We start from the raw sequence: 144,179 nt of genomic DNA on the forward strand, positions 1-144,179 counted from the left end.
ACATCATCTCTGTAGGCCTCAGCTCTGTCCATCGCTGACATCACTGCCAGGGCTTTTCTCATCAAATCTCCAAATAGAGCCCCTTCCAGTTTGGATCCATAGGTCTAGGCTCCCTCCTTGGTTCAGTGGGCTTGGTCAGGCATATCCCTAGTAGAGTAGGTCAGCTGATTGATAGATGCACATCATTCTGGCGCACCCCTTTCCTCCTCAGGAGCTGAGTGAAGGACTGTAATTGCTCCCTTTGTAAGGGGAGGCATTTGTTCCTGCTGCTGGATAGAAACATAATTAACGTAGGAGAAGTGTGGCTCACTGGTTAGAGGAGGCAGACCTGGAAGCAGAGGTCAGCCCGGGACCAGGGTTCAATTCCCGGCTCGGCGGGGTCTTGAGTCCTAAAATGTCCATGGACTCGACAATTCTCGCTCCGGTGCCTACTCGATTCACAGGTTCACACTCTGCGACTCTGGGCAATAGCTTGCTTAATCTCCACAACGGCCCCTCGCGGCGGGATGCCTGGCTTTCACCTTGCGGATACCCTGCCGGGGTTATCTCACAGGGGAATACCAGGACGGGTTCCCTAAGCAAGCGCTTAGAAACCGCTTGGTGATTTGCGCTATATAAATTCCTGTACATTTACATTTACAACGTGTCATTGTGAAAAAAGTCTGGGGCTCTGATCCTGAGCTAAGCCACAGAACTATGACAACCTTGGTTGACCTATAAGCTATGCAGATATCCTTTTGGAACTTGAAGAATTGACTTTCCAGTACAGCCGACGCCTCAATTTGATATGTCACTTGTCTCTGTAGGCTAAAGTGAAAAAGAGCTGCACTCTATGGCAGCCTTCCTTGTAGCTGTATAATGGAGAGTCATTGCAGATAAGATAATAAACCAGACTGACTTTCCCTATGAATGTATACTAACATAATGAAGCCTCCCCCAGGTCAATATCTAATCTTGCAGAGTACCCTCTACGCCAGGCTACCTGTGCACAGTTACTGTGCTACGCACAACAGGAGTGTCCCACACCCACCTCCCACATGTTCACATGTAACCAGCCAAATGCCTTTTACTCTTGCTTCATTGGAGCAGTCTTCACTTAATAGACGGACACTGATGCAATCCATGGTCAGTCCATTTACCATGAGTTTACAGTTTGTGAGTCACCGGTGGTGAGGCTCACCCTCAGTAAACCAAAAGTCAAAAGTCAAAAATCCGGGTGGATTTGTTGGCCAGAACCCATTTCCCTAAACTGAACATGAGAGAGAGCTAGTTAAGTGGTATATTGTTGTAGTATCACTAGAGATATATTGAATAGAAATTTAGAGAGCAATTGACTACTGGGCTTTGTGGGGTCCAATTCTTTAGATTCACTGTATGGGAATAATGGACTAATTTATCATTTGGTTGACAGGTAGTACTCTGTCAGGCTAACAGCATAAATTACTCTATCGCTCTGACGGAGTACCCACCTGCCGGATTTAGAAACGTCTGCCAGCTTGATGGACATTTCTACCATTCACAGGAACCGCTGTCAAGGCAGTTCTTGTGAATGTATTGGAACTTTGCTGTATGGCTCTGTCAAAGATAGCAGAGCCATATGGGAAAGTTTCAATACTTTTTTTCCCAAAACAAACTCCCAAAGTGGGTTTTCGTTTTTGAAAATAAAAAAGCAATGCCCCCTCACCATGGGAGTAATCTCTGCCGCTGCCAAACCTTGGTCTGCCTGCAAAATGTATGTAAACTCGATGGGTTGACCAGTAGTTACTTTGGCTATAAGCATACACTATTTCCTTTGTGACAGAGTATGCTTGCCACCAACTCATAAATCAGGCCCAAAGTCAACTTACAAAGCCCTGTAAGCTGGCATACTAATATGTTTAATTGTCATGAATTGGCTGCATGAGCACCAAATACTGATGACTCTTTGGGAATTGAGTTGAACCTGAGGATTCTCCTCTGTGTCGTCAATCACTAATATGAGAATGCACAGAGGTAGCAAATTATGTGTTTTTCACAATTCACTATGTACATAATTTAGTCGGCCAGCTAACAATAAGCTCGAATTAGGAGCCTGACTGCAGAAGTAACAGCTGATGAAACGGGAATCGCTGAAAGAGAAGAACTGCGATACCGGTACAAACGAACTGTTAATGCTTACACACCTTTAGCCACAAAACGCGAGACAAGCGTCCTGACACAGCTAGCAAACTCGGCAACTGTGTTAACATTCAAGACCTGTTCAAAAAAGAAAGAGTGAGGTATAGCCGCACATAAAAGACGCGACTGCTTGAAGAAAGTAAAAGGCTCGTCTTAAAGAAACAGCGCGTAAGCTTAAAAAAATCGAATTTCAACCATGGAGCAAAGAGAGGCGAAACGGATTGCAGATATAAATGATCTCTTTCAGGAGCAATACCCGGCAAATCTCGAATGGAGAGGGGTCAAACTACAGGACCTCCCAACACTAATAAGGACAAACTCAGGAATTGGGAGCGGTTATCCAAACGTGAAATTAATAAATGGTGGGAATTATTAACACTTCAAAAATATGTCGAAGCTAAAAGAATCCTGAGAGGTCTGCGCCTGACCCTAATGCTGAGCCACCAAGACACTAGCACTGAACTCCTCCAAGAATGGGGAGAACATTTACTGGATTCCTCAATGGGTTTAATGGTGATACTAATCAAACACATTGATAAAACCTTAAAAGAGATCAAAGGGGAATTGAAAATGGTAGAAGACTAAATAAATTCCCTAGTTCTGAATGAAGATCAGCAAAGACTTAAATCAGAAATACTAAAAAACCTGGAGAAACATGAGGAAAGAGTCAAACTCAGAAAACAATTCAAGTTTCTACGCGATAAAGCCGATTTCGAAGAAGGCAGTATCTTCACATTCGGGAGACAACACGAACAGAGAAAAGGAAAAGGCCAAGTAAGAAAACCAGGAAAAGAAACTTCGAGTTTTGACTCATTATCCAGTTTGGAAGGCAGTGAGTTAGGTGAAGCGGCAGCAACAGGGGAAACAGGAAAAAAGTCCAATTTTTTAATAGAAATGTGAACAGCCCTCGAACAGCAACAAAAGACAAACGAACAACCAAAGAGAGGCAGGGGCCGGGGAGGCCGGGGACGAGGCAGAGGAGAAAAACCAGAAGAGGTCAGAGGGGAAAACATAGACCAGAGGGAAGATACATGGTCAAAAAACCGTCTGAGACAACCACGCAAATGAATGAAACAGACGGTGAAACACAAGAATTAAACATCATTAACTTATCCCAAAGACAACTTACTTTAACGGAAAACACCATCCTCGCCAAGGGCCTCAATTATTGTCCCACTTCGCATATAAACACCACGGAAGTACGAATTGACATATACAAGTACACCAGAAAGCTGAAATTGGCAAAAATCTACGCAGACAAAACACGAAGAGCATAAAAATCAGGAAGCACCAGTATCACCAACCAACTTCAGGTGGAAGATTTGAGTGGACTCAATACCTTAATGACAATGGGGGCCACAACACTGTCACAAGAAGAAGAAGCGTTGACAGAAATGTAAGAAATACAACTGAATGATGGAGCCAGTGAGAGTGGCCTAAGACTAAAATCGAGATTCAATCCCCAACTACCACCTGGAAATAAGATTGATCTTTTTCATGAACAGGTAGGGGAAGATCTATACAAACTAACACCCAACAAAAGCCAACACAATTTGAATAAACACCAATTAGAAACTTTGAAGAAACTAGAAGAAGATAAGACGATTGAAATCAAACCCGCCAATAAAGCCGGAAACATCGTCATAATGGATAAAGCAGATTATGTCGCAGAAGCCAAGCGCCAGCTGATGGATGAAGAATGTTATATACAACTGAAGGAGGATCCCTCGAAAGAACTTCAGATAATAATTCAGAAGAATCTGACAGACTGGCATGCACAAGGCCTAATAGACGACCATGAATTGAAATATTTGAACAATAAAAATCCAATGCTGCCAACCTTCTACCGCCTGCCAAACGTTCCCAAAAACAAACAAAAACCACCAGGCAGACCCATAGTTTCTGCAAAAAATTCATTAATGCAGCCCATTTCAAATTACATAGACCAGTTCTTGGCACCACTTGTAAAACAGTTACCATCATATCTTAAAGACACGACAGATCTCTTGAAGAAATTAGAAGCTGTCGAATGGTCATCAAATTATAAACTGATCACGATGGATGTTGTGTCTTTGTACACAAGTATAGAACACCAAGTGGGAACAGAGGCATGCAGACACTACCTTGGAAAAAGACACATGAAATATCGGGACCACAACAAAATGCTAAACACCATGATTTCATGGTGCCTAAAGAACAACATCTTCCTATTTAACAAGAAAATCTACCTACAAACGAGAGGTTGTGCGATGGGTTTCTCTTTCTCACCGAACTACGCCAATTTGACTATGGGGTGGTTTGAACAACACCTGGCATGGCACACCACCAACTACCAATGGCGTGAAAAAATTGTTCTATGGCTACGCTTCATAGACGACTTGCTGATAATTTGGGATGGCACAAATGAGGATTTTTCTCTGTACTTTGATAAACTAAACAACACCGGAACAAATCTAAAATTCACATGGGAGATCAGTTCTGAGAGAGTGACTTTTCTGGACACCGAAATTTACATTGCAAATGAGGCCCTGCAAACAACGTTACACAGAAAAAAACGGCAACAAACGCCATCCTACACGGTGAAAGCTTTCATAACAACAACCTAAAATGGAGCATACCGTATGGTGAATTTCTGAGAATAAGACGCAATTGCTCAGATAACAGTGAATTTCAATGACACAGCAGGAATGCTACAAATAGGTTTCTGATAAGAGGCTATCCAAAAAAAGTAGTGGAACAAAGTCTAAATAGAAGGAAGGAAGGAAATCTTACATAAAAAGAAAAAAGAAGATCAAAGCAACACAGACAAAATCAGACTGATAACCACACACAGTACAGAGAACAACAAGCTTTCTAAAATCATTCAAAAACACTGGCCAATCCTCAAAGCAGATCCAACCCTATCAAAAATCATAGGCGACCATCCCAATATAACCTACAGGCGAGCAAGAAATCTGGGGATCAATTGGTAAACAGTCATTTCACGGAGAAACCTACAAACAACTGGCTACAACGAGGAGGTTTTTTTCCGTGCAGGTACTGTGTGTAAAATTGCCTTGACAACGAAAGAAATTGAGATCCGGAAAGGAACAAAGTGGAAAATACATCAACACCTAACTTGTAAAAGTGCATTTTTGATCTACATGGTGGAGTGTCCTTGCCACAAAAAGTACATAGGCAGCACAACATTTGAAGCTAAGAAAAGAATTCTAGAGCACACAAGGACGACAACAAACAAAGATCGCTCCAATGCAATTGCACGACACATGGAACAATTTCACAATAGCCAATGGGAAACCTTTGAGATACTGCGCCATAGAACAAGTACCACAAACAGAAAGAGGAGGAGACCGCCAAAAAATACTGAGGAGAAAAGAGTCCAAACACATCATCAATTTCAGGACCCTCGAACCAAGGGGGCTGAATCTCACGGAAGAACTGTATGTACACTTATGAAGAAAAAGAAAAAAACAAAAAGTGGAACAAGAACCCAAAATGAAATGTAGCCCTTAACCCACTAGAGGGGTATGACTGACTGCAAGGGAACCTGCAGCATTGCCGGAGAATGCTAAGTATAACAGACAGTGAAAAATCTCACTGGAGAGATACAAGAATAATAAAATAACTAAATAAAGAGATGCAAAAAGAAGCAATCCAATAAAGAGCACTCTCCTTCATTAATGATTTTAAATCGCAAACCCAAGACAAACTGGTAAAGATATTGTAGTGGATACTACATTAACCAGCATGCACCTGGGGGTAGCACAGGAGGCTTCCTGTGTTACAAGGATAAAAGAAGGACTTAATCACTGGCTCAACATCCCGTGAGCAAGCTTCGTGAGAGGCGAAACACGTTGGGTTAAGGTTGAAATAAAGCCGCTGTTAAACTAAAAAAAGACGAGTGAGTGCGTTTCATTACCCCTCGGGGAACTAGTATACATTTAAAACGACTGAGCCTGTCGTAGAAATACGCACCACCCAACAATAGAGCGCCGGCATCTACAGTGGGTCGCAACTGCAGTGCATAATTTAGTCTGTATATATATGTTTCTCTGCTGCCGAGACACACAAGAATAATTATCAGCTTCTAACTGTGGTATTGGTTTGGAGTAATGATGAAGTAAAAAAAAGTATGAATTGACTGATAGAATACTTTCAATTTCTATAAATAGAAAATTAAAAAGTGACGTTTTGAAATCCTATGCCTTTTAATAGTGCGCTGCATCGCTGGTAAAATTATTGCACATAGAATACACTCTGAAAGAGCCATCCTGAACATTTAGAAAGCCTTTTAACCTTATAAGGTCCCAGCGCAATAGATAAATCGAGACCACGATAAAAAGAAATTATTGATTGAACAGTAAATCCACAATGAATCAATGTTCAAAAGCAACATTATTTAATTAAGTGATAAAGAATTAGTTGCTGTGAAGCTGTGCACAATAGTAACAGTAAGCGAATGTCGATAGATTTACAATGTTTGGTTGATAAAAAACCTTATTGAGAGCTATCCCAAACAAGACATGTTATAACCAGACACTGAAAATGTCAAATAAAAACACTAAACTAAATTAGATTGTGTTCAGTTTAGGAGCTATTTTTAGGGCATTTTAACTTTACCTTCATCGATGTTTTCAATAAAAAATAAGTATTTGCAACCTGCAGCCCTTGTTTCGATGAGCGTAGCTACCTTGCTAAGTAATGCTAATGGAAGATGTACAAACAGACAAGGTGTTTTATGATCTTAATAAAACTTAAAATTAACACACAATCTAATTCCAGCATTTCACAATTGTGTGAGAAGTATAAAACTCCAAGATCAATAGAAGATCTTTTTTTTTTTTTATTTCAAAAAAATTTTATTTAAAAAGAAGTGATACAAAGTAAACAGATCAGAATACAATTCAAGTGATACACTACTGCAAGAGAGCTATACAATCAGGGGCTAAACTTGAGAAATAATCAAAGTAAATGCATATAAATTTAAAGGTAGCCAGTTATAAAGTATAGAATTCAATTAGGGGAAAGCTATTAGCTGGGTACTAAACAAACGTATCACTATCAAATATGGAGATGGGGACAGGGGAGGAAATAGAGTAAGAGAAGAGAGGAAAGAAGAGAGAGGTCAATAGAAGGATGAAAAGGAGTAGAGGACAGGAAAGAGAAAAGAAAGAAGAAGAAAAAAGAAGAAAAAGAGGAAGGATTCCCACAGGACTAACCAACCTAGAAAATGAAAGGACAACACTTAGACAGACATATCAAAAGGAAACTGAGGAACCAACCCTTTTGAGGACAACTCCATATAATCATCCAAAGCTTTCCAAACCCCCCTAGAAATAGATGGAGAAAGGTGAGCTTGATCAACCGACGTGTGAGCACTACGTAAAAAGGAAACCCAGGCCCACCATGTATGATATGAAACCAAAGAAAAGGATTTCCATTCCATAAGAATGATTTTCACAGCAATAGAGAGGAGAAGGTCCATCAACTGTAAATCCAGAGGATCCAATGGTAGAGGAGTAGGGGCAGCCAGTGGACCCAACAGAATGAAAGGGAAAGAAAGTTGGAACTCAATACCAAAAATAAGAGAGAGATGTTTATGGATGAGGTCCCAAAAAGGCTGAAGCAAAGAGCAACCAAAAAACATATGGTGAAAATCGCCTGGCAACAAACCACAACTCCAGCATAGGTTGTCATCTTTAAGATTCAGCGAATGAAGACGCACAGGCGTCCAATGGAGGAGATTGATAGAGAAAAACTTAGATTGCATTAAAGATGGTGCAATTTTATTACGGAGAGAGAGTTTACCAATTAATTGCCAAGTCTCCGAGGAAATATGATCTGTAATAGCAGGATCAAAGTGATGTATCCATTTTTGCTGAGCAACCGTCTGTGCGGGTAGAGAAGCAGATGACAAAAATTTATGAATTTTGGAGGCCACGAGACCAGATTTGGTCTAAATATGAAAAAGTGAGATAAGAGAAGAGGTGGGATGAAGACGGACTTTAGCAAGGGCCACTTTAATTTTTAGAAAAGTATAAAAATCAAGATTTGTTAAAGAATGCTTTTGAGCCAAGGTGGAAAAAGGAAATGGTTGATCAGAGGCATCATACAGATGTTTAACAAGCGAGATCCCTTTATCTACCCAGTAGGCCATAAGGTTGGGAGTAAGGTTGAGTTTAATTTTGGAATTCCGCCAGATAGACGACCACTTAGTTTTGTGTAAAGGAATTGCCACTTTCTTATCTACTTTCCTGACCGCAGCAATTGTATCAATAATGATAGAACGAGAAAACAGGATATGTAAACTAGATGTCGTGCAAAACGAGGCAGTAGGTAAAGGGGATGCTAATGCTTGTTCAATGAGCAACCAAGAGGGAACATGAAGAGATGGAGGAGAGAACCATAAAGCTCCTTGAGAAGCCAGAAAGGCAGTTTGGTATTTTTCCCAATCTGGAAAATTGCAACCCCCCATATCGCAAGGCCGACGCAAAAATTTGTATGCAAGTCTAGCACGTTTGTCATTCCACAGAAATTTAGAAGTCAGACCATCGATTTCGCGAAAAAAGGAGTCCGATAATTTAACCGGAAGCATGGAGGAAACAAAATTAATAATCGGTGTGATCATCATTTTGAGAGTCTGGAGACGACCCCACCATGAAATATGTTTCGGAGACCATGTATCTAGAAGACGACGGACTTTAAGGAGAGTCTGGGATTCATTATAGGCAGTGGTAGCATAGAGAGTAGAACAAAAATAAATCCCTAAGTATTTCAGATGTGTGGATTGCCACTTAAAGCCCGCTGAGCCAATATGGGAGGGGAAACAATAGGCATTCAAAGGGAACATTTCTGTCTTATCCTTATTTAGGGTATACCCCGAAACCGATGAAAAGAGGGAAATGATATTTGAAAGAGCAGGGATTGCCAAAGCAATATCATCAGAAAATATGAGAACATCATCCGCGTACGCAGCTGTTTTAATACAGTGAGGCCCGAAACAAAAACCTTTAATATCAGGGTGTAACTCAATCAGTCGAAGGAGAGGGTCAATAGACAGTAAAAATAAAAGTGGGGATAAAGGACATCCCTGTCTAGTGCCCTGACGAAGATTAAAAAACGACGATGTAGCACCATTAACTCTAATGTTAGCTTTAGGTTGAGAATATAAGGACATTATCATATTAATGAAAGAGTCGCCAAGTTTGTGTGCGCATAAAACAGCTCGAAGAAATGGCCAAGAGACCTTGTCGAAGGCCTTTTCCGCATCAAGGGCCAAGGCCGCGGCAGGGAGTTGAGATCTTTTGGCAGCACCAAGAACGTGACAAAAAGTGCGTATATTATCACGCGCAAGACGGCCTTTCACAAAGCCAGTTTGAGAGGGATGAACAAGATGAAGGATAAAGGCTTCTAATCTTTTGGCTAGAATTTTAGCAAAAATTTTAGCTTCCATGTTAAGGAGAGAAATAGGACGAAAGTTTTTAGGATCCGAATGATCTTTCCCTTCTTTCGGGATCACTACTATAGTAGCTTCAGCAGCAGTACCAGAAACAGATCCATCCTTAACAAAAGAGTCAAAGAGAGATTGTAATTTGGGAACAAGCGTAGGGAGAAAATTTTTTATAAAATAAGATCGGATAACCATCAGGACCTGGAGCCTTGCCAGAACGAGTAGCTTTAATTGCGGAAATAATTTCTTCGGGGGAAATAGGCTTGTTTAGAGAAGTACGATCATCATCAGAGACCGACTGAATCGGAACCGAAGTTAAAAAAGCTTGACACCGGTCAAAGGTGGAAACAGTAGAAGGAGTGTACAGTTTATTATAATAGTCACGAAAGACTTCAAGTATTTCCCCTGTTTGAAATTTTTTAGAACCTGTGTGGTCAGTAATAGAAGAGATTTGTGAGGACTTAAAAGAGAAATCCTGAAATTTTAAAGTAGCAGCCAAAATCTTCCCAGCACGATTTTTTAACAACAACTTCTTGGATTTCTGTGCCTGTACTCCAATATGAGGTCTTTTAGTAACAATGGTATTATATTTGTATTTCAGTTGTTTTATTAGCTGTAAACAAGATGAATCTTTAGATTGTCTAAAGGTGGCTGCCAGAGTTTTAATCTGAGATGATAAGTCTGTAAGCTCCTGTTTAATATCCGAATTTCATTTGGACATACACTTAATCACCTGGCCACGGAAAGTGCACTTAAATGAGTCCCATAGAACTACTGGGGAAGAGACAGAGCCTTCATTCTTATGAAAAAAAATGTCAATAGCTTTAGAAAATTCATCAACCTGAGAAGCATCTTGTAAAACTTCGGTATTCAATCTCCATGAACGACCGCGCCCTTTAGGGGCAAAGTAAGACAATGTAAATGTGACCGCCGCATGATCGGAAATCAAAATAGGATGTATAAGCGGGGAAGAGGAAGACGAAACAAGCGAAGAATGAACCAGGAGATAATCAATACGAGAGAAGGAAGAATGAGGCGAGGAGAAGAAAGAAAAATCACTACCAGTAGGGTTGTGAAGTCGCCATAAATCTTGAAGATGCGTAAAGGAGCACATGTTAAGCATTTGTTTGTGAGATTTAGGAGGACGAAACTGAAATGCAGAGTTCCTGTCTAAAAGAGGGTCCATTGGTAAATTAAAATCTCCGCCTACAATAAGATTACCAGAGTGCGGGGTGTCATTTATTTTTTTGGTAACCGACTTCCAAAAGGCCGGATCATCAACGTTAGGAGCATAGATATTCATCACAAACAGTTCATGCGACCCTGAGAATAATGATCAGAAGACAGTATAGATAAACCAGAATTTTTTGAAATTAATGTAATGACCCCATTTCGCTTACCAGAGGCATCAGAACAGCAAACATCCGAGACCCATTCCTTCTTCAAAAACAACGCCTCTCTGTTCGTGACCTTGGTCTCTTGAAAAAGAACTAGGTCAGAAGACAGAGATTTACAATAATCCAAGACTTTTGACCTCTTCACTGGATGATTCAACCCCTTAACATTAAGGGATAAAACATTTAAACCGGGCATGGAAATACAGAATAACACAAAAAAGATGACATGGATGACAGAAAAAGGAGCAACCTTACATAAACAGGGAACAAATCTTCAGTCCCAGAAAACACGGAGGGAGAATCCATGTGGGGAATCCAAGAGAAAGAGGAAGAAAGAAGAGAAGAAAAGAGAAAAGGAAGGAGGGAGAGAGGAAGCAGGAAGGGAGGCCTAAAAAAGACCAACATCATACTAGGGAGAACGTGGAAAAGGCGAGTACGGGTCCCGTACTGTGAGGAAAAGTAACTGATCACAATAGCCCCAAAATACAACAAGCTGAAGCAGTAAATATGAACTGGTAACAGACAAAATTAGCAACGCAAAGCTGCATAACCATGTGAATAGGCATAGTGTAACTTAAAAACAGAGTATAGACACATTTGGTCATCAGTCTAATATCAGAGACATAGCAATAATAGGTAAAACTAGCAGAGAAACTAATTTAGAAAAACAAAAAACAGAGGCAACTTATGAACAATAGATGAGTGTATAACGCGCAATATGCACATCCTAATATATAATTGAAGTAGAAAAAATCGGAAGAAACAATTAAGTAGGAAATAAAGGAGGAAAGACAATAAGATGAATAGAAAAGTAGAAGATAGAAGATGACCAAATGAGAAAGAATATGTAACTAGTAAGAGATAAGCGTCGAGAAAAGAGAAAAGAGACTTGAAATAAATAATGACAAAAAGTAAGAGCAAGAGGAGCAGAGTACAAACTGAATAGCATGACTTTGGAAAGAAGGAGAGAGCAGAAAGCAGTAAGGGTCCAGAAGAAAACAAAAGTCTATCAAATAACCTTGGAAGTAAGACCGACAAATAGCGATACATGAACAGGCATAATGTACCTAAACAGAATGTAGAATTACATTTAGTTATTAGTCTAATATCAAGAGACATAGCAATACTAATTAATATAAGCAGAGAAAACTAATTAGAAAAACAAAAGCCTGAGATAACTCATGAACAGTAGATGAATGCCTGGCAAACAAAAATGCAGAACCTCAAAATATAGTTAACGAACAAACTATAACTGTATATGATAAGAATATATAGTTGAAGTAGGAAAAACCGGAACATATAACTATGGAGGAAAGAAAGGAAGAAAGATATTAAAATAGATAAAGAAGAGAAAGACAGAAAGAAGACAAAAATGAGAAAAAATAAGGTAACTAGCAAGAGGTAAGCGACTAGAAAAGAGAAAAATAGCTTGGGTTCAACAACGACAGAAAAAAGAGTAAGAAAAACAGAACGCAAGCTAAAGAGTAATACTCTGGAACAAAAGGAGAGAACAGGAAGCAGTATGAACACCAGAAGAGCAGAAATAGTCTAGCAAACAACCTTGGAAGTGAAGAGCATCATATAAGCTGAACATGAGAGAGGAGAGACCCAGGCCTGCAAAAGAGTACATCCAAGCGACAGAAAAAGACAAATCAAGTGCCCGAGGCACCCGAAGCCTGCGAAGTCGCTTTCTGAATCTCCATCTCTATCTCCAATTGGTTGTCCAGAAATCTAGATAAATCGGCCGGTTCATCGAAAATTCTAGAACGTCCTTTATAAGTAATGCGGAACTTCGATGGACCAGAAAAAGAAAAGGGAATGGCCATTTCTGACAAACGCTTCCGAAGATTGAGGAAGCCCTTCCTCCTTATAACCGTATCTCTGACAAAGTCCTGAGAAATTGAGATTCGCTGACCGTTCCAGATAACTTGTTTAGTTTTGCGCATATGAGAGAGAATCTGTTCAGTATGCTGATGTCGCAATGGCTTAAAAATAACTGCTCTTGGCTGGGTTGCCGATTTAGACCGAAACGTTGGAACACGATGTGCTCTTTCTATCTCAAACTCTCTGAGGAATGAGATTTGTAAGGTGTCCGGAATCCAATGAGATAAGAACTCTATCATAGATGAAGATGATTTCTCTTAATCTTCCGGCAGGCCAAAAATGCGTAGGTTAGATCTACGGTTGCGATCTTCCTGCTCAGTGAGATCTCTTCGCAATGCCGCCATTGAGCGCTCCATGTGGTTGATGGATCTGGAGTGTTTCTGCATACCATCCTCTGCAGAACTGATTCGTGATTCCGTGGCAGATACACGAAGAGAGAGGGCTTTAAAGTCATTCCTGATAGCAGACACCTCCACCTGCAGCAAATCCGTATTAGTTTTTGTTGACTGCGCAATATCATGCACCTCATTAAGGCGCGTTAAAATGGTGTCCAGCGTGGAGGTAGTGTCTGACTGAGCAGAGTCAGGCGTAGGAGACACAGCCTTAAGTCTCTTCAGTGACGTGCCCACATCTTTAGAGTCTTTGTTACTCGTGGAACGACCCATACTTGCAGCCATGAGGAAGCAACCACAAAGAAAAAATATGCAGCCACGTGAAGGAAAGATAAGTGCAAAAACTGCGCAGACTACAGTCCAAAATGAGAAAGATAACACATTGAGCTCAATGGGCGCTAATAAGATAATAGCGGCAGACTTATATGCAGGCAGACATGTAGCCAAGAAATGATAGAGCCACAAATAAATCAGGAGGGCACACCATGGAGTTCGGAGGAGAAAAACCCACACCTGAATGAGATAGCCGAACTTAGAGAAAAATAGCGCGTAGGCACCTTAATTCCCAGCCAAGCAGCAAGAAAATAGCAAAAAAAAGGAAAAAATGTTACCAAGTGTAGGCATTATATAAGAAACACCCTCGGCAGCCACCACGACCTGACACTTTGTAGCGCCAGCAGCATCTTTGAGGAGAAATGTCATCTGCGTCAGGAGCAGGAAATGGCGGCCGTCTGTGAGGAAAAACGAGCATCAGGCAGAAAGCATTTAGCCGGTGACAAAGGCAGCAGGAAACCTCGTAGATCAGCTCCCTTCACATTCCGCTGATGAATGCTGTCTGTTCCGCTCACAGGGGCAGTCGGGGAACGGAGAAAACAGCCCGACGGGAGAACTCGCCTCGGAGCTCAAGCGCAGTCCGCCATGCTGAAGCGGCGCGCAAGCCACGCCCCTCAATAGAAGATCTTTTGAAGAGACTGGACATAGCCGCAGTAAATCAATGAAACAGATTTTGCTAAATATTTGTAACTTAGATTTTATTAAAACAGGAGACTGACTTTCTCTCAGAGGAGCTGTACTCAGTGACAAAAGACGCATGTAGACGAGGTATTTGGATTGAGAACCTAAAGGAGACGGTAGTTGATGTTTGGAAGGTGGTACATGGATGTGCTAATTTCAAGATAAATTATTAAATGCATCCATTTCACCTGGGGAATATAATCTAACGCTGCCACTTACCTACGGGGGCCGGTGCTGCTGGATTTTCGTCTTTTGCTGGCAGACTGCGGGGTATTGCGTTGCTCCGTGTTGGGCTCCACGCAGCAAGTTCCCTGCACTTGGACTGGTCTCTCCCCGCCGCCGCTAGCCTCCTGACATCTGGCGCGGCCGCAGAGTGGGGGGGACTACAGGTCCCAGCAGCACTTGCGGCAGGAAGCTGCCGACGCCCTGTCCGCGCCCGGAGGCGCTCATAACCAGCGGGGGCCCTTGACAGAGCGGGGGATATCATCTAGCGCTGCCACTTACCTACGGGGGCTGGTGCTGCTGGATTTTCTACTTTTTGCTGGGAGACTGCGGGGGATTGCTTTGCTCCGTGTTGGGCTCCGCGCAGCAAGTTCCCTGCACTTGGACCGGTCTCTCCCTGCTGCCGGTAGCCTCCTGACATCTGGCGCGGCCGCAGAGTGGGGGGGACTACAGGTCCCAGCAGCACTTGCGGCAGGAAGCCGCCAACGCCCTGTCCGCGCCCGGAGGCGCTCATAACCAGCGGGGGCCCTCGCATCGCAGGACGCGTGCGGGCGTCGCCGGGAGAAGCCCGGGACAAGGGCGGGGCCGTCTGTGGCCATCCGGGGACGACAGGGGACGGGACGGGCCTATCCCCTAAGACTCTACTATGGGTAAGCGCAAACATCTATGCAATGGGGGCCAAGAAAGTAATAAAGCTAAGATTCCACGTAAAGCAGACACTATCATATCTTATCTAACCTCTGCTGTGGGAATGATTTCTAAGGAAATTGCGAATGCCGAAAAAGAACTTGGCTTAACTGCGCCACCAATGGGAGAGGGGGTGATGTCCAGGACAGGGTGCCGCAGGAGTCTGTAGTTGCTCAACCCCTTATACACCTGAATTTTGATCAGGGACCAAGTACTGCAGTGATGGGCACTGAGGATCCAAATAAAGGCGAACAGGTTCCCTCGTTACCTCAGGACAATACCTTGATCGCCCCTTCTAAATCGAGTAAGGGAGATATGCTACCGAAGAAATGTAACAAAAAGACTAAGAATACTGACACTCTTACTGAGGCTATGGAGGACGAACTGGTTAATAGACTGAGTAACAAAATTGAAGGACTTATCAATCTGCATCTGGAACCTGTACTAACTAAAATAGCTAAGGATATTATTGATGTTCTAAATACATGTGTAGCAAGTCTCCTTAAGAAATGCAACGCTGTAGACTGTGCAACGCAAGAATATTGTGATCTTTTAAGTAGAAAAGGGAACCCCATGCTAAGTGTCACCCCAAGGGAACAACAAAACACAGCTCAAAATCTCGTAGTTAACAGTAGGAAAGCAGGGTTGCTCTCTGAGGGAGCTATTGTAAATCAACCAGTGAGAGGCCGTACACGAGATAACCAGTGCAGCCCCACACTGATAGGCACAGGATATTCTACAAAAGAATCAGAGGTTCAACCATGCAAGTTTAACATTGATCTTCCACCCCAAGCTGCTCCCTTAGTGGCCGTGTTGACAGGGGTTTCCCCACTGAAAAAAAATGAGTATGAAAGCACGATAGAGCTAATGGAGCGAACCAAATTGTGGTGTAAAAATTATTGTAGTGGGGATAGGGATATAGCCGCTAGTATAAACATGGCTAGAAGAGTAAGATGGGTTGGCTCTAAAAGAAAAACACTTAAAGGGGATTGTGTGGTGATAAATTTTAGGGCCCAACACATGGCGGAACGTTTGTTCTGGGATGGCTCTAATCTGTCAAACCCGGGCATTAGGCCCCTCCCCCTTGGCTATTTTTATCCACCACCTCCAAATAAGTCATGGCTCCCCCCAGTTCCAGTGGTGAGAGCATATGGCCCCTCACAAGCTGCGACAAGTCTCGGGTACAGGGGCTTACATCCCGTGAGAGAGGGGAACGTATGGCCCCTACCTGTGACAGATGGAGGACAAGGGAATAAGGTACAGCCCCACCTGTTGCATTAGCACCTGACATGGCAGCACGGGGTACACCATCAGCACTGCCAATACTTGTCCATGGGGAGCTACAGCCTGTGTTAGAAGAAGGGAAAGTGCCAGGGGTTGAGGGTATAATTAATGAAAACTTAAATGTTCCTGGTTTTGCACAGGTGAATCGTTTTTCTTCACTCTCAGGGATGGATGAAAACGACTGACTAAATACGCACCAGGAACAGGGCCATGCTGAGGGCATATCATCATCACACTGTAGAGTGTTGAGCTGGAATATAGCTGGCATAAGGACAAAAATGGGAGATGCCTTATGGGTGGCCTATCTAAAAACATTTGATATAATATCTCTTCAAGAGACTTGGGACCTCCATAACAGTTTTTCCTTAGATGGGTATTCTTACTGTTCTATCCCAGCCAGACAAAGTGTTGTGGGGAGAGCGAAGGGAGGTTTGATCAGCTTATTCTCCCTGGAGATTAAGGGCTCTCTAACACAGCTTGATGTTGGAGGGTCTAACAGTCTAGTTGTAGAACTATCAGTATCCGACACGAAAAAAGTATTATTTATTAACCTTTACAACTCCACAGAAGTAGATAACAATATAGTTCTATTAGAGCAATTTCTTTTTAATTATAGTTTGAAGTCATATTCCTTTGAAATTTTCCTGATGGGAGACCTAAATATTCACCCGTGTGAAAATCGGTGTGGGATTAAGGATTATGAGGATCCCCCATTCTCTGCACTATCGCACTTTGAACACACAAGACAGGGTGAGGAACTGGAACTCTTTCTGGCAAATTGGAATCTATATGAGTCAGGTTCTCTAGAGGTTGGAAATAGGATCCCAACATTTAAGGGTAAAGACAAAGGTACAATTATTGACTATGTATTTTTAACATCGTTTATGTTATTGCATGTTTTTAGATATTTGACAGAGGTTTCTGTTTTTAGTGACCATAATCCTGTGGTAATTGAACTAATCCCTGGGGATCCCCTATCTTTTAGAACTACATCACTATGGGTGGTGAGGGAGGTCACTTTAAAAGATATGGGGAGAAAACTGAAATGTGCGAAAGTGATCCCAGAGTCATTTCTATCAGACCTTTTTCCTAAAATAGAACGGGAGACTAACACTTGCCTAGATGTCGATGCTGGAAACTTTGACATCATTAGTGCCTTTAATAAAATTTGTGTACAAGTCAATGAAAGCCTAACAATTAACGGAGAGCGGAAACAGCAGACTGGTAAAAGATGGTTTAACAAAATTTGCTCTCAGTCCCACGCTGCTCTCCTGAAAGCTATAAAGGCTACCCCTAGGGATAGGGGGCTTGTAGCCTCTCGAAGAGCAGCCTATAAACAAGTATTAATAGAAAGAAAACGGGAGCTACGGGAGGAAGCTTGGTCAAAACTCCTCTCAACAGAAGTCCTGAAAGATAGTGGGAAATTTTGGGAAATAGTAAATCAGCCACTGTTTACAAATGATGATAATTCTCCCTTGGATTGTAACATTGTAGACGCGGCATGGATAGCCCATTTTGAAAACATTTATAGTCTCCCAGGAAATAGCCAAGGTCCTCTACATAAGTTGTCTGAAAGTGCCCTCTCTCCTCTAATTTTTGAGGTCTCTGGTTGAAAGGGCCATAGTAGAAATGTCTAAAAATAAGGCTCCTGGGCCAGACGGGGTGCCTGCGAACTTGTTTAGAGCCGCTCCGACTCTTTGGTCAAAAATCTTAACCAATGTTTTTAACTCTATAGGCCCTGACAGTTTCCCAGCTTCGTGGGCCACTTCAGTCATTATTCCAGTTTTTAAAAAGGGTGCCAGGCAGGACCCCGCCTGCTATAGACCGATTTCTTTAATCGATTCTTCGGTAAAAATATTGGGTCTGGTGGTACTACATAGATTGACTGAGTGGCTGGAAGAGAGTGGGGTACTGTCTAACGCCCAATATGGTTTTAAATCTAAATGGAGTACTATTGACCAGTGCTTAAATCTTCACCTTTTAATTAGTAAGTATACGGTGGCTAAGGAGGGGTCACTATACATGGGGTTTATGGACCTCTCCTCGGCGTTTGATTTTGTAAATAGGGCAAAGCTCTGGAATATACTTTTAGATGTGGGTATTGACGCACCCCTAGTACATTGTTTAGCAGTTCTCCTTTCCGACCTCTCGGCAAAAATTCGAGTCAACAGCGAGGGGCGATGCACAAGACACTTTAGGTCAGATAGGGGGGTCAGACAGGGGTGTATTCTGGCTCCCCTGCTGTTCACATTATACATAAACGCCCTTGAATCTGAACTTGCTGTGGTCTCCCGGATATTCCGCGTATGGGGGAACTGGTTATTCCAGTTCTCCAGTTCGCGGATGACGCTGTCCTTCTGGCCCGAACTGGAGTGGGTCTTCAGAAGTGTTGTTGGATGCATTTGGAAGTTTTATGCATAGTCTGGATTTAAAAATTAATGCGAAAAAATCTCAGGTTCTAATTGCCGGGAGTCCAAAGCGGAAGAACAAAATAAAGACCTTCTTCTGTATTGGGGAAGAGGTCTGTAGGGTACCCACTTTCCCCTATTTGGGGGTTTTATTTGACAAAAAGGGTTCCTGGCGCCCACAAAACAACAGCCGCAGTGTGGCGTTTGCAAGGACCATATCAGGACTCACAGGGTTTACTAAAAAGCTGGGGGCCAAACCAGTAGAAGCAATCTTAAGGGTCTACAAAGCCAAATGCCTGACAGTTGCATCATATGGATGTGAAATCTGGGGTTATACAACCCAGAGTAAAATCCAGTTATTAGAGAATACATTTCTGAGAGGGGTTTTATCTGTTCCTCAGTCTACCCCTACTTTCTCTACTCATACTGAACTGGGAGTTGGATTTGTTTCGGACCATATCAAAATTGCACCCTTGATATATTGGTTAAAGATCTGTCTCAATGAGGAAATTTCACTAAACCGCACTATACTGAAAAACTGTTTGGCGTTGGACAAAGCCAATAAAATACCATGGTTGGCATACATAAAATCTGGCTTTCATAAAAAAGGGCGTGCGGTCCTTTTTTCCTCTCCTGAAACTATAACGAAAAAGGATATCGCACTGACAAAAAGCGCTATGACTGACCTGTTATCACTAGAGCGAGAGGAGATCGAACTGGGGAAACCAATGGTAAGAGCCAACTATGCCCTGGTTAGCTGTGCGGGCCCTGAACCCTATCTGATCACAGTGAATACCCCATACCATTGGTACCTCTTGATCAGATTTTGGCTCAACCTGATACACTATTCCTTGGGTTCCTTCCGAACTTGGTGTTCCCCAGAACAGGCAGATCCCTGTAACTGCGATAATTTTTCAAACCAGGATACATTACACTTTTTTATGTTTTGCGACTATTTTCAGGAATGTAGAAGGAAGTTTTTATTCCCAATCCTGAGGGAGGCTGGATTTACACAAGTTAGGCCAGCACTTGTGTACCTACAGCAATTAAATTCACCCCGAATTATGTTTCATGTCGCAAACTTCCTGGTTGCTGCTATGCGCGTCAGGAAAAAGTCCAACATCCCAGTATCAACCCTATGCGTCTCTGATTAGAATATTATAATTCTTGGTAAATTGGTTTTAGGGTCAAGCACATCCAGATGGTAGTATTTTTTAACATGTTTTTTTTAAATCTATATTTATGTATGTGTTAAAACTATGTCAAATTGTACAAAATGAAATGTTTAAATATGTATTTTTCCTTTTACATTCAATCAAGTTTTTAATTGTGTATTTAATTGTTACTTTATTGTACCATGTCTTTTTTGATATTAAGTTATCGAATAAAGGAATTTTGACTGACTGACTGTATGAACACTGTTTCTGTTTACAAGTATGTACATTTTATTTTCACTAGGCCTAGGCATGCTTGTGTGGTCTTCAAAAGAAGACCAGTAGCTTGAATGATTGAAACTTGGGCCAAGCGTCATTGAATTTGGTTGCTGTCAGGGTTTGAGGTTGGCTGAATACATGGTTTGGATTGTTTGAGGCAGACAACCACCCCATCTTCTGTCGATATACTCAGGTAGGTATGGTTCCAGGGAGGCTGCAGGGCATCTGTGTGAAAATATCTATGAATTTGTCAGGAAAAGAGAGAGTATGCTGGGCGAGTCCCATTCAGTGTGCAGTTTGCTCCATATCAGCGAGTCTATCTAGTTGTGCTTGGTTATGTGGAAAGGGAGTTTTTTGCAGGATATTTCCGTAATTAGGCAACTTAAAGTCTCCTGCCGTAAAGGTGGTTCGTTAAAAGATGTCATCCTTACGATGATATTCAATTGTACTCGTGGTTCCTGGCTACTGGAGCCTGCCCAATGTGTCAGGAGGAAATGAGGTAGGTAACGATAGTGAATCAGACTTTGTAATATAAAGACAAGAATAATGAGAAGAAGATTACACATCATTTGAAAGGTCACGGCTAGTGTGGACGCAAATAGAATCCCATGATTGATACAAGGATTTTACTCTATGTGGTTCAAGTACTAGAACAGGAAAGGAGAGAGGGGGAAAATTTATCACACTGGACTCAGAATGTCATTTAAAGTTCTAAGTCATACAAAACACCAAAGCACTCTCAGGTGTGTATAGACTTAGTAAATATAATGTCCAGACAGTATGGACTTATTAACAAGCACAGTTGTAAAGTTCTGTTCATATGCTGCCTCGACGCACAAGGTGAAATATTAAAATATAACTGAATTATTGTTATTGAGAAGTGACTGGTCATTTTTTTTAAATTAATTAACACTCATAATACTATAAACAAATGCAAAATACAACCTACATGTGAGGAATTTTGCATGAACAACTAGCACCTCGAACTACGTTACAAATTGTTTCACTGCAAGCACAGAACAAAAAAAATGGAGAGGTGCACATTTTCACATTTTGAGAAATTATATTTGTTTCGAGCAGTGATGCATTTCTTGTAAAATGATAAACTGATTTCACGTAGAATGTACTATAAAAAATCCAGCCTAGTCATTTAGAAACCTGTTACCTTTATACAGTCCATCACCATAGATACATTGAGGACATGATATAAAAGAGAAATACATTCAAGGATGAATCTGTGCTCACATGGAACTCCCTTTTATCAAGTGATAAAGAGATGGTTGCTAGGAAACAGGATGCAGCAGAGAAAACGTATAACTGTGGCAAGTTCATAGAGGACTGCTTCATAACGCAGGGCTGGGAGAAAAAAACACACAAGAAGAGTCAAAATCAAACACCAACGAAATGTGAAAAAATACAATAAACTATTTCCTATTGTTTTTTCCTGACTGGAAAATAATAAAACAAATCTTAACTTTGCTTAGATGGGTTGTTCATTATATATCACCTTTCTAGGTAATGTTATTGTATGGTTTATAGGCAGGTGGGATTGTTTTCATGTTTAATAAACCCTAAAGGTAAATCCAGCAATAGACCATCCTATGAAAATATTTAAATACCAAGATCAAGGGTATATTGTTTTGATGGTAACAACGATGGTTTTGGAATAAGGATGATAAACTGCTACTTAACATCTTTACCTAGAAAGGTATGGCATTGTGAGCAAAATAATGATTATAATAACAGCAATTAAGTGGGTAATTAGGAAAGTAAGATGTAAGGCCTTCTCAAGTAAATAGTCCAAAGTCTTGTCAGGTCAAAAGCACAGGTTCAGTGAATAAATCTTCATACAACTCCGGTAATTATGGCAGAGCACAAAGGATTTAATTAGATAAATACATTAGGTATTTAGCATTTTCATCATAGTCAGAACTCAGCACAATAAAAATCGGATATCCAGTCTTGGAAAACTAGTAAAATGTAATAAGACACACAACACAATAATGATTACAATCTGATTGGGGAACCAATGATATGAATTATTGAATGTTTCGAGTTAAAAAGTGGCAGGAAACAGCAAAGCATCTGTGGTAGGCCTGGACGGAGTTCTGCTACGTGGAACACAGCGTAGTGCCAATAAAAACTCTTCCACCTCCCACGGAGTTCTGCATGCGGTGGAATAAGGTAAGTCGTGCTGCTCGCACAGAGTTTTAGTGCTGCGCATTTGTCACACACTGTAAAATCAGCGCAAACAGCACCAAGAACAGTGTAAGAGGGCACTGCTTCTTTCTGCTGCTCGAGTAGATGTTGTACTTGAGTACTCTGGGAGGTGGTCTAGTGTACGATTTTCCTTGCTTGCTCTCGCCAATTCAACATTGGCGAGCCAAACGAGAGGAAAAACTCAGCACTGACACGCAGAGTTTTTCGGAACTCGATGCTCACCGCAGAGTGCGGAGTGAGCAAAAAACGGCATAATCCGCGAGCAGAGCGGAGCAGAGTCTTACACCCAGACCTAATCTGTGGGTGCATTTGTCCCATTCCTAGGCATAAATTGAGGCCAACATGAATACAAAGTAGGCTTACTAAGCCTAGTGTGTTGACCCCATCAAAGAATGTATGTTCCTGCTTGTTTTTTTTTCTGGCCCTTGAATCAACCATTGGGGCAATGCTGAAGCCCATATCTGATGAAGTACACATGAACTCGGATACACATTGGGGAAAATCCTGCTGAAACTCCATTTCGTGCAGGCAGTGACCCATTTTCTGTGTGATCATTGGCATTTCGATCTTTGACATAGATATTGTCTGTCCTTATCTTTGTAAGAATCTGTGAAAGTGTCAAGCTCATCCAGACAATGACATTGATGAGACAGCTAATGAAACATAAGTCTGGGACAAGTGCCTTGTAATCTATATTTCAAGGTAAACCCACAACAATAACAATAATAAAGCAGCCTATACTGACATATTTTCCCCTATTTGTTTCATCTAATGGGTTCTCATATCAATATATATAAGATACAGGTATATATAGATTGTTAGCACATACCAATTGAGGACACCAAATCCGCCATATTGGATTATGTTTGCTGTACTCTTACTTCTCCCACAAATCTAGCAAAATATACCAATGGTATAGTTCGTTTTCAAATGTATTGCATTATTTCAATTCGCATTGCAGTGCATTTTAAAACATTTAATTTTCTATTGTGCTTGCAATGTCTATTTACTTTATTAATCTTCTAATATGATTTAACTTTATAAATAAATACAGACCCCCTGAGTAGGCATTGTGGACCTTCAGGGTTCGATGGACCAAAACTTGAAAACCACTGCACTAAACTATGAATTGTCTCGCCTCACCCTGGTCCCTTTTTTATGTTAATACTGTACCTGAACCCTTCAATATGGTCCTTCCTTGCATAAGCGAGCTATATATCTTTCTACCAGGCCATCCTGACAAACAAACTAAGCTATTGTTCCTGAGCTGAGAGCAGTTGCACAATTACTCAGGGGTTGGAGCACTAGGACAAAGGGCAACCCAGGAATGCTAATGCTAATTATGATACTGGGAATTCAGAATTCTGACAGGAAAAATATAACATTTTAAAAGTCAGTTTTTCTTCATATATAAAAAATCCACCTTTACCAATTTATTGGACTGCTAACATATGCCACAGTGGTTTAATGGGCTTATTAGTTTTTTTACAAACATCAATAACAAAAATAGCATTTCAATTGCATGTTACATTTTTCTTATTGAAATATCTACAGTACCTATACAGTGAAACTAGTATTCATTTGCATACCTTCCACTTTTAAATACTATGCACCTTCCCTTGGGTTGCAGGTACTAGTTAGAGGTATTTCCTGTCAAAAAAGGGCTTATTTTGACATGCCTGTCTGTAGCCAAGTTACGAATGTAGACTTGAAGTCATGTTTCCCTGGTCACCCTAGTGGATGGGATAATACATGCTGCTGCACATGACATTTAACGTCCCTGTTGTAGGTGTGTTTTGTGCACCATATACTATGGCCTTACTAAAAAGTTAAAGATGACAATTGAGTTTTAGCCAATTTTACAGTGATTTAGGAGGTCAAAGCACATACCGTGGGGACCGGCCAGCAGGGTCCGTAACCAGCCCATTCAAAGAAACTTTGACACCCACTAACCTCTCTTCTAGCTCCTCCAAGGCTGCCACTATCCCGTACTACCTTAGGAACCATCCCCTCACTGGGATTCCCTTTGCCATGGGCCTCCCTTGGACAGCTTTGATATGCAAAAAAGGCACCAGACCCTGGACCTTCCAGATGAAAGACAATGAGTACCTGTCCATTTCCTTGACAGCTCTCAAGATCTAAGCAGAAGATCATGGTAAGGCCATGCACATTGGCTTGGCCTATTCCACTGCAAAATCCATTTCCTGTAAGAGTAATAGTTTTTCTTTCCCTCGTCATTTGCATCAGCCATATGAGAGTCCTGTGGTCAGTTTGAACTCTAAAATGTGTCCCAAACACATAGGCTTCTTCAGGGACAAGATCACTACAAACGACTCCCTCACATTGGCATTCCAACACTGCTCTCTATGGAGTAGGCTTTTACTGATAAAGACTACTATTTTGTCCTTACCCTCACCGTTCAGCTGTGAAAGTACTGCCCCTATGCCATGTTTGTATTTTTTGACAAACAAACTCCTTGCTGAAATCAAGTGCCTTGAGTGCTGGTCACTTTATCTCCTTCAGGAGTCTAAGGCCTTTTGATACTCCTCTGTCCAGATTACTTTTCTGGGCTGCTTTTTGAAGCCAGTTCTGTCCAGAGAAACAATGAAATCCTACTCCTGGACATAGCTCTTGTACTATGCAGTCAGAACCAGAAAGGTTCCCACCTGGGTCTTTGGAGGCTCCCAGGCCAGGATGGTGTGGATCATGGGATGGAGAGGCTGTTTATTTTCCTAGCCACCTCCGTGGCTCATGTACTCTAAAGATTCCTGCCCTATCTGGAACATACTGGCTTTGATAGTAAGGCTAGCCTGCTTCAGGGCTTGAAGCATTTCGATGAGGTAGTGCAAGGGTGACTGCGTTGCAGGGAATGATCGCTTATGTGCAGGAAGGAAGGTGTCACTTCCTGCGCATAAACAATTAATAATGGTGATTTGTTACATCAATATATGCTGCATTCTGCCGCACACATAGAAGTAGCACATCGTCATTATTTAATGATTGTTTATGTGGAGGAAGGGACTGCTTCCTGAGCATAAAAACCATTAATGGTGTTTTTATCTTTCTATCAGTGTTGCAGAATGCAACACATATAGAAAAAGCAAAAACGAGGAGAAATAAATGTACAGATCATCGTAAATCTGGGGCAACATCTAAAAGCAATGGATGTTGCAGTGAAACGCTCACTGCAACACCCATTACATGCCCCTTTCACACAGAAAACTGCATGAAAGGGTACCATTTTTACAAAACGGCATTAAGCCACAAAAATTGGCTTAAGCCATGATTCTTGGTGTGGGACAGAAGATCTGGCAGGGTCTTGCTCTCCTCCTCCTCTCCCCATATGCTACCAACAACATCATTATAGGGGTGTCCTCTCGTCCTGGAAAGCCCTGGGTTCCCATGACTTCACCAACTATAATTTCTGGCCCGGTTGGATCTCCACCAAATTTGTCTCTTAACATTACCAATTTTTTTGATCAGCTCTTGACTGGCCTCCAGATTTCTGTAAACTGTTTTCATGTACAAAGCTATCTTGAATCTTGGCCCAGCACACAGTTCAACATTTTATTTCTGTATTACTTGAGATGTTTCACAAACCCATCTCGTTTAAGACTTAAATTCCCTCTGACAGGGTGTCCATAGAAAAGGTCACTGGGGCTAAAGCCCACTCCCTTCTGTGGAACCTCCTGAGGCAAATATTAGGCATGCTAACAAGATATCCCACTTCCATCTGCTTTTTTTTACTAAACCTAAAGGGGACCCCAATAAGACGATTTTGAACAGGACTCAAACTACCAGCATTCTCAGGGCCCCAGCAGGCGGCCCTGCAACAAATCACACCTGGGTGACGTTTGCGCTTTAAAGCAACTCCCTCAATCACGCTGCACGGGACGCCATCAGCTGGTTTTGGACAGAATTCAAACTACCAGCATTCTCAGGGCCCCAGGAGGTGACTCTGCAACAATTCACTCCTGGATGATGTGTTTGCGCTATAAAGTGCCTCTTTCCAGTGGCGTGGGATGCCAATTAGCCGGTTTTGAACAGGACTCTCACTTCCCGCTTTCTCAGGGCCCCAGGAGGCGGCCCTGCAACAATTCACACCTGGGTGACATATTTGTACTATAAGGTGCCTCCTTCACTCCCGCAGCATGGGAAGCACGCTGGCTGTGCCCAGGCAAAGCACAGACCAAAGGTGGGTCCATCCATGCTCATCATTGCCCAGAAGCGGCCGGACTGGGCCACCTCCTGAGCATTTACAATCGGGATCCCTGTGAGGAAGGTACTGTGTTTTCCATCAGATGTGATTTTGTTATACCCAGTTAGAAAGAGGGGGCTGGATTCAGTTTTGGTCAGGATACATTATAAACAGGAGCCATGGTCCTACACAGAACTGTATAGAGGAACTTTTAGGTCATCAATTGATATGATTGTTCAGCTCTGAAAACTAACAAAGCAAAGAGAATTGCATGGGGGGTTGAGTTGTTTATTTGACAATTTTGCCGAAGTGGATCTTATTACTCCATTCTTGTTACCACGGTTAATATAAGCTAACATGGGAAAGTGTAATGCCAAAAATGCTCCCCCAGCATCATATACTCCCCTCACAAATATTTACTCCTTCTTAGTGTGGGTGGATAATGTCACCTCTAAAGAAATTAATATGGCAGAACAATGCCTCTCTTTGCTAGTAGGGACTGGGGGACTGGGACACTCATGTTCGATGTTGTTTTGTCTTCAGCATGCAAGTTGCAGCAAGGGGAGTCCCACTGTCCTAGTGCCACAGAAGGTTTGGTTAGTCACCCCCTTCCATAGTTTTTCACGTGAAAACCCTACCTCTTCTGCTTGCCCCCCACATTTAAGAGAAAATGAAAGTGCAAAAAGGTCCCAACTGTGGCCAACAGATTGCATGCCCACACACCTGCCACCTCGATGCTCCCAGAAGCTGTTATTAGGTCAAGTTCCTTTGCAGAGTCACACTGGGCGCTACTAGTAGATAGAATAACAACTAGAATGGAGGACCAGTTAACACCCATTAGAGAAATATTAGAGCGTCTGATTGCCAAAGTGGATAAGATCAGATCCCTTTATCATAATCACCCCCCATGAAATATCATGGAGGATGTCTCTGGCAAAGTATCACTACTAACCATAGCATCTACCTCATCAGAGTCCAATACTGGGAAAAATAAATGCTACTCTAAAGGGTTACAGGGGGACGACACTATTACCGAGCCAACCGATAAGGACCATGAATGCATATCAGCTCATACGGATTATATGAGGTCTATGTTGCAGCAATCCACTGCAAATAAGATACATTGGATAAAAAGTGACATACCTCACCCTGAGTTGCAGCCCGTAACCAATAAATTAGTGAAGGATGGTGGTGCAAATAGCACAGGAGCCTATGTTACAATTAATTTGCCTCTATAATGTTGCCCATATGGAGCAGTTCTAATTAATGTCCCCCTGTAGTCTGATCAAATAGAAACCCATGAATCTTTGAAGAACAGAGTGATACAGTGGCTTCACAGGAACTGGCAATTTCCAGTGGGGGGAGCAGAACAAATGCTATTAACTATTAGAGTGAATTGGGATGGCCCCCTGAGGAAGTACCTTAAAAGGGACTGAATCATTATCAACTTTAGAGACCCCAACTGGGCGACGGGAATTTTTGAAGAAGATAATACTCCCACTACAGATGGAGCTAAATATATCACTCCAGCCCCTGGGATTCTTTTATAGAAACCTACAGAATATCCAATTTCAAGGAGGAAGGTTTGTAATATACCCAAGAATATAGGATTAGAACTCCCACCTAGTCAACCTCTGATAGTATCTTATAGATTCCAAGTATTGAGTGCCCTCCAGGACAATGATTGAAAAAATTTGGGTCACACAGCTATGGTATGGTTATATATGATATCAATCTTATGGAAGAACATCTGCTTGGTAATACTTTAATCAGTTAACCACCGCCAACAAGGAATAATAATGTGGATAGCATCTGCCTGAGTGACACACAGCAAAATATGTCATCATCTAGTTATCTTGGCCCTGGTCTTGAGAGAGGATACAAATGTGCATCATGAAATGTAGGAGGATTAGCAAATTAATAGGGCTTACTAGGATGGTCCGGCTTTATAAGTAATCGCAATATAATATGAATTCAGGAAACATAGTGTGTAGCTCCCATTTACTTTGCAGGTTTTTGATCACATTGTCTTGAGGCTGAATCCGACCCTGCTGTTGGGGCCAAAGGGGGGCTTATGACTCTTATATCGAAGACGTTCCCTGTAAATATCAAGAAGAAAGTAATAATTTAGCCACACTCACTAATATTATGGCTAACTTTTAAGGGAGGACGGGACATGTTTCTGGTTACTTTTTATAATAATGTATTTGATTCTACCCGTAGCAATATGATTTTAGCACTGATGGTGCTTTGGACCTACTTCATTGTTCTATTAATAATAGGTTTGTACTTATATGGGTAGGGGATTTTAATATTCAATCTTGTCCCTTGTCTGCTACAAAGTTTTGTGGGGTACCTATTACTAATTAGGATGCGGATGGTTATTTGCATTTTCCCCATAATGATTATGGGGATATAATGAATTCAATGATCACCATGCTCGTGACAATATGGAAATCTGATACCTACACCATTATTGACCATATTTAAATCTCAGTCAATGCAAAAAAATGGTGTAATGCACCCAGGGTTGACCAGCCAGCATTGACAGACCCCAACTGTATCATACTGACTGTCCTTTTTTGGAGTGGAACTAGCAAAGTTCTATCAATTTCTTATTCTAATATTGCCCATATAAGACCCAACGGGGTATGCAGTAAGTCGGAGGGAGTCAACCCTCTTAAGGTTCTACATGATATTATTTCTAGGGGCCTTATAGATATTTTTTACTGTCTTGAGGACAAAGTTACTTCCAATCATTTACTCTTCAGTTTATAAATATCACTAATATAACTAGCTTGCTTACCCTGGGTGCACCTAGATCAATCATCTCCTTTCTCACAAGGTTTTATGAGAAATGATTGAGTAAAGTACGCTTTGGTTCAAGGTGCGAATGCACTACAAATTGAAATGTGAAAGGAGGCATTCGGCAAGGATGTGTCCTTGCCCCTCTTCTGTTCTCCCTGTTTGTCAATGGGGTGGACAAGGCTCTTCAAGTGATTCAAGAAGATGCCCCACAAGTCACCGGGAGTCTTATACCAGTGCTATTATCAGCAAATGATGCTGTTTGCTGGCAAGGACCCAAATGCGCTTACGGTGTTTAATGAACACCTTTGGGGATTTTATTTCTGCAAGAAAACTGGTGCTTAATAAAAGCCAAGACATATACAATGATTTGTGCGGCAAAGTCAAAGAAATGTAGAAATGTTTATATTGATAATACCTCGGTAGCTACTGTCGACACCTTCTTCTACTTGGGTATCACTTTTGCAGATAATGGGTCATGGTTACACAAAACCACAATAGTTAGAGCTAAGATGAACAGAGGTGCACATGGGATCTTTGGGTTTTCAGAAGAGCTGGTCACCCGAGCCATTAAAGATATGTTAGCAATATATAAGGCCAGAGTATTTGCCATTGCTACATATGGGGCTGACGTGTGGGGTTTTATACACAGTAAGGCTCTTCAGACTGAGGAAAACTGTTTCCTCAAGTGCCTATAATGCTTACCAACCTCTACCTGAACAGAGATAACACTCAGCAAGGCAGGGTTACAGTATCTAGCAGACTTAAACACACTTTGCCCCTTGCTGCTCTGGCATTCTATTTGGGTCAAAGACGAGACTAGTTTCACCAAGTCAATCATCTTAGATTGCTTGACTTTAGATAAAGCATTGTCTATTACCTGGGTAACTATATTAAGCCCATCGATCGCTGTCTGTTTAAGATGCCAATATGGTCTAACCCCCCCTATTGGTAACTACACTAGGCCTGGGTCGTAGATTCTGCTCCGGTCGCGGAATTTGAGGAATTTGCATAATTTTGCGTTCCGCGGAGAACGGGAAATTGCTAAAAATTTCGCGATCCGTTAGCTGAACTAACTATAACGGGGGAATTTCTCTGGTTTTGTACGAGTGAAATGTCCATCTAACTATAACATTCCCTAAATCCTTTGTTTTTTCAGTGAAATTCAAAGGTTTTTTAAATGCTAATTCCTAACTATAACATGTCTGAAACCTATGGTTTTTCATTGAATTTCAAATGTTTTTTAAATGCTAATTCCTAACTATAACATGTCTGAAACCTACGGTTTTTTCAGTGAATTTCGAAGATTTTTTAAATGCTAATTTGTAAATATTTTTATTGTTTTTTTTTATATTTTCTAACGACATTTTTTAATCTTTGTATTTTTAGATGTTATTTTTTAAATTACATTAAACTTTTTTTTATTTATTTATTTTATTATTTTTTTAATTTTATTATTTTTTATTGAAATTTTGTCACATAAAGCACAGCACACCATATAATGTAAAAAGAATACACACATTGTTTAGTTATCCATACAACATACATTATTCCCCAAAAAAAGAAGATGATTTAGCATAATCAGTCGTATACTCTATAAAGGAAAACATTTGCTCGCATATTCAAGTAGCACAAAACGGGATCTACACGCATAACATTACTGGCACTCCTCCACTAAACCTCCACCCTATCCCCTTTCCACAGCATCAATGGTTTCCAAATCTTCTTCCCTAATGCCCTCCCCCTTTTACCTTTCCTACCATATATCCCTTTTTCAAGATTGTAGACCACCAAAAGACTAGCAAGCCAATGCTGCATAGCTGGGGGAGTCTTATCCAGCCATGTCCTGGCGAGCATCAATCTTAAAACAGCCATAGCTAAGAATAGAAATTCTTCGTACATACTATTATATTCTGTTGCTACACCTAACAACATTAACTCTGTGGTAAGGATGATGTTGTCCCCTGTGACCTGTGATAAAAATTGCTCAATGCCTGTAACAAGCGTATACAGTTGCGGGCATGTAGAAAGATATGTATGATGTCTGCTTCTGGTGCATCACAAGGAAAACACGTCGTCCCTGAGGTGCCACCCCACTGGGCTCTTCTAGCCGGGGTATAGTAAAGCGAGAAGAGCGTTTTGTAGTGCTGGGATTGCAGCGGGGCTGAACACAGCACTGTACAGCCTAACTCCAGGGAATCTTGGAATCTAGCCAACTCATTCCCCAACTTATTCGCCCATTTACCCCATGCGTCTCCATATCATCTGGCTTAGTAGTAACCAGGTTTGCATATACACTACGGATTGACACCCCATCTCCCTTTTCTATTAGGTCTAATATGCAATTATTATTAAATCCTGCCCCTCCCCTGTATATTGCACAGGAAGCTGCGTACCTGCAGGTATTTAAAAAAACTATTCCTGCTTATATTGAACTTATACCGCAGTTCCGCAAATTGAACAATCCCCTGAGGACCCATAAAATCACCCAGTTTCCTAATACCTTTCCCTGTCCAATCTGCCATGAATGAATCTGAAAAGATTTCTAAGTGAAGGGATCGTTTTTTATAAAGCTGAGTTTACCTGTTTTATCTTCCTAATCCCGCTCTCTTCAAAAAGGCCTCCCATACTTTGTATGCTGCCTTCACTGTCTTGAATCGTGTCCTTTTAAAATATGATGAGTCCAGACAGTTAAGAAATGCATTCTCCACTTCAATCCCGAGGGACGTGGAATAGACCTCCGTGGAGTTGGCTATGATCCTTGGCCCCAGCCCCCCCTCCTATCAATCCCTGGATATATTGTATTGTAGCTGCCCAATAACATAGTCTGAAATCTGGGGCCCCCCATTCTCCTCTATTCCTGGGGGAGAGAAATACATCTATATGCCCTCCTTGTTTTTCCATGGTCCCATATAAACTTGTTCAAACCCCCCTCTAACTTACTGAACCAGCTGGTTTAAAAAACAATGGAATTGCCCTAAAAAAATATAAAAACTTTGGCAAAATAATCATTTTGATCACATTCGTACGTCCTTCCAGAGTTAAATGTAAGTTGTTCATTCATGTCAGATCTGAGGATACTTTGGCCATTAGAGGTGACATATTGCATTTGACAATGTCATCTAAATCTGCGGTGATCTCCACCCCCAAGTATACGGCAGATTTCACTACACGATGATCACTGCACATAGCATATGAGTTTTTGACTATCTGGGTCTTCTCCCTATTTATCCTGTATCCTGAGGGCTCTCCAAATCGCTGGGCTTCCGCTTCTATCCCTCGGATAGCTAATGTGGGATTAGAGGAAACGATTGCCACGTCATCTGCGTGGGCGAATGTTTTAAATTGCCTGTGGTTTATGGTCACTGCTGGTATGTTAATGTTGGCTTCTAAACTCCTAAGCAGGGGGTCCATGTACAGCGCAAATAATAGAGGTGAAGAAGGGCACCCCTGTCTAGTCCCTCTGTGAATCTGGACCGAGGCTGTGTACTCCCTGTTGACCTTTATCCTGGCCGTTGGCCCTGTATAAAGTATATGAATCGCTTGAACATACCCTGCACCCAGCCCGTATCGGACAAGTACTGCCCATAGGTAGTCCCAGGAAACCCTATTGAACTCCTTCTTGGCGTCTAAAAAAAGAGCTGCGATAGGATCCCCTGGGACCCCCGTGGCATCAAACAGGGTGATTACCTGCCTGATATGATGCGTAGTTCCCTTCCCCGGTATGAACCCATGCTGGGCGTCACTAACCAAGCCCTCAATCACTTTTGCTAGTCTGTTGGCTAGTATCTTTGAGTACACTTTTGAGTCCGCGTTCATCAGGGTGATTGGCCTGTAAGAACCTGGGGCGATCTTCCCTTTTTAAAAAATGACAATGACATCTGCCCCTCCCCAAGACATTGGGATAGAGTTCCCCTGTTGGGCCTGCAGCAGTACATTCAACATCTCACCGATAATCACCCCTTGAAATATTTTATAGAATTCAACTGCCAGCAAGTCCGGGCCTGCTGCCTTCCCAGCCGGAAGATCACCTACTGCCTTAAGCACTTCTTCTTGGCTGATCGGGGCTTCTAAAATTGCCTTATCTTCATCCGAGAGGTGCGGGCGCTTTCGCCTATGCTCTGGTCAAGGTATTCCGTTATGCCTACTCCTCCATAGCCATCTTCTATATTATATAAGTCTGCATAAAACTGTCTGAAAACTTCTCTAATTCCCTCTGTATCCCTCCTAAGAGTCCCTTGATTATCCATAATCTCCTTAATCTCCCCTGAAGCCATTTGCTGTCTGGTTCGGATTGCCAGGATATGCCCGACTCTTTCGCTAAGTTCAAACGCTTGCTCTTTCTTAACTAAGTACTTCACAGCTGCCTTGCTGCTGATTTCCTCTACTGCCTCTGCTTTCAGTTGAATGATTCTAAGTAGCTGCATCTCCAGGGGCGCACTCTGCTGTATTAAAGAGCACAGCTCTTCCTCTGCCTGTCCAATTGTCCTGACTAGTTGCTCCACCCTGGCTTTTTCCCGCTTCTGTTTAGACAAAGTGTAACTCAACGTCTCCCCCCGGACCGCCACCTTGAACGCATCCCAGACAACCCCCGCTGACGCACTATTCCTGTTAAACTCCCAGAATTCCTGTATCCGTTTATCCTATATGCTCAACATATTCAGTTTCCTTCAAGAGTGCCCTTTCAAATGTCCAGCCATTATCTCTGCCGGCCACCCCCTCCATGTTAACCGTCAGGACCAGAGGACTATGGTCTGATACAATCCTTGGATATTTCTGAATTCTAGATCTTGCCAACAGGGAGTTTGAAATTAAAAAATAATCTAGTCTTGTCAATATCCTGTGCGGTGCGGAGTAAAACGTAGTGCCATCTACCATTGGGTGAAGTCCTGCCCACACATCGCAGAGTGAGTTATTTTGTGCCATGGCCGTGATGGATTGAATTACTCTTTTTTTCCTGCCAGTATACCCCTGCCCTACTTGTAGACCACTGCCGGAGGGCATGCTAATATTCAAATCCCCACAACATATAATTGGTTCTGGCCAGTGCGCCAGTTCTGCGTCAAGGTATTCAAATAACTCAGGGTCATCCTCTGTGGAGCCATAAACCGAGAAAATTGTGAACTTCGCCCCTTTATGCATTATTTCAACTATCACCGACCTGCCCCACTGGTCTTCAAGCTTCTTAACCACTATGCTATCCCTCCCTTTGGCCAGTATCGCAACACCCTTTGTCTTAGACCCCTGTCTTGTGCATGCCAGAAGATTGAAACCCAACTGGTTTAAGAGGAACGTCCCCCCCCTCAACATGTGTTTCCTGCAAGCATATCATATCTAACCTCATTGTTTTAAGCACTGCGGACACGCGAATCCTTTTCTGAGGATCATTCAAACCGCAGACATTCATTGAGGCTATTCTACAACTCATCTAAAATATAACAAATGGTACCTCTATATATCTGTCTACCTCTGATGCTAAACCAAGAAAAGATGTGCTGTGCTGTCTGTGCTGTGCGTGCCCCCCCTTACTCCCCACCACCTCCCTCTCCCCCCCTGCTGCCTACCCTCCCTTGCCCTCATACCCCCGCCCTCCCTTCGCTCCCCCCCTCTCCTCCCCTCCTGGGCCGTAGGGCACTCAGGTGTGGGTGTCAGTTAGGGCAGTGCGCCTCAGTCATGCCCCGTGGCCCGGTTTGGATAAGTACATCTAGGGTAATTAGAATACAGTTCCCCTATTTCTCTTTGATAGCGAGCCATCCCTTATGCTAAACAAAAAAAAAAAAAGATTTATTTTCCCCCTTTGTTTGACAGTCAGGACTTAGTTAATTTGATGAGATTGTTCTTTCCTGCATTTTGTCCCTTTATCTTTTGTTTGTTTGTTTTCAGGGTTTTTGTTGTTTTCCAATATTTTGCTTAGTTCTCCCCGAGATTTCTTTCAAGTAGGACTTGGCTTGGATTTCACTGATAAAGCTTTTAGTAGTGCCCTTGTGGATAACTTTCAGGTGTGCTGGATTTTGTAAGAAAACAGTTGCTCCGATTTGCTCGAACGGGGTGATCAATTGCCTCATCCTCCACCTTCGTTCTACTGTAGCGTGTGCGAAGTCTGGGTGCACGAAGAAGGAGACGCCTTTGAATTCTTTTTTATTTGAAGGTCTAGCAATGTCGTAGATAGCCTCTCTTAACCTAAAATTCCCGAAGTTAACCAACATTGCTCTTGGATATTGGGGTGTCTTATGGGTGCGTTTAGGGGGTGCCAAGGGGAAGCGATGCGCTCGTTGAATTTCGCTATTCATATCCCAAGTCTCGAGTTCGGGAAAGACAGTTTTCAACAAATTGGTCATGAAGCCCCTAGGATCATTTCCCTCCGTGCCTTCAGGGATGCCGAGAAAGCGAAGATTATTTCTCCTGCCTCTATTTTCTAGATCTTCAACTTTTTGCATCAGATCTTGGATGATTCCTTCATGCTCATCTCCTTGCTTTTGAAGTTTACTGACGTCAGTCTCTAGGTCTTCTGTACGAGTTTCCATAGACGCCATTCTGTTCGCTATTTCAGAGCATGTTTGGTTTACTTTTTGTACAACACTGAGTGGAGGGAGCATGCTTCAGCTCCCTTTCCAGAAGCACTGCTGAGTTGTGCCTGTTGCAATAAAATATACCACACTTAGACTGCGTTGTGTTTCTTTTATTCTAGTTCAGTTCAAAATTCTTCTCCACATTCTTTAGTCACATGGAACCACCTTTATAGTGTGGCTTGATCTTTTTTATTGTATTTTTACATACAAATATTTTTTTCATTATTATATATGGTTTATAATATACCTAAATTATTTTTATAATTTTTTTTTGCAGTTGCACACCCTACGAACACCCTACTCATTTACTGCACAAAACGTGTCTGCCATTTTAGGGTCGCTGTCTAGGATCCGCAAAGGGTGAGCGACGGGTGCAACTTTTCCCATGCGGTTGCTATGATGCCTTGCGCATACGCGAGATACGCGTATAATGCGACGTGATGGACGTGCGGTAGCGCATGACGTCATATACATATGAGATGCGGTGTGTGCGCGACTTCCGCGTTTTTTTCAATGTTGAAAAACGTATTTATATATATTTATTATAAATATTAAGACAAGAGATTATCCGAGGTTATTATTTTAATAATTTTCTTTAACTTTCTTAAAAAGTACATCACTGTTATCCTATGGGTACAAATTCACTTAGCAGGTAAATAGTGTTATCGTTACCTTTTCTTACTCAGTGGTGGATCCTGGATACAGCACTGCTGCATCTCCTCTAAACAGTTGAAAGAATGCAAATTATCAAAGACGCACTAGAATGGGTGGATCATTCGCGCACCCCATGATTTTTCCCAAAAATAGGGGTCCTGGGAGACCTTGTGGGACCCCCTGAGGAGCCCTAGAGGATCAGGGTGTGTCTACCCTCCCCCTTTTCACGTTTTAAACACACATTTCACACGTTTCTTCAGTCTCCCTTGTACCGAGACATAAAATGGTTGGCAAAAGTTTCTAGTTTCGAATGTTGACAACCACTTGACAGCCAATTAGCCTTCAGCGCGTGATCGGAAGGGTGCGCTTATGGTACGATGACAATAAGCGGAGTATACGTATTACATTTCTTTTGGGGAAGTGGGCCGCATGGCCCCCCTCCTGTGCCCAATTCTGGGCACCGGGTCCCCAGCCCCCGGGTCATGGCTAATTATATATCATTATTTTATGGAGGATGGCTGCAAAGCACCTCTCCTGAAGCCACTTCAATACCACGGGGACATCCGAACTACATCTATGTATGTACCCTGTAGGAGTTGCCTTCAATTTGCGCATGCATGTTTGTGGTAGCGCATGCATGTTAATGTTACATATGCGCACAATACGTCCCACCACCTGGCTATGCACCCTAACGCATTTCATTTTATTTGCGCATGCTCAATTACAACATGCTAAATCACAGCTCTCACACCCAGTGACATCATGCTCAACCAATCATCCTTCTGCAAAGCATTTATAAGCTGCCAACCTTCTTGAACTTTTCCTATTCCGCAGTCACAGCCATTGAGAGTGTTCGTATCCACTTCTTAGTAGGTGAGCACTTTTTTTTAAGAGTTATTAAATGAATTAATCTGAACAATCTTTAAATACCATGTAAATGCAAATTTATGTTCAATTTGGCAATGCTGTGTTTAAGCACGCTTTCCTGCTTTTTATATCGTTAAAGTCGACTTCGTAACTTTTGTTTCTGTGCAAATCACTTAATCCTGGTGCGTTTGTTTAATTTGCCAAGTGCCACGTGGCCGCTCCTACAGTAGTGTGCTACGTGCTGTTCAAGTGAATGCGATGTAGTTTTTCTCGTGTAAGTAGTGCGTCGCGTGCCCCATGCATTGCAAAAGTAATGTTTTCAGCAAAAGTGTATTTTAGCATAGTTTCCAGCTCTTATAACTTAAATATTTTACCTTGGTAGGCGATGTTTCTGGTCAAATCACTTAATCCTGCCGCATATACATTTTTAAGTAGTGTGTCCCGTGCTGCTGCCTCCCCATGCACTGCACATGTAATTGATTGGTCAATGTTGTATTTTAGCACGTTCCCCTTGTTTTTTAATAATCTTAAACTTCATTTGCCCCCTGTTCTATCTCATTATACAGATATCTCAACCATGAGACGTACTGGTCGCCACAAGCTGTCCTACCCATACACTATACCATGTGGTGGCGAATAACTCGACACACCAGATCCACTGACTGCTCTCCATATGTTATCAGCCGAAAATTGCAATGGACCTAATAGAGTTATCAGGTTTGTCTTCAACATTTCATGATAGAAAACCATTCTGAGATAAGCATTTGTATATTTCATGTGTTTGCAGATGGATAACTGTGTTATTGTCATGTTTTACAAGAATTCGTAGGCATTCTGAAATCAACTAAACGTGAAAAAAAGCATGTCCTCCCGATATTATTGCCCAAATATGTGATTTAAAAGTGAACAATGTATGAGTTATAATTTTTCTTGCTTTTATACATATTTTTATAAAATATAAATCTGCATTGTGATAGTCCTATAAACGTCTCTTTCTGAACCCCATTTCTCATTTAAATGCTCGTTACACCTTTTCAGCCTGTACTTCAGATAAAAACTAAAAATGTTTTTTAAATTATTTTTTTTAACTATTTTTAAATTTTCCTTGCTATTTATTTCTGAATTTCTAGATCATGGAAGTCCAAAAAGGGTTCTATCAGATCAAGACCAGGAGTTTGTGAATGAAGTGAGTGACCAATCTCGGCCTAACATTTGTATAATGCAATACTATTTCCTATTTTGCTGTCAAATATAACATCTGACGATTACTTTTCATCCCCAATCCTATTGAGAACAATTGTTTTTATGAACATTAATATTAAGCTTGGACATATGTACAACATATACATTTTTAACTCTTTTTTCGGTTACCACAATGTTACATAAGTCAGCACCAAGTTAACAACATTGAAGAAAGTATATCCTCCTGTTCCAGTTCATTTCACCGATGTCTCAAATATGGCATGAATTAGTTGTATGAAGCCAGAGAGATTCACAAATTTTTAACGGACAACTTTGAGGTAAATACTCACAATACGACTACTCGATGAAGTTAAAAAGTAAGGGATATAAGTACTTGAGGGGTTTGCGGTGGCAGATAATCTCAAATTCACACTTGTCGGATAGGTCTGATACAGGGTAGATCTCTGTATAACTAAAGGATGATTAGGTAATAGGATGGCATACAGAGTTCCCAAACTTCTTACTTTTTTTCTTAAAGGGTTCCAAATTGGGGAAGAATATTAGGCTGTGCAGTAGAGGTTGACGGTGTTGCTCCACTGGTACTTGGGCCTCCTCATGAAGCAGGAGGAGCATCTCTCAATCTCCTTAACTCTTCCCTGGTAAAGTTGACTGGATTCTTAGTCTGCAAGTGCTTCCGCATACTTTCAGTTCCACACCAGTCCTCTTTATTGGGGTCTCCTCTTGAAAGCAGTCTTGCATATGCAGCAAGTAACTTTTCTTGCATTCACCTTTTTTAAGACTTGTGAAAATGTATTTCAAAACATTCAATAAATACGGTGTCACTATGCATTGTGTCAAATACTTTATTAAAATATGCATAAAATATTCTCTTTAATTGTTGTTAAGGTCTTTACAAGATCAATTGAAAGGAGAAAGTAGGAGATGAATAACAGAGGTAGGACGTTATATCTCAAACTGCAAAAATTGATAAAAGGGGTGGACCAAAGTCTGCAGGTACAATGCCAGTGAAAGAGTTTCAGGCACACTGCAAACATTTAAAAAACATATAAATATTGTCAAGTGTTACTTTGACTTGTAATGTTTGACCTCATTTAGGTACATCAATCTAATTTTAAACACTAATTTTCTTTTTTGTTTTGCAGATTAACTACAATACTTCTTTTGGAGTCCATATTATATGTTGTTTATTATATTGTTTTGTTAGTTCTAGTTCTAGTTATTTATTGTATTGTTATCTTTTAGTTATCCTTCACGTTATTGTTTTAATAAAAGTTAATTAAAAAAGTACATACGTCTGTTTTTTTGTGGGGGTAGCAGTCATCAATATAAATTATATTTATAATTTGAAGTATGATTCTGAGCCTAACTCATTAGCAACATAGTGTGATGAACTTTTAACCTCTGTGCTCACGTAAGTGTTCCATGAACTGTTACTATGGTAACAGGCAGAAAGCCATTTGGGGTTAGGGTTAAAAGTTACCGGCTGTACAAAAACCATTATTTTTACCAAGGATCTTCTACATCACAGAAAGAAAAGCAAAGTAAAACAAAACACTGTGTACCAGATTTACAACCCCCTTGCACCACTTTCGCGTCCAACCCCCCCTACAACATTACAAGTATGTGGGCTTCAACGACCCCCCTCAAGCCCCGGGAACCACCACCCCCTAAAATTTGTGTATTACGGGAGGCAAACTGTGTGGCCTATGTTTATATTTATTCACATGCCACCTTCCATGATGCACCACTAGGATGCAAGAGGCCTTCAGACCCAGGAGCTGCAGCGTCAACCTGACCGAGACCCAGGATAAAAGCTGAAAGATCAGAATCAGAGCCTAAATATCCAGGACCCGCTGTTTGGAGTGAAAACCCCGAAACTGCGCCGAGTTCAGAACCGCTCCAATGAAGAGGAGCTTCTGAGAGGCGCACAGGTGCGACTTCTGCACATTGATGGACAACCCCAGCAGGTGCAAGAGGTCGACCGTAGTTTGGAGGTGGGAGATGACTGTCTATGGCGAGCCCGCCTTCAACAACCAGTCGTCGAGATAGGGTAAGACTGGAACACCTGATCTGCACAGATAAGTGAACAAACATGTGAATAAATCTGACATAGGGACCCGTATGGCAAAAAAAGTAAGAACATTTTTTACCAAAAAAGTTGCAAGATCAGCTCATTTGGTCACTGAAAAAAACCGAAGCATGTATTTTTTAGATATATATCAAGCTTATGTGTATAGATGTTGGGTGGTTCTTCAAAGAGCCCTTGTGTTAATTGAGAGATTTTAGTAATTACAATTAAGTACCGATGCAGAGTCTAAAGTTCATGAGGAATACTCAGTTTCCTTCATCTGTAAAATGCAGACTATCTCTTTAATAGATGCCATGTATGTTGAAACGCATATTGTTGTGGTATATGGACAATATTCTATATTCTTGTAGAAAAGTATAAAGATTTATTGGTTATTGTAGGTGGTGATAAGCCTGACTGTGTTGGACTCTTCCGTTTCTAAGATAGATGGCCAAGAACTGTGTTACACTAACTGGAATCAGAAATGTTAGCCTTGGCAAGAGCTATTGTGAGATCTTTAACCCTGCATCCTCGTTGTAAAAATCCCTTAAAAGCATCAGATTGGCAGTTGTCACGATCTGAGTCAATACTACAGATTCTCCTAATCCTAAGGAATTCTCCGTAGGGAATACTGCCAAATAGATGGAGAGGATGCCTCCTTTACGCCTGTAAAGTAGAGTTACCTGCCGTGATCTTTCTGTGTAACTTTGTCTGTATAGTATCATTGCTTATATATAATTCCACATCTAGAAACTGGATTTTTTTATCACTAATGTGAGCTGTGAACTGTAGATTAAAATCATTCACATTGATGATATCAATAAAGTTCTGTGCCAATTGTGCAGACCCTCTCCATATAATGCAGATGTCATCAATGTAGCGCCACCATTCAACAACATGTGCACCATACATTTGCCCATGGGTGCATCTGAGGACGTGCTCCTCACACCAGCCGACATGTAAACATGCATAGCTGGGGGAGAAGCACGCCCCCATAGCCACCCCGCGCACCTGTCGGTGCACTTACTTGTTGAATAGGAATAAGTTGTTATACAGACAGATTTCAATCATTTTCAAAATCATGGCATTGTGCTTGTAACATTTGACAGCCTTTGAATCAAGATAGTACTTAATGGCATTGAGTCCATCACTATGTTGGATGCTAGTGTACAATGAACTAATGTCCATAACAAATAAAAGATAATCTTTCTGCCATCTGACTGTTTTAAGCTTGGAGAGGAAATGGCCAGTGTCTTAGATGTAGGTGGAAAGTGATGTTACAAACTCTTGTAGAAAGTAGTCCACATATTTACTCATTGCTTCCAAAAGGCTCCTTTGTGCCAAAATGATCGGACACCCTGGTACTGGTGTTTCATTCTTATGAATTTTTGGTATCAAATAAAACACAGGAGTAATAGGATAATCGTTCTTTAAGAATTTGTGTTCATTTTTACTCAATAGCCCCTTATCTTTTCCATTGTGCTAGTGTCTCATGCACTAATTCCTAGGTGTCTATAATGGCCTTACTGGTCACTTTGACATAGCATGCTGTGTCTGCTAGCTGGCGTTCTGCTTCTTCCATATACATGTGTCTAGGCCATGAAACGATGTTGCCGCCCTTGTCCGCTTTGTTGATGATAACATCTTTTGCCTTTTGTAATTTGCCCATGAGTTTGGAATATTGGATGTCATGATATTTCGGTCTCCTCGTTTGGCCCAGGACTTGTTTGTTTAGAAGTTTAAGTTGTGTTGTCACGACTTCGTGAAAAGTATCTATACAATATATATATAATTTCCCACTCATGTCAGTGAAACAGGAGGATAAGTGTTGGATAACGGCGGGGCAAAACTTACTATTCCTACTCCAGTGAGTGCAACAGAAGGGAAAGTGTTGGATAACGGAAGGGTAACAACTACTATTCCCACTCTAATGAGTACAACAGTAGAGAAAGTGTTGAATAGCGGAGGGGTAGAAAATGTACGATTCCCACTCCAGTTATTGCATCAAAAGGGAAACTAATGGATAGCAGAGGGGTAAAATGTACTATTCTCACTCCAGTCAGTTCAAAATTAAAACCAAACAAAATATCATCAACAGAACACAAATATTTTTTTTAAAGTAAGTATAAAATATATACATATGTTGAAAAATATATATATTTAATATTAAAATAAAAACATTTTGTAATATTAAATTCATATCACAAATACCTTAAAATATTATAATAGCTAAAAAATAACATTTTGAAACAAAAAATATTTTTATTTAGAAATTATTTATTGACAAAAACATTAATTATTACAAAAATGTAGTGTATTTACTGTCTAGCCTATAACACTGCACAACTCACAACCCACATCGAAAATAAATAAAGTATTTGCGTAATTAACGTAATTAATTATCAATTAAACAAATATTTATTAAATAAATTAATAAAACACATAAAATGTAATTAACTTCTCACCCTTTACACCAATAATACCCACAACCCACACCTAATATTAAACTGTAAATAAATTAATCACACAATTAAAAAAGGAAAATTAAGTGAAATAACTAATTGTTTTAACAACTAATTATAAAGTAAGTACAATTAATTTACTCCACAAGTATCATCCATATAAAACCAAAAGCCAAACACAAAAAAATTAAACAATTATACTAATTAATTATCAACTAATGAACTAATATTGATTATCAACTAATTATTAATTAATTAAAAATAAATTACTTCCCTCCCCGTACCCCTAAAAACCCCACAACCCACAACGAATTACACAATTTCCATATCCAATTATCAATTACTTATTTAATAATAATAACAAATAATTATTAATTAATTTAAAATCATTATGTCCCACCCTTTACCCCTATAAATCCCACAACCTGCACCTAAAATAAATTAGACAATTACAATAATTAATTTTCAATTAATTAAATAATATTATTTAACAACTAATTAATCAATTACAAATGCATTACTTCCCATCCTTTACCCCTATAAACCCCGCAACCCGCACTTAAAATTTACCAAATCATATAAAAATACAATTAACATTATAAAATCTCAATTAAATAAATATCAATAAATACAAAATATTCATTCATTTATTATAATTAAATTACTTCCCACCCTATTACCCCATAAACCCCCAACCCACTGCAGAAGTATAAATGAAATGAATAACTACAACAAATGTAACACATATATTAAAAACATAAACAATACTTATAAAAAATGCATAACTATTATTTAAAATATATACTAATATACATAAAACAAAAAAAATCAATATTTTAAACAACTACATTTTTCCAAATGATATTAATGAATTCCATATTTTTTACATCGATATTCTTGACCACAATATTCTTGCTGTCGATATTTCGGTGCCCCGATATATAAAACGCGATATTAGTGTAAGTCGACATTTCCAACTCAATATCTTGACTGAATACTGTCATTTAACACTACACATCTTCATTACCCATTGCATGTGCAGATTGTGTTGCCTCTTACTTATATTTCACTTACAATGCCCATGCCATTCTTTGAACATGCTCATACACCATGATGTTACCAGCATGCTCATATTTCCAAATCACCAAGCAGACAAGAATGCCTAAGCCACCATACATGTTCAATCTCAACCCATTTGTACTGTCTGGCCAGATTATACTAACCAAACCAATTTATAGATGGTAATGAAAAGCACAGTTCATCCATTTAAGTAAATCGATCCACGTTGACATACAATGTAGCCTCACCATTAAGTCATAACCTCTTTAATCCATTAATCATAAAAAGGAGCATGAAACCTCAACTGCTAGTTCATAGTTGCAATAATCATATTTTCGAATAAAATCAATTTGGGAGGGGGTTAGAGGGATTCAAGGGAGGAGGAAAGGACATGGTAGGTACACGTCCTGTTTATATTACCTGTATAAGGAGCACAATTTAAATGTCTGAATTTCTTAATAACACAGTTATACATGCAGTGTAATGGGTTTTTCATGTAATTTCAACCAATTAGTCCTAACTTTGTAATGACTATCTTTCTTCCATTTGAGTTCCTTGATATTGTAATTCAAGTCACACATCAATCAATGTTAATGTTGATATTTATGGTATCATAAAGAGCGTAGCTAACTAAACAGGGCTTCACAGCACTGCTATTGTACTGGTCACACACTAAAGCTGCCATAAAAGTGCCCGGTTTTGTGCTGCTAATGTTGGTAAAGAAAGCATTTCAGCTCTTTGATTTGTTTATTGATGCTGGTGCCATGATCTTCGATACGTGCATCCAAAAGGGCTGTTCTGTGCCGGAATATATTCAATAGTCCGTCATTAATTGGGCATCATTACCAATTCAAAAATCTGAAATATGTTCTGATGTATGCTGTGATCCTTTTCTCCAATGTACTGCTATTGGAGCTTTGCTTCAGCATTCCTAATATTAGTTTTATTCTTTGTAAAGCACATCTTAGCCTTATGATTGCCTTTTCCTACATACTGCGTGTTTATTTAATGAAATAACTCCAATTTAAAGTGTCACAAATGGTAAATCTTTGTATCTTTTCTCCTGTTTGGGGATGATAGTCCATACATATGTTTCTGATGCCGTTTCTGAGTATGGAATTAAGGTATAGATATATCCCTTTCTTTATTATTGCTAAAGTTGTTTATCTGCTATTGCCTGCAGTTTCAGCTCGGAAGATATAATATATTTAGATAATTTTTCATTTCTACTTTCAGACAGACCCCCAAAATTTTAAAAAAAAAGAAACAGATGACATACTAAGAAACATGAGTAGCAAGCAAATAGTGAAAAGGTGTCCATCTGGCTAGGAGAACAATAATGGGAATGGGGACACCACACAACAAATGTTTCAGCACTCCGTCCATCATCTCCTTGTGTTTGCTTTGTTCACCCTAAGTTGGCAGGGTATGCTCAGACGTGGGTCCCTTGCTCACTTTGCCACTGGATTCAAGCTAGCCTTGCTGATGAAGGGTGTTACCCAGAAACCAGTCCCAGAATGCTTGTTTCTGGTACAGGGAAGACCTGGCTTGGCAGGTCGGGCTGGACTGTTCCTATGAGGCACAGGGTCAAGAATGATTTGCATATAGCTGGGTCTGAACTGAGGTGGTGAAGTGAGCTAAAAAATTATGATGGATTCAACCCAGATCTGTGACTGGAGTGAGTGTCTGAAAAGTTTCATTGCTCCGTCCATCATCTCCTTGTGCTTGCGACATCACACAACAAAACAGAGAGAAAACGTTAAACATTCAAAGAGCCTTGCCCGCAATCAAAGTTCCACCCCTGGACCATCAGCTTTTTTTGGGTAAGCTGTGGGACAAAATACCTAACCAACAAGGAAAAGAGAAGATAATGAGACAGCAAGACGAGACACTTGTGATTAACCTCTCACAACATTTTTAAGGCTCATCTCTTGACGATGTGCATGCACTGTCTCGAAAAGAGACCTGTTGTATGTTACCCCTTCGATGCTGATGACAAAGCCAGCTCGTCATCAACGTTACCTGCGGTGCGCGGATGACGAGCTGGCTTTGTCACGATCAAGCCATTTTTAAAATTCCCGCGTACAGCGGGAAACCGCGGTAGCGCGGTAGCGGTTAAGGGCTTCAGCCTGCCCACAGGCTTGCCATTTGCTGACTCCATTGTCGCTCTCCTATTCTTTCTCCCCATTTGTCCATGGCATGCATTTTTCATGCCTCTTCCTCTGTTTATTACATTCCGATAGCAGGGATTACATACACAATCATTTTAGTATCCCTCATTTTATTACTAATTTAAGGACTTTTTTTCCTTCATTTTCCGGCCCTCCACAGGAGGGCTTGTGTTCACTCTGAGTGCCATTTATTTATTATTGCTGATTAATTATCCTGTCCCGCTTTTAAGGCGCTCCATACATTATTGGCTGTACGTGGGGAAGGGCAGGGGCAATGGGTCATGGCAGGGGCATGTTTTCACCAAAGGAATGTTGTTGCACAAAAATAAATTAGGCCACTATCCCATGCCACGCCATTGGAAATCGCACTCTCTGGCATCCATAAGCAGGGATGTGTTACAGATCACAGAGGGAAAAGGCAGCGCTACCCTCCTGGTACAGAGGACCAGTCCCACTTCCCTCTTTATTAAGTATTCTCACAAGAGCCTAGAGGACTTTTAATAGCAATCAGAGCTTCTGGCTGCCAACTCCTAATAAACTGAATTTACTTTGATCCTGTTAAAACGCACACTGTCATTGCCTGTAAACAAGCAGGCTTTTTTCCACCAGCCCCAGAAGCATTACACTTGACTCGAAGTGTGAAGATTTTTTTCTCTATATGTCCGCTGCTAAAAGGGGGCGAAGTTGTAGGTTTTGTAAACAGGGATCCATGGGGACGGCTTCAAGGTAATGAAAGCCAAATATAAAAAGATAACGTGGTCTGGGTTTTGAAGAAAACGTTGCAGTAATCTTTGATCTTGCAATTTGTCCTGTGTATGTGAAGCTATCCTGTTGTTTTGTGCAGCTTCTGAACACCTCAATATTTGATGGAAAATAGCACTGCAAGGAGCCAAACCGCAGCTTTGTGAACATCAACAAACTGACAAGAAACAAGCTATTTTTTATAAAGCTCCACATAATATATTGTCAGGGCTTTTAAATGCCATGATATCAGGACTTTAAACTCAATGGTAGAAGTCGTGAAGTGTTTTGCAGCTTTCAAAAAACACATTTTTATTATTTGTGACTGGTCGGTGCTGCTAGAAAGCCCATGAAACTGGGGCAGAGGGAGCCATGCGGCAGGTGGTTTTTAGACATGTGATGGATTGCTGCTGACCTCTAAGAGGCCTTGTGCAGGTGAAAATTCATCCAATTTTCACTAGTGCCCTAAAAGAGTCGGAAATGACTGGCTGTGCCCAGCCCAGAGGCACTGGACTGTCAAGCTTTCTCCAAATTCCCTTACAGCTATAATATATGATTGAATGCTACAGCAGCCCTACTACCATCATAGAGGCCCTTTCTATGGACTATTCTCCTAACTAATCCCATACACCTCTCGTAGACACCAACTCAGCCCCACCCCATTACAGAGGTACTGGTCTACCAGAAGTTTCCTGATTTCAGATTTCACAAAAACTGTATCAGACTCTAGCATTTGATTTACTCCTCCCAGTTCCTTCTAGTCCACGTGTGACCAACCCACCAAATCAAGATGGCAGCCATTACTAAATACTTCCCAGCCCTGCTGCTCAGCTGACAAATGCCCCATAGGTCATGTGATACCCTCATTCACTCCTGATGTCCTTACCAACAGCACAGTGTTTGTTAGAAAATGTAAGCCCATACTACCATCGGAAAACTAAAAACTTCATGTACGAGAATGCAAAGTGGTGTTGGTTAAGATGTCAGAATTCATTCAAGTGTTTGGGTTCCTCAGCAGCTCTACCGGCTAGCCTTGCATATGCTCTGCCTGTCCAGAACACAGCACAACACATCATAATGTTTATATGTGTACTTAGGTTTCTGTCACCTTTCTGGTTGCCCCGGGTTACAATAGTCAAAATGCAGGGAAGTAGCTGTCATTGGTGCAGCAGCTTCAGTGCCACTAGGGCCTGTAGACCAAACAGGCCTCTTGAAGTATGATAGTTGATATATATACTACCTCAACAGAATTCAAAAGGGCCATTTTTCTTGCTTGCATCCAGGCCCAATGCATCTTGTTTTTCTTGACGCCATGTTTCAGTCACAGGCTTTGCTTTTGCAGATTAACATGCTAGTCTAATTAAAATGAGCCGACATTATAACGCCAAGATTGCAATACATTTTTAGAGGGAACCATGGGACTTGAAATTGTCTCTGTTGAAATTAGTCATTTGGTAAACTTATTCTAGGTATGGTTTTAAATAATATGGCTCACTGAAATACCAGGATTGGATTAGACAGTCCTAATTTGATACTGAGAGACACTATGCAACACTCTACTCTACAACACTCTTCTCCACTCTACGCCACTCTACTCTACAACACTCTGTTCTACTCTGTTGCACTCAGTCTATGACACTCTACTCCACTCTAAGTTACTGTACTCTATGCCACTACACGCTACTCCACTCTTTGCCACTACACTCTATGACACTCTACTTCACTCCACTATATGCCACTCCGCTTACTCCACTAAACAAAACTTCACTCTACACCACTCCACTCCACTCTATGCCACTCAACTTTATGCAAACTCCACTTTACTAAACTCTCCTCCACTTTTTGCCTAACTTAATGGAAGCCAGCTGGTGGTCTTGGCCCTTTTTGCCTTATGCTCTGACATGGTGGTAGTGGTTTTAGGCCTCTGGGCATTTTAGCTCTGTGATCCAGTATAACGTGTGTGTGCTCTCTGTGTACGTGTGGTGCGATGGGCCTGTCCTCCCATAGGAATGCATGGGTGATAAGTGTGCACATGGTAATTCCTGGTATGCGATGAGTGCAGGGTCGAGTTTAGTATGTATGAACTCGTAATGATAAATTCTTGCTCAATGGTGTGCACAGATTTATGGTGACAGGTGGAGAAATGCCACTTTTAGAAGTTGGCATTCCTGTGTGCTATGTGTCTGCCTGCCTGATGTGAATTGCATGTCTGGCTTGTGACTGACAGGAGCTGAGAGGTATGGGTGGCTCCAGGAGGGGCAGGGTGAGTCAGCTAGGTTGAATGGGACACCTGGGCCAAGAGTAGTGGGACGGGTAATCCCCTGACTCTGAATAGGACTGTGCCCAGGCTGTATAATGCTGGCTACGCACCCTGTCGTGTGTCGGATCACTAAGCCCCCACCTGACAAAGGAGAAGGGGAGCTTCCAAAACAAAGTGCTCCAAATCCCCCCTGAACCAGTTGCATCTGGTTCCCCCATGGCCTGCACTTTTAGACAAAGGTTTGTGTGATATAAATATTTGGGCAGTGACCCCATGATGTTGTTCAGTGCTGTTCCTGACTGGGGGGCGTGCTGCTGCTGAGGCCCAGGAGGAACCGCCATGGGGCTTACCTCCCTGCTGGAGAGCCCTGTGCGCTGGCCCAGCTTTGCCCCCTTCATCCCTTGACTTTGGACTCTAGTGTGTTTCTTTTATTTTGAGGAGCGCTTGGCTTATTTGGAAGAGCGCTTTATTTTTATTATGAGAGGAGCACGTGTGGTAGAAGTCTGGTGGGAGCGCGAGAGCTCCAAGGGTGGAGTTTCCCCAGCATGAAGGGAAGAGACTGCCTGGTGAGGAGAGGCCCGGGTGAAGTTAGGAGATGCCGCAAAGCCTACGTCCTGGCGGCTTCCTCGAGAGCCCGGTGAGTGGGGCGGTCGGGGTCTGGGGTCTGTAGATGAGGGTTCCTCTGAGGGTGGTGTTGGAGTCGGTGTGGATATGGAAGTGCATGTGTTCGGCGGTGCTGAGGGTGTTGTCGGTGTTGGTCGAGACTCTGAGGGTGTTCCTGTGGATGATGGCGATTCCTCCTCCTACTCCGTTGGAACGGTCTCTGCGGGTGATTTTGTAGCCTTCCGGGACGGCTATGGCGATATTAGGTGCTGAGGCGGGGTAAACCAGGTCTCTGTCAGGAAGGCGACGTCCGGGGTGGTGAGGTCGAGAAGGTCCCAGAGTTCGATGGCATGTTTACGGGCAGAGCGAGTATTGAGGAGGATGCAGTTGAGGTAGTTGGGTATCCTGTTTGGTGGTTTGGCTGGCCGGATGCTGGTGAAGCTGCAGCTCCGGCAGGTGAAGCGTCATTGGGAGCGCTTCAGGGTGGCCTGGTAGCTGGTGTTGTAGTGTAGTTCCTATATTTCCAATAGGCTCTGCGCATTGGAATAATATATTCAGCAGTGTAGACGTAGGACTGAGGTTGTCTAGGTCTCTACTGACTATATTAGACTTAAGTTTTGCCAGCTAGCTCAGAGGTCACTAGAAACTTTCTCGAATAAGCGAGGAGGAGTTTAACCTCCCTGGATAGACAAGAAGGGATTAGCTTCTGACAACCATATAACATGACAACTTTGCTCCCTCAGAATAAGAGTGTATCTCTAGAGTCGTGTGAAAACAATAGACAGCTATTTCACTCAGTCAAGTGTGCATACTTAGTTTCACCAGAGTGCAGAGAAAAGAAAGACGGGCGTTTTCAATAAAAAGGTTGGTATTTATTGAGCAGTCTTCTTTCTCATACAAGAGAAATGAATTGCCACAATTGCAATACTCATAGTAAAGTAAAGTGCATACAGTAAAAGGAGGATTAAGAAATAATACTGTAAAAGCATTGATATGGTTTCTTAGCCATAAGATACTTTAAAATAGATAAAATATATACATACTTATATACATTGACTAACGTACTCAACTGGTGCTTCTAAATACGCCTACCCCGGTGTACCTGACCTAAGCCTAATACGTGGGAAGGAGTAAGTAAGTAGCAGTTTAAGTTAAGTTGGTTTTGCCAAGAATCTGAATCAAGAATTCTCTCTAAGGTTTTAGTCAGCTCCTTACCTGGGTTAAATTGAAAGCAGGAGGTCTGGTATCTCTCTCTCAGGACTCGATATCCCAGTAACCCGCGAAGGTATCTGGAAACACCGAAGCTGGATTTCTCGGCAGGAGAAAATACAGCGTCTCTCTCAGTGCGTCAAAGAGGAGGGGCAGCTTCCGTGGGCTCTCGCATCAGCTGGGCTCTCGGGCAAGTAGATAGCTGCTCTGCTCCAAAACCACCACCGTGTGTTTGCTTAAGGAGGCGTTGGTATATTTATACCTGAAAGGTGCCGGGTTTGTCGTAAGGTTGGACATAAGACGTCAATAAAGATGTCACTAAGAACTGGCCGTTCTTAGAGTGCTCACAGGAGTTCTAGGACGAAATCAAAACAAAAGCAATGGGGAATTCCCAGGTTGCTGGAGGTTTGGTTTGTTTACAGAACTCGTTGTACTTGCTAGGAGCCTGGGGAAGTAGCCTTGCTTAATTTTGACAGCATGGGCTATGACTAAATATGGATATGATTCTTATGCCTTTATAAGGATATTATTGAATATAACCACATAAGGGCATAAGTCAGGACTATCGAATTTAGGGTTCTAGATAGAACTACAACAGTGTGTTCTCGGCGGGTGTTGGGTGCGTGGAGGATGCTGGCATCGTAGCTCAGTTGGGCGTTGTTGCTTCCGTGGGGGCCAGGGGATCTGGCGCTGGGCGTGGTACAGGCACAGACAAAAAAAGAAGAATCAAGCCAGGCCAAGAATGGGACCTAGCAGGGAGGAGGCTCGAACCCTGCCTTGTCTGGACCATGCCAGTGCTGTCAGGCGGAGATGCGGGAGGAGAGCTGATCTCTGAGCTGCAGTCAGAGGACTGCCTGCAGCTGGAACCTGCTGTGTGATCTGCAAGACTGCTGCAGTACCTGGAATTACTGCTTAGCTGCCTGGAGCCTGACTTGAAACCTAGGAGGCCAACCATGCTGTTGAGCCCTACATTTTCAACTGCACCCAGGACTACCAGAGTCACTCCAAGTACTAGTTTACTGGTCTCCTGTTCAGAGCCATTGGGACAGAGAAGGCTCCTACCATCTTAAACCCACACCTGGGTTCATCCTGAATGAGTCCTGCATCCCCAAGAGCTGTCCCACCAGTCCCGGATACTTGGTTGTGGTGCTACAGGTGCCCAAATACCAAAACTTAGGACATTTTGGCACAAAGTAGCTCTGAGAACAAGGAGGAGACCAGGGCCAACCTGTTGCATATCCGTCAAGGTGTATTGCAAATTGGATTGACTTCACAGCTTTGCCAGCCACGTTGTTCTCAGCAGCAGTAAATCATTTTCAGTGGTCCTTTGTAAAAGGGGTATCCGGCTTCGTGAAACTGTCGTCGGACACAGCCTTCTGCTTCACCTAGCTGGAGATTTTTTAGTTCCATTTTGGAGACTAACTCTGAACATTAAAATGTTATCCCCAGCTTCGACTCAAGGACATCTGACGATGATGCTCCATCCTCAGACACGTCCTGTAGGCTTGTCCAACAGAACTTCACCATCTCAGAACAGTGCTGCTGGACCCATTTCACTTCTTGTATCTGAACTGCGTTCCTTTGCAGTAAGTCATATTCTTTTACTTTGACCCGGTCTTGCACGACTAGATGTCTGCGGTTGCTGCGTTGAACTTTTAGATGTTTGCTTTTACTAAAACACTAAAACACATGATTTCCTTTCAGGTACCCATATGCCGATAGGAGAGCTGCCAAAAGATTTCTCAAAGCTCACATGAGTCATGGTAACCAATCAGTTATGTAATCCTAGTGCTCCCCATATTTTATTATTTCATATTTCATTATTAACCCAGTACATCATATAATATTGGAATATAGAGGTTTGTGTGTCCGAAAAATAATGCATCTCATGATCCACATTCAGACTTGTATTAACGCTCCGCAGTCTCATTATCCAAGTTGATTCTCTCCTCCTGAGTGTAGGTTCCCTATTTCCCCCCTAGAGTGTCTCTGTACATGGTTTATACCCTAAAATATAAAACTTTTATTTCTGTCCTGCGCTGGGCACTTAGATATATGTTGGGAAATGGGATACCTCATATCGCCTAGTTTCACTGCTCGCATATGTTCCCCTATAGTCTCTTTTAATTATAGAATCATGCTGCCAACATATTTCCTTCCACACCTGCATTCTATAATGTACACCACAAACTTGATGTCACAATTAATGCAAAATTTGATGGTGTACCTCCTATTGTTCGGGTCCTCAAACTCTTTTTTTTTGTTGCCATGTGCCCATTTGCAGTTCACACAATATCCACACTTGCAGAAACCAAGTGTGTAGGGCATGATCCAATTGGTACCTGTTCTAGCATATAGATAGCTAGGACTGAGCAGGTTTCGTAAGCATGTTCCTCTGCGATAGGTAATCTCTGGCTTGCAAGTGGGCATCCCTCCAAGGATTTGTCTGTTCTGAGTACATGCCAGTGTTTTTTCAGGCTGCATATTTACGTACCTGATAATTTGGTATAGCCTGTAACCAAGCGTACTTTATCCTTTCGTACATTTATTCTTTCAATGTATACTGTCTCAATTTTCTCTATCCTGCATTTGGCTTTGTATACATTCTGTGAAATCAGGGTCCTGGATACAATTGCGTCTGGTTCTTTTGGAATTGCCATTATTTGGTGTTTCTGGTACGTACTACTGGCGTGTAGTACAGCATGACAGGCAGTTAGTTTACCATACAGTCTGCTATGCATCTCATTCTCCCTTATACGTAATTCAACATTCAGAAAGGTGACTTTATTCGGACTGTATTCACTCATAAACCTGATATTGAACTGGTTACTATTCATGCACTCAACAAATCCCTGAAGTTTCTCTACTGTACCTGTCCACACCATCAAGCAATCGTCTCAGTAACAATCCCAATAAAGAATCAAGTCATACCATTCTTGGCCCATTGCGCCGCAGCTCTTTGTCTTCTCCAGCCAACCCATGAACAGGTTGGCGTATGAAGGAGAGAATCTGGAGCCCCTCCTTATTTTTGTCGGTACCATATGTCTTTAAATAGAAAGACATTGTTGTCTAAAATCAATTGTATCATGTTGATCAACATTTCTGAATGATCCCAAAGGCTCGCTGATGTAGTATCCAAGATGCGTCTTACTGCAGGCAACTCTATGTCACGTTTAATGCTTGTATATAAAGCTTGTACATCTAAGGTGACCAATATCATATTTGGCTCCCCATTAAAATCTGCTAGAAGACCCATGATGTGTTTGGTGTTGCAGATATATGAGGGTAAATGCTGACCAGAGGTTTCAGGAAAACATCTATGTATTCTGACAGTCTTTCCTTGGAAAGATCATTCCCTGATATGATTGGTCTGCCCGGAGGGACGGGTAGAGCTTTGTGTATTGTAGGTACTGTGTATATGCACGGATATCTAGGTCTGTCCACTTTCAAATTCATGTATTCATTATCATCTTACAACCCTTGTTCATGCCATCGTTTCAGATGTTGGTTAATAGTGCCAGATAAGGTCCATATTGGATTAGCATCAAGGGTCTCATAACATTTTTGATCATTAATCTGTGTAAGGATCTCATGTTAATAGTCAATATGTTTCAATAAAACAATATTTCCACCCTTGTCCGCCTCCTTAATTACTACGTCATCCTCTTCCCTCAAAGTTTTCAATGCCTCTCACTCATAACTCAGTTTCTACTGATTGGATTTTTGTTGTTATGATTTCAAATAATTTATTCAAAAGTATTTTATTTTTTTCAATTGTTTTTGGATTTTCTTGTGTTGTGTTTTCACTTTATTACTGTGTGTGTGGTGCATAAATACTTTACACATTGCCTCTAAGCTAAGCTTGATTGCTTTTTGTGCCAAACTCCCCAGGGTTAAGCACTGGTTAATTGAGTGACTTTGTGCGGTTCCCCCTGCAAGGGATTATGGCAATTGCTTGGCCAGGAATCACATCCCAGTCATCCAACAACCCAATTTCTAACAACGGGTCACTTAGAATTTCGCAAACAGGAACCCCTATAAATTTACAGATAACCTGACCAATCAAAACTGTGGTTCCGCCACCACAATCACAGGTGGAGGAACTGTCAGGTTACATTGGTAGTATCTCTGCCTAGTCTTCCATCAAAACTCCTTGGCAGCAAGGCCCTGCAGTCACATAATTGCTTTTCAGGGCTATTTTTCTTTTGCTTTTCAGAAACAAACTCTTACTGAGCTTGTGAAAATGTAAGTAAAATACATGGCAGTCTACTTCGCATTGACTAGTGAGAAAAGTGCATTTGGCAATGTGCCAGATGCACTTTCATTACAGTTATTCCCGTCAGGCAAGATGGGTCCTCTAATGTTGTGGGCAGTTCTTCAGAGAGCAAGATGCCTGGGCCTCCTCTGAACTGACAGGCTGGAGTGACATACGCAAGACTCTGAAGGAGCTCATCTCTTTATTCACACTGCAATGCTTTAAAACCTGCTATGGTTTTTCACTTTCCTTCCAGGCCAGTTCCTGACACTGTGGCTGGTTCCTATTCCTGTGTAATATAATTGCCCTCCATCAGTCTTCTAACTGCCAAGTCGTAAAGCAGTGGGGAGCCTCATATGAAGCAGCGTTGAGGCATCCTCATAAATGATTAGATTATTCTGTTTGAGAAGGTACATTTAATTCCCATACATCAATAGGAATGGCCTTGTTATGAGCCTATAACCTCTTTTGTTATTTAGAAAAAGTGGTGTATACTCATAAAAGATGCATTAAAAAAAAAGTTGATACTTCGAGGGATGAGAACTTGGAAAGCGTTTTTCCAAGGCAGGAACATTAGTAGAAGAAATATGAAAGAACAACCACCTTAAAATTCATAGTGTGCTGTTTACCTAATAGTCTGTCCACGGTAGAAAATAATTAAGAACAGAAAAAAAAGGAATTGCACATATGTACAATTATGCATTCAGAAAGTCCTCTAAGTGATCGAATGTCAGAATTCATAAATATTATCCTGTTAAATATCATGAAGCCTGCGACTGACTGAGGTTTGGAAAACTGCCTGGGAAATCATTGGGAATTCCAAAATCTACAATATCAGAAATCTTCAGTTTTCTGAATCTTTTTATGAACCAGGACGCAATAATTCCTTTCTTTATATACATATTCAAATAGCTACTGACTCTTCTGAGAATGCTTCCTTGTACTGTAAATGTTATTTTTGTATAGCCTCTGATTGAATGTGATTTGCTACCGATATATTACAGTACATACAATTATTGTACCCTGGAACACTTATGTGTGGAAACTCGCCGTATTCCAAAGAAGAATGCAAAATGATAATTAACATTTTCCTTCTAAATTGCAATTTGTTTCTGATTCTACAGCGAGAATACTTAGTAACCAGTTTAAAGAATGTATCTGAAAACACTGTGCTATCAGGCCAGAACATATGCACCTTCCACATTTCCATTCCTTACAGAGCTTGGTGACTGTTTTGGACACACTTAAACGAGATTATTATAGACCGAGAAATTGTGTCTACCTTAATTGCAACAAATCGTGGCTTTCACACTGTGAGCATAATTGGCACCGACTAAGCATTAAATGAGTCAGATTTTTGCCAGTTATATGCACACCTGGTGCCTTTGCACTTCAAAATGCCCATACATTGAACCTGGAGACTTCCCACATAGGCTTTGAAGAATTAACAAGTTATTCAAAGAAATACATGATCCAATATGCTTAATATTTAAGATGATACATAACGAACACCATGTGTGATTTCATTCAAACAAATCACTGTACTTCCATTCTGCACTGAACAGTCAATGGAATTAGGGGCTCATTTATGAGAACTGACGCATTGCTGCGGCGAGGCAGTGATGCGTCAGAAAAATGTACGCTGTTGTATGACATGAATGCGCACTATTTATTTATGGTATGGGGCACTAATGTCATAAGGTTCCAAGGTGCATCAAAAATATTAACGCATCCATTGGACGGTTGGTGCTGAGAAATGTGGTACATTTGTGGTGAAAGTGATGTTAGTCTGCTTTGCACGTTGTAAAGCAATCTTTACATGCTGCAAATTAACTTTGCATCACATTGGAGTGCGTCATGCATCTAAAATCAAGCAAGGCATTGTAAAAAAAAAAATCTCAACACATCTAAAAGAATGAAAAGATGCAGGCAGCAACAGTCAGGGCAACAGCTCCAAAACCATCCATGATGTCCAGCCAGAGGACAACTTCAAAACCGTCCAGGGGAAGAGGAAGAGTTATTTTAGTGAGGAGGAGAACCAAACATTAATTCCTAAGGTGAGAAGGAATGAATACCTTCTCTTTGTAACAACCAAATAGCAAACTCTCCAATTTTCAGTTGTCTCAGAGCCGTGGATCAATGGATGACTTGGAGCCATCTCAAATTGAATGCTTCCAAAACAGAAATACTCACTTGTGGCGATTGGAAACATTATGATCCACTTGCCGCCTGACCTGATGAACTGGGATCATCACCTAAAGTATTGAAGGAAGTAAGATACCTCGAAATGACCATAGACTCCAAGCTATCGATAAATGACCAAGTGGACAAACTAGCAAGATCAAGCATTGTCACAATAAAAACTCTGCGACGAAACTTCCCCCATTTGGGATTTCCACGCAAGGTCCAAACTACCATCTCCCTTGTTCTGTCTAAACTACATTACGCCAATAGCCTCTACCAAGTATCACCTTTAACGACCATTAAAAGACTACAACGGAGTCAGAACTCCGCTGCCAGACTACTCTCAAAACCATGAGACCACATCTCACATGCCTTGAAAGCCCGGCATTAGTTACCGGTTACCAGAAGATTCACATTCAAGCTGCTTTGGATCACCCACAAAGCGAACCATGGAATTTGACTGCTCTTCATCAGGAATAAAATCACCAAACACATTCAACAAAGGAACCTCTGCTCTAGAGTGGCACCTCACCTCAAAATCTCAAAATACAAGAAAAAACAATGGGTGGAACATCCTTCTCTGTTCAAGCAGCCACACTATGGAACTCATTACCCCCAACATAAAATCCACGGACAGCCACCTTATCTTCAGAAAACAACTCAAGAATTGGCTCTTCCTCACATAAGCACCATACACAAACAGAACTATACAGCATATCCCTTTGTATATAAGCATATATGTGTACTATAGATATATACCTATCTTTGTGTGTTGCTTTGTATAAACATGTAGAATAATTATGTTGTTAAAAAATAAATGAAATACATTTTTAAGTAGAACAACACTTGAAAACCAGAGATTATCTAATGCATCTTAAATCTACATATACTTACTTCCTTTATGCATCTACATACCTTCATGTACTTGGATCTCGATATTTATTACTTTTCTCCTAAAAAAGCATATTCAATGCACAACCCTATTTCTCATCCTATACCTCTATCAATATCTTTAATCTACTTATACTTACCTCCGTTATGCATCTATATAATTTCATTGTACTTATGGATCTATATATGTATTACTTTCTTCTAATTCAGTATTTCCAATGCACTACCCTATTTCTCACCCTACACCTCTCTCAATATATCTTTTACCCCAATTTTCTGACTCATCTCAAACTTTTTTCTACTACTCTTTCCAATGCACTACCCTATTTCTCATACTATATACCTATCAATATACCCTCTACAATCCAATCTCCCATTTATCTCAAACCCCATACCACTACTATGATCCCCCCAAAAAACCTTTCTAGACTCTCCCCTTCTTACCCCTCCTTGCATCATCTGACACCGACATACTATACCAATTCCCCAAAACAAGCTTTTCTAAACTTTTCCCTCTGACTCATCCCCTCCACATCCATGTTTACTCATCCCAAGCCTCCTCCTTCTGCTATGAGCTCCAAAACAAATAAAAAGGGTCTAAATTCTTCATTCTTCTATCCCTCCACTATCCTTTGCAATCAAAATAACAGACTTACATGTCCACTTCTCAAATTTCATATTTCACAATACTAATTCACTACTAATACTTTATGGGTCCCGGAGATGCGTGCTACTTGCCAAACAAATGCTTGAATACTCCATCAGGGGTAACAAGCGCTATATAAATGCAAACCTTTTCCCCTCTTCTATCCCTCCCCTACCATTCTCAATCCAAATAACTGACTAACATATCCATCACTCAAATTAATTTCATATTTCACTATACTAATTCAACATGGGTCCAGGAGTAGCGTGCTACTAGCCAAAGAAGTGATTAAACACACCATTAGGGTTAACAAGCATGATATAAATGCAAAGATTTGTTCCCTCTACTATCCCTCCGCTATACTTCTCACTCCAAATAACTGACTAATATCCACCACTCAAAATACTTTCATATTTTACTAAACTAAACCTTTAAGGGTACTGGAGTAGCGTGCTACTTGCCAAAAAAGTGCTTTGTCACCTCGTCAGGGGTAGTAAGCACTATATAAATGCAATTACAATACAATACACTACAATTAGAGAAGAACGCAGCCATATGGCAGTCCATAGCGGAGAAGATAAACAATGTAGAGCAAACCAAAAGAACAGTACCAGAGTGAAAGAAGTGCTGACAGGATTATAAACATAGGACATTCTTCAGGAAGAATGGGACTACAGCTGGTGGGCAGCAAAACTCAGACCACTACCACCTTGATGATGGCAATGTGCTCTACACCAGAATATCCAACCCACTACTGCAAATACTGCGACCATACAGAACACATCAGCCAGACCCATACTGGACCTCCCCAAATGGACCCGCTTCACCCCCACCTCAGAATAGATATCAGTTCCTCAAGCATGAATACAAAGCTCTACACAACCAAGGACACTCCTACATCAACCATCGACTGAACATCCACATGCCTCCAAGAGACCTGTGCTTCACCTCACTCACCCTCGCACACTCCCCCACTTTTATCACAGCCGCAGTGGGGGCTGCTCCTTCTCCTACATCGCCGCCAGGTCCCTGGAACGACCAGTCCCTCCAGGTCCGAACAACACCCTCCCTGGCAGATTTCAGAAAGAAGCTCAAGACCTGGCATTTCATTGGACAAATGGCATCCTCAGCACCTAGATACCCATGTGGTGAAAGTGCTGTAATCTACAAATGCTGATTGATTGATTGAGGACGAAAGAGAAATGGCCAAGAACCTGAGGGTAGCCATGTGGACTAGACGAGGAGGACCAGGAGGTGCTGGACCCTTTGGTGGAGCAAGTGGCATGAGTCATACCAGCAAGTTGATGGCAGGAGTTGCCAGACAGGACAGTGCTGGTTTGGACGACCAGGAAGATCTGCAGAGTAATTGGCAACAAGGGATAATATGTTTAAAAATGTCATGCAGTGCAGTCCAGTGAGCTTCCATCCTACACTGCACTGCGCTATGTGCAAGGGAAAGTGCAGTAATTTTTACTGTGTTCATTCATACATCACAGAAATACAAGTCATACATTTTGTACAGCTCAGCCAAGCTATGTCAAGATTGTCCAGTCCATGGGCGATGTGCTGCCCCAGTTCGGGTTCACCTTTGTGTAAGGGACTTGTAGTGAAATGCATACCATGAGGGACCAGGACCACAAGTCCCACAATTGAAGGCAAAAAACCGACTGGAGCAGCACATCATGAATGGACATTTGAACCCTGCTCAAACTCACTTTGACAATGCAGGCCCCCTTGTACAGTGAGGCTAGTCTGTGTATCTTGGGTCCATGCAGCCAACATTGGAGTGTAAAGTAATGGAGTGGAATGTGGTTGCCAGAGGACTAACTCCTCACTTGAGAGGGGGTTCAGGTGTGGAGTATGTGAAGCATCACCAAGTAGGATCATGTGAAGAGCCACATGTATAGTTACTAGCATGAAGCTACATTGCACGCAGCTGTCCTGATGCACGGGATGAGTACACAGTGGTGTCAGCCACCATGTTAGAGATCACCCTACCTTCTGTACTGTACAAATGTATACTGGGAGTTGTGTTGAATGCAAATGACACCAGAGGACCAAGACTGTTTGTTGGGAGAATAGAAGGTATGTGAGCCTGCTGGCCCCCTGCTAGTGTAGTGCAATGTAGATGTGGCTGAGCACATTGAACTGGCAATGTGTTGAAATCGGAAGCCATTGGATAGCGATGAGGTGAGTTGTGATGTGTGTACTGCAAGGTAGCCCGAGAGATAATCTCAACCTCTGTGTCTGATTGTGTCACACGTGTGTCACAGCTGTGAAGGGATAGTATAGAAGGGAGCATTGGTCCACTACATTCTACATGTAATGTGGGCCTGAGTGAAGGTGTTGATACTATGGATGAGAGATGCACTGCCTATTATTCTTAGTATTCTACAATAATATGTTAGACTGTGGTTTATAACTAAGGGTGCTAGCCCACTGCCTGTAGTGACCCCTCAGGCTAAACTCAATACTGTTACAACAGGAGAAATCCTTAATCATCAACATATTTCCAGTTAATCTCATGACACAACAATCAAAGTTATTATCTAAAGGTATGTCATTTGTACCAACTACTGATACAACAAGATTGGACACTGAAGTTGAATTCTACAGGTTTATGTGCAAGTTACGTCTCAAGCATTACTTTACCAACATCATGGAACCACAGATTGAAGACCTAAGCGACAGAACAGGTTTAAACCACAAAGTAATTTTGAGCCACCTATAAGAAGACACAACACCATAACATCAATGAACATGATAAAATCCATTGCCAATAATACGGCTCTCACGTTTAAACCAGTTGATCAAGGTGGGGCTCTGATCATGATGGATACTACATATTACATTGACAAGTTCAACCAACATGTCTCAGACAAGGCAACTTAGATGACACAGTCGAATGATCCAACGGCACAATTACAGGCTATGTTACAAGATCTTCTGAATCAAGCTGAAGAGATGGGTCATATCGATACATCACGTTTATACTTTTTTTAACAACAAGCAATCCAAGGAGACCACAAATTTACATGATTCAATCCCCAAAAATCCAGCCGATCCACCCTTCCGACCAATAGTACCAGCGCGTGGGTCACTTTTTGACCCGTTGGGTAGATTCCTGGATTACTATCTTCAAAAAATTGTTCAAAAATTGTGCACTTATACACGGGACACTACAGACTTTCTACAAAAATTGCAATTGATTCAACCATATTCCCAGAAGCATTGCTGCATGTGCACCATTGATGTCACCGCATTGTATGCTTCAATTTCTCATGAAGCAGGTCTTGAATCCATGGTATGGGCTCTCCTTTCAATGGAGGATGTTGATGTGGACAACTTTTCTTTGTTTAAACTTAAAAATTTTTGTTTACATCACAGTTATTTCCGATGGCAATCTGGTTCCTACTCCCAATTGACAGGTACATTGATGGGCTTTTCGGGAGCCCCTACGTATGCCAACATTTTTATGGACAAATTCGAAAATTACCATATACTTCACAATACAAATTGGACCGCGGGCATCGCTCAGTATACACGGTATATTGATGATATATCCGTACTGTGGACAAGACCATGACAGGAACTTGAAAATCTCATCAATCAACTTAACACCAGGGATCTGAGGATCAAGTTTACTCACACGATCAGTCATTCACAGATTAACTACAATGGATGTCTTAGTTAAACCAGATGGATTTTCAAACTGAAGCCTACACGAAACCAACTGACAAGAATAGTTCATTACACTTCACCAGTTTCCACCCAAGGAGTCTCATATGCAATTTGCCAATTTCCCAATTCACAAGGATTAAAAGAATTTGTTCAGATCCGGAGACTGCCAACACAAAGTCATTAAAATTCAAACAAAGATTCATTGAACGAGGTTACCCAGAAGAAATTGTTCAAAAGAATTTGAATAGAGTGGCAGATAAAGTTCGCATGTCATTATTCATGAAACCACAACAAACTAAATCCAAAACTCCCACTTAAGTCTCAAGATATTCCACAAGCTCGAAACAGATACAACAAATCATAAAGAAAAGATGGGAATTACTTGACGATGAAACAGACTTCAATGGGTTGTTTTAAGATAAATCAACTTTTGGATACACTCGAGGAAGAAATCTTCAGGAACTTATTTCGTCCACAAAAACGAAGGACCAACAACAATACAAAGGAACTGGACATTGCCATAACTGCATTCATTGCAGCAACATTATAGTAGGGCAATTTTTAACACATCCCCACTCAGGGAGAAACATCAAACTTCGACATTCAGCCGACTGCAACACGCCAAATATAATTTATTGTTTGAAATGCCCTAGTGGCATGGCTTACATCGGGAAGACGGAACGTAATTTCAAGATAAGGATGACAGAGCATAAGAGCACTATTCATACTCACAATAAAACCTCCAGCAAAGCCACACATTGGCATGATGCCAAGCACACCATTTCTCAAATTCGGTGTCAGGTAGTTGAGGTGGTTAAACTTCTTGAAGCAGTTGACAATCACAAGAGACTGTTGCAAAGGGAAATTTACTGGAGAGAGTCTCTTGGCACATCATTCCCTAAAGGTTTGAGTGATCGGGTGGATTACAGTTGTTTTTTATAATGTGATTTAGGAAGAACTCAAAGGGCAGTATTCACCCTTCATTGATTCATGCTTATTATTTTATTTTTTTATGTCACGGTTTACAGTTCGTTAGAATTACATTCTATCATGTATCTGTGTACTACATACGGGAGAGGAGCTGGCCTAACGGCTAGGGCGCTCGACCTCGGACCTGGCGATCTAGGTTCGAGTCTCGGTAACGACGCCAAAAAACCTCCTGTGATTCTGGGCAAATCACTTAATCTCCCCGTGCCTAAAATGAATACGTGTCCTCATGTAACGTAACTGGTGCTTTGTAAAGCGCTCTGATACCCGATTCAGTTCGGGTCTAGTTCGCGCTATATAAAATTCTGTAAAAAAAAACAAAAAAAAAACATGACCTTGTGCCATTTGCAAATTGTTGAATTTGCACTAGTATTTTTATGTCACCTTTTAACATTTTGCATAGCCTCCTACACACCGAGTAACGCTACCCCAGTCCTCTTTCTATATCCAGCATCACTGGTCCCATTTCTATTTCTGGTGCACGTTACGCGTTCACTCTAACATTTGAATCACATTGAGCACCACGGAGTTCACCATCACGTTTTTTTCAGGTAAGCACCAGCATTTTTTACCGCTGAATTTTTAGTCTAAAACATGCTTTGTGAGTCGATTCTTAGGGGCATTTATTGTTGAGTGCACAGCCCATAGCAGTCATTTGTTTATATTGTGTACCACGTACATCAACACTTTCCGGTAAGTGACGGCTCGTCACATAATGTTTTACTCAGCGAGGTACACCGCACACAACTAACATCCCTTCTGCTTCTTTTACAGGAGTTTTCGGGAAATACTGGTTTCTGCAAGAGGGGGTCATTTCTCTTGGGTAAGAGTTCCTGCTTTCAACCTTATTTTTCGGGCGTTTTTATCACTTTATGTAATTCATTCATCGGTTACATCCAGCACTTTTTACCAACAGAATACACGGCATCGCAATCTAAGTGTTGGCTCAACTTAGTCGGAGCACATTGTTCCCATTTCAAAGCAGGTGAGCCATGTGGACAGACACTACAGGCGTGGTTTTTGTCATACGTTTCTTTTATTAACAACATTCTATTTGATACCTGGTAGTTCACTTAACAGCATGCCAGGTTATCTTTTATCTTTTATCTTTTAACACAGGCACTCTTCTTTTCTTAAAGGCACATTTTTCTCATCCGTGAGGCATTGCAAATAGTCGTTTCTCAATTCATTTGGGCACAATGGCATGACTATGTGACATGGTGAACGTGGTAGTCACATGTATTTTCTTGTTGTTGAGTTATTTTCCTCCTTGCATATACGTATATAATAAGTGTCAACTTTGTTTACAGACGTGCCCCTGACGAAGAGACCACCCGTGTCCCCAAATGCATAGAGCTACTTTCTTACATGGCTGCCAACATTGAAAAGGATATCTTTATGTTTTGTAACCAAAAACTTATGTTGTCCATCAAATATTGGAATTGTTTCTTGAAGCAAGCAGAGATTTCTTCCTGTTGTAACAGTTTTGAGTGAAGGTGTAGCAGGTGTCAGGAGGAAGCCGTAAAAATAAATGTCTGACTTTGCCAAATATTTCAAAACAGGATGATGGCAAGCAGGGAATAGTGAAGTGACTGAATGAGCAAGGTGTCCAGGATGATGGGCAGGTTTGGGATGGTTGGAGAGTGAGGTGTATGAGCCTAGTTGTTGCCAACCACGGAAAGTATATGTCAAAGAATATCATGACTACTAGCATGTGGGGTACAGCATGAGCCATAGCACTCTCATACAGGCAGGAATGTCATCAATTGCATATTGTAACATATATAAGTGACGCTGGTGTCACATGAGAGTCAATGTATGATCTGCATGCCATCAGTGTATGACAATAAATTGAGTTCCTGGGTTGAAATGCAGATTGCCAGAGTATTCATGTACAGGTACAGGTGAGTGGGGATTAGTTAAGAGATGTGTGGAACTCTGCATATATCTGCACACTTAAGGTGAACCAGGTTCTTTGAGAAGATAATGGAAGGAAAACACTTTGGGGCCTATTGGGATGGTGGGCGGACGCACCCTTGCGGTGCTGGGACCGGCCCCCAATGGTGTGGTGGTCCCGCACCGGCAATCAGGATGCCACCGTGGTGGTGGCATCCCCCATCCGCATCATTGTGGCGGCAGTGCACATAGCACTGCCTGCCACAATGCTGTGGCTGCACACTGTGCATTTGCATGCACAACATGGCAGGCACTGTTCGGCGCCTGCCACATTATGCATGGAAATGCAGGGGGGGGGGGGTAATTGGTACCCCCATGTGCCTCCCCCACCCCCCCAACATCCTAGGGGCCTGCAACAGGCCCCCAACAGGGAAATCTGCATGCCTTTCCGTTGCAGCAACACCGCCACGGAAAGACTGCTTCCCGCTGCCTTAATAATATGGATAGCGGTGTCTAGCAGACACAACCACCATATCAGGCCCCTTTTCCGCCCGGTCAACTGTGTGACCGGCAGAAAACCGGCGGACGGTCTTTCCGTCCACCCGGATCCCCCTGCCATACTAATATGGTAGGGGGAAATGGCATGTGGGCGGTGGAGAATGTCGGGTGGATCGCCACCGCCATGCGGCCGGTGGCAATCCACCCAACATTCTAATAGACCCCAATGAACCCTAAAGAAAAAACTGAGATTTTGGAGTAGACACCTCATTCACTAAATAGTGGCATGCTTCATCATCTGTGCCTATCCACACCCTCGTAGGATAGTACTACCACAAGGGTGGACCCCACCATAGAAGGGGGCTCTTATATAAAATATCTATCTGGATAAAGAAGGGATCTAGTTGAAAAGAAAAGGTAAAAAAAACCTCATAGTACACCCAATCAGAAGGACTATTTATTAATAGAGTACCATGCATTTGTTAAAATATAGGTACATGGATGTAATTTGGCATTATTTTCTCAATCACCTGTGATTCTTGCCAACATGTTTAGCCCTCACAAAGAGTCCACGTGGGTCTGGGCCCTTCTTCAGGGCTATATATATGTGTCCCTGCTTTTTCTTATGTGCATTCCATGCAGCTCAATGAGGCATAAGGCTCTCACCTGAATATGGTTCCTTCTGTATTTCAGGGGTATCTACATATATAGAAAAACAAATATTTGAAAACAAAAACACATCAGAATAGTGTGTAAAGTGAATCTCTTGAGGGGTCCCATGTGTGTGAAAATTGGCACCAATCTTTAATACCTGCCAGTAATTGTGTTGTTTATTATCCAGGTTTATTGATCTACATGTTTTAATTGTTACTGTTAAAAACCACCTCACTCTAAACACCATTCATTCTGTGGATCATGATCAAGAGATATGCGTGCATATTATCCTACTGGATTAAGACCAAAAACATGCATGTGACTATTCCATACCTGCAGTGACTTGTGTCATCATGGCAATCATATCTCTTAAGCTAATTTGTCTTTTTTCAGGAATCATGGGTATCTGGCAGGGTGAACCATCTTCTTGTCACACACTTGTGGGAAACAAATATATATATATATAGTATATCTATAGTTAGGATTTTGTTTCTATTCAAAAAGCTTTTATTCTTTTGATAATATCTTTTGCGCTGTTTGACGAATCTTCGCAAAATTTTCAAAAATTATTGCCCCTCACTTTAGCTGCTGTCTTAAATTTCAGGGTGATCCGTCAAGCTGGGACTAAGAAAAAGGGGGTCCCAAAATGCTCTCACCATGTTAATTTTCAGAGGAAACTGTTGACGCAGCTACACCCCAAATTGCTGAACAGAATTACACCAAATTTGTCAGAAATGTCACTCTTTGACTAGAGTGCACTCTTTTTTTAAATGGTGTAAATCCGTTCAGTAGTTCCTGAGAAATGAAACCATTTCTTAGATATACAAACATGGCTCCAGAGGATCCATGAGCCCTCCCAATCTCGTGCCTGAGATCTGTTTGGCTGGCAACATTCCAAAACAGGAAGTTTTGGCAGCCATCTTGTGACTCGGAAAAAAGGTAAAAAAAAGTAAAAATCAAGAAAAGGGGACACGGTAGAAACGCCCTGACCCCCTAGGCCTTCTCATGGGTCCCACAGGCCTAGGGGGTCAGAAAAAGTATATATATATATTTTTAAATCAACAGGATTCACGTTGGATCCGCTAATCTGGTCCAAAAAAAACACTGGCTTCAATGCTTTGTTTAGTTGTACAAAAGGGGGTGGTGATGGACGGAGCATCTGAATCAATCAAACACTCACACCCAGTCAAAAGATCTGGGTTTAATCCATCACCGTTCTTTAGCCCACTCTGCCACCCCAGTTCAGACATGGCTATATGCAAATCAGTCTGACCCTGTGCCTCATGGGAACAGTCCAGCCCGAACTGCCAAGCCATGTCTTCCCTGGACCGGAAACAAGCTTCCGAGGACCGGTTTCTGGCATTCCAGCCGTCTTCAGCCCGGCTTGCTTGAATCCAGTGGCAAAGTGAGCAAGGGACTCACGTCTGAGCATACCCTGCCACACGTATGGCGGCCAAAAGCGGTACAAAAGGGGGTGGTGATGGACGGAGCATCTGAATCAATCAAACACTCACACCCAGTCAAAAGATCTGGGTTTAATCCATCACCGTTCTTTAGCCCACTCTGCCACCCCAGTTCAGACATGGCTATATGCAAATCAGTCTGACCCTGTGCCTCATGGGAACAGTCCAGCCCGAACTGCCAAGCCATGTCTTCCCTGGACCGGAAACAAGCTTCCGAGGACCGGTTTCTGGCATTCCAGCCATCTTCAGCCTGGCTTGCTTGAATCCAGTGGCAAAGTGAGCAAGGGACTCACGTCTGAGCATACCCTGCCACACGTATGGCGGCCAAAAGCGGTACAAAAGGGGGTGGTGATGGACGGAGCATCTGAATCAATCAAACACTCACACCCAGTCAAAAGATCTGGGTTTAATCCATCACCGTTCTTTAGCCCACTCTGCCACCCCAGTTCAGACATGGCTATATGCAAATCAGTCTGACCCTGTGCCTCATGGGAACAGTCCAGCCCGAACTGCCAAGCCATGTCTTCCCTGGACCGGAAACAAGCTTCCAAGGACCGGTTTCTGGCCTTCCAGCCGTCTTCAGCCCGGCTTGCTTGAATCCAGTGGCAAAGTGAGCAAGGGACTCACGTCTGAGCATACCCTGCCACACGTATGGCGGCCAAAAGCGGTACAAAAGGGGGTGGTGATGGACGGAGCATCTGAATCAATCAAACACTCACACCCAGTCAAAAGATCTGGGTTTAATCCATAAACATAATCCATTGATTTGCTCAAACGCTCCGTCCATCATCCCCTTTTGTATCGCTTTCTTCACCCTAAGTGTGGCAGGGTATGCTCAGACGTGAGTCCCTTGCTCACTTGGCCACTGGATTCAAGATAGCCTGGCTGATGAGGATTATGAATCCGAAACCGGTCCCAGGATGCTTGTTTCCGGTCCATGGAAGACATGGCTTGGCAGTTCGGGCTGGACTTTTCCAATGAGGCAAGGGGTCAGACTGATTTGCATATAGCCATGTCTGAAATGGGGTGGCTGAGTGGGCTAAAGAATGGTGATGGATTAAACCCAGATCAGTTGACTGGGGGTGAGTGTTTGATTTGCTCAAACGCTCCGTCCATCATCCCCTTTTGTATCGCTTTGTTCGCCCTAAGTGTGGCAGGGTATGCTCAGACGTGAGTCCCTTGCTCACTTGGCCACTGGATTCAAGATAGCCTGGCTGATGAGGATTATGAATCCGAAACCGGTCCCAGGATGCTTGTTTCCGGTCCATGGAAGACATGGCTTGGCAGTTCGGGCTGGACTTTTCCCATGAGGCAAGGGGTCAGACTGATTTGCATATAGCCATGTCTGAAATGGGGTGGCTGAGTGGGCTAAAGAATGGTGATGGATTAAACCCAGATCAGTTGACTGGGGGTGAGTGTTTGATTTGCTCAAACGCTCCGTCCATCATCCCCTTTTGTATCGCTTTGTTCGCCCTAAGTGTGGCAGGGTATGCTCAGACGTGAGTCCCTTGCTCATTTGGCCACTGGATTCAAGATAGCCTGGCTGATGAGGATTATGAATCCGAAACCGGTCCCAGGATGCTTGTTTCCGGTCCATGGAAGACATGGCTTGGCAGTTCGGGCTGGACTTTTCCCATGAGGCAAGGGGTCAGACTGATTTGCCTATAGCCATGTCTGAAATGGGGTGGCTGAGTGGGCTAAAGAATGGTGATGGATTAAACCCAGATCAGTTGACTGGGGGTGAGTGTTTGATTTGCTCAAAGGCTCCGTCCATCATCCCCTTTTGTATCGCTTTGTTCGCCCTAAGTGTGGCAGGGTATGCTCAGACGTGAGTCCCTTGCTCACTTGGCCACTGGGTTCAAGATAGCCTGGCTGATGAGGATTATGAATCCGAAACCGGTCCCAGGATGCTTGTTTCCGGTCCATGGAAGACATGGCTTGGCAGTTCGGGCTGGACTTTTCCAATGAGGCAAGAGGTCAGACTGATTTGCATATAGCCATGTCTGAAATGGGTGGCTGAGTGGGCTAAAGAATGGTGATGGATTAAACCCAGATCAGTTGACTGGGGGTGAGTGTTTGATTTGCTCAAACGCTCCGTCCATCATCCCCTTTTGTATCGCTTTGTTCGCCCTAAGTGTGGCAGGGTATGCTCAGATGTGAGTCCCTTGCTCACTTGGCCACTGGATTCCAGATAGCCTGGCTGATGAGGATTATGAATCCGAAACCGGTCCCAGGATGCTTGTTTCCGGTCCATGGAAGTCATGGATTGGCAGTTCGGGCTGGACTTTTCCCATGAGGCAAGGGGTCAGACTGATTTGCATATAGCCATGTCTGAAATGGGGTGGCGGAGTGGGCTAAAGAATGGTGATGGTTTAAACCCAGATCAGTTGACTGGGGGTGAGTGTTTGATTTGCTCAAACGCTCCGTCCATCATCCCCTTTTGTATCGCTTTGTTCGCCCTAAGTGTGGCAGGGTATGCTCAGACGTGAGTCCCTTGCTCACTTGGCCACTGGATTCAAGATAGCCTGGCTGATGAGGATTATGAATCCGAAACCGGTCCCAGGATGCTTGTTTCCGGTCCATGGAAGACATGGCTTGGCAGTTCGGGCTGGACTTTTCCCATGAGGCAAGGGGTCAGACTGATTTGCATATAGCCATGTCTGAAATGGGGTGGCTGAGTGGGCTAAAGAATGGTGATGGATTAAACCCAGATCAGTTGACTGGGGGTGAGTGTTTGATTTGCTCAAACGCTCCGTCCATCATCCCCTTTTGTATCGCTTTGTTTAGTTGGGCAGCCCCGGGACTTAATTTTTCAAATAAATGCATGGGGGACTTCTGCCCCCCACGCTGCCCCAGGGACTACCATCTCCCCGGGCTATCTTCATTTAAAGTCGGGATCAAGCAGGCCTCCCCAGCCCTAGGGACTGCCACCTCCCTTGAGCTTTATTTTTTTAATAAATGCACGGGGGCTCCTGCACCCCCACGCAGCCCCTGGAACTGCCACCTCCATGGAGCTAATTTTGTTAAATGCTGGGTCCACGTCCCCCGCTGGCCCCCCACAGACCCGGGGACTGCCACCTCCCCTGGCCTACTTAAAAAACCATTGTGGAGCCCTAAATAGCCCTGTGGGTGGCACCAGCAACGTCTCGGGGGACCCACCTCAGGATATAACATTTCAACAGCTTCCACCAAGGGTAAAGCCGGTAGCTTCCAGGTGACATTAGAAACAATTCTGTTTGAGGCTTGTCCAGATCCATCAAATCAGCACATCCGGTGCCACTTTTTCTGGTGGCCAAGTGCAGACAGCAGAGCAATTTGAGTTTCATACCAAACACGCATCACAACCTCAAAACCTTAATAAGTTATTGAGACTACCAGTTTTAAAGGTCCGACCTAGGGTTACGCATTTATAGGGTTCCGCCTAGTGCTAATAGTAAAATAAAGCAACTGTTAGCCTGTATGTTGAAGGAAAGTAAATTCAAAATTCCTGCCAAGGGTTTTCACAACTCAGACGTCACAGACATTACAAAATACTCTTAAATTGATAAGGCTCCCATGGGCGGGTCGCGTCCAAAGATTTGACATCTTAACAGTTAGGGGCATATTTACGAGCCCCTATCACCACAGGAACGTCACTTTTCGTGACGTTCCTGTGGCGAAATGGGCTTCGCCTTATTTACGAGGCAGCGTTAAGCCAATTAACGTGGTCTAACACTGGTCGTAAATAAGGCACCCTTTCATGTAATACTTAGCTTGAAAGTGGCAGCCTATGGGTGTTGTGGTGGGCGTTCCACTGCAACACCCATTGATTTTGATGCTGCCCATATTTACAAGGGTGGCGTAAATATGGGGCAGCTTTATTTTTCCTTCTTTTTGCTGTTTCTATGATTATGACCTAGATACCACATTAGCCCATTTAAGCCTATGTTTATCATTTGATGGATTTAAATTTATTGAGCAGGATATTATAGTATGCTGTTTCTGGACAATAGCATTTCCTGACAATTTACAGATGACAATATTATGTCACTATCACATCAAACAATTACCATGCTATTGTCAACAAATTTCCACAATGGGTAAGAAAATAAAATGTAATCTATCCTGCTAGTGCGCTTAATTCGATTGTATGTATGTAAGGCATTTCGATCGGATTTTGTCTGTCCATTACAGGCCCTCAGTCCACAGGCTAGTGTGAATGAGAACATCTGGTATGCTACCTCCGTCCATCTCTTCATAGGTGGGATCTCAAGAGAGGGAACCCCCCATTTCTCACCATCCACCTCAGTTAATGAGGATCAAATACAGTATTAAAATCCCCAGCAATTATTACAAAACCATATGGTTTCCACTGTTCCGTCAGTTGTTTCAAAGCTAGTGTTTCTCAACCTATCCGATCCCCCTTTTATACATTATATACAAATAGATATATTCTTTATTCTCCCCAATGATTTTTAATGGCTTATATATCAACAGATGCTATCTTTAAAGGGCATGGTTTTATGTTTAGGGAGGTGCGCATCCATATCAAGAGGCCGCCAGAGGGGTGTCTGCTTCCAGTAGAGGTTGCAGGTACAAAAAAGAATTTGAGAACCCTGCTCTATATACAGGCTAAAGGGCCCAAGTCTCTTGTAACAGGCGCAGTCAATAAACTGATTCCAATCAGGGTCACCACGCTTGAGACATAGGACAGCCACGTTCCACAACAGAAGTATTATATTAGTCAGCTTCTGAGTCTGGATAGGTATGAAAAACACCTCTGTTTCTCCCACAGGAGATCCTATAAACAGTTATGGATTAACAGAGTCATTAAAACAGTGCTCATTATCTTCGCCCATACAAAATTCCACATTATTTATTCCTGTTCTGGGGCTTCTCCTCTCTCCCAGTCAGACCACCCTTGAGAGTCATAAATCATAATCCCTGTCTCTGTTATCCAAGGCAGATACTGGTGGGGCTTGATAAGTTAGTTTAAGTTTAAATTGCATGTGGGTGCCCACAGCAGTGTTTTCCCTAATTTCCAATCCCACAAGCCCTTCAACCATTTTAGGATCCTTAAATCAGATTTCAATATAATCAAAATGCTCCCCATTACATGAAGGGCCATTGAATCTATTGGTGGAAAGAATATCTTCATGTATTAATGAGTATCAATTCCGTGTTGCTGTTATATAATGGATACATTTGTTGGATAGTGAATCCTCATCCTCCCTCAGTACCTTTGTCAAATACAAACAATCCAATATCTTACTATTGACTTCTTGAGTCACAGAAACTGCCCTCATCGCCGCCATCATCAACATCAGGAACCTTCTAGACAATGGAGAAACCACGGGCCTCATCCTCTTGGATCTGTCAGCCACCTTCAACACGGTCTGCCATCACACACTACGAACACGCCTCCACGATGCTGGGATCCAAGAGAAGGCCCTGGACTGGACCACCTCCTTCCTCTCTGGCAGAACACAGAGCATCCGCCTCCCCCCTTCAGCTCCGAGGCCACCAAGATCATCTGCGGCGTACCCCAGGGCTCATCCCTCAACCCAACGCTGTTCAACATCTACATGGCATCGCTCGCCCATGTCGCCCAACTGCAAGACCTCAACAATATCTCTTACACCGATGACACCCAGCTGATCCTCACCCTCACCAAGGACCCCCACACCACCAAAACTAACCTCATGAAGGAATGAAGGCCGTCTCCGACTGGATGAGAAATAGCCGACTCAAGCTGAACTTGGACAATACAGAGGTACTCATCCTTGGATCCACCCCCTCTGCCTGGGACAACTCCTGGTGGCCGACCACACTAGGAACAGCTCCAACGCCCACCGACCACTCACGCAACCTAGGGGTCATCCTCAACTCCCCCCTCTCCATGACGAAGCAGGTCATCGCTGTCTCTTCCTCCTGCTTCAACACCCTCCACATGCTCGCAGGATCTACAAGTGGATCCCCACCGAAACGAGAAGGACAGTCACCCAGGCCCTTGTCAGCAGCAGAATGGAGTACGGAAACGCCCTCTACATGGGAGCCTCAGCCAAACTCCTGAAACGGCTCCAACGCATCCAGAACGCCAACGCACACCTGATCCTCGACATCCCCCGCTGCAGCCACATCACACCCCACCTGAGAGACCTGCACCGTCAACAAGAGGATAACCTTCAAGCTCCTCACCCATGCACAAAAAGCACTCCCAACACCGGACCAGTGTACCTCAACAGCCGACTCAGCTTCTACACCCCCACCCGCCAGCTCCGCTCCACTAACCATGCCCTCGCCACTGTCCCCCGCATACGAAGAGTGACTGCTGGCGGCAGATCATTCTCCCACCTCGCCCTCAAGACAAGGAACACCCTCCCCATCCGCCTATGGCACACCCAAGACCTACTGACCTTCAGAAGACTCCTCAAGACCTGACTTTTCAAACAGTAGCAGCATCCCCCACCCCTTAGCGCCTTGAGACCCTCACGGGTAAGTAGTGGGCTCTACAAATGCTTGCTTGATTGGTATTGAATAGTCACATGCATGTATCTGATTTTGATCTACTAAGACATAACACATGCTTTTCCCTTGAGCATGGTCCATACAATGAATTGTGTTTTGAGTGAGGTCATTTTTAATAGTAACACTTACAAAAATGTAATTAAAACAAAACAAAAAAATGGAGAGATGCTGTTCCTGCTGCATATTAAACAACACGATTACTGGCAGGTATTAAAGATTGGTCCCTGTGGTCCACTAGCCTTGCACACCACAAGAGATTCACGTTAGACACTATCCTTCTGTGTTTCTGTTTTTAAAATATTGTCTTTTCTGTATATGTAGGTACTCCTGAAATACAGAAAGACCCATATTCAGGGGAGATCTTTTAGCTTGATTAAGTTGCATGGCATGCATACAAGAAAAGGCAAGGACATATACGTATAGTCTGTATGTCAGCTAAATTACTCCTATCACAGATCATCATTAACATATTCAAATTTAATTGCAAATGCACAAACAACACCTCCTGACCATCAGTCTGTCCTGAATGACCAACCTGTTGTTAAGACATCCTGCCCCCCCATGTACGATGGCACATTGAGCAACTCCTGGACTCTGTTGAAACTCCTTCTACGGTCACAGCAAGGGACGACAGCATCGCTGGTTCTCCAAAGGTACCACCTTCTACAGGACATGCCCCATCAGCCAGTCAAAGTCCAGCGTCCCCAAGTAGCGTTCCAATGGCGAGAGGTAGGAGTCCAGCAGCAACTGGTTGAGGAGGTGCGATCATGGATGGAGACCATCTTGGGCACCCTAGAAGGAGTCAGTAGGTGCCTCGGTCCTGATAAGTGCAAAAAGAACAGATGATGGGCAGAATACTGAACAAATCAAACATTTACCCCAGTCACAGATCTGGGATAAATCCATAATTTTTTGCCTCGCCAAGCCATTCCACTTTGAACCTGGCCACATGCAAATCAGCCTTAACCCTGATCTCCATGGAGTCCAGACCAACTGCCAGGCTAGATCCTCCCTGGACCAGAAACAAGGATCCTGAGACCAGTTTCAGGGTGTCACTCCTCATCAGCCAGGCTAGCTTGAATCCTGTTGCATAGTGAGCACAGGACTCTCTTCTGGGCATATCCACATGCAAATCAGTCTTGACCCTGCTACCCATTAGAGCAGTCCAGCTTTAACTGCCAGAATAATCCTCCATGGACCAGATCCAAGCATCCTGTTACCCGTTTTAGGGTATCACCCCTCATCAGCCAGGTTGGCTTAAATCCATTGGCATTGGACCCACATCTGGGCAAACGGTTCCCACTTAGCATTACAAATGCAAAAAGATAGATTATGGACAGAATGCTGAACAAATAAAAGATTTACCCTCACATATCTGGGATAAATCCATTCTTTTTTTGCTCACCACGCTATTCCAGTTTTGACTGAGCCATATTCAAATCAGTCTTGAACCTTCTCCCCAATGGAGCAGTACAGTCCCAACTGCAAGGCCAGGTCCTCCCTGGACCAGAAACAAGCATCCTGGGACCGGTTTCCGGTTATATCCCATCAGCCAGGCTAGCTTGAATCTGGAGGCATTAAGAGCACTGGGCCTGTGTCTGGGGGGGGCATACCATTCCCACTTAGGGTGACAAATGCGAAAAGAACAGATGATGGAAGTAATGCTGAACAATTATTCAGTGTTTCATCCCTCATTTGTTGCCACAGCATGTTTTGCCCTAAGTGGAATCGGTATGCCCTGACATGGGTCCCTTGCTTGCTGTGCTACTGGATTAAGCTAGCCTGGTTGATGGGTGCTTGTTTCGTTTTCAGGGAGGACCCGGCTTGGCAGTTTGGGCTGTACTATCCCTGGGGAGTAGGGTCAAGACTGATTTGCATATGGCTGGGTCCACACTGGGGTGGTGTTGTAAGCAAAAGAATAATGGATTTATCCCAGATGACTTGACTGGGGGTGAATGTGTTTCAAAGTTGTTGCCTTGTTGTCAAGCTATCAGCCCTTGTCAGTGCTGTGCTGCCTTCCTTGCTGGCACAGACAATTGCTCCCGCGGAGAGAGGATTCATATCTTCTGCCCCTGATGTGCTGTGCTTCAAACACCTCCCACACAAACACACAACCTTCAGGGGAGGCACAACATCCATCAGAGGAGGAAGAAATGGACTACACCACTTTCCTGGTTTGAAGTTCCTGGAAAACAACAGTCTGTGCCTCCTGGTCAGTTTTTAAGTAGTCCTGTATTTATCATCCTGCCAACTGGTTTGTCACATAGCGCCACCCCTTTCTGTATTCTCACCTGTTTATCTAATCTATTTGTGCACGGTTGATAAAGCCTATCTTTCCTAAATTAAATTTGGACCTCCTTCTCACAGAAATTCTCCCCACCTTTACATGTCACATGACTCTATCCTATATAGACTCTGTCTGGACATCCATTGGTCTATCATAGTCTTGGTGTTGTTACCCTAAAAACTGCAAATAGGTTCGTGCTGATGCACACACGTGTAAATAAATGCACTCTCATGACCCAACATGTTGTGTGCCTTTTGCAGAAAGGACTAGCTTGACCATTGTGGATGTATATATACAAAACCGACTTCTTAGCATTTCAAGGAGATTGTGGTATAATCGCTATCACCTGCTCTTGTTGTACATGCACAAACAACATGGACATCTACTATCATGGCATTATATGGAATGTCTTGTTTACTAATTGAACATCATTATGTGACAATGAGCCTTTACTTTACTGGCAAACAGTGAAAATGCCTTACTAATCACACAAATGCCTACCTGCTCAAAATGGGGCCTGTGAGGCAGGTGAGCCACTAATGCTGTTTCACACATCCACATATACCTTGCTCAGTGAACATGACAACGTGATCAGCCACATATGATATCCTCAATGCTTACACGGAAGAGATGCTAAAGTATGTAAGTTATACTTCCACTGAAAATATGCTGATACTCATACCTAGACTCCTTCTGAATTAGCATCATACCTATGCCACCGAAGTATGTAGGCGGGCAGTCCAACACCTTGGATGTCAGTAGGCATGAAATGCAACTCAATATATTTTGTGTCCTGTGTCACCTTATAAATGCTGTTGAAAGACACACTGGGATACGTAGGGTAAATGTGATATGTTCTTGTGCCCCTGAGAGGCCATACATGTTTTGAGGGTGAGTGTAACCACACATGAAATCTATTGTACAAAGTACACACATATTACTGCATAGGTGCCAGACCACAGAACCAGGATCTAAGCAACAACTCCCCCAGGGGAAGAGGACATGAGAGATGCATGTGCATGAAACATAGCAAGTACTCAAACAAAGTGACATGCATGGAGTGCCACACTTTAAAATGAGTCAATGATGATGGATTTTCTTCAGGCAAGTGTGGACACATCTACAATTTGTAAAAAGTCAACAACAATGACCCACTTGCGCAATGCTGCAACGATGTGTGGGGTAGTGGCAGGCACCAGTGTGTGTCACAGCACAGCCAGGAAAGGGTAATCTGTAGTGACATAACCATCCCTACTATACATGCAGCATATCTTACACGCAGAGTTCTGCAGTAGGTGACTATCTGTGTTGAGCTGTGCATCAATTCACAGATTTTTGGCCAGATATGCAATCATTGGGCTCCGTTGCTTCTGAAAGTCTTTTTCTTTGACTTGGGCTGTTTTTATTATTTTTTCAAAGTCCAATATCCACCATTTTCCAGCCAGCCACATAGCTTCTGAAGGGATTACAGCAACCTGGTTCACTGATAGAATATCAACACCTAAAACATCCACTTACCAAAATTCTGTGACATAAATATTGATGTCAAAACATCAACATCTTATATTTATAATAGTAAGTACAAAAATATCGAGAAAACAAATATCGATGTCAATAATATAATTGGACAAAATATCATTTTTTTAAATATATGGACAATAAACTATTAAATAGCAACATTAATAAAAAAAATAAGATATACCTCTTAGCAAATATAACAAATAAACTTAATTTATAAAAGTTAAACACACATAAATAATATGTTATATATATTTACATATATCTACATTAAAACATGTATTAAACTTATAATTTCCATTCATTGTATAATTTAAAAATTATATAAAAATATAAAAAATATTGATATATATACTAGAGACTAGAGCGGCACTAATGTAATGGACACATTTAATACACTGGAGCGGGTGTATGAGAGAGAGATAAGAAAATGATGGGAGGCAACCTCCCTCCAAAGTTACACCGATGTGGAACGAGTCCCGAGAGGACTAAGGATTTATACTGTTTCTGCTTACGAAAACCCAGATCCTCAGTTATTGGAAGCATGGGCAGAGCATATAGTGCAATCATGTAAGGGGATGCTGGTGATATTAGGATTGTTTGCGTGGAGTGACAGAAATAGGGCCACGCAAGAAATAGTAAAATGTGAAGCCAAAATGGATAAAGAAGAAGATAAGAAGAAAATTGAGGAACTTAGAGAAAACATGAAAAAATGCTTGTTGAAATATGAATCCAAAATCAAGCAGCGAAAACAAGAAAAAGTTTAATGGGATGTTCGTGACTATGCCCAGGGTCGAGTCATAACGTTTGCGAAAGAATTCGAAGAAGTACGGAAAGAAATGGCGTCAAGACCACCTGGGGTGGTGACAACAAGAGTGGAGACATCAGAGTCTGAAGTAACTTTTGAATCTTCAGGTGACGATGCCGCAACAACTTCAACCTTCAAGAAGACCTCTTTTCAAGACGAATTTCGGGTCATGCGTCACACATGGCTAAGAGGGGGGAAAACAAACCTCCAGAAGGTAAAAGGGCCAACCAGGAGAGGAGGATGGAAAAGGTGGTCAAAGCGTCCCACGAAGAGCAACTCGCAGCACGAGGGGCAAGAGATGGACCTCGAAAATCTGACCATTGTCAATCTAACACCAAGAGCACTGTCAAGAGACGAAGAGACAGTGTTGAAATTTGGTCTCTTGTTCTGCCCTTCATCAAACATGGAATGGGTGCCGCTCGCATAGAGGTTTTCAGATCGTGTGTCCTGCTCGTAGCTACAGGAGTAGCTCTTGAGACTGTCTGCAGCCCTTTTGATTCCAGTGAGGCAGAGACCAGCTTCGTGGCCGCAGTGGAGGCGAGAGGCGCGGCACCCGGGACTGCGAGGACCAGCAATCACCATCTACAGCTGGGTCCTCTTCCCGTGTGAGCCGCGCCCCCTCCCAGTGCCACGCCTCCTCGCTCCCAATTAACTCTTAAGCAAGCCCAGTAGCGCGCAAAGCGGTACGCGCGCGGGTCGCCGCCCGGGGCGAAGCCCGGGCCAAGGGCGGGCCCGTTGTTGCCCGTTAGTGCCCGGTAGCGACCGGTCGGGGCCACTCCACCAGGCTCCTTTTCACCAACGGGGCCATCTCACATCTTACAGCATACAGGGTGTTTCCCATACGTCAACCATGCCGGGTAGAACTAGAAGTAAAACCAAAACTAAAACTGCCCTGGCTCTAGCTCAAATCACTGGCCCGATAGATCAATTCATCTCGCGGACTAACGAGGTAATCGACCATAGTATCTCGCTTCTTGAACATAGTCTCTCTGGTCCTCATGGAAGCAAAACGCTCGTCCTTGGGTGTTTTAGCAACCGCAGTACCCCCCATCCAGCAAATCCTACATACCTCAACCCTTCCCTTACCTGGGACTGCACCTGATATTAACACAGTCCCATGTATAGTTGATCTATCAGTAACTCAATCAGAGTCCGATTCATTGTCATCAGAAGATCTAGAGGCCACTCCGGACCTACTAGCCTGTCAAATACACGAAGGATCTGACCCAATCATAGACAACCATCTCCGAGGAATAAGGGAAGGAGCTATCCCCAAACAAGGCAGTATGAACTGTTCTGACAATATACGAGCTCCTGTCATCACCACGGGATTTGAAAGGGAATCTGGGGGGGATCGACCCGAACAGTTAACGCAATTTGCACAATTCACGACAATTACATCAACGGAAAACAATTTTTCGTTTCCTCCGATACCCACCGAGGTCACTGATAATCACTGCAAAACATGTAAAACTACGTCCCAATTATTAACCTCAATTAAAGATCTTCTCTCCCACCAGTTGAAACCTATACAAATCAGCATAAGAAATCTGGAAGCTCAATTAGCAATTCTATCATCTATTCAACCCAGCACAAACCTGTATCCAGTCAAACAAGGGACAGGAAATGCTACTCACCCCCCAAAAGCATCTCATCATCCCCAATCGGCCATAGCAACAAAACAACCTGTCCCAGTTATCCCACCTCCTCAAATACCTCAACATAGTGTTCCTACACAAAACCAGCAAGATTCAACGCCTAGTGCACAAAAGCCCAAAACCACCATGCAATTGCCTCAACACACGCCTAGTATAGGTCCGGTAAAAACAGGAATAACTGGGAAAACAACAGGAAAAGTAACCAGAGATCATATTACAAACAAAGCGACACCATTACCCTCCAAATCAACGATCTTACCCCAACTGATAACCAAAAAGACTCCAAAAAAGACACCAGGAGTTAGGCGCCCAGTCCACCTGCCGCCAGAGGCTACCCCATATACAATCATTCTTACCGGAGTACCTGAACTAATGGAAGGTATGACAGAAACTCCCTGGTCACTTAAGAATAAGGTTATGCAGTGTCTAAGTATTAACAGACCACTAGAACCTCACCATACTGGAGGGATCTCTACAGTCCGTAGAGTAACATGGGTAGGTGGAGAACCCAAGTCGATCCACGGAGACTGCATCATAGTAACATGCAGAGATCCATCTACCGTGGAGCACATCTGCTCATGGCCTTCATTGGATACAAAAGGTGGAATAGATGCTCAACACCTTTCTTTCTTCTATCCACCATTGAATACACATCAATATACCCCCTCCTGGAACTGGGACCACCCCCAAGAAGATCAATGGGAACAGGTGGGATATACCTATGGCCACGGAAGTAGAAACAGAACCAGACAATGGCAAAGACAGCCATGGCAAGGCAGACCCTATCACCTACTGGAGGGCTGGCAGGGTTTTCCAACAAGAAACCGTTTCGACTGCCTGAAGATGGTGGATTGACCGTCAAGGTCCCAATCAAAGAGTAAGAACATCCACACCATGCTCTCTCCAGCAAACCTTAGACACCAGCTATCCATATCTAAATCCGGACGCCATATAAAACAAACTTCCCCTATCAATACAAACTCTAAGCTTGGGACTGTGGTAAACATCTGCCATACTTCTACAAATGAAGCGTCGCCCAGAGTTCCGGTTATCCATATGGATAGGATAGATCTAGCTTTCCATCAATCAAACGACTTTAGAGATATCGTTAACCCTCCTCTGATTTCGTTAGAGATTTCGACAGAGATTTCGACAGAGAGTTCTTCAAGGGAACCCCCCGTCCCACACGTATCCCTTGATTCCAATAAACTGAACCTTTCCATCATGTACTGGAATGTTGCAGGACTGTCTTCCAAAACATTCTTAGAGTCATGGCTTGATACAGTAAGGGAACATCAGGTACTCTGTTTTCAAGAAACATGGTGCACAACACCAAAACATCTAACGGGATACAAAACCTTTTTCACCCCAGCAGTGCAGGGACCTATGGGCAGGCCTAAGGGGGGTCTCGTGATTTATGTCGCCAATACTCTCCCCTGTATATCCACAAAAATCCTAAAAGAGTCCTTGACCTACCAAATCATGCAAATAAGTTTTACAATTGATTGCACCTATATTCTTACCAATTATTACAATAACCTAACTACATTGGACTGTCTGTCAATCTTAGCAGAGATTGCCACTTTCTTAACAGCTCTGCAAAATGACTCCAACCAAAATACAGTACACCTAATATAGGGTGGTGACTTTAATCTCCCACTATGTCTAAATCACAAAAGCGGAAACTGTGGGTTGCAAAATGAACACGGTAGTCCCATACCCCACTTTGCCCACTCGATTTGTGGAAACAAATTAAACGAGATTATATTCTCTCTAGACTTGGATTTTGTAAACGAACTAGTTGATCCACAGCAAGATTTTTTGCCAACTTTTCATGGAAGAGGCTTCTTGACAACCATAGACTACATACTGTCCTCCCAATCACTTATGGGGCAATTAACTAACTTTGCAACTGGGACAAATGTAATGAGTGACCACTATCCACTTAGTGTGAGAATCTCACCAAAAACAGCCAAAGTACACGCTGTAAAACCAAGTCTCCTAAATCAGCACTCATTAACCATGAATAAACTGAACGGCTATACAGTCAAATGGGCCAAGACTGATCCGGTGGAGATGACAGAGAGGATTCTCGAAAAATCTAAGTCTTGGATACTTGAATGCTTATCATCAGAGTCTACTCCTCAAACAATTGTAAATAGCTTTCAGAATATCCAAGAAACAATTGGTAATGAACTCTTTGTCAAGCTAAAGAACACTAAGCCCACTACCACGAGATCGTTCGACACAGCTTGCCGAAAGGCCCTCTCAAGTTTGAAAGAAGCCTTACACAGACCAATAAGAGACCAAGTGGAAATTTCTGATCTAAGAAAATTATATAATTTAGCCAGACGGGAACGTAAAAAAGAAATCAAACAAGATCTATGGTTACAACTCCATGACAGCAGCCAAAGGAAGGATAGCGCCCAGTTCTGGCAAGTCATAAGATCTCCTTTTTTGGCCGATAGAACTGAAGGCCAGCACCTAGATGTGGCAGTAACTGAGGAAGACTGGGTCATGCATTTTTCCAAAATTTTTGGGCCATCCCCCCAAAACGCAACAGACATAGGACCAGCACTAAGTGAAGCCCATATATCGAAGAATAACATCTACCCGATAAATATATATTTTCAACATAGTGAAGTCATTAAAGCTATCAATGCATCGAAACCAGGCAAGGCTCCAGGCCCTGATGGAGTACCAATGGACATCTTCCTTCACAACATAGAATTTTGGTCACCGATAATTACCCGGGTCATGACAGCAGTAACATCGGTCGGGCTTTTTCAGTCATGGTCCACGTCAACCCTGTTACCCATTTTCAAGAAAGGCGACCAAAACGACCCAGCCTGTTACAGGCCAATCTCCCTTCTGGATTCCATGGGCAAAATTGCAGGTCGAGTGCTCCTGGACCGTTTACAATCTTGGGCCAAGGAAAATAACATCATCACCGACCTGCAATATGGCTTCCAGAAGGGGCTTGGGACCGTGGAACAGGCTCTCAATCTTGCCCTCCTGATTGGGAAATATGTTGTCGCCAAAGGAGGTAACATCTTCCTCGTCTATGTCGACCTCAGTGCGGCATTTGACTGCGTCCAACATGAAAAACTCTGGGAAATACTCAGCGACCTTGGAGTGGACCCCCCCTTAATTGTCTTTCTACGTGAACTCTATTCTAACGCCTCAGGGCGAGTTAGATTTGGTACCAACGGTGAGCTGTCTCGCTCATTTCCAATAACAAAGGGTGTAAGGCAGGGTTGTGTACTGGCTCCCTTCCTGTTCAATCTTTACACCAATGGTCTAGAGCAGGCTATGCTGGAAGGGAGCCAGGATCTACCCCAGATAAACCACCACCCGATACCGACACTGCTATATGCTGATGATTCAGTTATCCTGGCCCGCACTTTAAATCAACTTCAGAAGCAAATTAACAAATATACCAGTTTTATGGACTCACTTGGTCTGAAAATTAATATAAAGAAAACCTTCACTATGTACATTAGTCCCAGGGTTAAAAATCACAAATCGATACTGGTGGATAATATAAAGCTGGAAAAAACTTCAGTTTACCCCTATTTAGGAATTCTTGTGGATGATGCCTTAAATTGGCGCCAAGCTACAACCACTAGAAATCTTCTCTTTCGACGTGCAACATCGGCCCTGATTTCTTTTTCAAGGAAACTAGGGAAACCAGCTCCACCTGAACTTTTGAAAATCTATTATGGCAAGTGCCACAGCGTGGCTACTTATGGAGCAGGCATTTGGGGGTATGGCCATATAGACCATCTACAAGTAACAGAGAACGGCTTTATCAAATATGTCTTAGCCCTCCCGCAAAGCTCTCCGAACTTTGCCTCGCACAGCGAGCTCGGCATGGAATACATCACAGATACTATTCGTTCCCAACTCATCTTACTTTGGCAACGCATATGGACTAAACCTGAGTGCCACCTAACCCGCTCCCTCATTATAGACTGTTTAGCTCTATCCAACTGGCATAAGATCCCATGGTTGATTTATGTACGGAACTTCTTCAACGACCTTGGCACTAAGTCTTATTTTGAAGATCCTGCAACAATCGAAGACATCTCCAGGAAGCAGTTGAAAACAATGTGCTTGGCGCACCTGAGAGAACTGCGCAATCAGGTTGAGATCACAAAATCTTCAAATGCACAAATTTGTGCAATACAACCTCTTAAAGGCATGCAACTCTACTTGACCTACCTACTGTCAAACCATGAGAAATTCTTATTGACACGATTTAGTTTTAATACATTTTTTTGTTTAGTTTCTTTCCCTGAAATCCACAATTGGTCGCGCAAACTGATGAACTGTCCATGCGATGGAATCTCTCCAGTCAACGATCCATATTACTTTGTTTTGCAAATACTACAAATCTCCACGTAAATCTTGGATTATTCCACTACTTCGATCTAGTGGTTATAGACAGTGTTACTCTGCATTCCTTTTTTTGCAGTGCTTGGATTCACCACATGAAGCTAAATCCATAGTGACTTTCCTTAAAGCAACCATTTCATTACGTCAAAAACTCTCAAAGTGATTAGAACCACTTAAACCATGAGCTTCTGCTAAGAATCTTTTTTATACTTTATATACTTTATACTTTATATTTTATCTTTTTAAACTTATGTTTGTGATCAAAACTTTTTATGTACTTTTTATGATTATACAACTGATAATCGAATAAAAGTTATTGAATTGAATTGAATTGGAATACACTCAAACAAGAATCGATTTATTTAAGATGACCAGGAAGCTTAAACTGCACAAATACTTCAAGTCAAGACCTAAGGTGTGCGACAAAAGGAAACAACCAAGAATACCTCAAGAAACAGATGGGGTTACAGGTGAAGATCTAAGCACCTGGGAAGCAATGGTAGCAATCGCCAATGAAGTAACAAACACTAACACATCGTCACTAAATATAGTGGAAAGAGCATCCAAATTGGCAGTGGAACAGGAAAGAGATGCTAGCCCCTTTAAACTGGAATCCCAATTCCTACCCCAATTACCAATGGACACGATTGATGTGTTTTCAGAAGCAGTAACAAAAGACTTGCTGACGCTAAGAACCAGGAGGAACAACAAACTGGATTACAATTTGACGAAAGGACAGAAAGATGCTTTAAAGTCGATACAAGAAGATAAAACAATTATATGCAAGCCCTCAGACAAGGGGGGAAATATCGTATTACAAACAAGAGATGATTACTGTATGGAGGCACACAGGCAACTTTCAGATGTAACTTGCTATAAGAAAGTAAACAGAATGTTTTATCAAGAGAGTATTTCCAAGAATGAAGATCTGATTAAAATGTGGTATAACAAGCAAATGATGGACACTGAAGAACTTTTTTTTTTAGATGTCCTGATCCAATTGTTCCCACCTTTTATCATGTTCCCAAAATTCACAAAAATGCACAGAGACCACCTGGGAGACCGATTGTGTCCTTCCAGGGTAGTCCACAGAACATTTATCTATTTTCATTGATAACTTCTTATTTGACCTGGTAAAAGAGTTACCGTCATAAATAAAGGACTCCAGAGATTTGTTATGTCGTATGGAGGGGCTACTATGGCAGGATGAATATAGAATGAGTGTGTTAGACATAACTAGTCTATATACCTCAATAGATCATGAACATGGTTCACATGCAATATTGCATTTCTTGGCAAAAAAAGCAGTGAGATTTAGCATGCATAATGAGATGTTGTTACATTTGACTGAATTCTGCCTGAAAAACAACATCTTCCTATTTGGGGAGGAATACCTCTGGCAGACGTCGGGCACAGCGATGGGCACCTGATTTGCCCCCAGCTGCGCACATTTATTCGTGGGATGGTGGGAAAAGCTGGTGTCCCGCTCGCCGGAATGTAAGATCTGGATTTCCAGGGTCATAGCTTTGTATCGTTATATAGACAATTTGTGTATAATTTGGAATGGGTCAGAGGAATCTGCCAAAGAGTTTATTACCTATCTCAATAAGAACACGGTCAATGTAATATCCGCCGGGGAAATTAGCTAGGAATCTGTAAATTTCCTAGATTTACAAATCAATGTCATTGAGGGGAAACTATGCATGTCCCTTTATCGTACGCCCAGGGCGGGTAACTCCATTTTACATGCTGCTAGCAGTCACCCTCCACAACTGATAAAGAGTATCCCCTATGGGGAATTCTTACGTATCAAGAGAAACAGTACTAAACAGAGTGACTTTGAAAAAGCAGTAGGGTAAAGTCAGCAAAGGTTTCAAAACAGAGGATATAATGAGGAATTGCTCAATAGAACTCTGGACGGAGTTACCAATATCCCCAGAAAATAATTACTAAAAACCAAAACTAAAGCAGTGAAAAATGATGAGAAAATGAAATTCAGACTTATCACACCATTCTCAGGGAATGCCAACCAACTGAGGAAAATCCTTAGGAAATACAAAGGGTATAGAGGAGACACAAGCATAGTTAGCTTGGGAGATAAAAATATACTTAGGCGGGGATACAGCATCCAGGTATTCGCATAACGGTCAGGTTGGGGCTAACATGGACTGGTGTCGCTCAGCATGTCATGGTGCATGCTAGGTCATAAGCAGGGCGTGGCAGTGAAGCAAGTATAGTTAGCTTGGGAGATGAAAATTGGCATAGATGGAGGTACAGCATCGTGGGTTAAGGGCACTGTAGCGGATTACTGTTTAGGGTCGCTAATTGGCAATGTAATGAGCAGCATAAGGGGTAGGATCAGTCTAATTTAAACTGCTGGCTTTGGCATGCCACGATTGAGGTAATATGGGAAGATTTGGGAAGGTATGGAAAGGCATGGGATATATAAATACACAGGGATAGCGTGACAGCATATGTTTGAGGGCTGCATGGTAATGTCCTGCATTGGGTCAAAAATAGCAAGCAGGCTGTGGGGGAGCAAATGATCACTTCAGGTTTAAGTGAGTGAGTACATCACCCTGCTGGTTCTGGACAGCTGCCCTCTCGTTTTCAATAATGACTCAGGCAGCTGGGAGCAGGGAGCTCTGTAGCACTAGGGCAAATCCAATGTGCGGCATACTCCAGCATTGGGATACAGGATGGGGCTACAGGTATATCATATCCTGAAAACTGACAGTGTAATTGGCCAAGATATACCGGCCCAACCACTGATCACCTTTAAATAGGCCAGATCCCTGAGAGATACCCTGGTGCATAGTCATCTGGAAAAAGTTGCCGAAGACAGGGGGAGCCCTCAAAGAGATGAGGTGGTTCTACCCCTGTGGCAAGTGCAAAGCATGTGTAGGAAGCAGGGGAACTCTTACATATGAAGTACCAGGACCTAAAATACTGAGGCTCATAAATAAGTTCTTGACATGCAATTCCTCCTCTGCAATATACTGTCTGGTATGCCCATGTGGACAGAAGTACTTTGTTACATTGGGAGCACTATCCATCCATTGAAAATTTGAATCCTAGAACATATAAGAGCGATTGCCAAAAATGATGCAAACTATCCTGTGGCAAGGCATTTCGCGGAACATCATCAAGGCAATAGGGATCTATTGCGGTTTTATGGATTGGATCAGGTGCCGCTAAATGTACGAGGAGGAGACAGAACAAAAAAGCTAAGGAGGGTAGAGTCTATATTTATCATCGACCTGGAAATGAAAAACCCTAAAGGGATAAATAGTGGGGAGGAGATGGTGGTACATTTAGGAAAATAAGGTTGAGTAGTGCAAGCTCCAGCATGATGCAGAAGTATCAGTAAAAAAGAAAGGTTTTATGTAAGAATAAAGAGAAAAGATGATCATGATAAAAACAAAAAACGATGATGGTACATTGCTCTACCCATAGATGAGTAAAGCCAATTCACGGCGGTATAACTACCTCTTTCGGAAGGTGTTGCTTGTATAGAGAGTGGCCGATATACAGCGCAATGTGAATACCAATGCATGTGCAATAATGAATGATTAGGAGGTCCACAAGGAGAGTTGCAGGCACCCTATAGCCCATACACGGCATGGTATAATGAATTGATAGTGGTCGAACAATGAAGAGGCATGAATCTGATGGTCCAGATTGTTAGATAAAATGATGAATATCAATGTAATATAAAATGTAAGTAGATGTAAATACATGAAATGGAACGGTATTTTCTGTTATGTGTAGATTTTAACCACTCAAAGATGGCGGTCACATTAAGGAAGTCCATCGTCATTTTCATGCCCACGGAGGTCACGTGATTGGAAAATCATGTTTGTCGATTATGTGTAAAAAATGGCAGTTTTGATGAAGGCGGATGCTGAAACGCGTTATGTTTTGCTAAAATAAAAACGGATGGATATATTGACCCCCGTGAGTGCCTATCTTCCTTGGTGAACGAAGGAGAGAGAGCAAGTATATATATATATTTGTTATATTTTTATATCATTTTTAAATAATAAAATAAATGAAAATTATGTGTATATATATATATATATATATATATATATATATATATATCCGCAACTTGGCTCAATTCTGGTGACCCCTGGCGCTCTCCCACCGGTGCGTTTTCCTCAGCAGAGCCCTGCTGATTTCACATCACAAAACTCCCTTCACAGGTAATTGAAAACGCACTCGAGGATATTCTTTTTCACAGTTGTTTTATTGCACCTTCGCTCTCAGCAGAAACCAACTCGTTTCACCGCCCACAGACGGCTTGATCACGGTATATATATATATGCGGTATGTTGACATCCAAAAACTCAGCAAATCAGCCAGCCAGATAGACGAAGCGAGATCCAGAGGTTGGTGCCAATTATTTATTCTTTAGCCCAACACCAATCTCCCATGACGCGTTTCGGCTTAACGAATCCTTGATCACATGACACCGTCATGGGGGCTGGCCTACCGTTTTTAAAGTGCAAAGTGCCATTACATAATAGACATAGTAGAGTTACTAACACAATTGACACATAATGTGTAAAAAGACTTTCGATAGAGGCAAAGTGAAATCAATCACTACATTTATATAAATATATAAATATATAAATAACAACCCTTAAATACTAATGCACAAATTCAAGTAAAAATACAGTGGAGGGAGCAGGCGAGAGCGGGCCATCAGCAGCATCTGAGGAAGACGAGAGTCGAAATGCATCATGCTTTTGCTGGCAATCTGTGAATAAAGGCTTCCATGGTATCCCCGCTGTGTCCCTGGACTTCTTTTCAGTAAAGAGGGTCGTTTTGGTGATGTTTTTTCGTGCCTGCCAGGAGCACGAGCAGGGACCCGTCTATCAAGCGTCCTGGTATTTTGCTGGCAACTCGGACACAAATCAAGGTATTGATATTGCCAGGACCGCCTCAAGAACGGACCAGACCAGTGGCCACTGCAATGCAGCCCGTGATTTCACGGGGAGGGAAGCATGATTACAGCTTGCCTCAGGCCCAGTTTGTTCTCACTACAGGGGCTGGACGTTGGGGACCCGAGGGAGCCTTCAACACGCTAAATTCCGTTTTCACCCGCCACTACATGGCCCCCCTTTTACAAGGCAAGTTTCAGTACTTACGGCGGTATCATCTTAAATCCGGCTGCATGACTCACCTGAACATTGTATTATGGGAAATGAAGTTGTGCATTAGACTTCCATTCCCAGAAGGCACCAGGGTTTGCGGTTCTCCCACCAATGGGAGTGCCACGGATATTTAAAGGAGGGAGCAGGCGAGAGCGGGCCATCAGCAGCATCTGAGGAAGACGAGAGTCGAAATGCATCATGCTTTTGCTGGCAATCTGTGAATAAAGGCTTCCATGGTATCCCCGCTGTGTCCCTGGACTTCTTTTCAGTAAAGAGGGTCGTCTTGGTGATGTTTTTTCGTGCCTGCCAGGAGCACGAGCAGGGACCCGTCTATCAAGCATCCTGGTAATTTGCTGGCAACTCGGACACAAATCAAGGTATTGATATTGCCAGGACCGCCTCAAGAACGGACCAGACCAGTGGCCACTGCAATGAAGCCCGTGATTTCACGGGGAGGGAAGCATGATTACAGCTTGCCTCAGGCCCAGTTTGTTCTCACTACGGGGGCTGGACGTTGGGGACCCGAGGGAGCCTTCAACACGCTAAATTCCGTTTTCACCCGCCACTACATGGCCCCCCCTTTTACAAGGCAAGTTTCAGTACTTACGGCGGTATCATCTTAAATCCGGCTGCATGACTCACCTGAACATTGTATTATGGGAAATGTAGTTGTGCATTAGACTTCCATTCCCAGAAGGCAGCAGGGTTTGCCATTCTCCCACCAATGGGAGTGCCACGGATATTTAAAGGAGGGAGCAGGTGAGAGCGGGCCATTAGCAGCATCTGAGGAAGACGAGAGTCTAAATGCATCATGCTTTTGCTGGCAATCTGTGAATAAAGGCTTCCATGGTATCCCCGCTGTGTCCCTGGACTTCTTTTCAGTAAAGAGGGTCGTCTTGGTGATGTTTTTTCGTGCCTGCCAAGAGCACGAGCAGGGACCCGTCTATCAAGCGTCCTGGTATTTTGCTGGCAACTCGGACACAAATCAAGGTATTGATATTGCCAGGACCGCCTCAAGAACGGACCAGACCAGTGGCCACTGCAATGCAGCCCGTGATTTCACGGGGAGGGAAGCATGATTACAGCTTGCCTCAGGCCCAGTTTGTTCTCACTACGGGGGCTGGATGTTGGGGACCCGAGGGAGCCTTCAACACGCTAAATCCGTTTTCACCAGCCACTACATGGCCCCCCCTTTTACAAGGCAAGTTTCAGTACTTACGGCGGTATCATCTTAAATCCGGCTGCATGACTCACCTGAACATTGTATTATGGGAAATGAAGTTGTGCATTAGACTTCCATTCCCAGAAGGCAGCAGGGTCTGCCGTTCTCCCCCCAATGGGAGTGTCACCGATATTTAAAGGAGGGAGCAGGCGAGAGCGGGCCATCAGCAGCATCTGAGGAAGACGAGAGTCGAAATGCATCATGCTTTTGCTGGCAATCTGTGAATAAAGGCTTCCATGGTATCCCCGCTGTGTCCCTGGACTTCTTTTCAGTAAAGAGGGTCGTCTTGGTGATATATATATATATATATATAAATATATAAATAACAACCCCTAAATACTAATGCACAAATTCAGGTAAAAATACAGTGGCAATTTAGAAAAATAATAAAACATATAAATACATAAAATGTTTTAAAATATAAATATTCCCATTCATTGCCACAGATCAACCTAAAACATCTTACTACTCATGTTAAATGTACTGTGTGCCTAACCGTATGCTAATAACAGCAACTGGGACACTAAGTATTTGTGTTGTATAACAGTACCTGAAATATTTCTTTCATAGGTATTGGAGGTAGCTGTAGATAAAGCCCAAGTGGGCTAGAAGATGTTATATGTGCAAAGTTTTATCATTGTGCAAAATACAATAAAGTGCATGTCATGGTAACGGTTCAAAAAATTTGTGCTACCAGTGAAGTTAAAAATAGTAAACAGTTAACTTTTTATCATGTTTGTACATTCATGTAAAGGACAAGGGTGTTAGTTCATTGAGTGTTTAAAGATATATAGCTTCAGATTAATAGTATCAGTAAAATACACAGGAAATACTGCCTATAACAGGTAAGTTTGACAGTCTTCACTAGTGTTCAGCCCAATAGGCATTTTAGTATCGAGCATAATGATGTATCTAGTTTCTAACTTCCGCAGAAGGGATTCTCTATATCCACCCCTTCTCTGTGGAGGTACGGTGTCGATCACAAAATACAGTAACCCGGAGGCATTTTTCCAATGTACTTGCTCAAAATGCCTGGCTACGGGATAAGATGGATCTGCATTAGTGATAGCCCTTAGGTGTTGCAGGATCCGTTTGTACACCTGTGGTCTGGTGCTCCCTACATATCTTAGATCACATGGACATTTTAAAACATAGACAGCATACTCCGACCTGCAATTAAGTTTTTCTCTAATCTTAATAGGATTAGGAGACAGCGGAGTCAAATACTCTGATCTGCTTACACCATTTTTACAGGCTTTGCAGGTTGAGCATCTCAAGAAGCCCTTACTTCCATCTAGCTACGAGCCCGTGACTACTTCAAGACTACTCGAGACCAAACTATCCTGCATGGATCTTGCTTTTCTGTAAGTGATGCTCGGTGATCTGGTAAAAAAATTGCCTACAACTGGATCACTGGTAATCAAAGACCAGTTGTTTTTTACAATTTTATGTAGAGCCTGATGTTGGTTGCTAAATCCAATTATTAGGCGTGTTTCACTAGCTGCTGATTTTTTAGATACACTTACACTGTCGTTTTGCGGAGCCAACAATTGCAATCTATCAAATCTGTTAGCTCTACTGATAGCCAATGATTGTCAATGGATTCTGTTGAGTTGCCCCTATTCAGAAATCTATTTTTACATTCTTTTTCCGCCTCTAGGCACTCAGTGTTGTTGCTACAGATTCTCCTGATGCGTAACATCTCCCCATAGGGGGTGCTCCTTATCAGGTGCCCCGGATGGTGGCTAGTAGCATGCAACACTGTGTTGCCTGCCGTAGGTTTCCGATAGAGCCTTGTCTCCAACTGACCATTTTCAACATAGATTTCTACATCCAAGAAGACAATGAAATTAGAACTAATGCTGCTGGTAAATTTTAAGTTAAGATTGTTTATGTTAAGTTGGTCAATAAATTCAGTAGCTTCATTCACAGAACCATCAAAGATAAAAAGAGGTCATCAATATACCTCAACCAGGTTTTTACCTTGTTATTCATGATTGTGTTGAAGTTGGGTATGAGGACCTGCTCCTCCCAGTAGCCCATGTGAAGACAGGCGTAACTGGGGGAGAAGCAGGCCCCCATAGCCACTCCCCTGGTCTGCAAAAACAACTGATTAGAGAATAAGAACATATTGTTCTCTAGACACATGGTGATCATAGCGACAATAATTTTTGAATGTTCATGTAAGCACATGGGTCTTTTGTTCAAGAAATACTGGACTGCCTTTGTTCCGTCCCTGTGAAAAATACTGGTATACAGGGACGTGAATTCCAGTGACACCAGTAAATAACCTGGTTCCCATTTGAAATTCGACAGTTTCTTAAGCAAGTCACCTGTGTCCAAGATGAACAAGGACAATGATTTAACATGTTCCTGCAAGAAATAGACAATATACCTGCTTACATTTTCCAAAATGCTGTTCCGGGCGGAAATGATTGGTCGTCCCGGAGGCTGTTGGCAATTTTTGTGGATTTTGGGGATAAAGTATATGACAGGAATCGTTGGACAGTCAGTTTTTAAAAACGTATATTCTTCCATTGTCAATAAACCTTTACTCCTCCATGCCAACAGTTTGCAATTGATTTCATTGCTGGCCAGTTGTACCTCCTTAGTGTTGATTCTTTTATAACACTTGCGGTCGTTTAACTGGCTCAGTTCCACCTCCATATACATTTTGCGTGGCCATAGGACCACGTTTCCTCCCTTATCGGATTGACGAATGACCAAGTTTTTGTTAGTTCGTAGTTTCTTAATCAGTTTGTGGTATTCCATATCACGATAGTTGCGTCTTCTAGTTGCATTTGAAACCTTGATTTGCAAGTTCTTTAATTCTGAGGATACTCTTTCATGGAACAAGTCCAAGTTGTCCTTTAACATCAGGGGACAGAATTTGGATTTGGGTCTAAAAGGAGTTTTTTCTATTGCTGAGATTGGCCCCCAGCCGGGGACCGGTTGAGTAGACCCATCTTCATTTTGGAGTTCCATGAGTTCTTGGGTGAGCGCTAGTCCTAGGATTGGGGGACTGTTAGGTGTTGTGGTCATATAGGTGGGAGGACCAACTTCATTGGGCTTATGCGAACTGTGGTACTTTTTCAGTTTTAATTTGCGGACATATTTGAATAAATCAGTTCTTGTGCTGACATAATCAAAGTCCCCACGGGCGCTGTAAGTTAAACCCAGCGAAAGAGTAGTTGTTTCTCCTGGGGTGAGCACTACGTCCGACAAATTCACCACTGTTTTGGCATCTACTGTTTTTGTGCTTGTTTTTGTTGCCACTTCGCTTGTTGTTTCTTTTGCCTCCCTCCCGTATTTCCTCCTCTTGTTGCACTTTCTCCTTTCGGTGCGTTTCCTGTTAAGGATTTGTTTGCGGCAGCTCCCTGGGTACCTGAGCGGAGGGTCAACTTTCGACCCTGTCGAACTACCTCTAACTCTTGTCCCGGGGTAAATTTGCGAAACCCCGACCTTTGACAGCGCTTTAACTCTGTATCAGATTCACTATCCCCCTGTGAGCTTTCCTCAGAAATTGACGAAACCTCCGCCTGTTCAATGCTTGTAGATGGTGCCACAGACTTAGTTCTAACAATGTTTTTTTGTTGTTGTTGGCATGATTTTATGTTTATGATCACGTTGAAATTTAAACGCCTTGCGTTTTTTAATAATGTCTTCTTCTCGTTTGAGTCTCGCGACCATGTCCTCCCTGTATTTAGTTATAGCGGGTGAGCTTGGTAGTTTGTCTATTTCACCATTGATTTTGTCTGTTTCAGCAAGAAGTTTGGTTCTATCACTCTCCGCAAACTGGACTAGAATTTCAATTAAACGCAGCGATGAATCAAGGTTGCATTGGGCCCAGGCAGCAAGCATTAGAGGGTCAGGGTTTTCATAGGAGGGGGCAAGCATTATCCTTAAACCACGAGGCACCCTGCCCACCTCCAAGTACCCCAACAGGGAGCTATGCTCCCACCATTTCGCCTGCTCACTTTTAAACATTTCTCCAACGCCTTGGACAAATCCTTGGCACTATTATTTGGTTCCGGCAGTGCACCTGAAGCTATATTAGTTGGGGATTCCCCAGCCGGGGAATCCGAGAACATACCCTTTGATGCCTCCACACGCCCCCTTACCGTGTCTACGGACATGGTGTATATTTCTTGGGCAAGTCTATTGTAGGAAATCCAATACTCCTTTCCGAACAATGCCGGGGAGTAGGTTCCTTGCACACTCCACACAGGATTTCCCGCGGAGTTCACACAGCGTCTCAGGTTTCCCGCTGCAGCTCCCGTCTTCGACCGGACGACGCCGACCTCTGACACGGAACCGCTTCGGTCCTTCCCTGTGTTGCTGTCAGAGCTTCCGACTCTCCTGGGGCACCGACGGCGACTTCTGCTTGGAGTATTTAGAAAAATGTTCCGTGAAACAGAACTGCTGCTCCAAGCCGTACTTGCCCTTTCGTGGAGGGGTCTCGCCGATTCCGGGGAAGCAATCCCAAAAATATTTGCGGTATGTTGACGTCCAAAAACTCAGCAAATCAGCCAGCCAGATAGACGAAGCGAGACCCAGAAGTTGGTGCAAAATATTTATTCTTTAGCCCAACACCAATCTGCCATGACGCGTTTCGGCTTAACGAAGCCTTGATCACATGACACCGTCATGGGGGCTGGCGTACCGTTTTTAAAGTGCAAAGTGCCGTTACATAATAGACATAGTAGAGTTACTAACACAATTGACACATAGGGGGTCATTATGATGGCGGATTTTCCGCATACTCCGGGCCGGCGGAAGCCACCGCCGGCCCGGAGTATGCGGGAAATCCGCCGAGGAGGCCTGAAAGACCCACCGCCAAATCAGGATGGCTGGTGGGTCTCACAATGTGTCCGCCGCTTTTCCGCCGCGGTCGGAAGGCGACCACAGCGGAAAAGCACTAACATGGCTGGCGGTGTCTATCAGACACCGCCAGCCATATTAGGATGTAGGGAAAGTAATGCTTTTCCGCGGCGGCTTTTCCGACGTGGAAAAGCATACGGACAATCACTTTGGGGGCCCGTTGCGGGCCCCCTGGGTGAAGGTTGCGTGGGGGGTGCACATGGGGGGTACCTATGGTACCCCCCTGCCTTTGCGTGCACGAAGCGGCAGGCACCGCGCGGTGCCTGCCGCTTTGTGCATGCAAATGCACAGCTTTCGTTTTTTACATTGCGGCGGGTGCTGCTTCAAGCAGCACCCGCCGCAATGTAAAACATACAGGATGTGACCGCCAGGGTGGCGGTCACATCCTAATTGCCATGGAGGGACCGCCGCTGCCCATGCGGACGATCCCTCCTACTCAGGGATGGCGACGGACGCAAGTCCGTCCGCCATCCTAATCGGCCCCTATATGTGTAAAAAGACTTTCGATAGAGGCAAAGTGAAATCAATCACTACATTTATATACATATATAAATATATAAATAACAACCCCTAAATACTAATGCACAAATTCAAGTAAAAATACAGAGGCAATTTAGAATAATAATAAAACATATAAATACATAAAATGTTTTAAAATATAAATATTCCCATTCATTGCCACAGATCAACCTAAAACATCTTACTACTCATGTTAAATGTACTGTGTGCCTAACCGTATGCTAATAACAATCCAATCCAATCCAAAAAATCTTTATTTCGACCTTTTAGGCCATAAAAGATGCATAAGAATATACACACATTTAAAATCCAAACAATTAGAATGCATGCAGGAAACGAGTAGCAGCAATTCAAAATATTTAAAATCAGTAATATAGATAGATAAAAAAAAAAAAAAGAACAAGCAACAACCTTTCCTCTCGTTAAAAAAATGAAATAAGCGGTGTGATAAAAAACGTTAACAGCAGGAGCCAAAAGGTTAACATGTCACAGTGGTGTAGGCATTCATCCTATGATGATTTTGCCTTAATCAAATTGGACCTAATGCGCCACATAGCCAAGAGAAATTTTGCAACTGCGAAAACAATGTGGGGGAGGAATCAGTTTTCAATATTCTGTAAGATGTAACACAGTTCCTTATTGCCATATTCCTACAAAGGGGCACCAGCCAGTATTTCCTGGGTGACTTGTAGGTAGGGCAAAAAAACAGAACATGGATTTCCTCCTCTTCGCAGGAATTACAGCCAGGGCATAATTTGTCCCCTCCATTAGTCCATTTACTAGTAAAAGATTTGATAGGTAGGGTGCCAAACCGCCACTGTATAAAAAGCTTCCTTGCCGTAATCGGATAGATAAAATCCATAAAAGTCTCAAACTTATAAGAATTTTTGGATTCAGTAAAACAATGGGTTAAAGTGCCAATGCTGGGTGCAGTCATGTGGGAAACAAGATTTTGTTCCTTGTAAACTTCCACAAGTCTTTTCCGGGGGACCCTATTACAGCCTATTTCCGGGACCTCCCACAGCTCATTAAAACCAACCGAAGCAGTTCTTTTTTAACAAAGGCTAGCCAAGGAATCTTATCATTGTGATTTAAATTCATAACATGCACAAGATCTTGCCTGTAGTGGCTGAGCTCCCCTGTTGACCATAGTCTGTGCCAGAATCTTAAAGGTTTGGATTCAAGGTCCTCCCTGATGGACGGCAAACCCAAAACTAGACGTAAGGGAAACAGAGGAGTTGCAATTGGGAGGGCCAGGAGACGCCTCATGAAGTTGTTTTCGACACGTACCAACTCACTAGCAGCTTGATGTCCCCATAATTCACTACCGTAGAGTGCAGCTGATTTCGCTTGTGTTTTGTACATCTCAACTGCAGGAGCTATGGGTTTATAGGTTGAGGTGTTCGTAGCCTTTAAAATAGCCCCAGAAAGTTGAGAAAGCCTTATTCGCGCACTCGAAATCTGTGGACCCCAGGCGGTGCCTGCCGCTTTGTGCATGCAAATGCACAGCTTTCGTTTTTTACATTGCGGCGGGTGCTGCTTCAAGCAGCACCCGCCGCAATGTAAAACATACAGGATGTGACCGCCAGGGTGGCGGTCACATCCTAATTGCCATGGAGGGACCGCCGCTGCCCATGCGGACGGTCCCTCCTACTCAGGGGTGGCGGACGGACGCAAGTCCGTCCGCCATCCTAATCGGCCCCTATATGTGTAAAAAGACTTTCGATAGAGGCAAAGTGAAATCAATCACTACATTTATATACATATATAAATATATAAATAACAACCCCTAAATACTAATGTACAAATTCAAGTAAAAATACAGAGGCAATTTAGAATAATAATAAAACATATAAATACATAAAATGTTTTAAAATATAAATATTCCCATTCATTGCCACAGATCAACCTAAAACATCTTACTACTCATGTTAAATGTACTGTGTGCATAACCGTATGCTAATAACAGCAACAGGGACACTAAGTATTTGTGTTGTATAACAGTACCTGAAATATTTCTTTCATAGGTATTGGAGGTAGCTGTAGATAAATATTTACATATCTATATATATATCTCTATATATACATCTATATATATATCTATCTATATATATATTACCTACTGGCGGTCGCCAGTAGGTATATATAGTTAGGATTTTTTCTCTATGGGATTTTTGAAAATTCTATGTCTAATAACTTTGGCGTTTGTGGACGGAATTGGCTGAAATTTTCAGGAAAATGGAACATTTTGTTTCTGAGCAGCCCCTGAAAATTGGGGGGGGGGGTTCGTCAAGTGGGGGCCGAGAAAAAAGGGGGGTCCCAAAACGCGTTTTTCCCATGTTAATTTCCATAGGGCGGTTGGCCTCACTTTTAGCCCGAACGGCTGAATGGATTTGCACGAAACTTGGCAAAATTGTAGGGACTGGTAGCCCGATGTGCCTTTGCTAGGTCTCAATATATGTGCTCCAGTGGATTTTGAGAAATTAACATTAAAAAAATATATATATCTGTGACAGCGTCCCGGGTAGCGCTCCGTTTCGCGTTACGGAGCTTTGTGAAGCGAAGCTGATTGGCTCTCCGGTGTCTGTAAACATTCCAAACAGTCCGTAGCGGCCGCCATCTTGTCTCTCGGTAGGATCGAGAGACAAGAGGAGGCCAAAGCGAAGGGGCAAATGACCATAAGGGGGCATAGTAGATCCTCCCTGACCCCCTAGGTTTGATGTGGAGGTTTTAAAAGGGCCCCGCGGGGCAAAAAAAAAAAAAAAAAATCGAACGGCTGAATGGATTTGCATGAAACTTGGCAAAATTGTAGGGACCGGTAGCCCGATGTGCCTTTGCTGGGTCTCAATATATGTGCTCCAGTGGATTTTGAGAAATTAACGTTTAAAAAAAAGATATATATCTGTGACAGCGTCCCGGTTAGCGCTCCGTTTCGCGTACTTTTCGTGTTACGGAGCTTTGCGAAGCGAAGCTGATTGGCTCTCCGGTGTCTGTAAACATTCCAAACAGTACGGAGCGGCCGCCATCTTGTCTCTCGGTAGGATCGAGAGACAAGAGGAGGCCAAAGCGAAGGGGCAAATGATCATAAGGGGGCATAGTAGATCCTCCCTGACCCCCTAGGTTTGATGTGGAGGCTTTAAAAGGGCTCCGCGGGGCAAAAAAAACAAAAAAAAAAACGTTTTTTTTCGTGGGGTGCGCCCGGTTCGCGTAACGGGAAGCGGACTGGGGAGCATACTACAAGGAAACAAGAATGATTGACTTTTAACTTATTGTATGTTTATAGACTTTTTTTTTTCTTTTTTTTCTGCTGAGTGACGTCTCGGCCTATCTCCACGGGATGCAGTGCCTACCATTTTGGCGTTTAAGCCGAGGGGGACCGGTAGTGTGGGAGAGATAACGTCTGTTAACGTTCGATTCGAAGGAAATCAGGAAGTGTTGATAAACATTGTCTGCGCCATCTTGCCTTTTTTCAAATGCCACACTTTTGTCGTGCACGGCAGCCATTTTAGATGCCTTGACCAGACCCACTCTCTGCACGCTGTCGATCCTTAGCATGGCTCCCCACCCTCGCAAGCATCTCCCCCAGGCACTGGTCACCCCCGCTCTCTGTCTTATGCATGGGCAATAAACCTCCCCCCATCTGCGCTGCTCTTCCCTGAGAATCACACCCTGTGCCCGCCCGACACCTCCCTTTCGCCCTATTCACTACCGCACCCTCTGAAACTCCTCTTCCTCTGTGTCCGATTGTCCAGGCCGGTCCCAGCTATCACCTAGCCCTGCAGATGTAGTTTATGGCCCCAGCTGTAAAGAATCACCCCTCTTCAAAGGAGTTACAGTAGATCAAGGCCCCCACCCGATGAGATCCGTCACACCACACGCGTTCCTACTATCTGAAAACCATCCTGTATTGTGATTGGGGAGGGGACCGAGCCTGAAGCGGAAGATTCGAGGGATGCCTCTTTGTACATCAAAGTTTTTACAATTATGTGTCACATTAAAAATATATAGCACTCCAACAAAGTAGTAGGATTATAAAACTTTAATAACTTATAAATATATACAACGCAACAAAAACAGTAAAAACATTTAAACATTTTTAGGAAAAAAGAAGCAACAATGGTCAGTAGCTGTGTTTTGTGCGAATAGTCCCAAGGCAGCACAACGTGCTGAGTTCTGGACGGCACCCAGGTGATGTTGCCTGGGTGCCGCACTGGTTTTGGGTATCCTACAATGCAGCTCCGAAAAACGGCGTGGGGCGTCCCGGGGGGTGGCCTCGTCAGTAGCGGTCTGTTGTGCGAATAGTCCCAAGGCAGCAGAACGCGCTGAGATGTGGATGGCACCCAGGTGATGTCCAGTAAGTTGCCGCACTGGTTTTGGTATCCTACAATGCTGCTCCGAATAACGGCGTGGGGCGCCCCCGGGGGGGGGGAGGCGGCGTGAACGGGCCTCCCCAGGTGGAGGCTCGTCTGCTGTAGTGGGGCGCCCCTTTACCGTTTCAGTTGCCATTCCGCCCGCTTTTGGTACACTGTGCCAAAATCCGCCATTCAGCTGAGTTGCGCCCACTCTTGCGGTGCAGCGATAGGCGGCTGCCACAGGACTCTCAAAATGGCGGCAGGCTCTTTCCTTTTTGGGCCTGGTCCACTGAAATGGCCCTGGGACACCTTGGAAATCGGACGCTTGTCTGCTAGGTCTTGGACCCCATTCTCGAAAGCGTCCCCTCAGCCTTCAAGATTCTACAAAAGTCTTGGGGGCCCCCGACTCCTGCAGGCTTCCGGTGGGGAGCGGCTGCCATGATTGCTCGCGGAATGACCACGACGGAGCCACGAGATGGTGGTGCTTTCATGTTCCAAGGTGTCGCAGGGCCATTTTAGTGGACCACGCCCAAATCTGAAGAGCCGGCCGCCATTTTGAGGGTCCTGTGGCAGCCGCCTATCGCTGCACCGCAAGAGCGAGAGCAACTCAACTACATGGTGAGCGAGACGCTGTAGTCGAAAGAGCGGGCGGTAAACAGCTGAATAGCGGAAGAGGCACAGTGTAGCAAAAGCGGGCGGAATGTCAACTGAAACGGTAAAGGGGCGCCCCACTACAGCGTGTCTTTAGGTGAAACGGATTGTGGGACAAGGTCAAGAATGGAAGAGTCACCAAAAGGCAAAAAGTTCCGCTTGACCCCGGGAGCCGGCCACCTATGCCGGGGGCGATCTCAGGCCACACCAGGGCAACACGACTTGGGGAGGGGGCCGGAGCCAAGCGCCCCCTCCGAGTCCGCGCCATCACACCGTCCCTCGGGGGCCTCCGTCAAGCGGTTCAGGGTGGCACCGCATCACATTGTTTTTAAATGCAGTCACGTCCTCAAACAGCCCCCACTTACATTGAGAATAGTGAAGCTGTAGCAAGTGCAAATAAGCTTCAGACAGTGTTACAAGCACTCCTCAAAACTTTGAACCATCAGAGTGCATGAGTTTCATGCTCGATTGATTGAGCTAGCCGGATCGGGCACCAAAAAGTATAAAGTATAAAACAGTTATGTAAATAGTTATTTAATAAAATGTTTTACCCTGTTACTTTGCTGGTGTGTTGTATATATTTGTAATATTTGCATAGAGTTTATCGTTATTTTGGGCGGGGTGGGTGGCGGAGCCGAGCTGTCTTGCAGCCATCATGGTGTGGAGCTCAGTTCATCTCACTAGTTTCGTATTTCTCATGAGGGGTTGTTCCTAATGTTTCTATTTTAGCGAGGTCAAAAAGAGATCCCATTAGTGGCCTACTGATTTTGCTCGATTCCTTTTGTTTTTTTACACGATTTTTCACTATCTGCAAAGACTAAACAGAGTATTGCGACTCTGTGCTTGTTTGTAAATAGAGAATGAACCAAAGAGAACCAATTCTAAAACAGTAAATGCTTGGATAACAATCAATCAAATGGAGAGAGAAGCAGGCACGACGGATTACAACGGGGGCAAAGGCCTGCGTTAACTACCCTTCACTATCTGCAAAGAGAGAGTACTCCTAATAGAAATGAGGGGGAGGGGGGGCAGCATTCAAAGCAGATCAGTGTGCATAAACACGAAAATGTTTTTACTTACCATGTACTTGACATTCGACAGCTTATGATATTTGCTATTAAAAAACCATTGAAATTCACTGAAAAAACCATAGGTTAGAGACCATATATAGTTAGGAATTAGCATTTAAAAAACCTTGAAAATTCACTGAAAAAACCATAGGTTATAGACCATATATAGTTAGGAATTAGCATTTAAAAAACCTTATTTTACTCACACAAAACCATTGAAATTCTATATATAGTTAGTTGCACTAACTATATATCGCGCACCCGCAATTCACTGCTGATGATGTCACATATTACATCATTCATGACATGGTCAGTGACATCACTGATGACATGCAAAGGAGGTGCAAGTGTTCCTTTTGCAACCTGCTACTTTGAAAACGATTTATAAAGGGCAAAATCGATTCTTTACAACGGAAGATTCAGCCAAAGAATATCTGAACTCATTACCCTGAGATGACATAGACTTGATTATTATGTGACTATTCTATTCTATATTTTGGAATCTCAGGGTCTTTTGTTTCTATTTTCAATAAGGATCTCCACAGCCACTGGAGGTACTCTCACACACATCAAGGGGCAATAGGCCCTACTGCCTCACTGGTGGGGGAGGGTCACTGGGGTGGGGGAGGGGGCACTTTGGGGAGTGTTGGGCGGGGGGAGGGTGCACGGTGGAGGGGGGTAGAAAAGGGGGAAAACTCAGTTCAAGACCAACAAGATGTGAGAGATATTGAGATGAAAGGCTCTGGTCTCAAGGGATGGCTATCATTTATTGCTTTAAGTAAAAAAAATAAATAAAAAAAAAATGGCTGGTACAAATTTTCGAATATGTTCCTTTAATGTTTGTGGGTTGAATAATGTGGTAAAACGTAGGAAAGTGATGCACGAAATACGTTTGATACAACCAGACATTATTTGTCTCCAGGAGACCCACATATCATGGGGAAATCGTAAAGTGCTGAACAAATTGGGATATACTGTTCTAGTCGTATCACAACAGGCTACTATGAACCGGGGTGTTGCTATTTTGGGGCGCCAATCAATTACTGCAACCACAAGAGTTAAAGCTGACAACATGGGCCGCTGGGCAATTTGTGAATGTGTGATAGGGAATATCCCTGTGACAATATGTACTGTATACGGCTCAAACAGTGATGACTCCGCTATACTTGATTTTTTGAATGTTGAATTAGCACTTTGGCGCACCCCCGTGTTAGTAATGGGAGATTTCAACATCCATGGGGATATAAATACTTGGGATCCAACATTTCAAGACTATAGGGGTCGAAAACCGAAGGTATTCAGGGGGCTAAAACAACTATTGCTGCAACATGGTTTGGTAGACTGTTGGCCACTTTCAAATCCACTAGATCCTGGTTATACTTTTTTTTCTTCCCCACATAAAAAATTTGTCCGGCTTGACTATATTTTTTCAACACGAGACTTGATAGTAGGTGCTTGGATGTCCTTAAGGCCACGCATCACATCAGACCACGCACCCGTAGTGTTGGATATGTTAATATCTAGTATACCTCGCATGCAAAGACCTTTCACATTTAATAAGAAACTTTTGGTAGATACGCTGTATGTATCTCAAATGTTAGAATGGTCCCAACAGTTTTTCGATATTAATAGAGGATCCTCAACTAGTGCGATGGTATGGGACTGTTTTAAAGCGGGGTTACGTGGTGAGACATGCAGCTACGGCTGGGCAATGCAACGTAAGGAAAAGGAAGTAATGAAACAGCTACTGCAAGACCTGGCCAACGCAGAATGTGATTTGATAGAGGATATAAGGAGGGGACAGGACTGCTGTAATACTCAAGATAAGGTGGCGAAATGCAAAGCGAAAATTACGGGGGTTTGGAGTCAGAAAATTGCATCTCAATATAAATTGTATAAGGCCGAAAGGTATGAGTATGGTGAGATGGTGGGGAGGTGTCTTGCTCAAAGAATGCGACAACGACAGACGATGCAATATATATCTTCTATTGAAAATAGACATGGTTTGAGGATAGAGTCACCTGAAGGCATCATGAGAGTTTTCCAAGAATTCTATACCGAGCTTTACACTCAAGACAATGCCTCCCCAGAGTTAATAGAGCAGTTTGTTAATGGTTGCTATACGGGACATTGTGTGGAGGATATTCAAAGAGAGGAATTGGAAGCTCCAATCACGATGCTAGAACTCGAGACAGCTATTAAAAGCTTAGCTTGGGGCAAAGCTTCGGGCCCTGATAAACTGCCACTAGAGTTATATCTTAAACTGTTTCCAATCATTAAAAATGATATGTTAGAGACATTTATAGCTGCCCAGTCAGGACATCCACCGCCATCATGGGACGACGCTACTATAGCGGTCTTTAAGAAAAAAGATAAGCCCTCATATCTGCCTGGTTCATATCGGCCTATATCGCTTATTAATGTCGATGTCAAAATCTATTCGAAAATTCTTGCGAACCGGCTGATCTGTGTGGCTCCTGGAGTGGTTTCTAATCAACAGCATGGATTCCTACCTGGGCGGGATACAACTAATCATATTCGCCGAGTCATTACAGCCCTGGATTACGCCGAGACGACGCATAAAAATATAGGTTTAGTATTTTTAGACGCAGAAAAGGCGTTTGATCGCGTCTCATGGCCGTATTTATGGGCTGTCATGACTAAGTTGGGGTTCGGACCTCGATATTTGCAGGCCATCCAGGTTATGTATTGGCATCCAAGGGCACAGATCTTTATGTCAGGGCAACTCTCAGGGTATGTAAATATTAGTCGGGGTACACGTCAGGGTTGTCCCTGTTCACCACTTTTATTCGCTATATACATTGATCCACTGCTACAGGCGTTAACTACATCACCGCACATACCATCTATGATGCTTCCGGGGGGCAGCGTCCGTGTGCTAGCATATGCAGACGACATTGCAGTTGTAACATCAGACCCGGAAGCTGCAGTTCCCGAGATTGAAGCTATAACTAAAGAGTTTGGTCGGGTAGCAGGGTACAAACTCAATATCTCAAAAACACAAATTGTATGCACGTCAGGACTATGCCCTAATGATAGCCGAGCGACTCCAGAAGCCAAGTACCTCGGTATTAAAATCAGACTATCCCTTCATGATCTGGTTATGGTTAATTGGACAGATACTATACGATCAATAAAACAACAACTAGAGAAACTCGAATGTTTACATTTATCTATGGTGGGACGACGTAATGTGCTTAAAATGTCCATACTCCCTAAAGTACTCTATTTTTTCAGGTCTGTACCACTTGAGGTACCACCCCTAGAAGTGCGGAAACTTCAAACAACGGTTGAAAGATTCATATGGGGATGGAAATCCCCACGTCGGGCATCTAAATTTATGACACTTCCTATGTTGAGGGGAGGTTGGGGCGTCCCAAACTTTGTATTATATTATTTGGCCTGTTTGCTACAGAATATTAAGTTTGCTGTAAATGGGAATGACCCACCTCAATTTGAGGACCCTGATATTTTTTATTTATTACTTGGCCCACAAGCACGACAGATGCTTCTTCGTTTTTACGAACCTAGCTACTACAAGAGAACCACATTTAAGTTAGTGCTCACTGCTTTTAAGGGCTGGCGTATGATTAGCAAAATTATGCATTTGCGTCGCATTAACTATCATACTCCTTGCGACTCCCCGGAACTGCTACCATCTGTATTTTGGGACTATAGAATGCATATTTGGGGTGAAAAAGGCTTAAAAATGGTTGGTTCGTTGTTTAAAGACGGTATAATGTCATCCTTTCAAGAGCTTAAAGATACCTATGCAATCCAACAGAACGATTTGTTTAAGTATTTACAGTTACGAGATTTTATTTTCAAACATTTAAATTCAATACCTATCCTGCCTAATGGGCTATTGGCAATATTTAATAAACCGATACGGATCGGTATAATATATAACTATCTACTCGAATTACATCAGGATGACCTTGTGCTGCAGGAGTCCAAATGGTCGATAAGGCTAGCTACTAGCTCTGTACCCTTACAAGATTCTATTAATACCGCGGATGACATTATTCTATCGGCGAATTTACGTTCTCAGCACTACAAAACTGTATTTAATCTTTAACATACTCCTGCAAAAATGGCAAAGTGGGGCAACAGCTATAATGGGAAATGTTTTAGATGCCAAACTAACATGGCTGACATTGTTCATATATTTGCTGATTGTAGTGCGCTAAATCCATTTTTTGCATCCATTGTACAATTTCCCTCAAATGTTTTAAAAGCTGATGTCATAATCTCCAGGGAAATGATTATCTTTGGTTTATCTAGTGACCTGGATGTGTTCTTATCGTACCGCAAGTACAGATACTTGCTATTTATGGTGATGGCAGTTGCTCGCCTATGCATTGCCTCAATGTGGTTGAAACCGGAAGCTCCAACTTATGAGATGTGGAGAGCAAAATTTTACAATGTGTTCTACTTGGAATACAACCTATACTGTACTAAGTCAATTAAGAAAAAGCAAAGGGGGATCAAGGTTTGGCAGGCGATGATTGATCATATGGGGGTTGAGGAATGATGTTTGTAAGTATTGAGACCAATGAAGGTCCACACTGTAGCGTAATACCAATATTGTTTTATATTTGATAATGCTCACTTATTGTACTGTTTTTTTTCTTTTTATACAGCCTTTATTGTTTCTCCCTGTCTTTTGGAAGTGTATAACTGTATTATGAATATGATATGATATCGGTTTTGAACTGAACCAATAAAAAAATTTAAAAAAAAATCAATTAATTAATATTAATTAGCAGCTAATGATTAATTGATTAAAAGTTAATTACTTCCCACTCTTCATCCCAATAAACCCCACAACCCACACATCAAACATTTAGGAAAAAAATTAGACCCACAATTATCATAATGAAATATCAATTAGAAAAAATAAATGTAAATATAAAATACTTATTAAGGGCCTGATTGCGATGGCGGTCAGACATTCGTCCAACAGCCATCGTTGCGGTATTAGGACCGGCCGCCTGTGAGGCGGCCTACCTACCTACCGCATTATGATGCGACCGCCATCACAATGGTCACATGCCCTAACTCTTGTATTGCGGCTGGAATATAGTTAACAGATCCTGTGCAATACAAAAATATCCCTACACTACGTGGCAGGCACCATAAGATGCCTGCCACATGGTGAAGGGACATGTAGGTGGACACCTATGGTGCCCCCCAGTGCCCTTGCCCTTTCCGCCTGCTGTTTCGTGGCTGGATGATCACTGTGGAACGTTTGGCAAAAAGGGATATCATTATCCCAACGGAAGTGCCTGATAGGTGCCGCCGCAATGCTGGGTAACGCGACTGCTCTGACAAGCGGTTGGAAAATGACCTCCTGTCTGAACCGTGGTGGTCAGTCTTTCTGATTGCCATGTTTCTGCCCGCCAGTGTAATCTGGCAGGCAGAAAACCGAAGTACGTTGGCAGAGTGCCCGGCATTGACAGGCTGCCGGTAGCAAGCCCTCCGCTAACTTAATGACACCCTCATTTATTATAAATAAATTGCTTCCCACCCTATACCCCAACAAACCCAAAACCTGCTACGGAACTAAAAAACTCAAAATAAAATAAAATAAATGAAATAACTACTAAAAATTAAACTTATATTTTGCAAACTATATTTTTGCAAACTATAAAAATTATTTTGATATTTTAAACATAGATATTTCTTACCTTAAAATAGATATCCTTGGCTTTGATATTCTTGCTCATGATATGTTCATATCACGATATTTAAAAGTCGATATTGTAGTATGGGATATTTTCAGCTAAATATTTTATCTAAATACCCAACCACCTTACAGGTGGAAATGGTTTACTGTTTCTCCACAAGTAGCAGATAAAATATGATTTTCCCTTTTCCCCCAAAAAAAGTAAATCTCAGTTGATGACCTACGCAGAGGAATTTCTTCAAAACATTCAGCAATGGTGTCTAGCACACCTCTCCAGAAAACTTTCAACAAGAGGCATTCTCATAAAATATGTGCCAGGGAAGAAAGCTCCCCACAGCCTCTTCACCATTGACCCACAGCTCCTAGTTTATCCAGCGTGCAGTGCCATAGATACAATATATTTTAGGGAGGACTTAGTGTGAGCTGCAAAATCAATAACTCTTGTCAGGATATCCTTCCACTGACAGGCTTTCAATGTACTATCCAGTTTTCTCCACCCTGTCTTCTGGAATGGAAAGTTTGTGTTCAGAGGAAGCACTTTAAGTAGTCAGTACATTTTTGAGATGACAGGACTCTCTCTGTCATACCTAAACAGCACTTTTTGCATAAAGTCACATTTCTGTTTGCACCATTCTGTATGCATGGTTGTAACTGATGAACCTGAAAATAATATATTGTAAGTCATGTAAATCAAGTTCCATTCTAAGGTGGTTGATTCACTTTACTGTTCCCCTGAAACATATCTATTATGACATTTCAAGCCCCCCTTATACCAACTGCAGATGTGACAACTATATCCCCAAGAGGTGAGACCTGCATTGCCACACAGTGGAGTGAAGGGGAATGTCAATTCCATCCTATGGCCTATTCTATCCCATACAAGGGGGCCGATTCTGATCCTGGATTTTTATTTTCCATACAAATAGGATTTGTATTTTTTCCATACAAATTGTAAAAGTCCCATCCAACCCGTGTAGTACGATTCGTACGGGAAAAATACATACAGATCGGCCCGATCCTTACAAATCGGATTGGGAAAAGCTGTACGACACGGACTTGTAAAAAAGACCATACAATTTGTAAAAAGGCTGTCCAACCCGTCAAGTACGATTTGTACCGGGTTTTCAGCATACGATTTGTATGGAAAATGGCCTGTATACGGGGAATGACTTGTACCGGGCAATGAAGCGAACCCCTATACGCCTCGTACCCTGGTATGACTCGTTCTGGGGTATGACTCATACCGGGGTACGGGTCGTATAGGGGTATGAGGCATACAGGGGTCCCCCCACATGCGAGGCGTGTGTATGGTGCATACCCCAACATCGCACATGTACGCACCGTACGTATGTGATTTTGCGGTACATATGCGATTTTGGGGTACGGTGCATACGTATGCTATTTTGGGGTACGGTGCGAACGTACGCGATTTTGGGGTACGGTGCGTACATACGCGATTTTGGGGTACGGTGCGTACATACGCGATTTTGGGGTATGGTGCGTACATACGCGATTTGGGGTACATACTCGATTTTGGGGTACGGTGCGTACATACGCGATTTTGGAGTACGGTGCGTACATATGCGATTTTGGGGTACGGTGCGTACATACGCGATGTTGGGGTACATACTCGATTTTTGGGGTACGGTGCGTACATACGCGATTTTGGGGTACATATGTGATTTTGGTGTACGGTACGTACATAAGCGATTTTGGGGTATGGTGCATACATACGCGATTTTGGGGTACATACTCGATTTTGGGGTACGGTGCGTACAAACGCGATTTTGGAGTACGGTGCGTATATACGCGATTTTGGGGTACGGTGCGTACATACGCGATGTTGGGGTACATACTCGATTTTTGGGGTACGGTGCGTACATACGCGATTTTGGGGTACATATGCGATTTTGGGGTACGGTACGTACATACGCGATTTTGGGGTACGGTGCCTACATACGCGATTTTGGAGTACATACGCGATTTTGGGGTATGGTGTGTACATACGCGATTTTGGGGTACATACGCGATTTTGGGGTACGATGCGTACATACGCGATTTTGGAGTACGGTGCTTGTACTGTGCGTACACGACCAGTACCCCTTCATCGCATATGTACGCACCGTACCCAACTTTCCGTGTCATCCATACGCACCGTACATACGCACCGTACCCCTGTATTCATGGGGTGTACGACGCGTACATGAGGGGGTCAGTCTCGTACTGTTTTCGGGAAGTACAAGGTTTTTCCAGCACTTTTTGGCTCTTGTAAAAAAAGAGCCGTACGGAGTGCCGTTTGTACGAATCGTACTTGCCGGGTTGTAAACTGCAGCCGGGAATACATGGGAACGTCGCGTAAAGAGCAATCCGAATCGGAATTGCTTGTATATACGAGTTGTATGGTCTTTTTTACAATTTGTATGTGGTGCGTCTATTTGTACGGATCGTACTTCCTAGGTTGTAGGGGCCTCCTTACAAGTACGAGTTGTATGGGGAAAACGCTCCATACCACGATTTGTACAGCGTTTTTCCAGGATCGGAATCGGCCCCAAGTAGTATTACCCTGCAGTTGGGGAAATGTACATATTGGGGCTCTTCTGTGATTTGGAGGTCCAGTGTTCCACCACTCAATTTATGATCAATCAAATATAGAATAAATATATAATATCGAAGGCAAGGTGCCATCAATGATGTTCGAGGACGTCACATTACTGTTGTCCAAGTCTCCCGTGGGCATTCAAAGAATCCTAGATAGCTATTCTTTATTTTGTAAAAATTGAGGGCTAGAGATTAACACATCTAAGACCAAATGTATGATCTTCAACCCAGCCAAAACATCTCGCCCTAACCCCTCCCTAAATACTAAATAGCACCCTCTAAGAGGGCATTACACTGTCTGAAACATTTGAATGGGGCCCACAACTAGAAAAGGCAGGCTTGAGGCTAGCGCAGCTGGTGGGGAGAATCACCAAATCAGTTAGGAATTCCTTATACAAACCACCAGGCCCTGTTGCCGAAATCTATAACGGGCAAATAAGGAGTGCTGCAATGTACGGAGCAGAACTATGGGGCCACCGCCCCTCTGGCGGGCTTGCCAAAATAGAAAAACAATTTATGAGAAAGCTTTTGGGGTTACCATCTAGTACTCCCCACATCCCTCTATGCATGGATCTAGGAATCAAACCCATTGCAGAAGAGATTGAACTAAGACCACTGACCTTCTGGCACAGACTGCGGGCATCCCCTGGACTAGCATCCTACCAAACTGAACTCAAAGGGGCCTGGGACTACCTGGGGTAGGAAAATTGCCATGGCTCAAGTACATCAAAGAAACTTGTGCCAGAATAGGTATGCCCAATGTGTGGACTAATCCAGAGGAAGTGTCCCCAACAATATCTTGATTACAACTTGTTAGAGCTTATAGAGCACACAACCTATTCGATCTCTAGGCAAACACCAAACTTGGGCATTTAACAGCTGAATTTTTTAACATAAAAAACAAGTATCTCTTTGAGTGTTTTCTGGATGATATACAGCGCCCCACGGCAAGGAAGCAGTATATCCAGTTTAGAACAGGGACCCTACCGGTTAATGCTTTCATGAATAAATGGTCAAAAGATGCGTTTGCTGGTTGTCCTGCCTGCAACAGCCCTGATGAGACCAACATACATGTTCTCTTCATCTGCCCTGGCTATAAATCTGCCAGACGGCGTTGGCTCATACCATTATGTAGAAACATGGGCTATACACAGTGTTTGGAGGTGTATAGAATTTAAGATCTGACACACATCCCCCTATAGTCTTTGCTGTGTCCTGTTTTCTTAATTCTATCTGACACAGGTGTAGGGCCTTTTTTTAGCACATCTCAGTAACTGTAAAATATGTTCTCTGCACTCTTGTCCTTTTTAGTTTCAAAATGTTAACATCTTTTATCTGGTTTTAATCATTCTTGTTTTAAACTGGTGTAAAGATATTGGACAAACAAAAATATATCTTTTGGATATACTATGTCATACGTCTTCGATGAATTGTTAAGATTTGTCTATTAATGCTATACCTGTATATGAATTTTTACTTTTTATGGCCTTTTATCACCTAAATAAAGTTTGTTGAAATGGAATATGGAATATGGAACACAAATAGAATACTGGGCATGTTGAACATGTTTACATCAGCAATTTGCCTAAGTCACAAAAGCAGCTTATCCTGCCAGCTTCGCAATTCTGTACCCACCACCATGTTTAACTTCGGTGACATTGCCTCTTCTGGCAAGGGTGTTCCCAGTTCAATGCCCAAGTATGTATTGGTGGAAGGGGACCACAGAAGTAGGAATGCAGCTTATAATTAGCACAGAGAGTTTATCAAGGAAGAAAGTCTCAGCCATTCAAGATTATTTCAAAACTCAATATTGTCTGGTATTATTTGAATTCATCCATGAGGAGGGGTAAAGAACGGGTCAGATCCACCAATGAGAGTAATGTAGGGGCGGTGAACATGGTGAATTTAAACACATTTCCCACAAATCATATTCCTTTGATATCACTATTGGCCAAGCCAGTGGCTCTAGCATGAGGGAGACCTGGAGGGTAGAATGAGGACACCTCTCTCTTTTGTTCTCCAATTAATATACACCCACTGTGAGAGATGCCTATACAGCTACACCTGGGCAATGGGAATGCACTAGCTCACCATGCTCTAATTCCTAAACTTGTGCCACGAGCCAATTTCCTTGTGGCCACTATACTCTGTTAAAAGCTTTTTCATAATCTATCAAGAGTAGAACAGCCTTACTACTACCCTTACTCCCAATATCACTGAGGTGAAGGTCCTTCTTTATTTTAGCCCCTGTCCGTTAACTGTAATAAAACCCACATTATTGGGGAGAATAATAGCTTCACTTAGCTACTCTAGCAAGAAGGTGTAAACTTTGTTAAATTCTGTGCATCAATATTAAGCAACAACATCAACTCAGGAGAGACACATTAGTCTGGTGGCTTTTCTGGCTGCAGAATTACAGAGATTGTGGATTCTACCATTGGGAGTGTTACTTTGCTAGCATTCACAATTTCATGGAAGCCTTCAAGTAGCAAGGCCAAGAGCTATGACTCAAAAGTTTATTAAACTGAGTTGTAAGCCCATTAGGGCCTGGGGATCTTGTGGGTTTGAGTGTTACAATGGCCTTAGGCATATCCTCCTCCATAACTGGTCACAGTAGAGCACCCTTATCTTTATATGACACTGGAGGCTAGAGACAAGTAGGCTTTGCGAAGGGCAGGTTCCATAGACACCTCAGACCTCTTTATTGGATTTGTATCCTTCTCAATAGTGTACACCACTCCTTGCCTATTTTGACGTTGAACTATTTGATTTCTTGCCTTTTTTGCTCTGTGGAAGTCCCAATAGTTTCCTTGTTTATTGCCCACTTTGTAATAATTATTATCAATTGCTGAGTTTTGCACCTTTCCTAGGTGGGCAGCTTGAGCTATTAAGCATCCCTGGACCACCGCTTCCAATGTGTCCACAGCACTGTGGCTGTAACTCTCTATTATTTTTCTATACAGCATAGGTCCTAATACTTGAGGAGATGTTTGCAACATCAACTGTTTTTTATTAACTATAAATCAATTTGATGCCAAGGTCCCCACCCTTCCTCCTTGGTCCACAGTGGTCTTTCTCATGAGCAGATCATAAAGCTTTTGGTGATTCTATATTCTGAGTCTCCTACAACACTTGTTCCCACAGTAGCCTCACCATCACCAACTTTAGTGTGCCCTTACCTCTCTATATCTTTTCTTGGGTGGTTCCTGCTAAAATAGATCTTTTATGTTGCTGTCTGTCTTTGATCTATTTTCCAACATGCTACCAGTTGATAAGGGGATAGAGTATTAATTACCACATATGCCGGGCTACTTATACACTAGACAGAATACTATTGCTAGTATTTTGAGGGAAAGTGAGGCTTGCACACCTTCCCAAGTATCTTCTAGGTGTGCCAAGGTTTCTTGTAGTTATGCAGGCTCCAGGGTCGCAGTACCTCCCAGTACTTCTGATTCCTAGCAGGCCAGCAGGATCTAGTGTGCCTGCACTCTGGGTCGCCACACACCACCACTCACTCACCAGTATCATCCCTTGCTACAGTCCCTCATGGGTTGGCCCCTGCTCCTGAGGAGTAAGGCCCCATCAATGCAGGAAGACATGTTGCAGAATACTAAAATGCTGCAACGGCCCGTAGTGTTCAAGCTCCATGTAACTATCTATGCCACACAGCCTCAAATGCAGTCACCAACCAGTTAGGTGCCTCCAGCATCCCTACTGTGGACATATCTGGTATCATTAAGGGGGCTTCCACATCTCACTCAGTATGCCTCTCAGGCAGTATTTATTTTCTTAGGTACCTCAGGCTGGAACTAGATGCATCTTTTGCCCAGGGCTACAGCAAATCTCAAGAACTATCCATCCCTCTCTCTGGATGGGCTACACCCCTGCCTCCACATTTTGTAAGTCTGTGTTTTTTATGTCTACTTTTGTTTTTACAAAGTTTCAGTGCAGGACATGCAGTGGGGTTACTCCCTCATCTCCTTATAAATCTTATCAAATATTTCACAATGCTTGCAGCATCTCATAGGGAATGGGTAAAACACCAGCTTGTGTTATAGGATCTTGGGTTGTTGTATCTGATAAGAAAAATCTAAGCAGCTTCTAGACTTGGACATACCTCAGTCTCCATTAGTGGTAGGCAAAGTTGCATACCTTTTTCCAGAGCACACGGATTTCTTGGAAGATGAGTACGGGTTTCACATCTGTAATACAAAACACATATACAATAATTTGATTCAATATAATGCCACACATTTTCCTTTCATAGGGAAGTTAGTGGCCCACTTTTAGATCTGCATGATAATTGCTGTGATACCATTGTGGCATTTTCACTAAGAACCCCAAAGCTGGATCATTTCAGTCAAGGGGATTTCAAAAGGACAAGCTAGAAAATATCATGTTATTTATTTCATTGAAGAGATGTTTTGATAACCTATTTGATCCAATGTAAAATGAATACCAGATGTCATCAAAGCAATATATCCACAGAGACAAAAGTTGGAAAGGACTGGATGTAAATAAAACCTGGCATATATAAGTCAACTTTGCAAAGCATCTGAAAAAAATGATTTTGAGACATTGGATAATTATGAAATAGATAGACAGCAGTCGAGATATATAAAATATTTTTTCACTTCATATTTTGTCAAAGCTGAATCTGAAAACATGGTGCCTAAATAGTTCATAGGCACGTTCAAGTTCAACACATAAATGCACAGGCAATCTAGCTAATTAAAACCCTCTCAGTCTGGTAAGCAAGGTAATATTAAAATAAAAAGTAACAGAAAGATAGAAGCAGAAAAGGTTAAAGACAAGCGTTCAGAATAATGGAAAGATAAGGAAGACACATTAAATGGAGAATAGTGTCAATTTCAAGACTGAATAGCAGAAAGTGGTAGGAGGAAAAAGGAAACAGAAATCTAAAAAGGAAGATACATTTGAATAATAATAATAATAGAGGCAAATGCATTTGTACGTATAGGAAACAGTCAAAGTATATACTCACAAACTCCTATCAAGAAAATCAGTGTCAAAATGTAGTGCTTAAGGAGCAGCTGAGGAAGACAATGCAGTTGCATCAAGAGTAGCATTACTCAGTCTAAATTGTCAAACATTTTATAGAACAAGAAGGATGAGACTGTTGTTAATCAAGGTTTTTTGCTTGAAAATCTTAATCTTTACCTGAAGTTTATGTCATTAAACGTCAGGGACCTTAACTCCCCAAGGAAAATGTGTTTAACTTTGTATGTGTTAGGGCATCAAAGGGTGATGTGTTTTTTTTTCAATAAGCATATTTGGATGTGGAAGACATACTTAAAAACTGACTTTACTTTTATGAAGTCAGATAGTATGACTTCTGCTGCCTTTACTTTCTTTAAAACATGGATAATTTCAATAGATCTTGGAAGCATTATCAAAAATGCTTTCCATTATCCAAAGAGATATTGAAATTATCCATGTTTTAAAGAAAGTAAAGGCAGCAGAAGTTTCATAGTAAATCTTAATGTTTCCGAAAGTAACAATTACAGTGTATAAGGATCAGTCAAGGATTAGCAGAAATTGTTGCAGTAGAGCAGTTTGAGGTCATGACTGGTAAAACTGTACACAGACATCTTCTTCATCTAAGTATTATGCCAGAACATATACTATTAGCCACCATATAAATTGACAAGGAAGACTAAACTGGCAATTCTTCAAGGACATTCTCATGAAAACAGAAATTCGTAGTAATTCATTGAAACAGCTAAATCTCAGTATGAGAATGTACAGCCAGTTCTGGTGATCAATTGACAGTCAGTGGGTCTGTTAAATATCAATTAATGGCTGTGACGCAGCTTCTCCAAACCCTGCCACTTTGCTCTACATACAGAACTGTTTTCTGGGTATATCCAACTGGGAAAACTATCATTAAATTAAAATTGTTGACAGGCAGCCAGTGTTCTTGGCCAGGAAATGTATTTTAGTAGTACTGATATAGCCATGCAACAACAGGAAAAACTATTAGGGCAGTTTGTGAAGCTCTTTTGCTGTTTAATTGAAACATATTAAGATGTGCATTACCCAATCAAATTGGTCTTTAGTAGATGGGTGTCGGCTGATGACGAAAAATATGAACTTTCAAATCCCTTAGAAATGGTCAAATTTAACTATCGAAAGAAGTTAACTGGATTTCATTATGATTTGAATATAGTTAATTATCTTCAATTAACTCTAATTATGTTAAGATGATCATTTTGCTTTGCTAGTTATTCAATATGCAGCCAGCTTATGTTGCATGACACAAACAAGTAAATTAGAATACAAAAAGTTCAAGGACCATGTTTGAAATGTTGAAGAGATTAAAACTCAAAGTAGGTGGGAGCTCCCACATATACATTTGTAGTATTAGGTAGGCACAATTATATGTAGAGAGGTGTGCATTGCTAAGGAGGATATCCGCCAACTGCCACTCATGATCATTGAGAGTAAAAACCCCAAGAAAAACTGCATAATTCTTAATTACAACTATTGTAAAAATAGCTGGGCCATGTTTGTTAATAGAATTAGATGAGGATGAAGGACCTTTCAAGAAAACGGTGTTATACTTGTTCATGGGGAAACTGATGATGGCTGCAGATTTCTGAGACAGACAGTATTTGTTTATCGCAAGAAAAAATGTTTGTTACAGAAATTAGACATTTGCGGGCAAATTATGATTGCATGCCTATCAGTGAAGCTATATGTTATTGGATTAGCTGAATGCCATGTAGAATAAAAAAAATATTAGGAGGTATTCAGCTCACAAATGGAAGGATAACCATTTGGAGAATAACAGACAATGTCATTTAGTCATGCAAAATTATCTGTTGCAGCATTATCCAATTGTAAGCCAGAAACCATGAGAAGTATGGAAAGTAATTTGTCAGTCTATCCTGTCCCTTATGTAGAAGGAGAGGTTGGGATGATGGAGGGGAGAGAAAGAGAACATGGGGTTATGCAGGGTACGCTTCAAGAGACATATTGCACTTAGTAAATTAAAATAAAAAATTCAATTTGGAGAGCTAAATATATACACTTTTTATCACAATGGTATTTGCAGGCAATCAAACAAAATGATTGCCATTGGTGGCATGAGAGAAACTCAGTATGTGAGTGACACTGATGTTTCTGTTTCCAATAATAAATTTGTGATTTGGCAGTTTTGTATTAAAAAATCTAAATACATTTCACTGATCTTTCATACCTCATGGCATGTTGGGGTAGATGACATTCTGCAATTTCATTTAAACTGATCCTGCTGTTCCAAAAAGGCAAACATTCTACACCTCATCCAGCATCCAATAGGAACATTTGTCAGGTAGTCTATGCATCTGTTGGCAGAAGTACAGCTTAGTGGCCCATCTGTTAAGACACAAATTACACATGGGCCTCATTTAGTTAATGATTAACAAAGGTAACTTACACTTTTGAATAAGTTTATAACTTTGCATCAAATGTACTACTTTTCTGTATTCACAAACTTCATGCCTGATTCAGAAACCTAAATGTGCACTTTGTATAACCTTACATTTAATTTGGAATTTACAAACTCCATTTAGCAGTAAATTTACAACAGTGGAGGCTCTGCAGTTGGGGATTAGAACTCCGCTCATAGATAAGAAGTGCCTAACTTTTTATGTGTGGTGTTCTCCACCCAAACTACAGTGCCTTGCAGTCGCAAACGTACAATTAAATTAGAGTTTGTAAACTCCAAAACAAGCGTAAACATACAAAAAAGTATGCACTTACTGTCTTCTATATCTTGCACAAAATGTTAAATTGTAAACATTTAAAGAGAGTTTGTTTAGGTATATCAACTTATCTCGAAACTAAGAAAAAAGATGCATATTTTTTTCCTAGAGACATATGTCTTTGAGCCAAATAATTCCCACATTTCACAATTACCTAGTGTAACTAACCCGGAAAATTGAGGTTAGAGACAAGAAGTGCCAAAAAGAGTGTACTAATGATATGTTAGAAAATTAAAAATTTGAACATATATTTTCCATTGCTTAGTTGCAATCCCTACAACTTTAAATTACATTTTTTTAACATAACTTACTCTGGCATCGATAACAAACGAATTGTTAACACAATGCCTATCCAGCGATGTACCAGTCTAATCCCCATTGACAACATGCTTAATATGACATAGCATTGCTAAGAAATAATAGCACCTAACATTTGGAAATGAGAGTCCTCTTCACATTGCTGTAAGCCAAGGATATTGAAGAGCTCTAAAGATATCTTATAACCAAAAGTAAAAATTGAGCAGAGAGACTGTGGTTTCTTAAACTGTTTAAAATTAAGTTCATGGGTATTGCCCAAAAAATAACAATATTTCAGGCAAAATAAGCATTTGAATGATATTACATCATCCAAATATTATGAGGTGAAAGTTATCCCATTTTTTTTAGATGATCCCTAATTATCTGTAACAGTAAATCATAATTAATTGAGTTTTCTGTGTACATGGTCAATTTGCCATTTAACACTCACATAGGTTGCTTGATTAGTTATCCAAGTATCTCATAGGATAATATAATGGTTATTAAGATTTGGATTTGATTTTATTCATTAAATATTTTTATATTTATCTAAAACTTTTGCCCCGCCATCAGTTGTTCTAGTTGCAGTTTTTGAAGCTTGGGTAATAATAGCAACATCATCTGTATGTGTTCATACTTTTACCAGAAAACCGTTTGACATTATTGCTGAAAGATTCTGATTTCCTCGTAGTTTCCTTAAGCAGGGATCTATAATTATATATGAGAAATAGGAGTAGCAAGGAAGGACATATTTGCTAGGCCCACAAGGTGCTGTAATATTATCTGTGGAGGCCCCCATAATTTGTAATTTAGCGATCAGATTTTAGACAACACTTTTAACTGAAGTTATAAATGGTTGGCCAAATCCCATTAGAGCCTATGTCTCCCAAATATATACCTACTTAACCCCATATAAAGTCTTTTCAGCATCTAGCAGGATTATTGCCAAGGATAACCTCTGCTGTTCCCAAATATCAATTAATCCAATTGTCCTATTGAAGAGTTCAGTGGTACTTTTACCAGGAATTAAACCATACTGCCGGATGTCACAACCTTGGCAATGACTCTGCTAAGTCATTGGGCCAATATTTTAAAGTATACTTTAGAGTTGCTGTTTATTAATGATGTGGATTGATACGATACTGAATTTGTGGGATCTTAATCCTTTTTTAACACTTATTATTATATTTGTTCATCAGGAACTATACAGAGATACATAACTAGCTTAAAAACTTAGGAGCCTACAAGGCTTGAGGATGAAATTACACAGGAAGAGCTACAATATGCAATTTGTAGCTTACCTATGAGAAAAGCCGTAGTCCCACATGGCATTCTTATGGATTTTTATTAGGGAATTTGTCGGATTATATGCAACTCAAAGCTGTCCTCGATGGCACAAGTTCAGTAGAGACATCATGTGCAGAGCTCATGGAGGGAAGCAGATATAACAATGCTTATATATAGCAAGACCCAATGAATGAGGAAAAATCATAAGTTAAAGAAACTTCAAGGAGTGAATGCTGAAAGGCAAATATGCCTTCAATAAAGGGCTCATAATTAGATTGGAAGACAATTTCGCCCTCATGGAGAACAAGCTCAGTGATGACCCATCTTACCCTCAAGTTTGCCAAATGCTTAGAAATGTGAATTGTTGGTTTTATATCTATAATTGCTACTTCTCCAAGACAGATAATGTGTTATGTTATTATTCATGTGCAGTATCCCATCCTGGAAACATGTGCTTATTTTAGTAATCTATTTCACTCGATGTAAATATTATTATGACAGTATTTGTTCTCAATCTTTCAAGAATTGCCTTTGAGTTTAGTCTTGACACATAACCTTTTCACCTTGTACAGTGAATGTTCTTAACCTCGTTCCCATGCTTAACAAATCACTATTGAAAAATCACCAGCATCTCCAAATGTATTTAATATTCAATTCAATTCAATTCATGTATTTAATATTAGCATTGCTGACATCTGACACAACATCATATGGCATCGTTTCTTGTTTTCCTTTTAGTCTTCTTTGAATATTCGCAAAAGGTCTCGATAATCCTGTGGAGGAATAACGAATTACCCCAATGGAGCACGTACAACTAATTAAGCAGTATGCACAATCGCTTCATTCAATGCCAGTGCCCATTATTCTCAATGATATGATAATGAGGAGGAGGAGGAGATATTTACAGAGAGGGGCTGTCACCCAGCAATGTATTCTGGTGAGTTAAAAAAAAAAGTGAGGTATTATGCTTAACTTGACAGACATTTTACAATGATTGTGAGTCAGAATTAATTTCACTCTCACATTTAAACATTAGCAAGGCAGGTAAGATGCAGACAGGACGTAGTGTGAGGGAAGAAAATAAGGGGGGCATTCCTATAAGAGGAAAGAGAATATTATGTTTTAAACATAGAACACGACTTAGGAGGAATGGAACTCTACTACACAATAAAACATTCCAGCATGAAACAACAGGGAGCAATTTCCTCTCTTTCCAATCATCCTTCCTACACTCACCCAAAAGTCTCATTCGTGGTTCAAAATGTTAGGCTTGCGTGGCACCAGGTCGCTGAAAGTGCTTCAATTTCTTGTAATGGGTATCAATTCCTTGTAATGCAATGGTAATTGTACATTTGCTGTACCTGCATTAAGTGTGCTGTCTTTGAAGTTACATATAATCGTTCAAGTTTTATACCTTGAAACAACCCCTTTCATATTTATTCCCTGTGAGATACATTCTCACTGAATTTCCTGCAATATTATAAAATAAATATTAACGTGTCAGTCGAGGTTACAATGAAGTGGCCAAAAACCAATGACTGTAAATCTTTGATTTAAAAGCTGCATACACAAATGTCAGCTGCAGAAAGAGTGGATGTTCTATTCTGCACATGATCCATTGGGAAAAAGGATTTTTCATGATGTTCAAAATGCTGATGACTGCTTGGCCCCAGGGGGAGGCTGCAGGAAAGGACCATTCCCACAGATCTGAGGGTGGAGGCAACAACTCTAAGTAGAAGCAGATGTGTCTCTACCAGATGTGTGATTACCATAGTTTTTTTTCCATTTGTAGGACCTCAGGGCTATAATTAATTTCTGAATACGAAAGTACATCAAGCATTTGTATCTAATTAAAATATTGCGCTCCGATCACATTCAACGTTACTGAAACCAACAAGAAACACCACAAAAGCGTGATGAACAAAAAAAAGCTACATTATGGTTAACAAGATACATAATTAGTGATATGAAAACAACATCACTGGGTCACTAATCAACCAGCTGGATAAGTCAATCGTTGTTTTGAAGCAATACAGAGCACTGTAAGTGAATAATGTTTTTTAGCATCTATAGTAACAAAAGCTGAATGCAAGATTAATTTTTAAGAGACATATATAAATAGTGGGATACTACACTTTTTTAACGTCAATTCCAAGAGTAGCAAACCACGCCCAAGAATAACAAAACTTTCACCCAAGGCAGCCCAGCGCCCAAAGTTGCAGTGCTACATTGCTTCAGAGGGAGAGAGAAGGAAAGGGCCACATATACAAAACTATGGGACTATTCTGCTCTCTCCTTGGCGCTGGGGCATAATTATGCTGCTGAACGCCACACTCACACACACACTTTTGCACCATAGTGCAACGGTATCTGCGTGAGTCTACCATAGATGGGGTACTGGAAGGGTACCCTTTCAGTACAAAATACGATGCCTATAGTGACTTTAAAACTTTTCCTGCATTGAAGTGTGCTATACAGTGCAGCATCCATGCAAAGTTGGAAACGTTAACTGAAATAAAATAATTTTTCCTTTTTAACACCTGCTTTCAAGTGGTGTTATTTTTTGGCGAAGCCCTGTCGACTATTGTTGGTAGATGGGGTTTTACGTCAAAAACCATGTGTGGTTGCATGGGAATGCCCATGTACCGACCATGGCACACCCCCTTGCAGTGTCGTCACTAGGAGGGTGCGGGGGTGCGGACCGCACCAGGTGTCACCCCTTCTGGGGTGACACCAATCTGATTAGTTATGCTGGCTGGCTGGCTCTGCACTGTACAGTGGAGTGCAGCCTGAGCCTCAGCCTCGCCCTCACCTCTGCTCTGTTTTTTTTATTTATAGTGCGTGCAAGCCGCAAGCGCACGCCACCACGGTGCGCAGTTGCGCACCTGCTTACAAATTAAAACACTGCAACTGCAGTCAGTGCAGTGAGTGTGCACAGCACTGCAGCACGTCACCACGCATGCATGCACCGATGTGATGATGCTGGTGCGGGTGCGATGCGGATGCACGGCGTACCCATATCCAGCCACTTTGTGGGTCCCAGGGCCGTCAATCTTTAGCGCTACCAATGTCCGCCCTTGGACAGCCCCCGCACGCTGTGCTCCTCTCCTCTGACACGTCGCGGGGTCCGGCGGTCATGCGCCAGGGAGGAGACGAGACGGCAGCGCAGGGGAGTGCGTGCTAGAATAAAAGAATTACACCACTATCTTCTTTGATATCGCGGGCGCCGTCGTCTCCCCAACCCCTTCAAATTTGGGACTGACTTCTTGGGTCCGGACTCTGTCCGGAGGCAGTCGGTGAGAGAAAAATATAATTTAATTATAAATTAAATATCATAAATATGAATGAACAGTATGAACTAAGTTAGAAATGTGCATAGCTGCCAAGGTTTCAGATTGCTATGTGTGACATTTTCATAATTTCATTCAGTGTAATTGTGAGTGACATTTAAACAACTATGAGTGACACTTTCTCACAAGCAAAATCAAGCAATGAAGACGAGGGAAACATACAATTATCAGAAATGACACCCATTTGAGCAGCGACAAACTCCTAAAACCGCCTTAAAATATATCTGCAAAGCACCAGAACTTGAAGGGCACAACCTAGTGCCCTTGTACCCTGTTCGGTCAGCGGTCAAAGACTCTCCGCATCAGGCAAGCCTCAGGAGAGTGAGACTGAGGCACACATAAGTTACAGTCAACCGGGCTCACTGCTGCTCTCGAGCCTGTTATTACTGGACGAACGCTCAATCAACAGTGGAGTCACTAAGACAGGTGGTAATTCATCCCTCAAATCGGCTGTTATTCTACCTATCTTAAAAAAGCCTGGCGTTGACCCCTCGGTCCCAGCCAACTATCGCCCCATCTCACTCTTGCCTTTTCTGGCCAAGGTACTGGAACGCCATGTAACAAGAACTCTGAGCATCTTCGTGGAAAAGAATAGGGTTTTGGCCCCCAGGCAGGCTGGATTCCGCCGCGCACACTCCACGGAGACCGTGGTCTTATCGGTCCTTGACAACCTCAGGGAGGGTATAGACACTAGCCATCCCCAGGCCTTGGTCCTCCTCGATCTCTCCGCCGCTTTTGACACGGTGGACCATGCCATCTTACTCTCCCGTGTCAGAGCGGCGGGAATCGAGGGCTCGGCCTTGGTCTGGTTATCCTCCTTCCTGCGTGGCCGCACCCAAGCAGTCCGCTTGGGTGACTATTCGGCGGACTTCCGGCCAGTACAATGCGGGGTTCCCCAAGGATCCTCCCTTTCCCCTCTGTTATTTAATTTGTACATCCCCCCTCTTATTTTTGCCCTTCAACAGCTTGAGGTCTCCGTTTATAATTATGCGGACGACCTCCAGCTCATTTTTTCTTTATCTTCCTCCCCCGAATCAATTTCCAATTTCCACTCTGTCATGACCTTCATCCAGGACTGGATGAATCACAACCACCTGAAACTTAACCCCGATAAAACGGAGTTGGTGTTGACGGGTGGTTGCTCCAGTCCTTGGTCTTCTCTCTTTTGGCCCCCTTCCTTAGGTCCCCCACCCATTCCTTCCTCCTCTGTAAAAACTCTCGGTTTCAAACTTAATGACCAACTTTCCCTTCACTCCCAAGTTAGCGCGGTTGTCTCCTCATCTTTTCTCTCCCTCCGTACCATTCGCAAAGTCTCCAGGTTTTTTTCCCCTTCTGCTCTCAAACTCATAGTCCTGGCGATGGTCACATCCTGCCTGGACTATGGCAATGCCCTCTATTGTGGCATGCCTGCGTACCTCCAGCTGGTCCAGAACCAGGCGGCCCGCCTGGTCTTTAACTTATCTAAATCACATCACATCACGCCCCACCTCAAATCCCTACACTGGCTCCCCATACAGCAACGAGCCCAATTTAAGCTGGGCTGCATCATTTTCAACGCCCGGTCTGGCTCTGCACCTGCTTTCATCACCTCTGCAATTCACTCTTATGCCCCGTCAAGGGAACTGCGCTCATCCACCCAACAATTGCTCGTAGTCCTCCACTTCAAACTAAATAAATGGGGAGTCTCCAAATTCTCTACTCTCGCTCCTGCATTCTGGAATTCCCTCCCGGCCCACTTGAGATCCTGCCCTCAGTACTCCCTCTTTCGCAAGGCACTAAAAACCTTCCTGTTCACCCAAGCCTTTCCTTCCTAAATTGCCCCCTTTGGTTTCCCAGTTTTCCTGCCCCTCCGGGATCTGTAGTACTGCTAGCGCCATGAAACCGCTCGGTGTACGTGCGTTAAGAAATATTTTTAAACTCAAACTCAATTCAGTTGTATGGCTTTGGCCATTTCAGAAGAACACTCACCTTGTCAGCTGTACATATATTATTATATCCAGGGCCGGCTTGTTTGTTTGCTGGACCCCCAATGACCACCTTTGCTGTAGATTCCCTTATTACCACCCCTTTAACAGTCCCCTCAATTCTCCATAACCACATTAGCTCGGATGCATTTAACTAGGTTTATAGCGCCACTCATACCAGTGTAGGGTGTTAGAGCACTTTACATCACACACATACACGCATTCAAAATGTGTAATTCAGTGTATAGGAATGTTACTTAAGACAGAGAACTAACTACAAGGTGTAGTGAGTGACAGGTCATCCATACTGATAGACAGTATCGTTTAGGAGTACTTGGTCTGGAGGAGCAACAAACTCAGAATTCAACATCTTATTCCGGGGTTGGGGGATCTCTTTAATAATAACTGTTTATTTTTTTATCAAAATGACCCCTTTTTGCAACATTATAATAATGAAAGACGTGGGGGGGGGGGAATGTAGCGACCTAATCTGTATCTTCCAGTTTGCTTCCCGCTTTTTTATGACCGTTATTACAGCGGAGGAGGTCCATGCGGTAAGTCGTGAGGGGGTGACACCATGAGTTACCCGCACCGGGTGACACCAACCCTAGTGACGCCAGTACTGCTTTGTGTTACTTTCATGCAATTTTCCAGGAATAAATGCTAAAGAATAACGGGGCATATTACCAAGCAATAGCGATAATTATCGCTATTGCTTGGTTAGAGACAAAATTTTACCGCTGAGCTGCGGCGATTTTTACCGCAGATAAACCTTGGTATTACCAAGGTTTATCGCAAATGCGATAAAAAACGGCCGCAATGCATGAATATCGCTGAAAAGTCAGCGATATTCATGCATTACTGAGCTAATGCTCTTAGCCATGTTATCCACCTCCCATTGGATAACATGGCTGAGAACTGCTCAGGGCAGGTGTTAGCTTTTGGAGATATTCGCGCTTAGCGCGAATATCTCCAAAAGTTGGTAATAGGAGATAGCGATGTTAGCGACTGTTTCCAGTCGCTAACATCTTGGCACGCCCACTTTGCATGTCATTAGTGATAAATATCACTGACATGCAAAGTGGGGCCCAAGATGGCCGCTATCTCCTACTAGCTGTCGCTAACTGGTGTTAGCGACAGCTAGGTAATAGGGAGATAATTTTATCTCCGCTTTCTTGGCTTATAAAGCCAAAAAAGCGGAGATAACCCCCCTTGATAATATGCCCCAACATTTTGCCCAGGTTTGCGCCACTTTTGCGATGCAACCACAGCAAAAATTGTTTGTTAATCTGAGAATGCATGTTGCATTTTTTATAGAACCATCCTCATAAAACAACTGTTTTACTGTATGTCCTTGGAGTCTTTTCGCTGAACATTATTTGGTGAATTAATTGCGAATCCAAATTAGAGGTGTTTTCATTTAGCATGGGTCAAATTCACATTTCTTCTTTTGATATCATGAGCTAGCGTTCAGCAGCAGGTAAAACGAGAATAGTGGCTCCTTCCCAGAAACGAAAAGTATGTATATCCAATTAAGCCTTGCACAGGCGATACCCTCCTTAAAGCAGTGAACGTTATCACACATAGGGGCATATTATCAAGCCTGTGCGATAAAATTATCGCCGCTTTATCGGCCGAAAACGGCCGATAAAGGGGCGATAATGGGCTTGATAATATGCTCTATGGAATTCCAATCGTAGCCCATGTTAGATGTCTTCACATCTAACATGGGCTTCGATTGGAATTCCATAGAGCATATTATCAAGCCCATTATCGCCGCTTTTTCGGCCGTTTTCGGCCGATAAAGCGGCGATAATTTTATCGCACAGGCTTGATAATATGCCCCAAAGTGCCTTGAGTGTCAACAGCAGTTCTAACGAAGATAAAAAGTGTGTTAGTGTTTGCTTGGGCGGCTCCAAATGGCTACGACAGAGATGCCTTTTTCCTGCTAGTGCCTATAAGAGGTTAGGGAATGGAACTCTTTGAAAGTCGGTTTTCTAATGATATTGTATATGGTCTTTGTACTTGAAAGCAAGGATTTAAAAATATTTTTTTACAACAGTCATTCATTGGCATAGAAACGTTCTTCACTTAGACAGTGATCAAATTCCCTCGGAAAATGTCCTCTTCTTTCGCTTTTCGGCTTGCACACAAACCCATTTAACAACGCGACTGCATCGTTGTGTGCATGGCATTCGAAAGAAAATGCAATGTTTCTTGCTGAGGTAACCTCTACGACTTCTAAACGAGACGGCGATTGATTATAATGTCTAGGGCCCCAGCTCCCCTGACCCAGATTTTGACAGAACTGCTTCATCTGTTACAGTCTGCATAACTGGCTAACATCTTTTTGACGTACAAAGGCAGAAGCTGGTTACCAGGAAGAGCATTTTCAAATAAAGTAGCATTTGTTCATCATGGATTGACAATATTACATATTTTTACATCATTTTCTAGTAATGTTTTTGGCCCTGTTCAGTGTTTGAGTAAGAACACCTTCGGCGGTACAGCATGTGAGGCTTCAGGGAAAATAGTTGGAAATTGATTTTGTTTGTGCTGTCAAAACTCACCTATGCCATAGGAGGTGATCGTTTATACCACATCCCTCCTTATCAACCTGTTGTCTGAAATACATGTCTGATAGTTGCCGATAGAACCATTTAGCGCATAACAATGTGTAATACGGGACTGATGCCTCTTTAAATTGGAACGAATAACCGCCTGCAAATTGCGAGCGGTATAGAATTTTGTTAATCGGTCTATGTACCAATACATATGGTAGCCACTCTGTAGTCATAGTTAGGGTTAACAGAGATAGGAATTCCTCAGAGTTTTCAACATTAATACATTTGTGCCTGTTTGATGAATCTCCACAAATCTTTGTGGACGTGTTCCTCCTTCTACATTGGTGGAAGATGCAAAGTTTCGGAGAGATTGTTCAAGGGGAGTTAAAATGAGGGTGCTAAAACTCGTTTTTCGTCCAATGCATTTTCCATTGACTTTTGTATTGGAATTAGCACAAAAACAGCTGAATGGATTTATATGAAATTTGGCGCTATTAGACATTATGGTGTGCAGATGATCCTTCCAGGTACTTCAGGTGAGAAGGGCAAGTATTTTTAAGATATAAGGCATTTTAACATAGTGATCGCTGTTGGTGCTGTATTTTCATGAAATGTCGCAGTATTTTGTGGATCTCCTGCGGTACATAGCGATGACAAGACATTATGTGGTTGGCTAACTACATCCTTTATAAAAGTTAAAAGCAGCCATGTTGTGTTACGGTACACTTTACCTGTGTTCTGCACTTCACTCTCAAATGTAGGTAAGTATTAAGGGCCATATATATGATCTAGTTTGCATCACTCTTGCACCATGCAACGTGGTGCAAAAAGTGTCACAAAACCTAAGTCAGATTATGGAAACAATGCAAAGCCACTTAGGGCCCCATTAGTATGTCGGGCGGATCGATGTCCGCCCGCCATGATAATTAACCCTGGGCGGGCAACTTCGCTACGCCCACGAAGTGGGCATAGTGTTGCCTACTTCGCCCTTTGCAAAGTAGGCGAAGCAGGCAACACTACGCCCACTCCTTGGGCGTAGCGAAGTTGCCCGCCACCCGCCTCCCTCCCGCCCTCCCGAACATACCTAATTTAATGAAATGGGCACATAAAAATACATAAAATGCACTTAGCTTGTCCGCGGCGTCCCGGGGCTCCCTCTGCTCGTTCACGGCGCCGTCCGCTAACCAATGCGCATGTCCTGGGACGCCGCGGACAAGGTAAGTGCATTTTATTTATTTTTATGTGCCCATTTAATTAAATTAGGTATGTAGGGGAGGGGGGAGTGCGGCGCGTAGTGGGGCTACGCGAAGTGCGCAGGTGGGCGTAGTTTTTCGCCCACTTTGTGTAGCTTCGCGTAGCCCCACTACGCACACTACGCTGAGGGTTAATCATAATGAGCCCCTTAATTATTATTTTATGTGTTTTGATTTGTTTTTAATTAATAATATTTATTTAATTGCTAATTAATTATGTTAATTATGGAAGTACATTTTATTTTCAGTGAGATGTGAGTTGTGAATTGTGTGGGATGTAAGTAAAATAAATATATGTAATAATATGTGACGTGTGACGTCATCAGCAGTGCATTGCGGGGGCGCGAGTTATAGTTAGCTGAACTAACCATAACGGGGTGAATTTCTATGGTTTTGTATGAATGAAATTTCCAACTAACTATAACGTCCCTGAAACCTATGTTTTTTTCAGTCAATTTTTAAATGCTAATATCTAACTATAATGTGCCTGAAACCTATGGGTTTTTCAGTGAATTTCAAAGGTTTTTTAAAATGCCAATTTATAACTATAACATGCCTGAAACCAGCCGCGGCCGGTAGTGGTAGTACCGGCCGGGCGGTGACGTGGGGAGGGGGAGGGGCAGGGTGGGGGTAGTAATGTATGGATTATGGACCTTAGCAGGTAAATAAACATATAAATAAATAAAACAAATTTTGTTGCGTGCACTGCATGGCATTTGGTGATGCAGTGCTCGCAACAAAATTTGTTTTATTTATGTATATGTTTACTTACCTGCTAAGGTCCATAATCCATACATTACTACCCCCCCTCCCTGGCCTCCCCCCTCCCCACGTCACCGCCTGGCCGGTACTCCCACTACCGGCCGCGGCTGCCTGAAACCTATGTTTTTTCAGTGAATTTCGAAGGTTTTTTAAATGCTAATTTCTAACTATAACATGCCTGAAACCTATGGTTTTTCAGTAAATTTCTAAGCTTTTTTAAATGCTGATTTCTAACTATATTGTGCCTAAAACCTACATGTTTCGACAATGTATTTCATTCATGTTTCATCTTTTGTTTGAGTGCGATGACAGATGACGCAGTCCACTAGGCAAGAGGCATTGCTCCCAGTGCAGCCCACCCAGACCCGCTGAATGCTTCTGATGCCCCTACCTCAGTGCACCACACTCATGCACCCTTTATGATAGAATCTTTTCTGTATGATTTCAGATCTGCTGGCCCTAGCTCAGTGCACTACAAGTCACGGACCTTTTACGATAGAATCTTCTCTGTATTATTTTGCATCTGGTGCCCCTACCTTACTGCAGCACAAGTCATAGACCCTTTATGATCGAATATCTGTGTATGATCCGATGATCACTGTTGTACTTGTTACCAGCACCAACCATTCATGGAGGGCTGGCTTACACTCACCCTACACGCATCCAGCACAGACGTCACTGGACATGTTACCCTGGTAATAAAAAGGAGTCGAGCGCACGTGCCTGTGCCCGTGCCCAGTGTCACTATCTACCACATTACATTGTGCTGCAGACAGCGAATGCAACCATGTTACCTCTGGCAGTGGGGACTGTGACTTTCTCTCGCTCATTCTACAAGTACGAACGTAGAGACTGCATCATTAGAGTACTGCAAGGATAGTGTATAGTGAATATATAAGTGCGTGGGGATTGCTGGAGTTGTTTCATATTTATATAGCACGTACTCGACCTGAAGGTATTAGAGCGCTTTACATGAGCACAGCATTTACATTACACATTCAGGTACATGCAGATTAAGTGATTTGCCCACAATCACAGGATATGGACGTTACCCCGAGGCTCGAACCCTGGTTTCCAGCACCAAGGTCGCCCTAATTGAATGCCCTCCATGAACCAAAAACTGCAACCTGAACTTTCCATGGCCATGTATTGCTACAGCTGCAACAATCCATTGAATGTGCAATAAACATTCATATCCACCAAAATGGGTCATGTCCACCATCTTCCATGTGTGGAACTATGGATGAATGTAGGGTGAGTGATTCCCTGTACCTTCCATGTTGGCCATGTTGTGGGACTTCACTCACAGAATGACACATCTGCGCTTGCGACCCGGGTGACAGCAGCACTACAACACGGACACCCATATCAGTTGATTCCTGATATAGCTCACGACTGAGCCACGCCCATACCTCTGGAGTCATTCCTCACAGCCTCACGCAGCACTGGCATACGCCAGGCAAGCCCACTCCGCTTACGCTTACAGGGAGGGAAAACAGCGCTACATGGCCCAGATTTTCCTTTTAGTGATCTGCTGGTCACAGGTCTAGTTGTCAGTATGCCACAGCCACTCCCTCATGGCTGGTATACACCCACACCACACCCATCCAGCACAGGTGTCACAAGACACATGACCCTACCAACAAAAAAGACCGGGCGCACGTGCTCTACACCATTTTAGAGTTGCTCCCACTGCATGCACTGTTATGGCCCATCCCGGTGGTCCGGACACCTCATGTAGGACTGAGCCATCAAACAGGGGAGATTACCACCACATGCGTGGCCTCACTGGTCACTGAGTTAGTGGAACCCGAAGGACTGAGTGGGTGAGCAACCTGCAATGATGAAAGGTGCACAAGTATGTCCTCTGCCATGACGATATCAAGACTCAGCACCAAATGTGAGGCTTCTTGTGTTGCGGGGCTGCATGATGTGGAGGGTGCCCTGTCCGTGAAAAGGTGAGCAGTAAGGCCTGGGTGCACAGCGGCGGACAGAAACCTCGTGGCGGTGGGAGTGGATGGGGTGCAGCAGCCTGGAAACAGAAAGGCTGCACAGTGATTCAGGCGTACCCAGTTTTTAGAGTTGGCCAAATGTCCGTCGCTTCCACATCTGTAGCAAAGTAGTTGAGTATTTTTTTTTCATACTTTGTACCCTTAAATATACCATCATATTTTGATGAACTTTCCTTTCTCTGTTTATTTTTTTAAGGAGGCAAGGTATGTTGGGAGCATCGAAGCATGGAGACACAAGCATGACATTCCTCTCACAGCTCGTGGCTGCCTTGCGTCGCTTTGGGAATGATATGTTTTGAATAAGAGAAGGTTAGGAGGTAGAAATTAACAGGGGTTCAGTCATTCTTGCTTTATACTTGCTGCTTACAAAACATGTTCTGAAGATTAAACCACATCAAGAGAATTACTGTCTCTGTCTTTTCATTTCTGCATACGGGTCTTTCCTACAATTACTTAGTAATTCTGTACTATCTTTCAGATGTGGAGCCTGAGGGCGCACTATGTCCCTCCATGTGGTTGGAGACAAACCGGTGACACAAAGGTGAGCTGCGAAGATTTTCTCCAATCTCACTCTTTCTCTCTCTCTCTCTTTCTCTCTCTCTCTCTCCCTCTCTCTCTCCTTTGATGGACGCATGACGCACAATCTCACCTTGCTTTTTATCAAACAGGCTCTGATTTAAAAATTGACATCCCCCCAACACCACTAGAGCTGAACACGTGTAGAACCTGCGATAATGCGTGCCATCCTGGCAATCAACACCCACTTTGAATTGTGAGCTCCGTTGACCGCGTGTACGCAACGTCTGAGGAGGTTGCTTCGGCACGTCTTCTACTCTCTTCAACACACGCCGGTGGCGGAGGGTGAGCAGAGAGGCTTGTTTGCGCAGCAGTGGGCACTCACCCCTGCCAGTGGGAGTGGATGGGGTGCACCACCCTGGATGCGCAGCGGCAGGCAGTCATCTCCGGATAGTGGGAGTGCATGGGGGAGCAGCCTGGGTGTGCAACGACTGTTATGCACCTCTGGGCAGTGCAAGTGTATGGGCTACAGCAGACTGGGGACCATAATATCAAGTATGGAATTGGATGGGCAGTGGAAGTGGATGGAATGCAGCAGCTTGGGTGCACAGAGCTGGAACAGAGAATTATGCATGTGCAGTTTTATATAGTCTGCAATTACTAATTCTAAACAATCTTTCAGATAACTAAACTTGAGGGTGCAGTATGTCCCGGCATTTGGTTGGACATACATCCGTGGCAGAAAGCTGAGATGAAAATATTTTCTCCAGTGTCAACACTCCCTCTCCATCTCTTCCTGTCTATCTCTCTCACACTTCCTCTGTCTCTTCCTCTCTCTCTCATTCTTTCTTTCCCTCACTTCCTCTCTCTCTTCCTCTCTCTCACACTGTTTGTCTCTCTTTTCCTCTCTCTCACACTGTTTCTTTCTCTCTTCCTTATATATCAGTCTTCCTTTTTTTTCTTAATCTTTCTCTCTTCCTGTCTCTTACTCTTTCTCTCTCTCTTCCTCTCTCTTCCTCTTTCTCCCTCTCTCTTTTTCTCTCTCACACTGTTTCACTGTTTCTCTTTTCCTCTCTCTCACTCTTTCTCTCTCTCTTCCTCTCTTTATCTATCTCCCTCTCTCTCGCTTCTCTCTCACACTGTTTTGCTCTTTCTCTCTTCCTTGTTTCTTTCTCTTTCTCTCTCTCACTCTTTCTCTTCCTTCCTCTCTGTCTTCCTCTTTCTTTCTGTCTTCCTCTCTCTTTCGCTCTCTCTCTTCCTTTCTCTCTCACTCTTTCTCTCTCTCTTCCTCTCTCTCACACTGTTTCTCTCTTTCTATCTCCTTTGCTGGACGCATAATGCACCATCTTATTTTCATTTTTGTCTTGCAGGCTGTGATTCACAAATTGTCGACACGCCATGGCTGTATATAGTTTTATTTGTTGTTGTTTTCTTTTAATAAAATATTTTACACACATAGTTTTATTTGTTGTTGTTTTGTTTTAATAAAATGTTTTATATGTAAATCCATACATGACTAAGATTCTTATTTGTCCAACCTCAGAAGCCAGTTGATTTGTTAGGCTCCACTTTAAAAACATTCCTGTCATATTTGTTTGTGGGGGGTGAGCGGGGATGGCGGACAAGGAGCTGCTGCTGGGGGATGTCGGAGTAGTTTTGGGTGTCCGACCTGCATCATCGTTGCTTCCATTGCATCTCTTCTCAGAGACCTGCAAGCCGGCGGGCTGGCTCGTAAATGTGCAGGCCAGAGAAGTCACACCGGAAGAGCTGCGAGCCCACCAGTGGTTTGCAGAGGGAGACTTGCGGGCCCAAGAAGGTTGTTGACGGTATGCTGGTGATGTGGGAAGAGGGTGCGTTAGCTGATGACGTGGCAAGAGGCACTGTGAAAGGGGTATCTCTCACAGACTGAGCTCCAGTATGTTTTCAGAGTTGCCTCGGAAAGATGCCAGCTGAAGGACTGAATCACAAAATGGCTTTTCAATGCTCATATAGTGTGACTTATGAACAGTTAATACCCAGGTTCGCAGAGGGACAACTGCGGCCCATACGCTTGGCTCAAATAGGCAGAACTACCAGCTGTCTACTCCCCAAGGAACAGCAGCGTGGTAGCTCGCAGAGGTACAGGCACAGCAGTGTACTAGCTCGCAAAGGTAGACAGCTGCAAGCAACAGCCTGGCTTCTAAAGGCATTCCTCCGAAGTGGTGATGTTGGGCACAAGAAGTGTGAAAGGGTTATCATCCTACTAGTGTCCTGGAGTGGAAGTCGTGCTGCCAGCTGCTCACCTGTTTCTCCTTTATTGTTAATTAATCTTAAACCTTCAGTGCGTCCAAATCATCATTACACAGAGCTCCGCTATATTAAATTGCCCCCTGAAATTTTCTTTTATATTTTCACTCGATGCGAGGCCCAAGATGGCTGCTTAAAGTTCCTGGTTTCATTGTTAGCAGCCAATCAGAGAACACTTCCTGCTTTGAAGAGTTAGCAGCCAATCAGAGGCAAGGCCCTGCTCCCGAGTAAGGCACCAACTAGATATATATACATATATTTTTCCCTTTAATATCTCAAAAACTACTGAATGGATTTACACAATTTTAACAGAATCGCGTTTTCTGGACCAAGACCTTTCTCCCTGCCAAATTTGGCGTAATTCCGTTTAGCAGTTTGACCTGTAGCCTTGTCTAAAGTTTCCTATGGAAAATCCATTGAGAAAACACGTTTTCACACCCCCATTTTTTCTGAGCCCCCCCTTGACCAATCACCCCTAAACTTTCAAGATAGGAGCTGATCAAAAAAGAGAAACTTTTTTGAAAATGTAGTAAATAATTGTCAAAGGATGCTAAAGTTATAAGCAGATGGAGAGCTTCAGGAGGGGGGCTGTGCAATCCCCTCCCAACGTGAGTCAAGCCCCAAGACTGCGGGGACCCCAGCGAGCAACCGCAGCCTCAGCAAGCCCCCCGCTATTATTTTTTAGGAAATGCCCCCGGAACCTACCCACCCTGGGGTCTCATCCAAATAAAACACGGGAACCCACAACCCCAGCACGAATTATGTCATTTTATTTTTTTTATTTTTGAGGCCCTGGGGATCCTTCTGGGACACCCTTGACCAGGCCTAGGGGGTCAGGGTGTTTCTATACTGCCACCTTCTCTTATTTTCTACCTTTGTTTCTCTGTTTTCTAGAGATTCGCTTCTACCGAGCCACAAGATGGCTGCCAACACTTCCTGGTTTGGAGTGTTGCCAGCCAATCACAGTGAAGCTTGTGCACGGGACGTGGGCTCCGCCCAGATATCAAAACTTGTATTTTTCTAATTTCTCAGCAACTACTGAACATATTTATACAAGTTAAAAAAGGGTCACTTTCTGACCCACGCACTACCTATGTGCCTAATTTGGGGTATTCTGTTCAGTAGTTTCAGCTGCAGCCTTGCACAAAGTTTCCTGTGGGAAATAGATTTTTTTACTCCTATATTTTGAATTCCTCAAAAACTACTGAATGGATTTACACCATTTTAAAAAAAAGGTTGTGTTCTGAACCAAGCTCTACCTTTCTGCCAAATTTGGGTTAATTCCGTTCAGCAGTTCGCGCTGTAGCTCGTTGCAAAATTTTCTATGGAAATTAACATTGGGAAACGTGTTTTGGACCCCCCCTTTTTTCTCAGCCCCCGCTTGAGGAATCACTCCCAAACTTTCAAGATAGGAGCTGACCTAAACAGTACAACTTTTTAGACAATTTCATAAAGATTCATTAAACAACGCAAAAGTTATAAGCAAATCAAACAAATGCTTTTCCTATGGAAACTAGGTTGTAACTATAACAACCTACTGGTGACCGCCAGTAGGTAATATATTTATGTATATTTATATTCATATTTGTTAAATGTTTATACATTTTTGAAATTATAAAATACATTTTAATTAATAGTTTATTAATTATTTTACAGTTAGTATATATTAATTATCATTTATCTGTAATTAACTTATTTAGGTTAAGTTTATGTGCTATGTTTGTTAGAATGTATATTAAATCAATTTGTTTATTAAGTTTATCATTTAATATATTTAATATTTATTATTTTACTTTATATATATAAAAAAAATACTATTTTTTAATCTATATTTTTGTAATCGATATTATGTTTTCTATATTTTTTACATACTTTTATAAATATAGGATTTTGATATTTTTTCATCTATATTTATGACTCAATATTGTGGTAAGGGAATGATTTTGGTGTCAATATTTTTTCATTTGACCCTTAAATGTATATGTCTTACTTTTTAAGTACTCTGCAATCTGCCCTCTGGGCTGTTCAGGGCCTATCCTAGGGATTACCTATAAATATTAAAAAAGAAAATGTTTTGCCCTGGCAAAAAGGTTATTGTGCTAGGTCGAAATGGTGGTTTAAATCAGCACACACAGGCTGCAGTGACAGCCTGAGACTTGATAAAAAGAGCTTCCTTAATTAGGTGGCACTACAAGTACTGCATGTCCACTAGTAACAATTAATTTACAGGCCCTGGATCAGATAGATAGATAGATAGATAGATAGATAGATAGATAGATAGATAGATAGATAGATAGATAGATAGATAGATAGATAGATAGATAGATAGATAGATAGATAGATAGATAGATAGATAGATAGATAGATAGATAGATAGATAGATAGATAGATTGATATCTATATATAAATATATATGAACCAACAAAGTGCCGGAGAGCATTCTGGAGGGCACACAGCTGGAAGTCAACCATCCAGCTTGATTTTCAGCTTTCCGCAATCTCCCTCAGTTAGCTGTTGTTGCCTTACGCGTTTCGATTCCGTTTGCATCTCATCAGAGGCTGGCTAACACATCTCCATAGAATCGGCTCTCTTTTATTTCCATAGCATGCACGTGCATAGTGCGATGATTGTGTTGCATGCTGGGTTTAATAGTTCCCTTTTGAGCCCAAAGTATTCCCTGAGTGGGTTTATTATGGAGGTGTTCATGTTAAAAGCGATAGTTCTCCTTATTAGGATTCAGGAAATATTGGAAGAACTTCATACTTCCGACTTCCACTGCCGAGATGCCACCGATCAGTTTGTGGCATGGCCTTTCTTACAATCACCATCGAGATGGTGCTCCTCCTACGACGTGGGCAGACGTTGGGAAAAAGAACCAACAAAGTGCCCGAGAACATTCAGGAGGACACACAGCTGGGAGTCAGCCATCCAGCTTGATTTTCGGCTTTCTGCAATCTCCCTCAGTTAGCTGTCGCTGCCTTACGCGTTTCAGTGCCGTTTGCATTACATCAGAGGCTGGCTAACACATCTCCATAGAATCAGCTCTCTTTTATTTTCAAAGCACGCACGTGCATAGTGCGATGATTGTGTTGCATGCTGGTTTTAGAAGTTCCCTTTTGAGCCCAAAGTATTTCCTGAGTGGGTTTCTTATGGAGGTGTTCATGTTAAAAGCAATAGTTCACCTTAGTAGGATTCAGTAAATATTGGAAGGACTTCATACTTCCGACTTCCACTGCTGAGATGCCACCAATCAGTTTTGGTGAGGCCTCTCTTACAATCACCATCAATCAATCAATCAATCAATCAAAGCATTTGTATAGCGCGCTACTCACCCGGAGGGTCTCAAGGCGCTTGGGAAGGGGGGTCCGCTACTGCTCGAACAGCCAGGTCTTGAGCTGCTTCCTGAAGGCGAGGTGGTCCTGGGTCAGGCGGAGGTCGGTCGGGAGGGAGTTCCAAGTCTTGGCGGCGAGGTAGGAGAAGGACCTTCCCCCTGTGGTGGCTCTTCGGATGCGGGGGACGGTGGCAAGGGCGTGGCTGGTCGATCGAAGCTGGCGTTTGGAAGCGTAGAAGTTGAGGCGGCTGTTGAGGTATCCTGGGCCTTGGTTGTGCAGGGCTTTGTGTGCGTGGGTGAGGAGACGGAAGGTGATTCTCTTGTTGACCGGGAGCCAGTGCAGGTCTCTCAGGTGTCCGGAGATGTGGTTGCGATGGCGGATGTCCAGGATGAGTCGTGCTGAGGCGTTCTGGATCCGCTGGAGTCTCTTCTGGAGTATGGCGGTGGTTCCGGCATAGAGGGAGTTGCCGTAGTCCAGTCGGCTGGTGACGAGGGCCTGGGTGACCGTCTTCCTGGTCTCGGTGGGGATCCACCGGAAGATCTTGCGTAGCATGCGTAGGATGTTGAAGCACGACGAGGAGACGGCGTTGACTTGTCTGGTTATGGAGAGTGAGGAGTCCAGGATGAAGCCCAGGTTGCGTGCGTGGTCTGTTGGTTTAGGTGCGCTGCCTTGGGCGGGGGGCCACCAGGAGTCGTCCCAGGCGGAGGGTGAGGATCCCAGGATGAGGACTTCCGTCTTGTCCGAGTTTAGTTTCAGGCGGCTGTTCTTCATCCATTCGGCTACCTCTTTCATCCCTTCGCGTAGGTTGGCTCTGGAGGTGGCCGGGTCGTTGGTGAGGGAGAGGATCAGCTGGGTGTCGTCGCCGTAGGAGATGATGTTGAGGTTGTGCTGGCGTGCGATGACTGCGAGGGGACTCATGTAGACGTTGAAGAGGGTTGGGCTGAGCGAGGAGCCTTGAGGAACGCCGCAGATGACTTCGGTGGCTTCTGATCTGGACGGGGGGGAGGCGGACTCTCTGTGTCCTTCCGGCGAGGAAGGAGATGGTCCACTCCAGTGCCTTCTCCTGGATTCCAACGTTGCTGAGGCGCTGTACTAGGGTACGGTGGCAGACAGTGTCGAAGGCCGCGGAGAGGTCTAGGAGGATGAGGGCCGCTGTTTCTCCGTTGTCGAGCAGGGCTCGGATGTCATCGGTTGCTGCGATCAGGGTGGTCTCGGTGCTGTGGTTGGCCCGGAAGCCAGACTGCGAGAGGTCGAGGGATCCGTTCATCTCGAGGAAGGCGGCCAGCTGCTTGTTGACGGTCTTCTCGATGACTTTAGCGGGGAACGGGAGCAGCGAGATGGGTCGGTAGTTCTTGAGGTCGGTGGGGTCGGCTGATGGCTTCTTTAGTAGGGTGCTGAGTTCGGCGTGCTTCTAGCTCTCCGGGAAGGTAGCGGTGTTGAAGGAGGTGTTGATGATGTCCCGCAGGTGGGGTGCGATGACAGCGTCGGCCTTGTTGAAGACGTGGTGAGGGCAAGGGTCGGTCGGAGATCCGGAGTGGATGGAGTTCATCGTGCGGACGGTGTCTTCGGTGCTGATCGGGGTCCAGGCGCGGAGGGTGGTGGTGGGGGGCGGTGGTTTGGTCGTGGCGTGCGTCAGTTGAGTGCTGAAGCTGTTGTGTATGTCCGCGATCTTGTTGTGGAAGTAGGAGGCGAGGGAGTTGCAGAGGTCTTGCGAAGGGGTGATGTCGTTGTTTCCGGCGTTGGGGTTGGAGAGCTCTTTAACGATGTTGAAGAGTTCCTTGCTGTTGTGTGCGTTGTTGTCCAGTCGTTCCTTGAATGCAGTTTTCTTGGTGGTGTGGATCCGTTGGTGGTGCTTTCGGGTGGCGAGCTTGAGGGCAGTCATGTTGTCTGGTGTTGGGTCTCTGCGCCAGGCTTTCTCAAGGGCTCTGCAGTTCTTCTTCGAGCTCTTGAGTTCGTCGGTGAACCATTGGGCTTTCTTGCTGCCGGGTCTGCTAGGCGGGGTCTTCAGAGGGGCGAGGTCGTCTGCGCAGTCGCTGATCCACTTCGTGAGGTTGGTGGCCGCTTGGCTGGGGTTCCTTGCGCTGGTGGGTGGATTCTTGCTCAGGGAAGTCGCGAGCTGGTCGGCTGTGATCTTGTTCCAGCTTCTGCGTGCAACCTGTTGCTGTTGGTGGTGGATCGTGGTCCTTCTGAAGCTGAAGTGGACGCAGCTGTGGTCCGTCCAGTGGAGTCCGGTGGCGTGGCTGAAAGCGATGTCCTTGCTGGAGGAGAAGACGGGGTCGAGTGTGTGTCCGGCGTAGTGGGTGGGGGTGGTCACCAGTTGCTTGAGTCCGAGGTTAGCGAGGTTGTCCAGCAGGGTGGTGGTGTTGCGGTCGTTGTTGTTCTCCAGGTGGAAGTTGAGGTCCCCGAGGAGGATGTAGTCAGCGGAGGGGAGGGCGTGCGGGCTGATGAAGTCGGCGATGTCTTCGCTGAACTGTGTGCGTGGTCCCGGGGGTCTGTAGATGAGGGTGCCTGAGGGTGGTCTTGGGGTTGATGTGGATCTGGAAGTGCAGGTGCTCGGCGGGTGCGAAGGTGTCGTCGGTGTTGGTCGTGATGCGGATGGAGTTCCTGTGGATGATGGCGATGCCTCCTCCTGTCTGGTTGACGCTGTCCCTCCGGATGATCTTGTAGCCGTCCGGGATGGCGATGGCGATGTCGGGCGCTGAGGAGGCGTTCATCCAGGTTTCCGTGAGGAAGGCGACGTCTGGGGTTGTGGTGTCGAGCAGGTTCCAGAGCTCGACGGCATGTCTGTGGACGGAGCGGGTGTTGAGCAGGATGCATTTGAGGTGGCTGCTGCTGTTGCTCGTCGAGGTCTTGGGCACTGTTGGCGTGGTGCAGGTCCAGATGCAGGTGAACTTGCAGGAGTTGCAGCAGAAGGGTCCGTGGGTGCGTCTCGGGGTGGCTTGGTAGCAACCCGGGGGTCGGCCGGCGTTGAGTGCGTTGAGGTCGGTTTGAGCGTAGGTCCGGCGGGAGGGCTGGCGACTGCGGGAGACAGGGGTCCGGGCGCTGGGCGTGGTCCAGGCGCGGACGGGCGCAGACGGGCTTACCTTTGGCGCGCCTTTGGCGTACAATCGGCGCACCCGCTGCGCGTCAACGCTGCGCGTGCGCACGGTCGCCATTTATGGCGAAGTGCAGGGAGGGAGGAGCAGCTGGGAGGCGGTAGCGGGGAGGGCCCAGAAGGATGGGGGCGTGTCTCCACTCGCGGCGGGAAGCGGGAAGCGGGGAGCGGGGCGGGTGGGCGCAGGGGTACACTGCACAGGGGGGAGAACGAGACAAGTAGAGGCAGAAATAAATACAAAACTTTAAATACAATTTACAGAAGGCACAGTACAATTGAAACCAAACTACGAAATGGCACCAGACAATGAAGCAGCACAGGAGCGGGATAACAACGAGCGGCGGCGGGGGGGCGTGGCCACCAGGGAGTAAGGGTCAGCGAGGCTGAGAGCAGTGGCAGGCACACGCGACAGCTGTTGGCCGTGCGGCACGGGGGTGTCCTAAGAATAGGTCACACTCACCTGTGCCGCACGGTCGCCATTTATGGCCAAGTGCAGGGAGGGAGGAGCAGCTGGGAGGCGGTAGCGGGGAGGGCCCAGTAGGAAGGGGGCGTGTCTCCACTCGCGGCGGGAAGCGGGAAGCGGGGAGCGGGGCGGGTGGGCGCTTTGAGATGGTGCTTCTCCTACGACGGGGGCCGCCGCTAAGAAAATGAACCAACAAAGTGCCAGAGAGCATTTAGGAGGGCACACAGCTGGAAGTCAACCATCCGGCTTGATTTTCGGCTTTTTGCAATCTCCCTCAGTAAGTTGTTGTTGCCTTATGCGTTTCAATGCCGTTTGCATCTCATCAGAGGCTGGCTAACACATCTCCATAGAATCGGCTCTCTTTCATTTCCATAGCATTTCCATAGCACGCACGTGCATAGTAAATGTAAATGTCATGGTACTTATAGAGCGCACTGTCACCAGACGGTCACCTTGCGGTGTCGCCTATTCGGCTTCCTGGCGCTGATACTCATACCGCTGTGGAACCCCTCCTGGCTTTCCCTGTGAAGTGTCCACTCCTGGGCACCCCCAGGGTGAAGCCAGGCATCCTTAGCGCTGTTGAGGCCGGTGTGGAGGCTAAGCAAGCTATTGCCCACAGTTGCAGCGTGGGGCCCGTGATTAGAATAGGCACCGAGGCAAGAATTAACAGGTCCGAGGAAATTGTGCTCGAGACCCCGCCGAGGCGGGAATCGAACCCTGGTCCCTGGCCAGAACTCTGCATCAGGGTCTGCCGCTCTAACCATCGAGCCACACTCCTCCATGTGCGATGATTGTGTTGCATGCTGGTATATATATATATATATATATTTTCGCTTCTTTGTGATTGATAGAGTACCCTTATTTAGCCGGGGGAGAGATAGAATTAGCAGGTTGCGTCAAATGGAATCAAAGTTCATTTTAAAACTGGATACGAAAATCCCTGGGGGCTTAAACTATGAAGAAGAGATGAATTGGTTCTTGGGAGAATGAAGTCCGCTCTGTTGGTAATGGCATATTTGGAATAGGATTACTGTTGATCTTTGTAATCTATCTTTTGACCCCTTCCACTTCTGATTGAGTTTTAATGTGTTTAAATGTTTTTAATTCACTTTTTGAATTTATGTAGAAATTAGTTGGACCGTTGGGGTTAAGCTACTTTGTATGTTTGATTTCCTTTTAGGTGATGTCCTAAGAAGAAGGTTAATGATAATCTATATTGGAACTATGAGTCTTGGAATACACCCACTTGGGATTGAAAAATTATGTCAAGTACAACTGAAGTTTGGAGTTTCTGATACAACAACTTATCTTGGAAACATG

Source organism: Lissotriton helveticus, chromosome 5_1 (assembly GCF_964261635.1).
Source record: "Lissotriton helveticus chromosome 5_1, aLisHel1.1, whole genome shotgun sequence".
Classification (NCBI taxonomy): Eukaryota; Metazoa; Chordata; class Amphibia; order Caudata; family Salamandridae; genus Lissotriton; species Lissotriton helveticus.